At 53.4% G+C, this 121,427-nt stretch overlaps 3 protein-coding genes across 8 annotated transcripts; 1 reads left to right on the top strand and 2 right to left on the bottom strand.

Annotated features, from left to right (window-relative positions):
• The first annotated feature begins 1,232 nt into the window (after positions 1–1,232).
• CFAP298 (cilia and flagella associated protein 298) lies at positions 1,233–11,597 on the top strand. Its single transcript, XM_004620360.2, has 7 exons — positions 1,233–1,939; positions 5,704–5,871; positions 7,478–7,545; positions 8,618–8,776; positions 9,928–10,059; positions 11,105–11,200; positions 11,281–11,597. Exons 1-7 carry the CDS (start codon positions 1,801–1,803, stop codon positions 11,392–11,394), a joined length of 876 nt encoding a protein of 291 aa, XP_004620417.2. The 5' UTR covers positions 1,233–1,800; the 3' UTR covers positions 11,395–11,597.
• A 12,305-nt stretch (positions 11,598–23,902) lies between these two features.
• Positions 23,903–119,127, bottom strand: EVA1C (eva-1 homolog C). 6 transcript variants are annotated; one of them, XM_055129505.1, is made up of 8 exons: positions 119,026–119,127; positions 79,399–79,595; positions 74,026–74,149; positions 63,303–63,455; positions 44,507–44,650; positions 34,857–34,937; positions 32,859–32,948; positions 23,903–24,444 (listed from the first exon to the last, which is right to left on the bottom strand). In XM_055129505.1, exons 1-8 carry the CDS (start codon positions 119,123–119,125, stop codon positions 24,059–24,061), a joined length of 1,275 nt encoding a protein of 424 aa, XP_054985480.1. In that variant the 5' UTR covers positions 119,126–119,127; the 3' UTR covers positions 23,903–24,058. The 6 variants fall into 6 exon arrangements, with proteins under 6 accessions (XP_054985480.1, XP_004620403.2, XP_054985481.1 ...); XM_004620346.2 differs by lacking the exon at positions 119,026–119,127 and adding an exon at positions 117,054–118,084; XM_055129506.1 differs by lacking the exons at positions 34,857–34,937; positions 119,026–119,127 and adding an exon at positions 117,054–118,087.
• On the bottom strand, positions 68,698–70,561 carry LOC129402197 (small nuclear ribonucleoprotein G-like). Its single transcript, XM_055127665.1, is given in 3 exon segments — positions 68,698–68,780; positions 68,783–68,891; positions 70,517–70,561. Coding segments are annotated over 3 exon segments (237 nt in total).
• Positions 119,128–121,427: the final 2,300 nt, after the last annotated feature.

Genomic DNA, 121,427 nt, shown 5'->3' with positions numbered 1-121,427 from the left:
AAAAGCACCTCACCCATTGTACTAGCTCTCCGGTGGTGATCCCACAGACTTTTTTGGGGTGGTTGATAGGATAACCAAACCCAGGCACAAAAAAATCATCAAAATGCTCACTAATTTTATTTTTGTTTGGGGGCTAAATCCAGCTGTGCTGAGCTCTTACATTTTGTGTGTGATCATGTTTTGTTTCCTTGTATTGATATGGTGTTGACTGAATGACTTGCCAATGTTGAACCATCCTTGCATCCCCGGATGAATCCTACTTGATCACGGTGTATGATCTTACTGATGAGTTGTTGGATTCTGTTTGCTAGTATTTTGTTGGGGATCTTTGCATCTGTGTTCATCAGGGATTTGGGCGTGTAATGTGTGTGTGTGTGTGTGTGTGTGTGTGTGTGTGTGTGTGGTATCTTTGTCTGCAGGGTGATTATTTGCCTCATAGAAACTGAGAGTGTTTCTGTTTCTTAAATTTCCTGAAAAAACCTGAAAGGGATTGGCAGTAGGTCCTCCATCGGCCTGGGCTTTTATTTTGGGGAAGACTTTTGATTGCCATTTCAATTTTCTCCATAGCGATAGGTCTGTTCAGGTATTCCAGATCTTTTTGGTTCAGCCTTGGGACGTTATAGGGTCCAGGGCTTCCTCCTGACTGCACTCAGGGACTCCCACCTGGTGGTCTTGGGGGGACACTGGGGGTCTAATCCTGGTTCCTTTCCCCACTGTTCTCTCTCTGGCCTCCACCACCTACTCCAATATAAGAGGTAGAGGGAAAGTAAGTCTAACCACAGGAAGACTGAGCGAACGTGGGGAATGGGAACTCGCACTGTGATATCACTGGGAACATCAGTTCTAAAGCTCAGATAAAAACTGGACTGGAGAGAAACTCTAGCGACTGGGGGACCAGGATGTGCACTGTTTTTGTAATGATGAAAACGATTTGGGGTGGGAACAACGACTTTGGTTTTCTTATCACTCACGCTGTAAATCTGGAGCCCCGACCTCTGGATTTGGACAGCTAGGCTGGCTCAGACGGCTGCTGCCATGGTGACCTCCCAGCCAACATCCCAGCAAAACTTCCAACCAGCTCTTCTAACAAAACGGTTGCGGGGGGCGTGGCCTTCTCTGACCTCCCTGCCCGGCCGCCCAATCAGCCTCCAGAGCCCGCCTCCCGGCCGGAAACACAAGGCCGTTTCCGAAAGTAAAACCGGCGGGCGCCCCCGGAAGCTGGGGCTGAAGCTGCGCGAGTGAAGGCTGTGGACGGGGAGGCCTCGGGTGCTCGCTCCTCGCACCCATTCCCGACCTCACCATCCCCCTGCCGCCCTGCTCGGCTCTCGCGGTGCAGACTCGAGCCCCGGGCCAGGCGTCCGGGGCTCTGCGCTCCCCTCCTGCGGCCGGGGCTGCTGCTGGTGGGTTTCCCGGCCAACAGCCCCTTCCCGGATACGGGTACAGCGAGTCAAGTTGGCGGCAGCTCCTCTGGGACTACAGTGGGGGGTCTCCGCCCCGTAGCCATATTTTCCCGGGAGCGGGCTACCGGGGTCTCGACGGCCGGCAGAGTGCTCTGAGCGGACGCGGAGGAGCCGCCCCCTCCCACTGCGCGTGCGCGCTCTCTGTGTCTCCCGGTTGCCCCTGGCAGCGGTTACTTCCGGGGGCGTGTCCCGATTTCCCCCATCTCCGCCCCGCACCGAGTGCCCCGGCGCTTGGGGTTCCGGCCTCTGGGCCCCGGCGCTCGTTGGAGGGTCACGGTTGGCCGGCGGCCGCCTCGGCAGGCTTCCCCCCCGCACCCACCCGACCTGCCCGGCCCTCGCCATGGTGCTGCTGCACGTGAAGCGGGGCGACGAGAGCCAGTTCCTGCTGCAGGCGCCCGGGAGCAGCGAGCTGGAGGAGCTGACGGTGCAGGTGACGCGGGTCTACAACGGCAGGCTCAAGGTGCAGCGCGTCTGCTCAGGTGCGGCGGGGTGGGCCAGGAGAGGTCTCCCCCACCCCCCACCCCCCTGCCCCAGGGTTGGAGATGGAGAAGGAGCGGGCGGGGTGGACGCCGCTACCCGGTTCCTGGGAAACCTAGCATCTGGGGAGGCCAAGTGTCCACCACCAGCAACAGGAGCAGCAGCACCCACCCCCCAAGCTTCAGGGAGCAAACCTAACCCCCCCAAAGACGAGGTGCAGAGGGAGGGGGCCCGAGGACTGGGCGCATGGGCGCGTGCCCCGCAACCCACAGGTGCCAGAAGAGGCCATTTGTCGTGGTTTCAAGAATTTCGGGCATTAAAGGGCAGTGTGCAGAGCCTGCAGTAACCCCTGAGCCATCGCCGGCGTCGGGCCCCAAACAAACGAACGAAGTGTTGAATTACAGCTGCCCAGGAGTGGAGCACAGGGCTGGCTGACCCAGGCCCTACTGGAGCACAGGGCTGGCCTGACCCAGGCCCTGGCTTGGATTTTTTTTTCCTTTTGGGTCACACCCGGCGATGCACAGGGGTTACTCCTGGCTCATGCACTCAGGAATTCTCCTGGCGGTGCTGGGGGACCATATGGGTTGCTGGGAATCGAACCCGGGTTGGTCGCATGCAAGGCAAACGCCCTACCGGCTGTGCTATCCCTCCAGCCCCTTGGCTGGGATTTTTGGCACCGTCTAATTCCCTCCCCACTTCTCCCTCTCCTCCACCTGGACACTGGGAATAAAACCCAGGCACCCGCCCCCCTTCCCCCAGCACTGCTGTGGCCCTAAGTGTCAACTACGAAAATGTCAAGTTTGGGGGTTTTTTAAATTTCAGTTTTGGGTCACATCCGAGTGAGCTTACTCCTAACTGTGCTCAGGTATCACTCCTGGGGGTGCTCAGGGGACCGTATGGGGTGCCAGGGATCAAACCCCCAGGGCGGCTGCGTGCCAGACAAATGCCCTCCCTGCTGCACTATGGCTCTGGCCCCATCAAATTCATTTTGTGACTTCCCGAGAGCGAGAGGTGTCTGGTGTGGATTCGTAGCTATGGGTGCCCTGGGGAACCCGGGGTCCTTTTCCCTCCTGCAGGAAACAGCCTGTTTCTTGGGTGACAGTGTTGCCCCATGTGACACCTCACGCCCATCCCCACCATTGATAGTAAATCCCCGCAGTGCCGTGGGTTTACTAGCAGTGCTCCGTCCCGGCTTCCGCTGGATACAGCGGCACTGTTAGGCCAAGCCTAGACTTTGGTATCTTGGAGAAGTCCTGGGGGTGGGGAGGGGTGTGTGTGTGTGTGTGTGTGTGTGTGTGTGTGTGTGTGTGTGTGTGTGTGTGTGTGTGTGTGTGTGTGTGTGTGTGTGTGTGTGTGTGTGTGTGTGTGTGTGTTGAGGATAGGGGTGAGGTAGGGGTGAGAGTCCTGGGGGTGGGGAGGGTGTGTATGTGTTGAGGATAGGGGTGAGATTCCTGGCTTCTCCTTCCATCTGACATCCTTAAAGTTTGTCATCAAATGCACCAAACAACTGTAAAATACTATTTTGTTTTAAAATAGGGGTTTCATTGAGTGGGGCAGTGGGGTGTGAGTGGAGGGGGTCAGGTCAGGGCCTCGCTTCACCTTTCCCAGTCCTAACCCCCCTTATTTTATAAAAGAAAAGCACTGGGGTTGGGAGGAAGGGCGCTGAACGATTACAGCACAGCAGTTAAGGCTGATAGGGGCTTGATCCTGGGGACCACCCATGGTCACAGAGCCAGGACAGAGCCACAGAGCCTTGCACACCCTGGGTGGCAGAATAAATACAAATAAATAAACAAGCATTTGGAGGATCAGAAATGTTGTCTTGCATGCCACTGACCCAACTTGGACTCCCTGGTACCTGCTCCCTGAGCCCTGCCAGGAGTGACCGCTGAGTGCAGAGCCAGGGGTAAGCCCCGAGCATCACCGGGTGTGGCCCAAACAAGGAAAGCACTTGGAGAGAAAAAAAGAAAAAGCTTTTTCATTACCTTTCCCCCTTTCTCTTGAATATGAGATTAATTCCCGTTTTATAGATAATCAAAAACAGGGCTGGGAAGAGAGTTCAGCCTGCTGTGATTTCGGGGGCCTGGGTTTGACCCCCCGGGGCTCCGGGAAGAGCCCTGCGTGGGGAGTTTCCACCACACACATGCTCATGTGCATGCATGCACATGCATACACATGCATGCACATGCATGCGCACACGCACAGTACCAGCTTGACCCACGAGCTCAGAACACACAAAACACAGCATGACCTGGTGTGGGCTTTTACCCCCTCCGCACGTGGCCGTCAGATCCTTGTTTTGTGTCCCTCCCCCGCTCCCCAGGGGAGCCTTGAAGATAAACTGAGTGTCAGGCCGGGCCTGTGTATTTCCTGTTGCCCTGGGCCACTGTGGTTCACACTGGTCCCAGCCCCGTCCGCCCTGCCCCATGCTCATCTGGTGTGGGGACAGACTCGGAATAGCTCCCCCCAGTTCTGTCACATCACAGGCCACGGGGCTCTGTGGCACAGTGTGGCTCAGAAACTGCTTCCACGGGCCAGGAGGACAGAAAGCAGCTCTGCAAGGTGGGAAGTTTGGGAGAAGATGTGTAGGGAATAAAAAAAAAAAAAATGAAAACACAGTGTCTTAGGAAGCATCAGCTGTTGGCCCTGAGCCTGCAAGATGCTGAGGAAGGGAGGCTGATGTCCAGCCTCTGGACAGTCCTGCAAGGCCTTGTATGCTGACTTCCAGCAGTCTGGGCAGGAGCGTGGTGTGGGGGCTCCCCGAGCAGTGCTCGGGGCTAGGGGCCCTCCTGTTCACGCTCAGCCAGGCAGGCCAAGGTTCAGTGCAGGGACCCGAGGATGCAGGGTTGGTGCTTTTGTTCGTTTGTTTCGGGGCTACACCTCGCAGTGTTCAGGGGTTCCTCCTGCCTCTGCACCCAGGAATGACGCCTGGCTGTGCTCAGGGCGCCAGACAGGATGCCGGGGGTCGAACCCATGCCAGCTGCTTGCTAAGCCGTACCGCTACGCTATTGCTTTGGCCCGAGGTGCTGCTGCTCGGGGCTGCCCGCGGCCACCCCTGGCCACGCTGGGGTCACCATGTGGTGCCAGGGATCATCCGCGGGCCAGCACAAACCTGGCACACTTCGTGACCCCGTCCTGTCCCGTGGCCTCCTTTGGGCCTTTGTTAAGCAGTGACTAAGCCTGGGGCAGAGGGGCAGGGCGCGGGGCCCCTGGGTCGCCCCCCAGAGTGCTGCTCAGGGTCCCCCTCAGCCCCACGTGGGGCCAGTGGTGGCACAGAGGTCAGAAATTTTGTCTTGCATGCCACTGACCCAACTTGGACTCCCTGGTACCTGATATATCCCCTGAGCCCCGCCAGGAGTGACCCTGAGTACAGAGCCAGGGGTAAGCCCCGTGCATCACCGGGTGTGGCCAAAACAAGGAAAGCATTTGGAGGGGGGGAAAAATCCTTTTTCATTAGTTTTCCCACTTTCGCTTGAATATGGGATCAATTCCCTTTTTATAGACAATCAAAAATGGGACCAGGAGGGGCTGGAGCAATAGCACAGCGGGTAGGGCGTTTGCCTTGCACTCGACCGACCCGGGTTCGATTCCCAGCATCCCATATGGTCCCCTGAGCACCGCCAGGGGTAATTCCTGAGTGCAGAGCCAGGAGTGACCCCTGTGCATTGCCGGGTGTGACCTAAAAAGCAAAAAAAATAAGGGGACCGGGAAGGGAGTTCCGTCCCAGCCGTCGGGGCCACTGTGTTCCCCCTGTCTTGTGTCCTAGAAGTGGAAGAGCTGGCGGAGCATGGCGTGTTTCTCCCGCCCAACATGCAAGGGCTGACGGACGAGCAGGTGGAGGAGCTGAAGCTCCGGGACGAGTGGGGGGAGAAGTGCGTGCCCAGCGGCGGCGCCGTGTTCCGGAAGGACGACATCGGGCGCAGGAATGGGCAAGGTGAGGCCTAAACATCTCGGCGTCTCCATGGTGCCCGGGGGCCGCCAGCCACTAGTGTAGATGCTCAGACTGACTGGGGTTGGGGGCCAGGGGTGGCGGGGGGCATTGGCACTTTCATCTGGCTGGACCCAGTCCGTTTTGGGGGCAGATTTTGGGGCTTGACTTGGAGCCACACTCGGGGGTGCTCTGCGCCTACTCCTGGCTCTGCGCTTGGGGGCGTCACTCCTGGTGGGTCTCTGAGGACCAGATGAGGTTATGGGGTTTGAACCCGGGTCAGCAGTGTGCACGGCAAGCGCCTTACCCTCTGTGCTGTCTCTCTCCGGTGCCTGGACCCGGCCGTTTGGGGTACGGGCAGTTGCAAACGTCTCAGAGATTGTGTTTTGTCATGGGGTGCCTTAGGAGGGCCCAGGGAAAGGATGTGAATGTCACATGGGGGTTCTGCTTGCATTGGGGACAAGACCCTCATGTGTCAGAGGACATGGAAAGTCTCAGCTGGAGCGATAGCACAGCGGGGAGGGCGTTTGCCTTGCACAGGGTCAACCTGGGTTCGATTCCCAGCATCCCATATGGTCCCCTGAGCACCGCCAGGAGTAATTCCTGGGCGCAGAGCTAGGAGTGACCCCTGTGCATCACCGGGTGTGACCCAAACAGCAGAAAAGAGAAAGACAGTCGGGGCTGGAGAGATAGCACAGCGGGTAGGGCGTTTGCCTTGCACGCGGCCAACCCGGGTTCAAATCCCAGCATCCCATATGGTCCCCTGAGCATAGCCAGGGGTGATTCCTGAGTGCAGAGCCAGGAGTAACCCCTGTGCATCGCCGGGTGTGACCCAAAAAGCAAAAAAAAAGAGAGAGAGAAAGACAGTCTCGGTGGAAGGCAGTCGCTTGCCGTCCCATTCTCAGAGAGGTTCATGACAGACCACCTTCCAACACCTGTCCTTGCACCCCAGACACTGCCATCGGGGTGGGAGTTGGGGGCGCTGCACCCCCACCTAGACACGGAGTAGGTACTCCTTAAATCTCGGGGGTGCTGGGAACTGCTAGTCTGAGTTCCTTTGGAGTTGGACGCTGGGAAGTGGCTGGTTTCGCCTCCGCTCGTGGCCTGCCAACACTCAGTGTCCCCTTGGGAGAGGGTCTCGGGTCTGGAAGGGAACTGCAGCCATCAAGAAGAGGGTCGTGGGGGCCGGAGCGATAGCGCAGTGGATAAGGCGCTTGCCTTGCCTGCGGCCGACCCGGGTTCCATCCCCGGCACCCCATACCGTCCCCCTGAGCCCCGCCAGGAGTGACCCTGAGTCCAGAGCCAGGAGTCAGCCCTGAGCATCACCCAGTGTGGCTCCAAAACCACACAAAGAATGGATGGTGTGACCCGTCGTGCCCAGGGGTTTTGCTTGCAGGCGTCTAGGTCTGCCTTGGCTTCCCGTTCCCGCTCCTCAGTCCGGGTGTCCTTCTCGGAGACCGAACCTGCGGCGCCTGAACCTTTATCCTGTGCGCACATCCCCGCGGGCTGGAGGCAGTGTCACACGGGCCACGGCCGCCGCTGCCGGCCCCACACCCTGTCCTGTTGGGTTCCAGGCGTGGGTCTCTCTGCCCTCACCTTTTTCTTTTCCTAGCCCCAAATGAGAAAATGAAGCAAGTTTTGAAGAAGACTGTGGAGGAGGCCAAAGCCATCATATCCAAGGTATGCGGGGAGCTCCCACCTTCCCTCCTCCCACCATGTCCAGGGTCTGCGGGGGGCTTCCACCTCTCCCTCCACTGCAGCCGCTGCCCTGAGCCCCAGGCGCCCCACTGAGGGGGCCTCCCATCCGCCTTGAGAGAGAGAATCGCCCAACACCCCTCAAAAGCCTCCCTTCCTCTGAGTGAATAGACGCCCCGGCCCCCCTGGCACCCCAGGTGGCTCCAGCATCCCTCAGGCCCACTTGCTGCCCACTTTGGGGTCTGGCTTCTCGCCCTCCCCCAGCTCCTGCCCTGCCTCACACGGGCGTGTCACACGGAGCGGGGCTGGCGGTGTCCGTGTGTGTGCTGGCAGAATGGGGGCAGCGGGCGAGGCGGACCGCGGTTTCTCTCCTCAGCCTGTGCGATCGCCTCAGATCACGTGCCCCCCCCCAGCCGTGACCGCGGCCCCTCCCTCCCTCACTTCCCCCACTGCATGCGGACACCTGCCCCCCCCCCCGAGTCTGCCCACGTGTCCGGGTTCCCCCATCCTGCGGCTTTCCCCAGCCTCGAGGCTGACCCTGGCCAAGGGGGCGCGTACGCTCCATCTCTGTCCCCGGGAGACCCCCCCAACACAGCTGTGCCTGGGATGAAATGGATCTGGCCGCCTTGGCTGAGGTTTCTGGGGGCCTGTGGCTCCCCAGACTTACGGGGGCTCCCGGTGGCCAGGCCTGCCTTCCCGAAGCACCACCGGGCCCTCTCCTTTGGGGGTGCCCCCAGGGAGCCCCAGGGCTGGTTAGCACAGTGGTCAGCACGGGGGCCTCACCCTGAGCCAGAGGGCGGTGGGGCCACAGGGTCCCTCTCCCATCCTGAGGCCGCACACTGGCGAGCAGGACCTGCCCGTGGCCTGGCTCTCTGGGAGAGTGACCCCGGGGCCCTGTGGGGGTTCCCTGTCCAGAGCTTGCACGCCGCTCCTCTGGAGGAGTCCCCGCTTTTCCCGGGAAGGACCCCGTCTTCGAGGGAACCCCTCGGGAGCTGCAGAGGTGGGCTGGGGTCCCGGAGGGGCTGACGGTGCAGCTGACCCCGCCCGGCCCCTGCAGAAACAGGTGGAGGCCGGCGTGTGCGTGACGGCGGAGATGGTGAAGGACGCCCTGGACCAGCTCCGGGGAGCCGTGATGATCGTCTACCCCATGGGGCTGCCGCCCTACGACCCCATCCGCCTGGAATTCGAGAACAAGGAGGACCTGTCAGGCACCCAGGTACCGCGCTCCGGAAGGAGGGGCCGCGCACATGCACACACACACACACACACACACACACACACACCACACCACTCACACATACACCACACACACCACACGCACATCACACATACACCACACACATATACCACACCCCCACACATACACATCAGACACACACAACCCACATACCTCACACACACCACACACCCCACATACACACACACACACCACATATACAGACACACCACATATACACACCACACACATACCTCACACACCACACAGACACCACACAAACATACATATACACACATCACACACCACACACATACACACACCACCCACATACACAGACCACACACATACACACCCAGGCCCGTACACACACACACCTCACATACACACCACACACACACCATACTCACATACCACACACACACAACCCACACACACCTACCACACACACCACATACATGCACACACACATACCACACATACACACACACACCACACTCACACATACCTCACACACACCCATACAGACACCACACAAACATACATACGCACACACCACACACATACACTCGGGCCCATACACACACACCCCACACACACACCTCACATACACACCACACACATACCACATACACACACCACATACACCCCACACATACACCACCACACTCACACACCACACACACATACCACACACACTACACACCACACACACACACACACCACATACACACACCACACACACCACACTACACACACACCACATACACACCTCTGGAGGCCAGGGATGGACGCTGTGCCCTCGGTGCCCGGACATCGCCCTTTTCAGCCTCCCCTGGCCTCGCTGGCTGCCTGCCCGCCTGGCCCCTGAGTGCTCAGTCCCCAGTGCTCTGGACCACAGGCCCCAAGGGGTGTCTCCATACAGCCCCGCCCGTCTAGGTTCTCCCCAATTTTGGCGTGGCACTTGAGTCCCCACTCTGATGGCCTCTCTGGGCGGGGACTAGGGACCCCCAGCAGGGGTCTGCCGCCTCTTGCCCTGCACCCCCCACAGCAGGATGGGGCTGGGGTCTCTGTGTGCTATGAGTGTGCCGGATCGGGGCGGAGCGTGGGGGTTGTCCCCGTCACCTGAGTGGGGGCTGTCCTCGCCGCAGGCCTCGCTCAGCGTCATCGCGGAGGCCGAGGCCCAGCTGTGGTGGGCGGCCAAGGAGCTGCGGAGAACCAAGAAGCTCTCGGACTACGTGGGCAGGAATGAGAAGACCAAGATCATCGTCAAGATCCAGCAGGTGCGTCTGGACACGCCGGCCGGGGGGCGGCACTGGGGCTGGGGGCCTGCCCTGCCCTGCCCTGCTCAGCTTTGAAAGTGCGGCCAGGAGGGGACTGGGGCGGTGGCATAGCGGGGAGGGCACTCGCCTTGCAAGCAGCCGGCCCGGGTTTGATCCCTGGCACCCCACATGGCCCCCTGAGCACGGCCAGGAGCAATTCCTGAGCATCACTGGAATTGATGCAATCCCAAAAGCAAAACAAAAAATAGATATGTACACATGTTTTGCCAGTCAGAGAGCTTGTGTAGTGGGAAGGGCGCTTGCCTTACATGTGGCCTACCCGGGTCCCATCCCCCCGCGTTCTCCAGGTCTCCAGGAGTGATCCCTGAATGCTGAGCCGGTAGTGGCCCCTGGGTACTGCTGGGAGTGGCCCCAAAACCAAGAAATAAAATGTGGCCGAGGGAATCTCAGACACTTGCCTTGCATGAGGCTGACCCAGGTTGAATCCCACATCCTGCTCCCCGACCACTGCCAGGGGTCACTCCTGAGCACTGAGCCAGGAAGAGTCCCTGAGTGCCTTGGAGCGAGGCCCCCCAAGCAAAACAAAGCAAACAGTGGCAAAGGGGCCAGGAGACAGCTCCTGGGGGCCGCTGTGGGCAGCCTGGATTACAGGAGCGACCCCCGGGCCCTGCTGAGTGTGGCCCCAGGACAGAAGACAAAACAAAGCCTGGGGGTGCCGTGACTGCACAGTTGTAGCGTCCCCTGCCATGGAATGGCCCAGTGTGAGTCCAGACGAGGCTCCGAGTGGGTGGGAGTGGTCGCTGCAAGGCCCAGGGCCCTGCCCGCCGCGTCTCGGGGGTCCAGGCCAGGCTGGGGAGAAGGTAGGACGCCCCGGCAGTCACGGGGTGTTTGCCCGAGTTCACTCCTCCCGCCCTGCTCTTGTGATGGGGGAGGGGTCCGGGGGGCCCCCACGAGCCCTGCCCCCTGGGAGGCCCCGTGCAGCTCCCCTGCGGGCCGGGCTGGGGGGCCCCCGCCTCGCTCCCCACTCAAGCCCCCGTCCCTGCAGCGGGGCCAGGGGGCCCCGGCCCGGGAGCCCATCATCAGCAGCGAGGAGCAGAAGCAGCTGATGCTCTACTACCACCGGAGGCAGGAGGAGCTCAAGGTGGGCGCCTGGCCGGCGGGGGGCGGGTGGGGGGCGGCCTCCCTTCCGCCTCGCCCTGAGCCAGCCCCGTCTCTCCCCAGAAACTGGAGGAGAACGAGGACGATGACGCCTGCCTCAACTCCCCGTGGGCAGACAACACGGCGCTCAAGAGGCACTTCCAGGGCGTGACGGACATCAAGTGGAGGCCCCGGTGACGCCCCCAGGAGGGACCGCAGTGCAGTGGCCACCCACCCGCCCGCCGCAGAGGGTGTTGGAGTTAGGTGTTTATGGGGTGGGGTTTTTTGGGGTTTGGATTTTTGAAAATCAAACTTGCTAGAACGTATTAATACATTATTTTTTTAGAAACAGAAAAACTATATGGAGCTAGAGCTTAGTAAATAGATCCTCAAAGAATCTGTCTGCAGTGTTTTGATTCCAGGACAACTGTTCCGTATTTGAGGTTTGTTAAAATACTCAGATGAGGGTGCTGGGTGTTTTGTTGTTGTTGTTGTTGTTGTTGTTGCTGTTATGGTTATGCGGGCCTTGAACCCAGGGCCTCAGGCAGGCAAGTGCTCTAACCATTGGACAACATCCCTGGCCCCTCAGTGATTTGTTTTTGTCTGGGTGGTGCTAGGGTGGAACTTTCTCTATTCTGACAGGGTTGGTGGACGGGAAGAGAAAGTGCCTATTTGAACTTCAGCAGAGCTGCTGAGACACAGCCCTGGGTGGCCACAAGAGGTCACTGTCCCACCTTTCTCCCTGGGGCTGCTCCTCCTGTCCCTCTGCTGTGACAGGCTTAGGATCCACGGGAAGACCCGCACAGGGGGAGAGAGAGAGAGAGAGAGAGAGAGTGTGTGTGTGTGTGTGTGTGTGTGTGTGTGTGTGTGTGTGTGTGTGTGTGTGTGTGTGTGTGTGTGTGTGTGTGTGTGTGTGTGTGTGTGTGTGTGTGATAGGGGAGGATCACCCGGGGAAGACCAGCAGCACAGGGGTGTGTGTGGTGTGTGTGTGTGTGTGTGTGTGTGTGTGTGTGTGTGTGTGTGTGTGTGAGTGAGAGAGAGATAGGGGAGGATCACCAGCATGGGGTCTGTGTGTCTGTCTGCCTGCCTGTCTGTCTCTTGCACCTGCCAGGTGGCGTCCACCAGCTGGCCAATGCCCAGCTGGCCTGGCATCAGCAAGGGGTGTGTAAGTGTGTGTGTATGTGTGTGTATGTGTGTGTGTGTGTGTTGCACCTGCCAGGTGGCGTCCACCTGCCGGCCAGTTCCCGGCTGGCCTGGCTGGCCGCCTGGGGGACCCTCGTGGACCCCGCACATGTCAGGGCTTTCCCAGCCTCTCCAGTCTACTGGGAGCCCCAGGCCTTGGGCCGACCTTTGCTTTCACACCCTCCACCTGGGCACCGGGACTCTGGGGGCCCCTCCCGGGACCCTGCACGGCCGCCCCAGATCTCGCCGGTTTGTAGTGGTGGGACAGCCCCCAGGTGGGGCTGAGGAGTGAGGTGATGGGGCCCCTGACCGAGATCCCTACCCGGTGCCTGACCGTTCGGGTCTGTTGTCAGCACCGGGAAAAGGGCGTTGGCGTGGGTTTCTCTCAGGCTTCCACCACGTGCACATGTTCCACACACAGGTCTGGGGGCCACAGCTAGCTCTGTGCTTGGGGGTCTCTCCCAGGGGTACCTGGGGCGGGTCCCCTTCCTGGCACCACCTGGATCCCCCGCTTCCTCCCCCCGCATCCATCACACATACGTTGGGAGACAGCAGTGCTCAGGGCTGAGTCCCAGCTCTGCACACAGGGATCACTCCGGGGACCCTGCGGGATGCTGGGGATCAAACTCGGGTGGGCCACGTGCAAGGCGAATGCCCTCCCCGAGGGGCTGTGGCTTCCGCCCCTCATTTGTGTCCCTAGGGGCACGGAGCCCAGGTTCTGAGACACGGGAGCACACACGCTCCTCAACGCCGGCGCCAGCCGCCTCACCAGCGTGTCCTTGTCAAGTGACGTCACCCTTGGGTGAAGCGAAGGTGGCAAAGACCATCTACGACTCGGCTTCTGTCCCTGACACCCACCCAGATGTGCTCAGGGGTGACCAACTCAGACGGAGCCCTCGAGCACAGCCGGGCAGGCTGCATGGGGCAATTCTCGTGGCTTCTGTGGCACAGAATGTTCCTGCAGTGGTTCCAGTGGGGTGCCCAGGGCTTGCTGCATGCCCGTCCAGCCCCTCCCCCACCCCCACCATAGCGGCATCCTGGTCTGGGGGTCTGGGTGGCCCCAACTGCCACCCTGTCCCTCAGCCTCACAGCCACCAGCCACTCACTTTTTTTTTCTCTTTTGGGTCACACCTGGCAATGCTCAGGGGTTCCTCCTGGCTCCGCACTCAGGAATTACTCCTGGCAGTACTCGGGGGACCCTATGGGATGCCAGGGATCGAGCCCTGGTCGGCCACATGCAAGGCAAACGCCTTACCTGCTCCAACCCCAGCCACTCCCTTTTGAGTGCAGAGCTCTCCCAACTGAGCTCGACTTGGGCCCCCGTCACCACCCGAGGGAAGAGAGCACCCCTCAATCTCTGGGCCTGAGCACTGAGAGCAGAGAGCCCTCCCCTCCCGCCAAAGGAAGACGGGGAGGGAAAGTCCCCATGAGCCAGCCTGGGCTGTGCCCACCTCGGGGTGCTCCGTGCTGTGTGTGGCTGGGTCATGTGTGCCCCATCTGTGCTCTCAGGTGGCTGACCCAGGGCGCCCCGGGACGTGTGTCAGTTTAGTCCTGGCCACGCAGGCCTCTGGCTCAGCAGAAGATGGGTCTTCTGGGGGTGCGAAGGGGGACGGACACGCCCCTAGCTCTCTGCCCAAGGGTCACTCTTGGCTATGCTCAGGGGACCACATGTGGTCCCAGGGATCAAACCCCGGCTGGCAACACTCAGGGCAAGTGCACAAGGCAAGGATAGTTTGGGATCCACGCCCAGTCCCACTCAGGGGTCACTCCTGGCGGGATCAGGGGCCCAGGTGCGGCTGACCCGGCCTTCTAGTCTGCTTCCTACAGCGTTGCTGTCTGCCAGGGAACTGCCTGTCCTGGGGTCTAGCCCATTCTGAGCCAGCAAACGCCTCAGCAGGTGGCACGGCGTTCAGGACAGGGTCAGCCCAGGACAGGGCTTGGTCTTGGGAGTGACCGGCAGGTCCCGTCAGCCAGCCTTGTCCAAGGAAACATCCAGGGCCCAGGACTGGCCACGGGTGCCAACAGGTTCAGTGTGACCCGTGGCCTCCTGCTGGCCACGGGAGCCACAGCACCAGGTTTCCGGCAAGACAGCCAGAAACGCGCCTGTGGGGGAACAACCTGGACAGTCGGGGGGTTACATCCCCCTGGGGTGGGCGCCCTGACGCGGGCTCGGTGGGAGCCTCGGGCATGGCTGGTGCCACTGGTGGTGGCAATGGCACTGCCCTGGTCTCCATGAAGGCACCGAGGGGTCTGGCAAGCCACCTGAGGCTACACAGCTTCAGAAGGGCAGAGGTGGGAGGTGGGCCCAGGTCAAGCTAAGGCAGGGCTTACCCTGCAGACCCCCACCCCGGCCGGGTTCTGCTCAGACAGCACGCCACGTGGAAGCACCCCACACTCTGCCACTTCAGAATACACAGTCAAGGCAGGCACCCCCACACAGACACAGAGACATGCATGCACATGCACACATGTACACATGCATGCATACGCACACGTGCACATGCCACATGTGTGCACACATGCACACACATGCATACATGTGCACATGCACACATGGTGCACGCGCATGCACGCACACGCAGACATCAAGGTGCCTGCACATAGACACACACCTGCAATTTCAAACGTGCTCTTAAAGACAGAGGGAGAGAAGACACAGGGACAGGCCCATACCTGGACATGCATGCACGCGTTCATATATACATAATGCTCCCACGGCGATGTGCATACACATGTGCATAAGACAACCAGTGCAGATGAGCATGTGTACACACACATGTAGGTTGAGGTACCTGCACACACACTGTGGGACTGGCACACACACGTACTGATGTGCACACACATATGTTCACATGAGCACACATACATGCTCATGTGCACCCACATATATGCACACATATGCGTATGTACAGAGATGCATTACATACATGTGCTGAGATGCACACACATGCACCACACTGGGGTGAATACATACATACATGCACACACATGTCCAAAGCAACCGTGTACACAGAAGTGCCTGCACACATGCGAGCACACACATATACATACACCCAGGTGCTGCATGAATACACATACAAACGCTCATGAGCACACCGGGGTGCATGTACACACACACACACACACACACACACACACACACACCTGCACAGCCATCTGAGTTCAGTGTGTCTTTCAAGCAACTTATCACTGGGTGGAGGAACAAGCAAACAGCCTGACGGTGGCGCGGGCTCGGGACGGAGCGCTGCGTTGACGGGGCTGGAATTGGAAGGTGCTGACGGACAGACCCCCCCGCCCCGCAGAGGCACAGCCTGGCTGTTGAGTCACGGGGAGTTGCTGGCGCCCGAACAAACACCAATTGTGTTGGGGAAGTGAATTTGAACAGGACCCTCTCCCCCACACCATCCCCCAGAGTGGCCAGAGACACGAGGGCAGTGGGGTGGGGGCCATTGCATCCTGGACTGGACCCCCAGAATCCAAACTCGGGCCCAGCCTGGGTTGCTGGGGAGACCAGGAGCCACCGTCTGGGGTTTTCTCCTGGGGCTCGCACTCCTGGGGGCAGGGGCAGCCACGGGGCCCCGGGGCTCAGAAGGGCTTTGTTCCCCCCCACCCCCCCCACGCCCAGGGACTCGATCTTCAGACACTTGACTCTCGAGCCCTTGAGTGAATCTTGCTGAAATAAATAATCGCCTCTGGGCCCCGTCCAAGTTTGTCCTGGGAGCCTCTTCTCTTTCGGCTTCGAAGAATATTAAAAGGGACTGAAAAGAGAGATTTAGGAATGAATGGCAGCATTTCAACTCGGCACGAGACCTGGGAAGGAGCAAATGCTGGAACGTTCCTTCGGCCAAAACCCTCCTGGAAAGCGAGGGAGGGCAGAAGCTGGTGGTGACTGCGAGGGGATGTCCCCATTCTCCTGGCCGGGACCTTTGCTGCTGACATCAGGCGACAGCCCCTGCCTCTGGGTGCCCTGGACCCCCTGCTTTTAGCCCTGATCATCCCAGGTGGCAACAAAAACCCTTGGTCCCAATAAATCAGAAAAGCCGATCACCTAGTGCAGATTCTGGGGGTACAAGGAACACTCCAGGAACCCACTCTAGCAAGCCGGGGACCCAGTTTTGTTTTTATTTAAATTTTTTTAATTTTAATATATCACCGTGAGATGCAGTTACAGTCTTACAACCTTGATGATTACCTTTCGGTCATACAATGTTCGGGTACCCATCCCTCCCCCCCGTGCCCATTCTCCACCACCAATGTTCCCAGCATCCCTCCTGGCCCCCCCCCCCCGCCCCACCTCTGTGGCAGGCACATTCCCTCTCACTCCCTCTCTCCTTCTGGGTGTTATGGTTTGCAACACAGGCACTAAGCGGCCATCATGTTTGGGGACCCCATTTTTATTTGATTTCAAAGAGCATCTCCATCAGGCCCGGAGAGACAGGTCAGCGGGGCAGGCACTGGCCTTGCACCAGGTTTGATCTCTGGCACCATACGCCGTCCCCAGAGCCCCAGCAGGCGTGACCCCTGAGTGCAGCGCCAGGAGTAAACCCCAAGCACAGCCAGCTATGGTCCACCCTCGCCCCCCCCCGCCCCCCCAAACAGGGATATTGGCTCAAGCCTGCCAGAGGGTTGAATACTAGTCATAGGATGGGCTGCTGCGGGGGACCACCAGGGCCGCCCTGGCCGTGCTTCGGGACTTGGCAGCAAGCTGTTCCGGGAGTGACCAGGGTCTTGCACAATACAGCGCCTGTCACTGACCCTGGGCTATCTCCAGGCCCCGTTACACTTCCTGTTTTGTAATATGGCGGCAGGCCTTTTCACGTTGGTGTCCACAGGTGTGCTGTATTTAAGGACACTGTACATCGCAACTCTTTATTGCCTTTTCCTGAACAGCTAGAATTCTTCCCCAAACTTTTTCACAAGAAAAGAAGTCAGGCTGGAGCAATAGCACAGCAGGTAGGGCATTTGCCTTGCACACAGCTGACCCGGGTTCGATTCCCAGCATCCCATATGGTCCCCTGAGCACCGCCAGGGGTAATTCCTGAGTGCAGAGCCAGGAGTAACCCCTGAGCATCGCCAGGTGTGACCCAAAACTCCCCCCCAAAAAAAAGAAAAAAGAAAAGAAGTCAAGACTGGTCTACAGTTGGAAGTGTCCATAAGTGGTGTGTGGTGGGGACGGGAGTTAGCATAGAGAAGGGACACCATGATGATGCTAGCTGGAAGTGATCACGCTGGACAAGAACTGGGTGCTGAAAGGAGATTAAGGGACACACATGAGAACCTGTCAGTACCTGAATTGCAAATCATAGTGCCCAAAAGGGGGAGAGAGAGAGAGGCAGAGAGAGAGGAGAGAGAGAGAGAGATGAGAGAGAGAAGTGCCTGCTTCAGAGGCAGGCAAGGGTGGGTGGGGGGCAAGGAAACTGGGAACATTGTTGGTGGGAAATGCACACTGTGAAATAACAACATTGTATGACTGAAACCAAATCATGAACAATTTTGTAACTATCTCACAGCTGCTTAATTAAGAGAGAGAGAGAGAGAGAGAGAGAGAGAGAGAGAAGTCAAGGGGAGATAGGGCATTTGCCTTATATGAGGGTGACCTGGCTTCAATCCCTGGCACCCCAGATGGTCCTCCAAGCCCACCAGGAGTGACGCCTGAGTGCAGAACCAGGAATAATACCTGAGCACAGCATCACCAAAGAAAGACACCCCTCCCTCACCAAAGAAAAGGAAAAGAACAGAAGAGAAAGAAAGAAAGGAAGGAAGGAAGGAAGGAAGGAAGGAAGGAAGGAAGGAAGGAAGGAAGGAAGGAAGGAAGGAAGGAAGGAAGGAAGGAAAGGAGGGAGGGAGGGAGGGAGGGAGGGAGGGAGGGAGGGAGGGAGGAAGGCATCAGATGGTACAGTGAGGAAGGCATTTGCTTTGCACACAGCTGACACAGGTTTGATCTCTGGCACCACATATGGTTCCCTAGAACCTATCAGGTGTCACTCCCTTAAAAAAAATAGAGAGAGAGGGAGAGAGGGAGGAAAAAGAACAAAACCAATATGCAGGGCCAGAAGTTAGTCCATCACACATCTAGCATGCAACGCCCCTCCCCCCCCCCCCCCGCACACACACCACATGGCACCACATCAAGGCGCCACGTGTGCCCCTGAGCACTTCATGGGAGACCACCAGCACCCAGGGCCGTGCTGAAGCCCAGCTGAGTGAGAATACCCAGGAGGGATCCCCCAGTGCTGCTTGGGAGACCCCAAAATGACCAAAACTCCAACAGAAAACGCCAAACCAATAACCCCTTCCCTGAAAAAATTTTAAAAGGTACGGGGGCTGGAGTCACAGCTCAGTGGGGAGGAGGTTTGCCTTGCACGTGGCTGACCCGGGTTCGATTCCCAGCATCCCATATGGTCCCCTGAGCACTGCCAGGGTTAATTCCTGAGTGCAGAGCCAGGAGGAACCCCTGAGCATCAACAGGTGTGATCCCAAAAGTCAAATAAATATATACATCTATAAATTTTTTAAAGAAAATAAATCAAATATGTGAGTCTGTAACTGTACCCTCACTGTGACTCATTAATTAAAAATAAATAAATTTAAAAAAAAAGAAAAGAAATCAAGGTGCAGAGTCCCTACTAAATGTTCAGGGGGTCCACAGCTGCAGTTCACCCCATTTCAGGCCCGGGCCGCTCCACATCGGCCAGGGGAATTTTTTTTTTAAGTTTTTGAATTTTATTGAATTATGTTTCTTCTTCACCCTCCTGGAAGGACGAAGAAGGTTCTCTGGAAGAGGCGGAATATGAGGAAGTGCACACACTTCCCGTTCCCGACCCAGCCCTGAGCAGCGGCTGGGAGCAACCCCGCCCAGGTCTGAAGGGGGCACACGGGGCAGAGGGGTCGGGCCGGGTAGCTTCTATGGAGACCGGAGCTTTCCCGCAAGACCCTCCTTGGGGCCGCCCCAGCCAGCGCTCCCGGACTCCAGGGCGGGCGGGAACCGTCCAAGGTCAGGTTCAACCCGGCACAATCAGAGGTCAAGTTCCCAGGAAGGAAGTGGGGGCGGGGGGAGGTGAGCACTGTCCAGGGCGCATTCTTCTGGGCTGAATAACACATTCTGCCACTCGGCATTGTTAGGGGCTGGGAAGGTTTCTTTCCCGTTCTCTCCTGGAGTGAGGTAACGCCGGGCTGAACCCCCCCTCTCCTCTCCTCTCCTCGCCTTCCCTTCCCCCGTCAGCAGAGACTCTTTTTCCAGGTCACACTGGAACTGAGTCACAGCTGTCCCCGTGCGTCCTCCCCCCCCCCCCCGGGGCCCCACGCCCTCCTCTTTCCCAGGCTGACGTGGTTCCGGTTTTTTTTCTGTCCTGCAAAGACCCCGGTGCAAGGAGTCGGGTTGGAGCCGCGTGGAGACAGGGGGTGCCAAGGTCCCCCCATATGCGGAAACCACCAGCTTTCCTCTCTTTGTTCTGCCCCCGGGTGCCACAGGCTGAGCTCACGGCTTGGGGGGCCACTTGGCATCAAAGCTGGAAGCGGGTCTTGCAGCTCAAGATAAATTCCCATAACGTGGGCGTCTCAGAGAGGCGTGCAGGAGGAATGCCATTTAGGTTGCAGCGAGCTTCAGGCCGTGATGGGGAACCTGGAGAAGAAGGGGCTGGCCAGGTGGGCGAGCAGTTACCTTGCACGCATGAGACCTGGGTTTGATCCCTGGCAGCACACAGAAGCCGGGATGAATGTGGGGGCAGGTGACTGGGGCCTGGACATCAGGGATGTTCACTGCACCCCATGTGCTGGGGTGAGGCGGTGCAGGACAGATCTGTGCTTTGCTCACTTCTGAGCTCCTCAGACCAGCGGGAGCGCTACTGGCAGCTTTCAAATCTCATCGAGGACCAGGAAAATGCCCATCCAAAATGCTACCCTGAAGTAGCAGCCCATACCCTTGGGAATGGCTGCCCGACCCAGATGAAATCCCGGCATGGGTGAGGAAGCGGAGGAAAAGGGAAAGCCGGGTGCCTTGCTGTGGGTGCTCATGGGACAGGGGGTGGGCATTGGGTAGGTGCCATCACAGTGGTGGGCATTCCTTAGAAAAAGGGAAAGTGGAGGCTGGAGAGATAGCACAGTGGGCAGGGCATTTGTCTTGCATGCAGCCGACCCAGGTTCGATCCCCGGCATCCCATGTAGTTCCCCGAGCACCTGCAGGAGTAACTCCTGAGCAATGCCATGTGTGCTCACCAAAAATCAAAAGAACAACAACAACAACAAAAAAAAGAGGAAGCATGGCAGGTCCAGAGAATAGTCCAGAAGGGTCGGGCATTTGCCTTGCTCTCGGCTGACCCTCATCTGATCCTGAATGCCATACGTGGTCCCCAAGGGCCCCACGAGAGACTCCCTGAGCACTGCCAGAGCTGGCCTCGGCAGCCCCACTGGGAACCCCCTACGCCCCAGTGATTCTGATCCTGACGGTGCATCTGGAGAGTCTGGGAACACAAACGACTTGGGAGATGCTCATCGCGTTTTCTGTGCACGGCAAAAACACAGCCTCCCTTCGTGTCCACAGACAGAGGATGGGGGAGCAGGTGCAGGGCCAGAGCAATCACCCGGTGGGACAGTGCTCCCCTCGCCTGCAGCTGGCCTGGACCCAGCCCCCAGCACCCCATATGATCTCGTGAGCCCCGCCAGGAGTAAGCCCTGAGCACAGAGCCCAGGAGTAAGCCCTGAGCACAGAGCCCAGGAGTAAGCCCTGAGCACCTCTGTGCGCCCTGACGTTCGCCAGTGGGTATTTCGGGTCCAGTTTCCCTGCAGGCAGTGGGACCTCCCCAGTCCGCGTGGGCAGCACCCACCACGCTGGGCACACGGGCACCCCTCCAGCCCCAAGGCTGGCATCTCTGCACAGAGCGCGCGGGTCTGGAATAGCACCAGGCAGCTGCTTCTTGGGGGTGCCTGGAGCCGGGACTTTGCAGCCCCCTGCCAGCGGGTGCGTGCCCAGGTCTCCTGGGGAGAGCCCACCCCCGCCACGCCGCCCGCCCCCAGGAGCGCCCTCCCGGGGCGTGCCCGTCTCAGCAATGCTCGCCCCCACCTCCTGGGCAAGGTGCCCGGGCCTTGGCCTCACACACCCCCAGTTCCTCCTCAGAACAATGCGGCATTCTCTGGCGCTCCGCGAGCACAGCGCACCGTGTTTGGCGTTTGCACCGGCCCGAGAAGGACCGTGGCCTTGGCAGATGGGTCCTGGGCAGCTTCCTGGGGTGGGGTGGGGTGGGGTCCTGGCGGGGGAGGGGCTGTGCATGAGGGTGGGGGCCGGGAGGGAGAGGGAGAAGAGGAAGGTCCTGGTGGAATTCACCCTGGGCTGAATGTGGGCACAGCGCTGGCCCCCGCTGGGAAAGTGACATCCTTTAGTCCCGCTCTGGTCTCTGCAGCCCCGGGAGCTGGAGGGCTGATGTTTCGCTGTTTGCTGTTTGGGGGACCACGCCCCACTGTGCTTGCTGCTGGCTCTGTGCTCAGGGAGCACTCCTGGCGGGCTCGGAGGATGGGATGGGCTGCCCGGGATCCAAACCTGGGTGGGCGGCGAGCAAGGCAAACGCCCCAGGCAGGGCGCTCCTGCTCGGGCCCAGGTGGATGGTGTCTGAGTTACCTGCAGCCCAAGGAGGGGCCGCTGCAAATTAGCACCGGAGGCCACTGGAGCACCGTGCTCAGGGGGGTGGGAAGGATTCTCTGCGCTTAGAAGACAGCAAAATCCGAAATCCGAAAGCAGAGGCGAGGGGCGGGGCCTGCTGTGCGCTCAGCTACAATGTAGCTTCTTGGAGGGCCCCAGGAAGAGCCCAGCGGGAGTCGCCTGGGTCCCTGCTGCTGCCCTGGTTGGGTTCGGTCCTCAGCGCTGCACAGGGTCCCCCCACCAGGAGTGACCCCTGAGTGCAGAGCCAGGAGTAAGCTCAGAGCCAGTCGGGTGTGGCCCCCAAACAAAACAGAACTAAAGCTTTTTGCAGCTTAACCCTTTTTCTGTCCCCCTGGGAAGTTGAGGAGACTCTAAGGGGAAGAGAACTGACATAAACTGGCCTGAGCTGCTGGTGAAGGGGGGAGGAGTGTGTGTGTGTGGGGGGGGGGGGTTGCGGTATGAGCCTTGCCCCCATGCATTCTCTCTTGCACCAAGAAGGCCAAAATAATTTATTTTCTGGCCCTTGGAGAAAATAAGGGGGCCCGAGTGATAGGACAGTGGGGAGAGTGTTTGCTTTGATTCCCACCCCCCCACAACACACACACAACATCCCATATGGTCCCTGAGCACCGCCAGGAGTAATTCCTGAGTGCAACGCAAATAGCCAAAAATAAATAAATAAATAAATAAATAAATAAAAAAGGAAAAGAACAGTAAGGGCCTGAGAGAAAGTTCAGGAAGGACGGTGCGGCCTTACGCTGGTGGACCCTGGTCTGAACCCCCAGCATTGCATAGGGTCCGCCGAGAACCATCAGGGTTACTCCTGAACCCTGGAGATTTGTTTAAGGACTTCATATTCTTAAACATCCCCGAACAAAGCAGTGCATCATTTAAAAAGCAGATCTAATACAGAGGCAGAAACAGCCCCTGAGGGTGTGGCCCGACGCCACCCCTAACCCCACCCCCAATAAAAAGAGAAAAATCATCAAACCCCGCTCTGAAGAAATAAAGTGAGCAATTAAAATCTATCCCAGAGGGGGGTGGGCAGAGTGATAGCACCGAGGGTAGGGCATTTGCCTTGCACGCGGCCGACGTGGGTTCGATTCCCAGCATCCCATATGGTCCCCCAGCACCGCCGGGAGTAATTCCTAAGTTCAGAGCCAGGAGTAACCCCTGTGCATCACCAGGTGTGACCCAAAAAGAAAAAAAAAATCTATCCCCAGGGGGCTGGAGCAATAGCACAGCAGGTAGGGCACTTGCCTTGCACATGGCCAACCCGGGTTCCATTTCCAGCATCCCATATGGATGTCCGCCTTCCCCCAAGGACCGCCAGGAGTAATTCCTAAGTGCAGAGTCAGGAGTAACCCCTGTGCATTACCAGGTGTGACCCAAACAGCAAAAAATAAAAAAACTTTAGAAAGTCTATCCCCAGTGCCAAAGAGATGGATAGCTCCGAGGACGGGTACTTCCCTTGCACACGGCTGACCCAGATTTGATCCCTGCCCCGCCACCCTATGGGTCCCTTAACACTGCCAGGAGGGACCCCTGAGTGCAGAGCCGGGAGTAAGCCCTGAGCGCCACCAGATGTGGCCCCAAAACCAAACCCTCCAAAACCTCCACCACCCGGGGCAGGAGCTCAGACTTCTTGCTCTGAAGAGAGCATCCTTTTTGTTTCCTGGAGGGAGGGAGAGAGCTTCTTGCACAGCCGAGGTGCTAGTGACAGCCCTGCAGTGGCAAGGATTTATAACACTTGATTTGTAACACTTGATCTGTAACACTTGATCTGTAAAGACTTGATACTCGGAGGCATAGCCAGGTCCACCCCAGCCGCTCTGAGTATGGTCACCCCCAGACAGGAATTTAAATAAACACAGACAACGGCGCTGTCCCCTCTCTGCATTTATTTTGAGAGGCGCCGTAAACGGTTTCCAACGTGCCCCTCGGAGCTCTCGGCCTTCACGATTCTCCTTCATAGAAGGTACAAGTGAAGCAAGGTTGGGCGGGGGGTGTGTGGCGGAGACCCTCCCATCTTCCAAGGGTGGGTGGTTTTCAGTAAAACTGCCCCATGTTCCTCGGGAGTGACGTGTCCAAGCCGCTGTTCAGCCAGATTTCCTGGATGATTTGTTCCCGCCGCTCAATCCTTTCCGCCAGCTCCGCGGCCTCGATGGACGTGTAGCCGGGGTAGGAAGTCCTGCTGAAGCCCGACAGCTGCCCCTGAATATCCGAGTCCGAGGAGTGCTCCTCCCCCTCCTCCTCCTGGTCGTCGTCGCTGTCCTCCTCCACCCGGTCACTTCCCGGGACCAGGCGCTCCTGGGCCAGCTGCAGCTCTCGGAGGTCCCGGGCGCAGGACACACGCATGACCAAGGCGCACAGCGTGAGCGCCAGGCCCACGCAGACGCTGGACACGAACAGCAGGGCCGCTCTCTCCGGGTGGGCTGTGCGGGGAGGAGGGAGAGTCAGACGCTGAGTCAGCCCGCCCCGGGTCCCACCAGTACAGACGCTGGGGAAGGCAGCGTGGGCCGCTGAGACCCCCACACCTGACTGCTCCTATAACCCCATGGATGAAAACATAAAAGATGCTATAAAGATGCTAAGAAATGCTCAGAAAAGGGAGCTGGATTTGCTGAAAAATAGACATATGCGAGTGGCCAAAAGGCACATGAAAAAATGCTCCACGTTACTAATCATCAGGGAGATGCAAATCAAAACAACAATGAGATATCATCGCACACCACAGAGACAGGGACACATCAAAAAGAACAATCAGTGCTGGTGCAGATGTGAGGGGAAAGGGATGCTCTTTCACTGTTAGTGGGAATGCCGACTGGTCCAGCCTTCTTGGAAAACAATATGGACATTCCTCAACAAACTAGAGATTGAGCTTCCATATGACCCAAGTGCCCAAGAACAGACAAATAGTTAAAGAAACTTTATATATCTGCACAGTGGGATAGTATGCAGCTGTAGAAATGATGAAGTCATGAAATTTGCTTAGAAGTGGATGGTCATGGAGAGTATCATGATAAGTGGAATGAGTCAGAAAGAGAGGGGCAGACATAGAAGGACTGCATTCATCTGTGGAATATAAAATAACATAATAGGAGACTGACACCCAAGGACAGTAGACACAAGGGCCAGGAATATTGCCCCATAGTTGGAAGCCTGTCTCATGAGCTGGAGGAGAAGGCAGCTGGGATAGAGAAGGGATCACTAAGACAATGATGGTTGGAAGAATCATTTGGGATGGGAGATGTGTGCTGAAAATAGATAAAGGACCAAATGTGATGGCCTCTCAGTATCTGTGTTGCAAACCATAATGCCCAAAAATAGAGAGAGAGTATGGGGGAAATTGTCTGTCATAGACATAGGGGGAGGGGTGGAATGGGTGGAGATACTGGGGACATTGTTAGGGAATGTGCACTGGTGGAGGGATGGTGTTCAATCATTGTATGACTGAAACTCAAACATGAAAGCTTTGTAACTGTATCTCACAGTGATTTAATAAAAAAAAAAGGGGGGGACGGAGAGATAGTACAGTGGGTAGGGCATTTGCCTTGCACGGGGCTGACCCGGGTTTGATTCCTGGCATCCCATATGGGCCACTGAGCACTGCCAGGAGTAATTCCTGAGTACAGAGCCAGGAATTATCCCTGAGCATTGCTGAGTGTGACCTAAAAAGCCAAAAAAAAAAAGCTATAAATATGGTAAATATATATTACTAAATATATATATATATAATAATGGGGCCGGAGCGATAGCACAGTGGGTAGGGCATTTGCCTTGCACGCGGCCAACCTGGGTTCGATCCCTGGCATCCTATATGGTCCCCTGAGCACCACCAGGAGTAATTCCAGAGTGCAGAGCCAGGAGTAACCCCTGAACATCGCTGGGTGTGACCCAAAAAGCAAAAATAAAAGAGTAATCCTATAACCCCATGAATGAAAAAATAAAAGCTGCTCAGAGCATCGAGTATGATTATACATCTGAGTTTGTGAGAACACACCGAGAGGGATTCAGCAATGTTCAAACTCCACATCTGCCACTCATGAGCTGTGTGACTGAGGCAAGTTGCCCAGCCTCTCTGAGCCTTTGTTTTCCCCCATCTGGTAGACAGGGCTAAGGGGTATGGTGCCCTCCAGGTACAGAATTTCTTTTGTTTGTGCTTTGGGTCACACTCGGTGGTGCTCATAGCTCACTCCTGACTCTGTGCTCAGGACTAACTTCTGGCTGGGCCCAGGGCACCATATGTGGTGCTGGGGATTGAACCCGGGGTGGCCACGTGCAAGGCAAGTGCCCCACCCACTGTACTATCTCTCCTGCTCCAAGGTACAGAACTGTTAGGAACTAATGAGTTAACTCCAGTGTGGTTCCAGAGTGTTCACCGATGCATAGTAAATGCTCAATAAACATGGCTCCGGTTATTAGCAAATGAAAGATGAATTGAGATATAAATATTATAGAGATATGAATGTGAGTACTAATAGAGTGGATACTAGCCAAACTTAACTTTTTCATATTAAAAACAGGCCAGTAAAAGTTAGTAAATTAGGGGGCTGGAGTGATAGTACAGCAGGTAGGGCATTTGCCTTGCATGCAACTGACCCGGGTTCTATCCCCAGCATCCTATATGGTACCCTGAGCACCACCAGGAGTAATTCCTGAGTGCAGAGCCAGGAGTAACCCCAACCCCTGTGCATCACCAGGTGTGACCCAAAAAGCAAAAAAAAAAAAAAGTTGGTAGATTAATGAAAGTTCCTACACCCAAATGTTTATGTAATGTAACGGGAACAAACATGTTAATTTCTACTGTACACCATGGTCTAGATACTTTTATATTTTTTTCATTTGTTTATTTCTGTTTGGGGGCCACACTTAGTGGTGCTTGGGGCTTACTCTCAGCTCTGTACTCAAGGACCATTCCTGACAAGGCTCAAAGGACCATAGCAGATGCCAGGGATTAAGCCCACGTCGGCCTCCTGCGAGGCAAGCCCCCTACCTGCTGTATTATCTCTCTGACTGAAATTCTCTCTACATTCTTAATCATGGGCTGGAGCAACAGCACAGCGGGTAGGGCGTTTGCCTTGCACGCGGCCGACCCGGGTTCGATTTCTCCATCCCTCTCGGAGAGCCCGGCCAACTACTGAGAGTACCTCGCTCTCACGGCAGAGCCTGGCAAGCTCCTCATGGCATATTCAATATGCCAAAAACAGTAACAACAAGTCTCACAATGGAGACGTTACTGGTGTCTGCTTGAAGAAATCAATGAGCAACGGGACGACAGTGCTACAGTGCATTCATAATCATGACATACCCTGGTGCAAAAATATATATATATTATGCTCCCCATGAAAACATGGGGACCACATAAAATGTCAAGACTCCCAATCCCGGAACTGAGAATCCAGCTCTCCCCCTCATAGATCAGGAGGTAGATATTTCTGGTGAAGGACCAGACAGTAAATGTTTTTGGTTACATGGGCTGTATGGTGAGTCATGCCACTACATAGCTCTTCCCCTAGTATCCAAAATCAGCCACAGTCATACATGTGAGACTATGTTGGAGAAATAGTCTATTTTAAAAATTAGCTCACAGTATGAGTTTGCAGAGTCTGCTACAGAAGATTTGTTCTAATAAAACTTTATTTACAAACTTGACTCCTGGCCCAGAGTTTGCAGACTCTCATCCAGAGGCTATGCATGTTCTTTTTTTAATTTAATTAATTAATTAATTAATTAATTTATTTATTTTGCTTTTTGGGTCACACCTGGTGATACACAGGGGTACTCCTGGCTCTGCACTCAGGAATTACCCCTGGTGGTGCTCAGGGGACCATATGGGATGCTGGGAATCGAACCTTGGTCGGCCACGTGCAGGGCAAACGCCCTACCCTCTGTGCTATTGCATGTTCTAATAAAACTTTATTTACACACCTGGCTCCTGGGCCAGAGTTTGCAGACTCTGCTACAGAAGCTCACTGTGACATCAGTGCTGAGGAAGCCGGTGGCAGGACCAGCATTGCGGGGATTAGTAAACCAACCCAGATGCCAAGCTGTGAGCTGTGTGTTTGTTCTGGCCCATGACCTCTCAACCCAATGGCTCTTGCCTCCGAGCAATGCCACACGGATGAGAGAGATTCAGGTCTCCCCTGGTGCCTCTATCCTGCCAGCTCTGTGTTTTGACGCCCCGCGGCTGTCGAATTTCACTGGCGTCAGGGACCTAGCCACTAGGACCTGTCCAACGGACCTTCTAGAAGCAGGGCAGATTATTTCTAGAAACCTCAGCATCACCATGGCTGGGGGCCCCGGGTGCATACACACGGGTCTGGGGCCATGGCCTCACTCACTGTCTCCTTAGACACCGGCTCCACCCCTACTGGCCGCCAGTGGTGGTCAGCGCTGCTGAGAGGGTCCTTCCCAGCGCCCAGATATGGGAGGACAGGGCGCCGTGTTGAGCTGCCCGCATGGAGACAGGGGAAGGCTGTTTGTGCCGGGGTGTCTCAGTGGGGGCTGGCCGGGGCGGGCAGGGGCGGCCTCTGGGCTTCTGCCATCAAGCCAAAACGCACAAAACAGCCAGAGGCTTGCAGCGCTGGGAGTGGACCTTTCTCCTCACCCCCTGCCCCTGCTGGGTGCTCTGCGTGGAAGGGCCCCGCCCTATGGCCTGTCTCTCCTGGTTACCCTTCCCGCCCGCCCCCCGCCACGGCCCTCCCCGCCACGGTCCTCTCTAGCCCCTTGTGTTCTCCGGGGCAGGTAGGGGTGGCCAGCTCCTGACTCCCCGAAGAGTAGAAGCTGTGGCAGAGTCCTGGGGAGGAGACCCAATCTGTTCCTCTGTCGCTGACTCCAGCCAGGAGGGTCCAGGGTAGCCAGTTTTATCAGGAAGGACCCCACGCCCAGTGCTCCTCCCGCCTCTCCCCTCAGACTTCTAGGGAGCCCGGGCCAGGGAGAATCTGCCCCCAACAGAAACTCTTCTTCCTTTTCACCCCTTTCTTCCTCCCTCCCTTCTGTCTTCCCCCCCCTCCCTTACTTCCTCCCTCCCTCCCTCCCTTCCTCCCTCCCTCCCTTCCTTCTTCCCTTCCTCCCTCCCTTCCTTCCTTCCTTCTTTCCTTCCTTCCTTCCTTCTTTCCTTCCTTCCTTCCTTCCTTCCTTCCTTCCTTCCTTCCTTCCTTCCTTCCTTCCTTCCTTCCTTCCTTCCTTCCTTCCTGCCTTCCTGCCTTCCTTCCTGCCTTCTTCCCTCTCCCCTTCTCTCTCTTCCTCTCTCCCTCCCTCCCTCCCTCCCTCCCTCCCTCCCTCCCTCCCTCCCCTTCTGGACTCAGGTATTCTTGCTCTGTGCTCAGGAGTGACCCCTGGTGGTGCCAGCCTGAAGGAACAGCTCGCTCCATCCCTTACAAGCCTGAAGGATCGACACCCATCAATGCCCAGATCATATTACACACACACACACACACACACACACACACACACACACACACACACCATGCCCATCAATGCCAATATCATATTACACAGACACACAGACACAGACACACACACACACACACACACACACACACACCTCGTACTCCCATCAGTGCCCAGATCATATTATACACACACACTCCACACCACACACAATTCACACAGAGCTCAGGTTCAGAAACACACATGGCACTGTGTGCCATATCACATACACCGTCCACACCACATACATTCAACACACACACACACACACACGAACAATGACACCCTTTCACACACACACTTCTCCATTTCTCTCATTTCAAACTTTTTTTTTCTTTTATTGTGTTTTTGGGGCCAGACCCAGCAGTGCTCTGGGCTTACTCCTGGCTCTGTGCTCAGGGAGCACGCCTGGTGAGGCTTGGGGAGCCTTCTGGGGAACCTTATGGGGTGCCAGGAATTGAACCCAGGTTGGCCACACGCCCTGGGCCTGCCTGTGTGCAGAGAGGGGCCAGGAGGGGGCCTGGGGGCCCCTCAGGTGTGTTGAACTGAGTTGAGCCCCCCCACCCCAATCTGTGTGTGGAAATCTTCCCACCCAGCCCGCTTGTCTCTGGAAACAGGGACTTCCCGGAGGTGACTCAGGGGGACCAGGGTCCCGGGGTGGGGCCCTGTTCCTCTGGGGTTAGTGCCCCTGGAAGAATGCCAGGGCCAAAGCTACCAGTACCGTGGGGAGGGTGTTGGCCTTACACATAGACTACCCAGGTTCGACCCCCAGCACCCCAATAGTCCCAAGCCCACCAGGAATGAGCCCTGAGCACAGAGCCAGGAGTAGGCCTAAGTGCCACCAGGTGTGGTCCCCAAACAAACAAACAAAACCAGAGCTTGGGGTGGAGCGACAGTACAGTGGGCAGGGGATTTGCCTTGCTCATGGCCGACCTGGATTTGATCCCGGGCACCCCATAAGGTCACCCAAGCCTGACAGGAGTGAGCGCTGAGCACACCTCTGGGTGTGCCCCCCTTTCAAAAAGCCCTCTCTCTTTCCTGACTTTATTTCTCTGAGGGTTGTGGGTTAGGCACCCCACACCCCACACACAAGCCCCTGCCCCCCATTGGGGCTATTCCTGGCTCCGAGTTGTGTGACTCACAGCAGTCTTTAAGGGGACCCGGGAGGAACGGGGAACTCAAAGCTGCCTCACGCTGCCATAGCCACATGCGAGACAAACGCCTCCCCTCCTGTGCGAGTGCTCGGGGCCCCTGACTTTGCCTCTTTGTCCGTCTCTTGGTGACCATGTCTGGGGGTCTGTCTGTCTGTCACATGAGGACAGCGGGAGGAGGAGCTGGTCCGTAGCAGGGGACAGGCCTCCTCGTGCCTCGTCCTCACCCTTGTAGCCTCTAGAACGTAAGAGACCTGTGTTGGGGCATCGGCCTCCCTGACGGCCACCACAATTTGGCACTTTGAGGAGACCCACATGGTTGCCAAGAGGCCACAGACCAGGTGCCCTCTCCAACTGTTATTCCATGTGAAGGGCTTTCTGAGTCCTCCCAGGGGTCCCTGGAGACTTGGTGAAGAGGTGAAGTCTAGTGTGTGAGGGGCCACAGGGCTGCTCTGCGCTGGCAATCAGCACGAAAGCTAGAAACGGAAACCTTCAGGTTCCAGAACAGGGAAAATTTGAGAGGAAACCAAGAGCCTTGTGAGGAACGCTGATGTCAGCAGGTCTGAGTGCCATTGTACTCTGGAGCTAAGTCGTTCCCTCAGGGCCTGCCTTTTCCTCTGAGGAGGGCCCAGAGCTCAGCCATTCCTTCAGGCCTGCCTTCTCTGAGGAGGGCCCTGGGCTGAGCTGTTCCTTCAGGCCTGCCTTCTCTGAGGAGGGCCCTGGGCTGAGCTGTTCCTTCAGGCCTGCCTTCTGCCCTGAGGAGAACCCACAGAGCTAGTCCCTCAGGTCTGCCTTCTCAGGAGGCCCTAGGCTGAGCTGTTTCCTCAGACCTGCCTTCTCTGTGTAAGGGCCCTAGGCTGAGCCTTTCCCTCAGACCTGCCTTCTCCTCAGGAGAGTCCTGGGCTGAACCTTTGCTACAGGCCTTCCTTTTCCTCTGAGGAGGGTCCTAGCACCAGCAGGCCTGACTAGGCAGGGGCATGACCTATGAGACTCACGCACTTGTCACCAAAGGCCTCCTCGGAGGGCTCATCTCCCTGTACTGACATTGCTGCGACTTGCAGAAGCGACATTCCAGAACTTTCCTCAGGGGGCCCGGAGGGCGGTGAGGAGAGATGGCAGGAACCCTCCCTCAGTGACACAGCCCTGACCCTGCTCCTACAGGCAGGCGGCAGAGATGTTCCTACAGGGAAACCTTGGCAACCGGGAACAACGCGGTGACTCAGGGACCCTACCTGGACTGGGCACGACCTGTCTGAGTTACCAAGTGATTGTTTTGGCTCCGTTTTCTTTCCGCCAACACAAGAATTCATTGATCCGTGACTCCCTGTGTTTGCTTCCTGCCTGTGTGTGTCCCTGAGTGAGACTCTCTGGCGGGTGGGTGGCCCCAGAAAGAACAATCCCTGAGGCGAGGCCTCTGTGTTTCTGGAGCTGAGAAGGCCTGGGCTGCCATCTCCAATGTCAAGGCGTCCTTAAAAGCCTGTGTGGTGATTAAACAGTCAGCTTGTTAACAAGATGTAGGCATTCATCCATACTTGGGCATCTGGGTTGTTTCCACATCTTGGCTAAGGTACTAAGCGCTGTGGTGAACGGATCTATTCACAGATCCTTTCAATGTAACGTTTTGGGGGGCTGAAGCAATAGAACAGTGGGTAGGACACTTGCCTTCCATGCAGCTGGTGGGTTCGGTCCCTGGCATCCTAGATGAGCCCCGCCAGGAGTGATTCCTGAGCACAGAGCCAGGAGTAAGTCCTGAGCACAACCGGACTTCCAAACAAAACAAACAAACAGATGCCCCCCAAACAAAACAAACAAACAAACAAACAATAATGTCCTGAGATTTGGGGAATACTATGCAGCCCTAAAAAAGAACAAATATCATTCACTTTACCAGAGCATAGATGGAATTTGAGTGTATCATGATGAGTGAAGTCAGTCAGAAGGAAAGGGACAGACACAGAATACTCTCTCATATGTGGGACCTAAAATTACACAACAAGGTATCAAGAAAGGGCCAAAGTCAACACAGAAGATCTGATTACACCATTGAGTTAGTGGGGGAAGGAATGTTGGGGTCCTTGGGAGGTGGGCACACTGGCGAGGGGTGTGGTGTTGGGATTATGAGCCTGGAAAACCATCACTAACAGTACTGTAAATATCAAAACTTCAACCAAATTTTAAAAAAGGAAAGGAAACCCCATACAGACACACACACACAAGACACAGCTAGTCCCTCAAAATACTTCAGCGCTCCCTCCCCCACCTACCTCTAATGTAAGCGAAGGCCGCCAGCGAGCTGCTCACCAGGGCACCGTCCTTCCTCAACACCCTCGTTCCGCTGGGGTCTGAGTTTATTCCTGTTTCACAACAAATATAAATAAAATCAAGACCAGTGACCCCCAGCCCTTTGAAGGACGCTGCATGCTCCTCACCCAGAATGGACACTGGCAACAGAAGGTCATGGAGACCAGACCAAGGGGCCTTTCCCTGCACCCGGAAGGACATTTAGGAAGTGATCCTTGAGGTGCTCAAGTGCCAAAAGGGATCTAGACGTTTGAAAATGGGCAGACTCCAGCTTTTGGAGATCTGTTGCACGCCACTGAGAAGGGCCACTGAGAAGGGAGTGCATTTGGTGGTGCTCGGGGGCTTTTCCCAACTCTTCTCGGGGGCCCATGTGGTGCCGGGGGTGAAAGCAGGTTGGCCACTGCACTATCTCTCTGGCCCGGACTGAGTTTCTTCCCCCCACCCCAAAAGGTGAGGCGTCCATCCAGCCTCCTGACAGCATGTGTGGAGCCAGGGAGTGGTGTGATAGGAGAAGATGAGACTCGACTCTGCCGGGCAGTGCTCTGGGGCCCAAGGCAGTAAAATATGGAACAGATGTGCTTTATTGCAACTGTGTGGCAGCTGGGGGTGACCCCTGGGATGGTCCAACAGGGCTGGGATGCAGACTGTGGGGGCCAGTCTGTGGGGTGCTCTAGAGCCTAGAGCATTACCCTGAGCTTCGAAGTGAAGGGTGATTTCTCCTCTTTTAAAACATTTTTGTTTGTTTTGTTTTGTTTTGTTTCTTTGTTTTGCTTTTTTGGGTCACACCCGGCGATGCACAGGGGTTACTCCTGGCTCTGCACTCAGGAATTACTCCTGACGGTGCTCAGGGGACCATATGAAATGCTGGAAATTGAACCCAGGTCAGCTGCATGCAAGGCAAACTTCTTACCTGCTGTACTATCGCTCCAGTCCCCAGCTTTTAAAAAAATTTTTTCTTAATTAATTACCTTTTTTTTGGCTTTTTGGGTCATACCTGGCAATGCACAGGGGTTACTCCTAACTCATGCAGTCAGGAATTATTCTTGGCGGTGCTCAGGAGACCATATGGAATGTTGGGAATTGAACTCGGGTTGGCCGTGTGCAAGGCAAACGCCCTACCTGCTGTGCTATTACTTCAGTATCCCCCACCCCCCAATTTTTAATTTCTTGATTTGGAGGCCACACCCAGTGGAGCTCAGGGCTTACTCCTGGCTCTGCATTCAGAGATTACTCCTGTCAGGGCTCGGATGGTCTCCACACAGGGTGACAGGGATTGAACCTGGGTCAGCCACACGCAAGGAAGTGCCCTACCTGCTGTGCTTTCTCTCTGGCCCCTAGGAAAGGTGATTTTTTTTTCTTTCTTTAAAAAAGAAAAATTCTTAAGTTTTTTTTTTTCTATTTCTTAATGCCATCCTGGGCTCCAGGCCATACTATGCATGTCACATGTCACATGTGATAGAAAACAAAATGCCCCTCCCCCCCAAAGTCAGCTTCCCACACAGATGCTGAGAGCCTTTCGATTTGCACCTGGAGCCTCAAGGACCTGAATTCCATTCTAGACTTGGCGCAAGAACCAGAACGTGCACACATGCCCCTCTTGGCATCATCCTAGTGGAGACATCACCCAGGGCCCTGCTGAGAATCCAGCCCTTCCAGCAAGCCCACCCTCCAGTCCAGGACCCCAACTCTCTCTTTCGTGATGTGATTTGCTGTTTGTTTGTTTGTTTGGGGGCTCAGAAGGAAATGGACAGGGGATTTCTTCTAGTTCCATTTCAAAGCAAAACAGGGGCCACCCTTCCCAGCTATAGTGGTTTTCTGGCCACAGCACCCCATATTGCTCCAACACCCAACATTCTGGCCCCCGACACCCTGCTCGTCCTAGTCCCGGCACCTGGCAGGGCCCAGAGGCGCTGTCTCACTTCATGAGCAGAGAAATGCCGGGAGGAAGCCATAGAAATTACCATAGTCACCATCGTTCTGCTTCAGAGAAGGTTTTAGATTAGCAATGGCTGGGTCGATCGCCGTGAGGATGCTCTTGGGCACTGAAAACCAAAGAGAGAGATGTTCAATGCCTCGTCTACTTCAGGCAGTATTTGTTTGTTTGTTTGTTTGTTTGTTTGTTTAGGAGCAGGGGCACACTCAGCGATGCTCAGGGGTTCCTCCTGGCTCTGAACTCAGGAATCGCCAAGTCAGCTCTTCATGACTTGGCGGTGCTCGGAAGGACCACATGGGATGCTGGGAATTGAACCTGGGTCAGCCCTGCTGGGCTCTCCGAGAGGGAGAGAGGAATCAAACCCAGGTCAGCCGCATGCAAGGCAAACGCCCTCCCTGCTGTGCTATCACTCCAGCCCATATATAATGAACGTTTGGAGGCTGGAGCAATAGTACTTCAGGGAGGGCATTTGCCTTGCATGCGGCCGACCCAGGTTTGATTCCTCCGTCCCTCTCGGAGAGCCCAGCAAGCTACCGAGAGTATCCCACTCGCATGGCAGAGCCTGGCAAGCTACCCATGGCATATTTGATATGCCAAAAACAGTAGCTACAAGTCTTACAATGGAGACGTCACTGGTGCCCACTCAAGCAAATCAATGAACAATGGGACGACAGTGCTATAGTGGTCTTCATTCATCCCTGTCGCCTGCTAGTGTAGCCCAGTGGTATCTGTTCGCTCCAGGAACACAAAGAGCCTCAAACCATTCATTCAGGGTTTTGACAAAGAAGTCTGACCATCTTGGAGGTGGGTGGCCACACGGTCTTTTGACGTCCCATGGAATCCAGTCAGTAACAGCTCTAGTCCAGCCGTCATCTCTAAATAGCATTACGTGCCCATCTGATTTTTGACACCTTGGCAAACAAGACAGTGTCCCTGACTCTTGATCATCTACAGAGGTCGGAATTCCGGATTTCTTCTCTCACTTGAGTGAAATGTGATATTCCAAGCATAGCTCTTTCGATTCCTCTTTGGGACACCCGAATAGCGTTCTCGTCCTGTTTTGGTAGATCCCAGGTCTCTGAGGTGTATGTTAGTGCAGGAAGAACAGTGGAGTTGAAAAGATGTGCCTGGAGCCGGAGGTTCTTCATCCTTTTAACAACTTCTTCGACCCTCTTGAAGACGTTCAATGCTGCTCTCTTCCTCCTGCACAGTTCTGGTGCCAAGTCATTCCTCATGTTGAGTTCTTGACCCAAGTACACATAGATGCTGAATTTGGAGATGTTCATTCTATTGAGAGCAAATGGAACGTCAGGGACTAGTTCATTTTTCATGAACACTGTCTTGGTGAGATTCAGCTGCAGTCCAACCTTTCTAGACTCGCGTTTGAAGTTGGCCAACATTTGTGCCGCTTGGCTAATGTTTGGTGTTATTAAAATGATGTCACCAGTGAAGCAGAGGTGGTATAGTTGTCGACCACCTATCTTCACTGCCATTTCTTCCCATTCCAGTTGTCACATGACATTCTCGAGGGTGGCACTGAAGAGTTTCAGTGAAATGGTATCACCCTGCCGAACCGCTCTCTTTATGTCAATGATCATTTATTGCATTTACTTGTAGAATGATGAGATCCTGGTGGTGAATCCGTAATACAGCTCACAGAGGATCTTGATGTACTGAGTTGAACGCCCTGTTTGGCTAGGGCTTCGATGAATGCTTCAGCCTCAACAGAATCAAAGGCTTTCTTTAAATCAATGAACGTTAGACAGAACGGCATCTTGAATTCTCACAAAACTTCAATGAGCTTGGTTACTGTGTGGATATGGTCGATCGTGCTATTTCCTTTTCGGAACCCAGCTTGCTTGCATGGTTGTCCTTCATCTAGTGTTCTGCCTATTCTATTCAGAATGACTCAAATGAGCAACTTATAGACAACAGACAACAGGCAGATTAGGCGATAGTTGCTGATGTCGTAGATGTCTCCCTTCTTGTACAACAGAATGATCTTGCTAGTTTTCCATAGGGGCGGAACCTTGCATTCGGACAGGTAGCATGTGAAGAGCCGAGCCAGTGTATTGATGAGTACTAGCGGCAGATTCTTCAGGTGTTCAGGTCTGACCTTTTCTGGACCGGGTGCTGTATGTGTGTTCACTGATGAAATGGCATGTCAGATTTCAGAAGGGAGGACATTGGGAATGACATATCCATCCTGTGGAATTTGTTATATGGGCAGGTGGACATGGCTTTCAAAGAGATCTGAGTAGAAGTCATGAATAATCCTCTCCATCGCCCTTCTGGAAGATGTGATAGATCCATCAGGACATTGGAGGGCAGTTATCTTGGTCTTGTAGTTGGTGAAGGACAGGTGAGCGTTGCGAATACTTTTCCCGCTTCTGCCACAACGGCCAACACTACTGCTCTTCTCTCTTTGAGGTCTTCCTTTATCGCTTCTCTGCACACTTTGCGAGCTCGGATGTTAGCTTGTGGTTGCCTGAGACTCGTGCCAAACCATGTTGGCGAATGAGGTTGAGAGTTTCCAAAGACAGGCATCTGTTTGTGGCTTTTCCACTCCCGGCATTCCTTGCACAGTCATGAAGGTGCTGAACCAGTCGACTGTATTCCTACTCGATGTTGTCAATGACAGCATCTTCCCATGTTGCCACAATAGTGCCAAAGAGCTCCCAGTTGGTGGTCATTTTGGGAGTTCTCTTCTTTTTTTTTTTTTTTTTTTGCTTTTTGGGTCACACCCGGCGACGCACAGGGGTTACTCCTGGCTCTGCACTCAGGAATCACCCCTAGCGGTGCTCAGGGGACCATATGGGATGCTGGGAATCGAACCCGGGTCGGCCGCGTGCAAGGCAAATGCCCTACCCGCTGTGCTATTGCTCCAGCCCCGGGAGTTCTCTTCTTAAACTTAAACTTTGCAGCCCTTTCTCCCTGCTCTGTGAAGTAGAATTTTGCATGAAGGAGACGGTGGTCCAATCCCGTTTGGAATTTTGGGACAACTGTGACGTCGATCAGGCAAAACCACCGATTGAATATGATGTGGTCAATTTCATTGTGGAACTGTCCACCGGGAGACTCCCATATCCAACATTTAGATTCGGCCTTCTGGAACTGTGAGTTACCATGGATGGTCTTGGTCGACATGATGAACTCAGTCTCTCACCCTGTTTGTTCCATTCTAGGCCATGGGTCCTGATGTGGAGTTCTTTGGGCGACCTTCTCGGTCCTATCTTGGCATTAAAATCACTGAAAATGATCTTGTAGAAGTTGTGGTCTTCTTTATAGAACTTCTCCAGCTCCATGTAGAACTTCTCAATTTCTTCTTTATCGTAGTTGGATGTTGGTGTGTAGATGACGAAGATAGAAACTGTTGACAGTGAGCCACATCTATTCAAGTGTAATCGTCTGACTCAGGTTGTTAGGCATTCAAATTAATCGATGCTCAAGGCCAAGTTCATGTTGACAAGGATGCCGATGCCACCGACACCTCTATTGCCACATGTTCCAAGGAACAGTTCTTCTCCAGTGTCGAAAATGGCGTGATGTGATCAATGCCTTCTCATTTAGGTCAGACCAATGATGTCGTACTTGATCTTCTGCGCTTGCACCATCAGTTCCTCGACGGATGCTTCTGATGCCAGTGACCGTGCGTTGAAAGTACAGACAGTCATTTTAGTCTTTCTTTGTTTTGGCAGTCTAGTTCACCCCTGAGATTTTTATCAACCTCTCCTTGCTCTCCACTACCCAGCCTTCTCCATGCTCCAGGCTGCTTTCCGGTCACTCAGGCCGAACCTCACACATGAATGAAGCCCCACAGAACCAGGTAAAGCAGAACTTTTTGACCTTGGACTCCAAGCTCACGAGACCTGGAAACAAGATCCTCTGTCTGCCTCCTCCAATCTCCAGCACCCCAGGGATCAAACCCAGATGACACACCTTACTGGCACCAGATAAATACCTCATCTGCTGACATCCACCACCTCTACTACCCAGCCACCGCCATGCTCCAGGCCACTGTCCGGACTGCACGGCCGCAAAGCAACACACCACATGACACTTAATACCCATTTTCCATAACTTCTGCACCATATTTGATGGGGTTCAAATATGGTGTGAACCATGGGAACACTTGTAAGGGTGATTAGAGGCCGCCCTAAAAGCCTCCATCCCTCTCGGAGAGCCTGGCAAGCTATTGAGAGTACCCAGCCCGCACGGCAGAGCCTGGCAAGCTACCCGTGGTGTATTCGATATGCCAAAAACAATAACAACAATAGGCCTCATTGGCCTGACACTGAAAGAGTCCCCAATATAGCAACGTTAAGAAGGATGAGCAGGGGCCGGAGCGATAGCACAGCGGGTAGGGCGTTCGCCTTGCACGCGGCCGACCTGGGTTCGATCCCCGGCATCCCATATGGTCCCCCAAGCACCGCCAGGAGTAATTCCTGAGTGCAAAGCCAGGAGTGACCCCTGAGCATTGCTGGGTGTGACCCAAAAAGCAAAAAAAAAAAAAAAAGAAGGATGAGCAAAAAAAAAAAAGAAGGATGAGCAAGCAAGCGAGTATATATATATATATATATATATATATATATATATATATATATATAACAGAGCCTGGCAGCAAGGCAGAGCCTGGCAAGCTACCCGTGGTGAATTCGATATGCCAAAAACAGTAACAACAATTCTCACAATAGAGACATTAGTGGTGTCCGCTTGAGCAATGAACAATGGGATAAAAGTGCTACAGTGCATATACATATGCACTGTACTGTGAGTGATCAGAACTGACTGATCACTCACTCGGAACCAGGAGTAGAACTGGGAGTTGACCCCAAAGGGGCCCGAGGGAACTCCTGGGGTTTCCTCAGGCCCCTTTGGGGTCTGACCCTAACTCCCGGGGGTCAGGGCCATGGCTCAGCGTGGGGGTATAGCAGGGAGTAGGGGTGACTTGGCTGGTGAGCCTGTGCCCTGCGTGTGGGAGGCCCTGGTGGCTGCGGGCATCCCTGGCACTGCCAACCAATTCCTCAGAGAGTGTGCACGGCTCTGGACATCGACTAGAAATCACTGAATTGTCTTCATGTGAGCTCTTTATGACTTGGGGAATTTTAAGGCCTGTAAATTCCTTCTGAAAAACACAGTTACCTTCAATGTGAACCACTCTGCTTTTTACCCAGAATGCCTCACCTCCTCGCTTCCATTGTAAGTCTAAGAGAATTCTGGAATCCACTGATGGAATGATCCTCTGAGGCTTGCCTTTCCTTCCTTCCTTCCTTCCTTCCTTCCTTCCTTCCTTCCTTCCTTCCTTCCTTCCTTCCTTCCTTCCTTCCTTCCTTCCTTCCTTCCTTCCTTCCTTCCTTCCTTCCTTCCTTCTTCCTTCCTTCCTTCCTTCCTTCTTCCTTTTCCTTCTTTTCTTCCATTCCTCCCTCCTTCCCTCCATCCCTCTCTTCCTTTCTTTCTGTCTTTCTTTGTTTTTTTTTTCTTTTTGGATCACACCTGGTGATGCTCAGGGGTTTCTCCTGATTCTGCACTCAGGAATTATTCCGGGTGGTGCTCAGGAGACCATAAGGGATGCTGAGGACTGAACCCAGGTCGGCCGCGTGCAAGGCAAATGCCCTACCCACTGTGCTATCGCTCTGGACCCTCTTTCTTTCCTGTCTGGAGCCTGGGCATCCCTGGATTTTTCGTGGGAGCCACACCCAGCTCTGTCTACAGGGGCGCTGAGGAGTCTGTGCAGAGCCAGGATTAAAACTGGGCCTTGTGCATGCAGACTGTGTCCATCCTGGTCAACCCTTTCTCCAACCCCCCTCCTTCTCTCTCTCTTTCTTTCAGGGTGGGGGTTGGACCACAGCCAGCAGTGCTCAAAGCCTACCCCGGGCCCCTGATCACTCCTGACGGGGTCTGAGGGACCGTCTGTGGTGCCAGGACCCAACTTGGGTCAGCCACATGCAAGGCAAACTCTTGGACCTGTGCTATCTCTTCAACCCTCTTTTTCAAAACCTTGTTGTGAGGAGTATGCCTGGGGGTGCTCGGGGGCCCATGGGTGCTGGGAATCAAACCCAGGATCTCAGCCGTACCAGGCCTGTGTGAGACTACTTGGTAAGCACCCCAGCCTTTACTCTCTAAGTTTTGATTTTGTACTCTTTGTTTGTTTGTGGGGGTGGCGCCATACCTGGCAGTGCTCAGGGGTTACTCCTGGCTCTTCGCTGAGGGGTCACTCCTGGCAGACTCAGGGGCCCATAGGGGGCACGGGGAATCAAACCCAGGTTGGCCACATGCAAGGTAAATGCCCTACCCGCAGTGCTATCTCTCCAGCCCCAAACCTCTAAACTTTCTAAGAGAGGGTGAGGGGAGATGTGGGAAGCAAGGCAGCCGTGAGACCCTTCTAGAAAGTGGCTGTAGATTCTAAGACTAAAGTCACAGGCTCTTAGGGATCCCAGGGAAATTGGCGGACAGAGGCCAAGGCAAGAGCTAAGACACAGAGCAAGAATTCTGAAGGCCAAGTTCAAGGCAGCCAGTGGGAGAAAGGGGGAGGGAACCAAATATTTTTGCTGTGCAGAAAATTGTTTGGGTTTTGTTCTTTAGCTCAGCTGGTATCTGGGAGAAGTGGCAACAGGAAGTAGAAGTGAAGCCAAAACAAACGGTGCAAGTTCAACTGTACTGCAGTGTGTGTGTGTGTGTGTGTGTGTGTGTGTGTGTGTGTGTGTGTGTGTTTTCAAAGCTAGTTCGGCATCTTCAGCCCAAGCAAACTCACTTCCGTTCTCAGAGCCCTCAACCAGCAGGCTCTGGGGTGGCCTCAGAATCAACATCCAGGGAACATTCCTGCCCGGGGGGTGGGGGTGGTGGTCTGTGTGCAGGAGGCAGGAGGAAGCAGCGTCCAGAGTCACTTGGTGGCGTGGCTCAGTGACAATGCAGGAGGCATGCCAGGGCCTCCCAGGGGGCTGAGCAGGGGGGCGGGGGCTGCTCAGAGCCCTGTGTGATACTCTGGAGAAAGGCAGGCAAACAGTCCCTGCTGTCCCCCCACCCCAGCCCCCAGTCAGAAGGATGATTCCTTGGCAGGATTTAATCCAGCCAAGGGCAGCACCTTTGCTCCTCTGTCTCTCGGCTCGTCTCAAACCCATCCTGACTCTGTTCTCTGTTCTCTGCCCAGTTCTCTGCCCAGTTGTCTGCTCAGTTCTCCGCCCAGAGGTCTGCGCGCCAGAGCGCAGGACTCAGATGGAAGGACGGTGCTTGCCAAACCCTCCAACATGCAGAGGATCCTTCGCCAGCGACTGGCTGGCAGGCTCAGGAAAGTGCCCAGGGACTCCCCCAGGCTGGGTGGGTGGGGATCAAAAGGGGGGGGGTTACAAACGCCTCTGGCATGGACAGACTCTTTTAGAACCTTTGAAAGTGCCACAGGGGCCACACCTGTCTGTTTCTCGTCCCTGTCAGACTCAGTGCAATGCAGGGACTGGGGCTTGATGTCTTAAACCTTCCCCCACCCCACCCCCAAACACACACACACACACACCACACACACATACACACACTTGGGACCTTGTCAGAAAACAGCCGTAAGGCAGTCTTCACGGGACCACGCGTAGAAGCAAGACTGTGTGGTCCTCGGAGCCAGACTGGGCTAAGGGGTTCTGTCCCCATCCATGAGCCTCTGGGATACACCAGTCACCCCAGAGAAAAGAAGGAACAGAGTGAGAAGTAAAACCCAGAGCACAGCTGGGAGTGGCTCAAGAATTTAAAAAAAAATTTTTTTTCACCTTAAAAGCAATTTAAAAAGCAAATACGAGAATAAAACAAGTGGGCCAGAGAGAGGGGGTAAGAGGGGGCCACTTCAGGGCTGGCCAGGGTTCACGCGACCCAGAGAGAGCAGGGGAAGGAATGTCGAGTCACTGAGGGCCAGAAAGCAGGGCCCCAGGGTTCACAGGCAAACCTCACCAGCTGCTCTTACAGGTTATAAATTCTAGAACCTCCCACGGACCCAGATGGAAATCTCTCTTCCCAGTGACATCACTTGGACCTCATCTGCTCATTCTTTTTTTTATTTGCATGTATGTGTGTGTGTGTGGGGGGGGGCGGGGGGCACACAGCTGGTGGAGCTCAGGGCTTTACTCCTGGCTCTGCACCCTGGGACCATTCCTGGTGGGGCCTGGGGCACCGTCTGGGGAGCCGGTAATGGCCAGTGCTCTGACCCTACTGGACCATCTCTCCACCCTCGGCTTACCCCCCTTCCTTTTATTTAACCCTTCCCACAGGCTGCTCATCTGATGACTCAGAGTTTTTCAAACTCTTCAAAGTTTTTCAAACACTTTTTATAAGTGGACCAAGAAAATGCTCTATCTTTGCTGACTTGCACATCATGGGCCAGAATAATGGGTGGGAAAAAGGCTCTGAGAGTTTGGTACCCTATCAGGCTTCGAGGGTTTGGTACCCTATCAGGCTCCGAGGGTTTGGTACCCTATCAGGGGACAGGGTAGGCGGGTGGACTGTCTGCAAACTCCTTTTATTCAAGGTACAGCTTTTTCCCAGTGGGGAAAATCTTCAAGTCCCCCTACAAAGTGCCTAATCTTTGTTTTTCTTTTTTGAGGGGGGCCATGTGCACAGCCAGAAGTGCTCTGGGGTGATTCCTGATTCTGAGCTTGGGAAAGGAACTGGGTTCGTGGGATGCAAGGTAAGTGCCTGAAACACTGTACTCGTGACGAGGGGATGCACAGCAAAATAACACTGAGACATCATCTCACGCCAGTGAGAATGACATATATCACAGAGTCTGGGAACAGCCAGTGTTGGTGGGAGCGTCACCTGGTTCAGCCTCTGTGGAAATCTATGTGGAGATCTAGCCATAACACAGGAAAAGAATTCTCATATGACCCAGAAATACCACTTGTCAGCATTTAGCCCCCTCACACAAGAACGTGAATTCCAAAGGGCTAGCCACACCAATGTTCATTGCAGCACTTAGTACAATAGCCAAAACGCAGAAACAACCCAAATGCCCAAGTACAGATAAATAGATCAAGAAACTGTAGCACATATACCTAGTGGAATACTATGCAGCTCTGAAAAAGAACAAAAGCTGTGGATGGAGCAATAGTACATTAGGTAGAGCATTTACTTCACATGTATCCAACCCAGACTTGATCCCCAGCATCATATATGGTTACCCAAGCACCATCAGCAGTAGTCCTTGAGTGCTGAGCCAGGAGTCACCCTTGAGGATTGCTGGGTGCAATCAGAACAAAACAAAACAAAACAAAACAAAACAAAACGAACAAAATCATGCAATGCGTGGCCACATGGGTGGATATCCTGCCGAGTGAAGCCAGTTAGAAGGAAAGAGACAGGTGCAAAGTGATCTCTCCTATGTGGGACTTAGCAAGACACATAATAGCAAGACACATAGCAAGGGACACATAGCAAGACAGCAACAAAAAAGCAAAAGCAACACAACAGAAGAACTGACCCACAGAACTGAGTTTGGGGCGGGGAGAGAGTTGAAAGGAGATACTGAGGTCCTTGGGGTAGGGAGGTGGGTGCACTGGTGATGGGCAAGTGTTGGGGTGATGTGCATGGCAAACCATGATTGTAAACCTCAGAATATCAACCAATACTAATTTTTTTTTAAGTTAAGTAAAAAAGAAAAAAAGACGTGTGCTCTCTCTCTGTCCTGAAAGGGCCCATTCTTACCACACGCGTAGTTGACCGTGAGGTATTTCTTCACTCCTGGCAGGCAGGGGCTCCCGAAATGGTGGTTGTTGACAATGATTGTGCATCGCTGCTTCCCGTAGCACCTCCGGGATAGGACTTGCAGCGCCGAGTAGGACAAGCAGTCTGAAAGACACGGAACGGCAAACTGAGTTACAGACGTACGCCCGCCCCAGAGCGGATTTGATTTTCTTCCCTAAAGAAATGTGCGCGCTGGATTTCAAACCCCAGGGGAGTGTTTCCCTCACTTTGGTTTTGTTTAGTTTGGGGGCCACACCCCGTGGTGCTCAGGGATCTTCCCGGCGGTGCTCAGGGGACCGTAGGGGGTGCCAGGGATAGATAGGTTGGCCACAAGCATGGCCAGTGCGTCCCCCACTTTATTATCTCTCCCCTCCCCCCACTATGTTCTCATGGGTGTCATGAAAGCGCCTAGAGAGAGGCTCAGAGCGGAGCCCGATGAACAGAGCTGGCTTCGTGGCCTGGAACTAGGAGAATGCCAACTTGGCTTCTAGCACCAAGTGCCTGGCACCATCCTGAATTTCTCCGCACCTTTTGCTTGTTTGTTTGTTTGTTTTTCTTTTTGGGTCACACCAGCGACGCACAGGGGTTACTCCTGGCTCATACACTCAGAAATTACTCCTGGCGGTGCAAGGGGGACCATATGGGATGCTGGGACTCAAACCCAGGGTGGCTGTGTGCAAGGCAAACGCCCTACCTGCTGTGCTATCGCTCCAGCCCCTCCGCACCTTTTCTGAACAAGATATCAGCGTGTTTATTTTGCCCGGGCCTGAAAAGTGATGTCAGGGGTCCTGTATACCAGTCAAACAAGTAATTACCGAACTAAGGTCCTTATTTCCTTTATGGACTTTCTGCTGTGTGGGGACATTTTGCTCATTGGTTGATTCCTAAATGAACACACTGAGCCATGAGGCTGGAAACTCGTCTCACCGGCTCAGAATCTAATTTTTAAAATTAAAAAAAAAAATTTAATGAGTCACCATGATATAGTTACAGACTTACAAACTTTCATGAGTGCGTTCCAGTCAAACAATGTTGAGTACCCATCCCTCCACCAGAGCCCATTCTCCACCACCAATGTTCCCCGTGTCCCTCCCCCCCACCCCCTCTCCTCCTTCCCACCCCCTGCCTCTGTGGCAGGCACATTCCCTCTTACTCTCTCTGTCCTTTTGAGTGTTATGGTTTGCAATACAGGCATCAAGCGACTATCACGTTTGGTCCATAGTCTACTTCCAGCACGCCTCTACTATCCCGAGCGATCCCCCCAACCATCATTTACTTAGTGCTCCTTACTCCATCCCGGTTGCCTTTCCCCCCAGGGCATGAGATGAGCTCTCAGGATCTAATTTCCATCGCTCATTATCTAATTCTCTAAGACCCCTGTCCAAGCGTAATGAGCAAACAAGTGCATGAATGAATGAATGGAGAAATGAACCAATCAACAAACAAATGTGCTGTTGGCCCCAGGAAGCACGGGGGGCGGGGCACACTGCGGAGCACCAGCAAACACGCATTGGAAGATGCCAGCCTTGCTTTTCATAGCATGGAAAACGCTGATGGAGAGACAAAACCAGCTGGGTGGCCCGTGTCGGATGTTGGAAGGCAGGGGGCTCGGGTCAAGTGTTGGAGGCCCACAGAGCACACGAGAGATCATGACAGGGTTCCCGTAGGAGAGGGTGTGGTTGGGGGGGAGCCAGCAAAGATGGGGGGCAGAGAGAGAGTAATGACCAAGGCAAGCAGGGGTGAAGCACACCAAGGGATCACAGGGGTTGGCCGCGAGCTGGAATTGTGGGAACGGGCAGGGAAGCATCGAGAAGGGTGAGAAGAAGCAGCAAGGAGGTGGCCGCCTTTTCGTGCTTAGCTAAGTGGTTGCATCTCCTTCTGCCAGCAACAGAGAGCCTGAAAAAAATCACGTCATGCCGTTATTCTTATCCTTTGGGGCAGAGCGTGGGATGCCCAGGAGAGAAGAGGACTCAATGGCAGGAAGCTCTGGGAAGCCATTGACGAACCCGTAAGGGCAGGGCTCAGGGTGGACGAGAAGGGAACAAAGGCATCGAGGAGCCTCTGCAAAGGGCCATTCAGGGCAGCTGACAAAGCTCTATTCTCAGCTTTTGCTGTGTTCTGCTTCCAGCAACTCTCTGAGGGATTATTTTTTTAAATTATAGATGGCATACTCTATTATACCAGAATCATTGCTATGACATCAACGTCCCATCCTGGTTTTAAGTAATACTGGCACAATTTCTGGGTTTTGGGACACCTACAGGAGTGTCCCTGGGCTCCTCCTGACTCTGTACTCAGGCGTCACTGTTGACAATGCCCGGGGGAACGAGGAGGTGCTGGAGGTGGAATCTAGCATGCAAAGCACGTGCTCAAGCCCTTGAACTATTTCCCCTGACCTCAACAAAATTAAAACATAAATTCATGAGTTGAAACAATAGTATAACAGGTAGAGCATTTGCTTTGCATGCGGCTGACCCAGGTTCGATCCCTAGCATCCCATATGGTCCCCCGAGCCCCACCAGAGGTGACCCCTGAGTGCAGAGGCAGATATAAACCCTGAGAACTTCTGGGTGTAGCCCCAAAACAAAATAAAATTCAGATAATATTCACATTTCTTTGCAAAAAATTTAGCATAGAATCTTTGATGATCACATGGTGAGATATGGTATTTTATATTAAATGTTTTGTTATTATGTGCAAAACATTGTGAACCCAGTATTAAGTTGACATATTATGTAATTATTTATGTTACATATACACAGAGATGATTGATAGATGATAGAGGGATGAACAGATGATGGACCAATGAGAGGTATTGGATGGATGGATGGATGGATGGATGGATGGATGGATGGATGGAGAGATGAGTGAAGAGATGGATGATGGATAGACTAATAGATGGACATAGACAATTAATGGATAGATAGATGATGGATGAATGGATATCTGGACAGATAGATGATACGTGAATGGCCAGAGATATCGGTATTAGGTAGATGATGAGAGATGTGATGGATTGAGAGATAATGCACAGAGAGATGGAATATTCATGAATACTAAGATGGATGGACAATGTGTGAATACATGGATGATGGACAGATGAATAGATGTATGGATGAATGGACAGATGAACGGATGGATGGAAGATGGATGAATGGATGGCTGGATGGATGAATGACTGGGTGGGTGAATGGATGGATGGACAGAAGGATGGATAGATGATGACTAAATAAAGGATGGGTAGGTAGATGGATGGATGGGTGATTGCATGGATGGATAGATGGCTGGTGGGCGAATGGATAGATGGGTGGGGGGTGGCTGGGTGGATGGATGGTTGGATGGATGAAATGAGATGGATGGGGGGTGTGGATGGGCAGATGAGTCAGTGGGTGGATGGGCAGAACTTTTGGAGACGAGGTGGCAGACATAACCTCTCTCTGGCTGGGGAAGGACAGAAGTGCAGCCCAGCAGGGTTTGGGCTGGACACTCCTGCATGCCTCAGGCTGTGGTTTGGCCTCCGAGCTCAGCCCTCCAGTCTCCAGCAGAGATCAAAGATGATTCAGCGCTGAAGCCTGGGGGCTGAGGGAACAGCGGGGCTCTGCCAGGGATGGAGAAATCTCCAGGCGCAGGCAGTCTGGAGAGCTGGATGAAGAAGTCGGGGGAAATGTGTCCTTCTCCGCATTTCAAGAAGAAGGGGACTTTTTTTTTTTGGAGCGATACTACAACCTCCCAAATGATGGTCAGGGAGCCTGGGGCTACTCAGGAGATACTCAGTTAACTGGGTCAGATGGTTAAACAGTCCTCTCAGCGATGCAGCGCTATCTGGGGGTTCCCGGAGCCCCCCGGGGCACTCAGGGGCTGGGCAGAGCTGGGGATCGAACTCAGGTCCCAGTGCATGCCAGGCACGTGCCTTTGTACAGAGCTATCACCGGGTCTTGGGGCTACTTTGAAGATGACCCAGAGGAGCCCTTGGTCACCTACCCTCTGCACTGTGGCCACTCCCCTTTAAAAGCAACCCCTCCCCCACAACCCGGAGCCACCCCAGCCCCCTCTCTCCTTAGCCAGGCTGCTAGAAGAGTCCTCCAAGAGTGCTCACAAGGAAAGGGGGGGGAGAGAGAGAGAGACAGAGACAGAGAGACAGAGGAGGAGGAGGAGGAGGAGGAGGAGGAGGAGGAGGAGGAGGAGGAGAAAAGTGCCTGCTATAGAGGCAAAGAGGCAGGCTGGGGTGTGTGGTGGGAGGGAAACTAGGGGCAATGGTTTCTGGGAAATGGACACTGGTGGAGGAATGGGTGTTGGAACACTTTATTTCTGAAACCCGATCATGAAGGGCTTTATTACTGTGTCTCTCACAGTAACTCAATTAAAAAGAAAGAAAAAGGAAGGAAAGAAAGAAAGAAAGAAGGAAGGAAAGAAAGAAAGAAAGAAAGAAAGAAAGAAAGAAAGAAAGAAAGAAAGAAAGAAAGAAAGAAAGAAAGAAAGAAAGAAAGAAAGAAGCTGGAGCAATAGTACAGCAGGGAAAGCATTTGCCTTGTATTGTACGCGGATGTCCCAGGTTCGATTCCCAGCATGCCATATGGTCCCCTGAGCACCGCCAGGAGTAATTCCTGAGTGCAGAGCCAGGAGTAACCCCTGAGCATCGCTGGGTGTGACCCAAAAAGCAAAAACAAAAGAAAGAAAGAAAGAAACAAAGAAAGAAAGAAAGAAAGAAAGAAAGAAAGAAAGAAAGAAAGAAAGAAAGAAAGAAAGAAAGAAAGAAAGAAAGAAAGAAAGAAAAGAAAAAAGAGAAAGAGTGAAATAAAAAAAAAAGAGGTCCTCCATGGCCCTGCTGTGCTGTCGCCCATCCTCACGGTGTCTCTGCTGCCCCCACGTCCCGACGCCCCTCCCTTCCTTCTCGCCTCAGACCTCTCTCTTGTCCCCTCCCAGGAGCACAGCGGGCTGGAGTCCTTGTCCCACTTCGGAGCTTGGGTTACCCAAATCTTCTTGTTGCGAGGTTCCTTCCCCACCGGCGTTGCCTGCTCGAAGGGTTCCCCTCCCCCCCGAGAGCTCCCCCTGCAGCCGCCTCTCCCCCTCCCGTCACCCCCCACCAGCCCTTGGGGTCTCCTGAGCAAGCAGGGACCTTGTCAGAGGCCACGCTGGTTGGGGTCGGAGCGATAGTACAGCAGCGGGCAGGGCACGGGCCTTGGACTCGGCTGACCCCAGTTTGATCCCCGGCACCTCAGGCAGCACCCCCGGGCCCCGCCAGGAGTGATCTCTGAGTGCACGGAGCCAGAAGCACGCCCACGGACTGCGGCCTGCCCACCTCCCAAACGTGTCCATGCTGGTCAGGGCCACCTTGTAGAGGCACAGTCTGCTCCCCTCATCACCTCCTCCCCTCTCCCTGTCTGCACCCCACCTCCACACCGTACCTCACTTCAGGTCTCTTCCCGCACCCTGATGCTCTGGCGTTAACCCCGCGTCCTCCCTGCACCCCTGTTCCGAGCTGACGCTTTGCCAGCCCGTGTTTCAACTGGCTGCTCCTCCCCTAACATGGCCTCCTCCCCCCCACACCACCATGGGGCTCATCCCTTCTGACTCTCCCCTGCATGACCTCCAGCCCTCCCCACCCACCCAGGAGGTCACGGCCAACTTCTTTGGGGGAGGGGGCTGGGGATGGGGCTCCCAAAGCTGTGCCCCAGGAGGCCCGAGGCTCTCTCCCAGCGATTCCCACCAACCAGGCTGGCGGGTCACTGCAGGGGTCCGAGGATGTGGTCCTGCTCAGCCCCTGCAGTGCTGGGGTCCTCTAGGTGCACACCTGACAGTGCTGAGGGGCCGATGGAGTGCCAGGAGCAAACTGGGGTCAGCCGCATGCCCGAGAAGCAAGGCAAGGCAAGCGAGGCAAGGAAGCATCTTACTTCATGGATCTCACCCGATTCTACCTGTCTGAGGGACAGAGAGTCGAATGAACATCCGAAAGCAGCTGAGGTGCTAAACCCAAGTGGCTTCATACAAATATCGAAAAGACAAAGTCCAAAGGCTGGAGAGTTAGCACAGGGATGAGGGCGCTGGCCCTGCACGCAGCCAATCCAGGTTTGATTCTCGGCACCACATCGGGTCCCCTGAACCCCACCAGGAGTATTCCCAGAGCATAGTGCCAGGAGTAAGTACTGACCACAGCAGGGCGAGGCCCAAACACAGTCAGAGTAAACACCAACCCCCGATAGGATGGTAAGCAGGTGGCGGGAAGGGAAGCAGACGAGGAGGTGGTTAATGAGGAAAGCTTCATGCTTCTCTAGATGAAAGGGCCTTAATATCACTGATCAGCCCACTTAGCCATGGTTGCACGGCTAATGGTTGGTTAAGAGTTGTTTGAACCCCACTTAAAAAAAAAGTGCCTTGGCTTAATTGTGATAATTAAAATAATCACTCGTTCTAAGATGCTTAGAACCTGTACAGAGCAAGTGTGCGGGAAGTTTGATTACCGAGAAAGGAGGGGAGCAGGGGAGCCAGGACTGGGGGAAGAGACAGCTCTGAAGACGAGTGACAGATATGGGGGTTGCAGGCTGTGGAGATGGTACATGGGGTAGGGCACTCTCCTTGCATGCGGCCCACCGGTTTTGATTCCCAGCACCACCTGAGCCCTGCCTGCAGTGGTCCTGAGCATAGAGCCAGGAGTAAGCCCTGAGCATTGCCGGGTGTGGCCCTCCAACAGAGAACTCCACCCGACTAATTGTATGAAGGTTCTGAGTTTGCTGATGCCTCATTCCACATGGTCTACACTTGGGTGCCCAGCAAGCCGGCAGGGACTGTAGGACGGAGGGGACTGGAATAACCCCCTAGGGAAAGCACCGTGTCCTCCATGGAGTGGTGTGTGTGTGTGTGTATGTGTGTGTGTGTGTGTGTGTGTGTGTGTTGTGTGAGGCTGATCTGGGAGCACAGATCCAGGCTGAGATGTTGCATTATAGACTCCAGCGACTGCCAAGGTCTGTGGGTCCTGAGCTCACGTCCTCTCAAAGCTCATTCTGGGATGGAAAGGGAGTCCCTTTTCTCTTTCATTTTTTGTAAGGGACGTGGAAGGCAGTTTGAGTCACACCTGGTGGTACTCAGGAGAGACCCTGGCTTTACTCGGGAGCCATATTCAGTGCCCACGATTGGACTGGGCTCATGCAAGGCAAGTAGGTGCCTTAGCTGCTGTATTATCTCTCTGAGCCCCCTTTGCTGGCTGCTGCGGAATACTCCTGCCTCACAAAGATATCTTCCAGGACCCCTATTTGGAAGGACCCCTTGAATGAAAGAAAAGGAATGAGAGTGCTGGAGGAACTTGACAGAACTGTCATAACATGGTTTGGGGCCCACACCGAACCTGTACCAGATGCTGGAAAAAACAGAGATCTTAGAGAAGAGGAAAGAAAATGGGCTCAAGAAGAAATACAAATGACCTTTGCACATGAAAAAATGCTCTACATCAGGGAGATGCAAATCAAAACAACAGCGAGATATCATCTCATACTGAAAAAGCTACACACATCAAAAAGAACAAGAACGACCAGTGCTGACGCAGATGTGGGGAGAAAGGGACTCTCCTTCATCGTTGGTGGGAATGCCGACTGGTCCAGCCTTTTTTTGAAAACAATATGGACATGCCTCAAAAAAACTAGAAATTGAGCTCCCATATGACCCAGCAATACCATTTCTGGGAGATATCTTAGGGACCCAAAAATACACAGCAGAAATGCCATCTGCACTTTATGTTCGTTGTGGCACTATTCACAGTAGCCAGAAACTGGAAATAACCTGAGTGCCTGAGAACAGACAATTGGTTAAAGAAACTCTGGTACATCTACACAATAGAATATTACGCAGCTGTTAGGAAAAATGAAGTCATGAAATTCGCTTATAAATGGATGTACATGGAGAGTATCATGCTGAGTGAAATGAGTCAGAAGGAGAGGGACAGACATAGAATGACTGCACTCATTTGTGGGACATAAAAAATATATTATGAGGGTGCTGGAGTGATAGCACAGCGGGTAGGGCATTTGCTTTGCACGTGGCTGACCTGGGTTTGATTCCCAGCACCCCATAGGGTCCCCTGAGCACCACTAGGGGTAGTTCCTGAGTGCAGAGCCAGGAAGAGCCAGGAATAACCCCTGTGCATTGCTGGTTGTGACCCAAAAAGCAAGGACCAGGAGGATTGGTCTACACTTGGAAGCCTGGCTCAAGTGCTGGGGGAGAAGGCAGTTGGGATAGAGAAGGGACCACTATGAAAATGATAATTGGAAATAATCATTCTGGATAAGAACTGTGTGCTGAAAGTAGGTAAAGGAACAAACATGATAACCTCTTAGTATCTGTATTGCAAACCATAATCCAGAGAGAGAGAGAGAGAGAGAGAGAGAGAGAGAGAGAGAGAGAGAGAGCCTGCCATAGAGACAGGCTGGGGTGGAGAGAGGTGGTGGGAGGGAAACTGGGGTCACTGGTGGTGGGAAATGTACACTGGTGGCGGGATGGGTATTGGAACATTGTATATCTGACACCCCATCATGAACAGCTTTGTAACTGTGTATCTCGCAATGATATTCAACTAAAAAAAAAAGAAAGAAAATGAGTCCAGCCACCCACAGCTTTTTTAAAATATAGAAAAGACTTCATAAGGCTGCTCAGGGGTTGCCCCTCCGAGGACAGCGAGGACCCCAGAAGCATGGACAGCTGTGAGAACCCCCAAGCCTAAGGCAGAGGCAAGAACTGCAGCGTGCAGAGCCCAGAAGGGGGCGGCTGCAGGCTGGGACACGGCATTGCCTCCTGAGGTCAGATCTTCCGAGCCTCCCGCTCAGGCTGCGCCCCCCACCACCCCCCCCACGGCCGGGGGCCGGGGCAGGTGCCCATCTCTAGCGCGTGCGCAGTCCCCACCTCACTCTATACCTGAGATGCTCTCGCCCCCGTAGACCCCGAGGATCGCCCTTTCCACTACGTTTCTGGGAAGTCTGCTGAGGCAACCGTGGACGTCAGAGAACATGCAAGTCCGAGCTGATCTCACCCGCCGACTCTGCCCGTGGCCGCTGGACGCTGGCCAAGAGCGTGACCTTGGGCCTGTCAGCACCCGGGGGAATCCGGCACAGACTGGTTGGCTGGTGTATTTCACCAACACTCGCTTGTCAGTGACGGCTGTCTCCAGGCTGTACCGCCGCTTACCCAATTAGACGCTTTGATAATTTACAGTCTAAAATAGACACCTCTGGGGCTGGAGAGATTGTCGAGGAGGTAAAGTGGTTTTTTTACGGTGTTTAAAATTTTTATTATTTATATGGGTTTTTTTTTTGGGTCTTCAAATATTTTTTTTTTACAAAGCTGTTCATAATTGGATTTCAGTCATACAGTATTCCAACACCCGTCCTTCCACCAGTGTACATTTCCCAGCACCAGTGTCCGCAGGTTCCCTCCCATCACCCCTCCGCCCCCCACGCCCCACCCCTGCCTGCCTCTAAGGGGGATACTTTGCTTCTCTCTTTCTCTCTCCTTTTGGGCACTGTGGTTTGCCATCTCCACAGCCAGGGAAAACAGGGGTTAGGAGGACTGGCCAATGGCTGGAACTAACCACACGTGTGTGGGGGGCTGAGGGGAGGTAAGACAGAGAAGAGACAGCTATGGCAATAATAGCTGGGGATGACCGCGCTGGACGGGAGCTGAGGGTTAAAAAGTAGCTAAGGGATATTCCGGATAACCTTTCAGGAACAATAAAGTGTCTTCCTTGCCTGCAGCTAAGCCTGCTTCCATCCCTGGCACCTTATACGGTCCCTGAGCACAGCCAGGGGTCACTCCAGAGCACAGAGTCAGCCAGGAATAGCTCCTGAGCAGCGCTGGGTGTCATCCAAATCTCAAACCCTCAAAAATAAAAAAAAAAACTTAAGATAGTTTGGGTTCCTATTAAGTAAAGACCTATATTAGCTACAGTGCTACAGTGCTACTACACACACACACACACACACACACACACATATATATATATATACATATATACATATGCACTGTAGCACTGTCGTCCCGTTGCTCATCAAGTTGCTCGAGCGGGCACCAGTAATGTCTCCACTGTGAGACTTGTTACTGGTTTTGGCATACCGAATACGCCACTGGGAGCTTGCCAGGCTCTGCCGTGCGGGCAGGATACTCTCGGTAGCTTACCAGGCTCTTTGAGAGGGATGGAGGAATTGAACCCGGGTTGGCTACATGCAAGGCAAATTCCCGCTGCGCTATCGCTCCAGTCCATATATATATATATATATATACACATATTCCCTGAATATCAGTTGCACTATCAAGGAAAAAACTCTTGACCTTTAGAGAACATCTTCCAGGAGACCCAGGAGATGCATCTGTGTTATAAATCTCCTTTCTTGCAAGCCTAAGGCTGAGAGTTGGAGCCCTGGGCCCCCCCCCCCCCAACATGCACACAGTCTACAACTGTGCTGCTGTGCGGGGTCTTGGTGCCATAGCCAAGTGTGTGTGAGCAGCACAGCTAAGTGTGCGACCACCACAAATAATGATGGGAGCCCCGCCCCAAGCACAGGTCTCATGAGCACTTGTGAGAGCTTCCCTACAAACCCACCTTCTTCGAACACGACAACCAAATGTGTGAGCCTGCTACCCTGGCATTGCAACAGCAAAGGAAGGGCAAGGAAGGGAGGGAGGCGGCCTGCATCCTTCTGTCACTTTCTTGTGCGTAAACGTTCCCAATGGGCTCAGCTGCTCATGGCTGCAGATTCCATGTCCCCACTGATTAACACAGTGGTGAAAACTCAAACATTAAGCACCACTTAATAGAGATGCACACCAACAGGACTACACAGCTCTCCCAGCTCTACTGATTTTTTTAAAAAAATTATTAATTTTAGGGGGCTGGAGCGATAGCACAGCGGGTAGGGCATTTGCCTTGCACACGGCCGACCTGGGCTCGATTCCCAGCATCCCATATGGTCCCCTGAGCACCGCCAGGGGTAATTCCTGAGTGCAGAGCCAGGAGTGACCCCTGTGCATCGCCAGCTGTGACCCAAAAAGGAAAAAAATTTATTTTAAAATAAACTATTTATTTTATGGGGCTGGAGCAATAGCACAGCGGGTAGGGCATTTGCCTTGCACGCAGCCAACCCGGGTTTGATTCCCAGCATACCATATGGTCCCCTGAGCACCGCCAGGGGTAATTCCTGAGTGCAGAGCCAGAAGTAACCCCTGTGCATCGCCAGGTGTGACCCAAAAAGCAAAAAAAAAAAAACCTATTTATTTTAAATTAATTATTAAATGATTTTTGTGGCAGGGAGGGGAGGCACACGCAGTGGTGCTCAAGGACTACTTATAGGTCAGTGCTCAAGGAGTTAATCTGGGCTTGCTCCAAGACAATAATACGAAGCTGGGGCAGAACCTGGGCCTCGGGCATACAAAGCATCTGCTTAGACCATTGAGCTATCTCACTGGCCCCTGGATGATTCTCACTTTGAAATATTGTCATCAATTCCTAGGGCTAAACATTTGCACACGCAATGTTTCCCGAGGAAAACAGCCGTTTCCAAGGGAAGACATAGAAGTAGAGTACTCTGTCCAAGGCTATTCGGAGAGCTGAGGCGTGGGGCTGTGCAGAGAGAGCCAAAGGGCTGGAGGGCATGCTCTGCACGGGGGAGACCTCAGTTTAATTCCAAGGACTGCATAATATGAGCTCCCGAGCACAGAACCAGGAGTAGGTCCTGAACACCGCTTGGCGCCGCCCCAAAACCAGAGGCTGAAGATGAAACCCGCCTCCTGGCATGAGACCACTACCCTCTCTGGCCCCAGAGCGTGTTTGCTCTCTTAAACAACCTGCAAGCAAAGGCATTTATCCCGTGGGAATGGAAGCAATCATAGAACCTTCTGGAATCAGCCCAAGGTAAGTTGGGCCTGACCAGATTCGGACTCTGGGCTCCCAACCATTGGCAAAATAATTTTTTTTTAAAGTGGCTATTTCCCTCCCAGGCTGATTTTGTTGGCCCCTCTCTTCCTGGCGAACGACCTGCCACCCCCAAATACATGTGATAACAAGATAGTCAGCTATTTAATTTTTAATTTCCTGGCCACCATTTAACACCGAAACCGAAGTTAATCGCTCTTTACAACCGGTGTTTATTTGGATAATTAGGGCTGCTGCTCTGAAGGGACTGTCTTGGCAACCAAAGTCCCTGGCACCTTGATCTTCGCCTGAGACGCCCAGGCCTGCCCGGGGAGGGCCTCCCCCCCCCACCCCGCTCAGGACTGCGGGCGGCTCCTTCTCTCCGCGAGGAAAGGGCTGGAGCCCACCCAGAGCACGGAACTCGGGCAGGAAATGACGAGTCTCCGTGGACGCCCCCCAGAAACAGCTGCCAAGGCCCACTCCCTCGGTCCACGCCCAGGTCTGTGGAAGGCGCTCTGTCCCTCTCTCTCTCTCTCTCTCTCTCTCTCTCTCTCTCTCTCTCTCTCTCTCTTTCTCTCTCTCTCTCTCTACTCTCCATCCCTCCCTCTCTCTTCCCCTTCCCTTCCCCTCTATTTTCCTTTATCTCTCTCTCTCCCTCTCTCTCCTCTCTCTCTTTCTCTCTCCCTCCCTCCCTCTCCTTCATTCCCTTTCCCTTTCCTTCTTCTCTCTCCCTCTCTTTCTTCCCTCTCTTCCTTTCCTTCCCTCCTTATCTCTCTTTATCTCTCTCCCTCTCCTCCTTCCCTCCCTCTCTTTTCCTCCCTCCCTTCCTCCCTCTCTCTTCTTCTCCTTCCCTCCTTAAATCCCTTTCTCTGTGTGTGTATGTGTATCTCCCTCTCTGTCTGTCTCTGTCCCTGTCTCTCCCCACTCCCCCTCAAGTGAAGAGGGAGCCAGGAGATTGGGTTCCTTGTGCTAGAGCGCCCGTCAAACAAGAGCCTGGCTGTGGAGAGCTCTTTCAGCCACAGCCAGGCAGGTTAAGATAGCAGACTCATGTCCTCAGGCAGCCGTCTTGTCTTCACCATCACAAGAAAGAGTTTTGATAGGGAAAGAACAGGGCTATAGACTCAGGGGGTGCCAAAAGGAGTCCCCCAATTTCCTCCTGCGTTAGTCTCCTGAGGTACATGGCCTTATCTGTGAGCCTAAACGAAGGGTTAAGCTCTGAGGGGAGTGCAGCTGAGATGCCATCCTCCCCTTTAGGCCTTGCTACCCTGCCCTGATGCTGCTCTTCAGCTGCTTTAGAATGGCGCCTACTGGGGGTGGAGCGATAGTACAATGGGGAGGGCATTTGCCTTGCATGTGGCTGACCCGAGTTCAATCCCCGGCATCCCAAGCACTGCAGACCCTGGAGTAATCCCTGAGCATTGTTGGGTGTGACCCAAAAAGAAGAAGAAGAAGAAGAAGAAAGAATGGTGCCTATCAAAAAGATTGGAAACCACTAGTGGTTCTGGAGCTTCGGGGAGAAGGGAGCCCCCATCCCCCACTGGTGGGAATGCCATCTGGGCCCCCCTCCATGTATGGAGACTTCTCATCGAGTCAGAAGAGAAGCTCCCATACAACCCACTTGGCATCGACCTCCAAACACAAAAGTAGTAATTTTAAAGGCTATGTGCACCCCTATGGCCACTGCAGCACCCGGCAAACAGTCAAGCTATGGAAACCACCTAAGTGTCCGGCAACAGACGAGTGGGTCAAGAAGTTAGGATCTAGATGCACAATGGAATGCAATGCAGCTGTAAGGAAAGATAAAATCACACCTTTTTTTTTTTTTTTTTGCCACGTGGACGAAACCAGAGGGTACCAGGTTAAACAAAGCAAGTCAGAGGAAAGACAAATACCAGATGATCTCATGCATCTGGGGAGTGAGATGCAACAAGAACACAGAATGCTGAGCAATGACCAAGCCCTTGACACTGGGGTACAGAAGCAGTTACAAAGGAGAGTGGGAGAAAGGGGGCAGACGAACACACCAGGGTCAGACAGAGTGGAGGAAGGCGGTAAATATTTTGTTGGGGGTGATGGTGTAAATAAGTTTGTATATTAATTCTGTGACTTTTAACTCCGTTATAGCTTCTAAATTATAATAAATAACATTTTTTAAATATGGGGAGCTGGAGCAATAGCATAGCTGGTAGGGCGTTTGCCTTGTACGAGACTGATACAGGTTCGTTTCCCGGCATCCCATATGGTCCCCTGAGCACCGCCAGGAGTGATTCCTGAGTGCAGAGCTAGGAGTAACCCCTGTGCATCACCAGGTATGCCCCAAAAAGCACAAAAAGAAAGAAAAGAAAAAGAATATAGGGTTGGGGCTGGAGCAATTGTTCAGTGGGTAAAGAGTTTGCCTTGTGTGCAGCTGACCCAGGTTCAATTCCCAACATCCCATGTGCTCCCCTGAGCACCGCCAGGTGTGATTCCTGAGTGTAGAGCCAGGAGTAACCCCTGAGCATCGCCAGGTGTGACCCAAAAAGCCAAAAAAAAAAATAGAATACAGGGTTGGAGATGGGGGCGGGGCAATAGTACAGTGGGCGGGCCATTGTCTTGCATGCAACTGACTCGGGTTTGATCTCCAGCATCACATATGGTCCCCCAAGCATCACCAGGAGTGATCCCTGAGGGCAGAGCCAGGAATCACTCGGGAATGACTCCTGGCAGCTGCTGGGGACCATATGGGATGACAGAGATGCAACCCGGTTTGGCCTCATGCAAGGCAAATGCCTTGTCCCTTGTGCTATGGCTCCGGCCGCCCAAGTGCATCTCTGAGGACACTTCCCAACTTCCACAGGGAACGGACAGAGCAGGCTGATGCTTCTACTCAGCTCCCGCCCCCCAGGCAGCTCCAGACACAGAAGCCCTCCCAACACCCCCAGGGGCTGAGCAAATGTGATTTTCTGTGGGACGATGTGGGGAAGGCCCGGCCTGATGTGTTCCAGATGGCGCCAGCCTTTGCATCACACCGTGACTGGGAGTCTCTGCCCAGCCTGATCCTGCCTGGGGGACAGCAAGTCCTGGTGGCCTAGGGGAATGCCCAGTGCCACTGACAGGAGCTACTGACAGGCCTCAGTGTGCCCTGAGAGGCTTGAGGGAGGATGACTTAGTGCTGGTTGCACACACCCCAACTTCCACCGGTGTCACCCTCTCCTCTGCCACTCAGTTGCTATCTGGAACTAATTCCACACAGAAATGCCCAGAATGAAAGCAGTGGCCAGTCTCAAACACCCAACCAAACAGGACGTCGAGAAACCTGTACTACTGCACAGAGGAACAAGAGGGAAATTTATCCAGGAAAAACAACAACCACAACAGCGTGAGGAGTATTACTCTCTGCTCTGTCACGAGCTCATACACTTTATTTAAGAAATGTAAATCCCCTCTCTGCAAGACGTAAAACATTCAATCAAAAGGACATGCACACTATTATCCATTGCAGCGCCAAGCGCAATAGCTATGACATGGGGTTAACCTGCGTGTCCAGCGACAGACGAGTGAATTGTGAATGTGTGCTGTTTATACATAAAGGAATACTATGCAGCTGCACAAAAGGACAAAGTCATGCACTTCACTGCACCTTGTATGGAACTGGAGGATAAGTGAAGTGAGCCAAAAGAAAAACAAGCATGGATGATCTCACTGCCTGTGGGATACAGAATACCCGAATGGGGGAATGCAGGTATTGGAGGGTGGAAAACTCATCACCCTTGACCCCAGAGTACAGGAAGGACAGAGAAGAAAAGAATTCAAAGGGAGGTAGAAAGAATAAGCAGATGGGCCACAGCAGGGGGCAGGGGGCAAAGGCCTTGGGTACATTGGTGGTATAGATGTACCCAGGAGGGGTGGCATAGTGGCAGAGCCATCCATCCAAACCACAGGGCCAGCAACACTGAGAGCTGGAGATCCAAACCACAGCAACCAAAAGGGAAAATATGCGGGAGGCAGGCTGGGGGGTGAGACAGGACCTGAGGACGGTGGCAGGCAGAGGGGAGTTGACACCAGTGGTGGGACTGGCGTTAAAAGATAGTATACCTAAAACTCAACTATGAATAACTTTGTAAATCACGGTGTATATATATATATATATATATGTATATATATATATATATATTTGCTTTTTGGGTCATACCCGGCAATGCACAGGGGTCACTCCTGGATCATGCACTCAGGAATTACTCCTGGCGGTGCTCAGGGAACCATATGGGATGCTGGGATTTGAACCTGAGTCAGCCGCATGCAAGGCAAACGCCCTACCTGCTTTATTATCGCTCCAGCCCCAAATCACCATGTCTTGATAAAAAATAATAAATTTTTAAAAATAAATTATTTAAATGGAGATCCCAACAGAAAAGTAAAATGACAAAGAGGAGAAACACAGGATTCAGCACAATAGGCATGAAAATGTAGGGAGATGTGCAAGGTCATTCATATACAAAGAAAGTTCTGTGTGTGTGTGTGTGTGTGTGTGTGTGTGTGATGTTGGCTCAAACCCAGGGCCTGACACAAGCAAGCTGAGCACACTATCATAGAACTACATTCCTAGTCCTTAGAGAGGAAAAAATCAGAGTGGAGTAAGTAGTTGGTGCACACCTGCTGGTCCTCAGGGCTTAGTCCTAACTCAGTGCTCAGGGATCACTCCTGGTGGTACTGGGGTGGAGAGAGAGGGATAACCATGTGGGATTCTGGAGATCAAACCAGGATCTGCCGCACATAAGGCAAGCACCTAAGCCTCTGTATGATCATGCTTTTTTTTTGGGGGGGGGGATTCTGTTTTGTTTCATTGCTTGGGGGCTTCACCCAGCTCTGTACTGGAGGTGAAGGGAGAGTTTTTGTTCCCAGCAGCACTCTGAGAACCATCAAACCTTGCGCCTTGCATGCAAATCATATTCTTAAGGCTCCAAGTTTTAGAACACTGAAAAACAAGGGGCCAAAAAGATAGTATAGGGGTTAGCACTTGCGTTGCATGTGGCCAACCTTGATGCCAAGCCCTGGCAGCAAATCTGGTCCCCTGAGCACCACAGGGGCCACTCCTGAGCACAGAGCGAGGAATAGATCCTGAGCACCGCCAGTGAGGTCCCATTGCCTGCCCCCCACCAAAAAAAAAAAAAAGCCGATTGAACAAGAGCTTCAAACAATTCAAACAGTCCCCCATGTGCTGACGTTGGCTGTCCACGGCGTCAGAATCAGAGGCTGCCTGTAAAATCCCCCCAACTACCGTTAATAGCCCCGAGCTCTGTCTCAAGTTTTCCCTGCTGACCAATGCTCCCTTTGCAGTGTTCTCTGCTCCACGGGAGGGCAAGGCAAGCCTACAGCCCAGCCCCCACCCGGGCATCTACCGATATGGCAGGCAGGATTCTCCAACTCTGAACAGCCCCAATACACATCATTCAATACTGCCTCCACCGAGGTGGCAGGAGAGGTCAGCCTCAGAGTGCCTGGGAACGGGGGTACCATGCTCCCGGCTTTAGATGTGGAGACCCCGTGCCAACCCTCAACCCCCCCAGGAATCCCCAATCTGCTAAGGAGTTCCGAAAAATGGGGGAATGGGGTCCCCACAGGTGTTCAGAGGGGCTGTGCTCCAATTTGCCTATTCGAAGGAGGTGGGGTGTCACCTGGGATTCAGGAGACCCCAGCAGCAGTCAGGGGCAGGATCATGCCCTGGCCGAAGGCAGTCGCTGAAAGCAGGGAGGAAGCTGTGGTGACAACTAATGGCACGCTGGTGTCAGTGTGGAAGGGAGGATGGATATTCAGTGCCACAGAGGAGGAAACTGTTTCCTCCAGGGTCTCTCTGGCCCCCTCAGCAGCTGAGGCTGTGACCACCAGCGCCCTCTGCAGGTCTAGCTAAGAGCAGCAGGTTGGGCAGGAGAGAATTCAGTGGGCTGAGCTCTGCATGCAGGGGACTCGGGTTCCATCCCTAGCACCGTGTGAGGCCCCTGAATACCCCCAGGAGTGACCCTTAGAACTGATCCACGAGTAGCCCTGGGCACTGCTATGTGTGTACACCTATACCAGAAAAAAAATACAAACAAAAAGGCACAACAGATAGCCCAGGACAGTTTGCTGCTGTGTTCCCGATAAGGACCCTCCACTTTCTTTTGCAAAACACCCTTTGCTCTCTCCACTGTGACTGAGGGTGTGTGCTTGTCATTTTCTGACCCTCACAGCTCACACACACACACACACACCACACATACACGCACGCACACACACACCAGATGTTACAGTGGTATAAATTGTTTTAAATGAGTGTTTACATTGTGCTTGCTGCTCCCACATTTTGATATGCCTTGATTTTTTCCAGATGGGATTCCTCATGACTCCTTTGTCCAGTGGATGAAAGGCCGCCCCATTAACATCCACTGCCCATAGATGACCCTTGCATACAGCAGGCGCTTAATCAATAACCCGGATGATCCCTTGCTTCTCTGCATACAGTAGGTGCTCAATCACTAACCCGGATGTCCCCTGCTACCCCGCATACACCAGGTGCTCAATCAATTACCTGGATGACCCCTGCTTCCCTTGCATACAGCAGGCGCTCAATCAATAACCTAGATGCCCCTGCTATCCTGCATACATCAGGTGCTCAATCAATAACCCAGATGTCCCCTGCTTCTCTGAATACAGCAGGCATCCAGTCAATAACCCGGATGACCCCTGCTTTCCTGCATACAGCAGGCACTCAATCAATAACCGGAGCCACATGCTCACTGGATGGACTCAGGTGTAGGGGTCAGCGAGGGATGGGTGGCTCTCCCCTCTGATCAAAGGGAGGCACCCTTCCTCGGGGAGCCAGCCCCCCGCCCCAGGACCCAGGCAGCCACTCACCGAAGGGCGGCAGCCACTTGGCCTCGGGGGCGCAGAGGTGGCGCTCTTGGCTCCTGCGGCCATAGGTGGCCGAGTAGATGTTGAGGAACTTGGACTCGTGGCAGTGCAGCTTCAGCATCTGGTCTTCACACACGGTTTTATTTTTCAGCTCATCTGCAGCAGAGACAAAGCCCAGTGGCACCTTCCTTAGAGGGGTGTTCGGGGACCAAGGGCCAAGACAACCCTATTCCGAGGGGCAGCACACGGGTGAGGCTCGCAGGGATGGGCCTGCCTGCTGGGGGTGGCAGGGGGGATCCCAGAACGGACAACTCTCTGTAGGAACTAGAGGAGGCAGCGGGGAGGAGGTCGGGCCTCCAGGATGCACCTGGCCTTATTGGATGTTTTTCTATACTGCATTTTGAGGTCGCCCATTTCTGAATCAAAGCAGACTTTTATATATATATATATATATATACATATATACCACGGGGAGCTTGCCAGGCTCTGCCATGCGGGCGGGATACTCTCAGTAGCTTGCCGGGCTCTCTGAGAGGGACGGAGGGATCGAATCTAGGTCAGTCGTGTGCAAGGCAAACACCCTACCCACTGTGCTGTCGCTCCAGTCCAATATACTGGGCTCCAGTTCCAATATACTCCAGGAGTTTATTGCAACAATATACTACTGAAACTCAGTCATAAATATCGCTGTGATTTTGTAATTCACAGTGATTCAATAAAAAATTAAAAATTAATTAAAAAAATTTTTAACTGGGGCCGGAGAGAGAATATAGGAGTAGGCCACTGGCCTTGCATATAGCCGGCTCAGCTTAGATCCCCAACATCCCTTACAGTCCCCTGAGCACCACCAGGAATAATTCCTGAGTGCAGAGCCAGGAGGAACTCTTGAGCATTGCTGGGCATGCACTGGCCTGTGTTGTTTTGCCCCAAAGCTGGTCCACTGCTGGGCTAGTGTTTGCTAGTAATGTTTCTTCCCAAAATGTGAACAAAAAATAAAATAAAATAAAAGGGCAAGGGGTGAACACTGGCACCATGGTGTCAGAAAGATAGAACAGATGTGAAGACTCTAGTCTTGCCTAGGGCCAACCCCAGTTCGATCCCTGGCACCACACATCAACACTGTCAGGAATAATCCCTGAGCACAGAGCTGGGAGTAGCCCATGAGCACTGCTGGGTCTGGCCCCCAACAAAAATAAACCATTTTTTTCCCTAAAAATATTGGTCAGTTTTATACTCTATGAATTGTACTGCAAGGAAGTTTTCTAATCACAACAATCAAATGCATGGAGAACCTTCTCACACCCTCATCCTCTTGTAAACTCTTCCCTGAACATTAATCAGGGCCGGAGAGATGTTCACTGGCTGAACAGCAGGAAACTCGGTTTTGATCTCTGTCCCAAGTATAACTGAGTAGGAAGAAAAACCAAATAAATAGTAACCCTCCCCCCCAAAAAAAGTGATCACAAATAGTCACTAACTTTATTATGCATCCTTTGTTTCATTTGGGGGCCACATGCAGCAGTGCTCAGGGCCTACTTCAGGCTCTGTGCTTTGGGACAGTTCCTGGCAGGACTCAGGGGACAGTATGGGATTCTGGGGATCCGACTCGGGTAGGCCACACGCAAGGCAAACGCCCTCTCACTGTACCACCTCTCCAGCCCCCGGGTGCATTCTTATTGATTACTTAAGTATGGACGGTTTCATTTTCAAAAAAGTTCTTCTGAGAAGCGCCTCTTTCTACCCACCCCTCCACATTTGAGTCCAGCTATTTCGAGACTGTAAGGATGACTCAGCTATGCGTGATGCCGATGTTGTCTCTTTGGCTCTTTCCCCAGCCTGCCACAAGTCTCAGCTTTGCAAAATAAAGGTCAAAAGGCTAGAGAAGGGGCCCGGGAGTCAAGGTGCACGCCTTGTGTGCAGGCGACCCCATTTCAATCCCAGCACTTTAGGGTTCTCAGGGTCTCTCCAGGGGCAGCCCTGCAGGCTCCAGAGCACCACCGGGTGTGGTTCCAAAGACCCCAGCACCACTTCATGGGGCCCAGGCGACCTGGGAAGCACAGAGCCCACAGCACTGCTTCCTCGGGTCCTTGCATTGACTCATCGTTCGTGACCAAGAACTGCAGTAGGGGCCCCCTCCAAAATGAAAAAATAATCCCCTAGAAAAACAGACGATCAGGGTTTTTCCCCCTCAGCCTCCTTTGCATTTTGGAAGGAAACATCTCTAGCAAACACTCGCCCAACAGATGGGACAGTTTTGGGCCAAAACAACACAGGCCAGGCAAGGACAGCAGTGCTAAAACACAGATCCTGGCCGGCCATTTGGGCCTCCTGCAGGAGGGAGTCACGCAGAGGACAGTGAGCCCCTCCCCTTCCTAGCCCCCCTTTGACTCCTTTTTATTTGCCCTTTCTTACTGGACCGGAAGTGCAGGCTAAAGCCAGTTTCCAGAGAGATCTCAAGCCAATGCTTTTCAAACTATCACGGGAGGTCTGTGAACTGGTCAGGAAATCAAGAGTGTGAGCAACATTTAAGAATGTGGAATAAAAAATGTACAGTAGAAGTGACATCTGCACTTGTATGTTTATTGCAGCACTATTTACAATAGCCAGAATCTGGGAAAAAACCCGAGTGCCCGAGAACAGATGACTGGATAAAGAAACTTTGGTACAGCTACACAGTGGAATACTATGCAGCTGTTAGAAAAGATGAAGTCATGAAATTTGCATATAAGTGCATCAACATGGAGAGTATCATGTTAAGTGAAATGAGTCAGAAAGGGGGACAGACATAGAATGACTGCACTCATTTGTGGGATGTAAAGTAACCTAATAGGAGACTAACACCTTATGGATAGCAGAGATAAAGGCCAGGAGGATTGCTCCACGCTTTGAAACCAGTCTCACATGCTGGGGGAGAAGGCAGCTGGGATAGAGAAGGGACCACTAAGTAAATGATGCTTGGAGGGCTCGCTCGGGATGGGAGATGTGTGCTGAAAGTAGACTATGAACCAAACATGATGGCCACTTAGTACCTGTATTGCAAACCATAACACACAAAAGGAAAAAGAGAGTAAAATGGAATGTGCCTACCACAGAGGCAGGGAGTGATGGGGGTGGGGGTGGCGGGAGGGATACTGGGAACATTGATGGTGGAGAATAGGTACCGGTGGAGGGATGGATGCTCGAATATTGTATGACTGAAAAATATACATGAAAGTTTGTAAGTCTGTAAAAAAAAAGATGCCTAATAAAAGATGGAAACTTGAGAAAAAAAGAATGCGGAGTAAGAAAGAAAGCCATCAGCGTGAGCGGGGCCATGGCGAGAAAGAAACCTCACTACTGTTGGCGGAAATGTTCCTGGTTCAACCTCTCTGGGAAAGTCCTATGGAGATTTTCCCAGAAAAGTAGGAAGAGAACACTCATTCGACCACACCCTAACCACTTCTTGTCATCTATCCCCCAAACACAAACACATGACTTTGGAAGGACCTATGCATGCCTCTGTTCATTAGTATAATAGCCACAACAAGGAAACCACCCAAATGTCCAACAACGTAGGAACCAACCAAGAGGTTGTGGTGTATACACACAATGGAATACTATGCAGCTTCAAGAAAGAACATAGCCATGCAATCTGCAGTGAGAGATGGAACTAGAAGGTATCATGCTAAGTGAAGTCAGAAGGAAAGGGCCAGAGAGATAGCCCAATGGGTAGGGCACTTCCCTTCCATTCAGTTGACTGGAAGTCATTCTCCAGTCAGCAATATGGTCCTCCACACCTGCCAGGAGTGAACCCTGAGCACAGAGACAGGAGTAAGTTCTGAGCACTGCCAGGGATGCCTCCACACACACACACATAGGGACAGATACAGAATGATCTTTTTCTACGTCAGACTTAAAGATAACAGTGAAGGGAGCAACAAATAGCCCAAGGTCATGGAACTGGAGGATTGGTCCACAGAACTGAGCTTGGGGGCAGGGGAGAGGGGGTGGAAGGGGCGTCTGGGAGTTTGGTGGAGGGAAGTGGAGGCTGATGGCTGTGGTGTGGGGATGATGCACTCACTGTCATTAGCAATGCGGGAAATCCACAGTGCCTCAGTCAAGACAACAAAGAGAGAAGAATGCGGAAACATCCCAAACATCTTTCCGGTTGGGTCAGACTAGAAAGCCAAAATGTTTTCCTGCCTCTGCCACCCGGACAAGTCCCCACCTGAAGCCTCACCAGCAGGAGCGAGTAATTAATTCATTAGGGAAATGAGAGGGTGGCAGGAAGGAGTCGAAAGAGGGTGGCCCTTTCATCTCCTGGAATCGAAGCCCCAGAGTGATCACAGGAAAGAAAATCATTTCTAAACAGGAATGCCACCTTCGCCCTGCCTCCCGGGCAGCAGAGGAAGGCAAACGTCTAATGAGCCGCAGCTCTGGCATGGACACAGGGGGCGGGGAACCTTCGAGATGCAGAAGAGAGCAGATGCCCGCTGCTCAAGCCCACAGACCCTGCCCCATGCACCCAGGAGGAGCCGTCCACAAAAGGGACATGTGGGGTCCAGCGCTTCTTCTTCTGTTCTCCCCCCGACTCACTGGATCTTCGGAGAACCGTGTAAGCTGAGGGTCAGCAAAGGATTTGGTGACCTTCGCCCACAAACTGCTTCCGGCTGCTACTTAAGCTCCTTAACGGCCACTATCCAGAGACACACAAAGGAATCTCCGAACCGAGCAGCTTACTGCAGAGATTTCTCCAAACCCTCATTTGTCTCAAATTTTAGAATTCCAGGAGCATGCGGCCGCTTTTGCGGCCGCACGACATCTTGTGCTATTTATAACAAGCAATACAAAAAAAGGGGGAGATTATCTGCCATAGAGGCAGGAGAGGTGGGATGAGGGGGATACTGGGGACCTTGGTGGTGGAAGATGTGCACTGGTGGAGGGTTGAGTGATTGATCATTGTATGACTGAAGCTTAAACAGGAAAGCATTGTAATTGTATTTCACGGTGATTTTTAAAAAATAACAATAAATTAATAAATAAAATTGACATTCAGGGCTGGAGCGATAGCACAGCGGGTAGGGTGTTTGCCTTGCATGCGGCCGACCCAGGTTTGGTTCCCATCATCCCATATGGTCCCCTGAGCACCGCCAACAGTAATTCCTGAGTGCAGAGCCAGGAGTAACCCCTGTGCAATGCCAGGTGTGACACCCCCCAAAAAATTGACATCCTGAACAACAACAACAAAAGTAATGTGAAGTTCATGCCCAACTTAATCAGCTAAATCAGTGACAATAAATAACAGTACTCCTGCATTTTTGACTATTACAAAAATTTATTTGACTAAAAACATACATTCACGAAAATGTACATGGCCCAATTTTGTATCAGTGACAGGAACATGTGGAAACACCTGCCTTCAGAAAATGTCTACAGCCGCTAAGACATTTTCCAAGGCTTCTAGCATGGCATCACTATTTCCTCACCTTGCCACCATTCCATATTATTCTGTGGCCCACTTGCTGCCATCTCGACACGTTCATCTATCACAAGATTCATAAGAGGATCAAACCCTCGAGGTGTTCCTTGGGCATGTCTGCCGCCATTCAATTTCTTTTTTCTTTTGCTTTTTTAGGTCACACCCAGCAATGCACAGGGGTTACTCCTGGCTCTGTGCTCAGGAATTACTCCTGGAAGTGCTCAGGGGACCATATGGGGTGCTGGGAATCAAAACTGGGTCGACCGCATGTAAAGCAAACGACCTACCTGCTGTGCTATTGCTCCAGCCCCCCCACCCACCCCGCCATTCAATTTCATCTGGAAAGGGGTAGGCTTGGCTCCTGGTGTCTCCTTGAGGGACTCAAAAACACCTCCAAGACAAACAAAACTCAATGCCTTCCTCATGTTCCCGGAGTAGGCCAGGAGTCTCTGGAAACGTCTTATTTCTTCCTTTTTCATTTCTTGAGAGGGGCTCCCAGTCAGTGCTCAGAGGACCTGGGGGTCACTCCCAGTGATACCAGGGGACCTGCAGATCAATCCTCAACAGAATCCTGGGTATCAAACTCGGGGCCTCAAGTATGCTCAGCTTGCACTTAATCCTGCAGACCTCTTACTTAAACAAGAACAGGTTCTCTCTTTATCTTTCTTATCTTATTTTTTTTTAGATTATACACATTTTTACAGCCAGGCCAGGCACCAGTAGGCAATCTCTCTCTGATTTATTGCAGAGAACAGAGTTACAGAGGGTAAGGCGTTTGCACTGCTCACGGCCAACACCGGTGCAAATCCTGACACCCCATGTGGTTCCCCGCCCCTCCCCGCCCCAAGCTTTGCCCAAAGTGATCCCTGAGCATAGCAGGGTGTGGCCACAAAAGCTAATAAATAAATAATAAATAAATAAAACCGGGACTGGAGCCATAGCACAGTGGGTAGGGTGTTTGCCTTGCACGTGACGGACCTGGGTTCGATTCCCAGCATCCCATATGGTCCCCCAAACACTGCCAGGAGTAATTCCTGAGTGCAGAGCCAGGGGTAACCCCTGAGCATCACTGGGTGTGGATCCCCCCCCCCAAAAAAAAAAAACGAAGGAAACCAAAGAGACGGGGATGCCAGTGTTTGTGACAGCTGTGCAGAGAGACAGACATTGGCAGCCAGGGCTCAGCTGGGTCCCAGTTTATGAGCAAAGCAACCCCTGGCACCGAGGGGACGGGGAGTGTCACCTTCAGGGCTGGGGGCTACCGCGCCCCCTGGGCCTGCAGGTCACTGACTCAACACTTCAGCGTGGGGTTTCCTTGGACTCAGACTGGGAGAGGGGGGAGCACCTTCCAGAGATGGTTTCTCTGCAGCCTGTGTGTCAGCAGGTGGGGGCAGGGGACATGGGTAGGGAGAGCCCAGGCTCTGCTTCAAAGACAAACAGGAGCAAACCCGCCCCCTCCCAATACCCCCCCACCCCATACACACAGCACATCTCAGGTGGCTGTGGATGCGGGACGGGGTATGTTAGCACCAACGTCATTTACAACACCAGGAGCGATGCTATCAGCGTAACTGACAGAGACCCGGTTATGTTTATGATGTTTTTCAAAGCACTGGTGAAGGAGCACCCAGCTGGGGCTGCACCCCCCCCTTCTTAGGGCAGGCCACAGCCCTCCCACCCCCCATCACTCCCACCCTCGGTCCCTTGGTGATCATTGGGAACAATCAAAGCGGAACTGCGTGGATCTGGTTGTTGCTCAAACAGCGGCGGACTCGGAGCCCTTCTGAACCGTTTCCATGCGCGGCATTTTTGCGTGTTTGTGATTTTGTTTCTCTTTTTTTTTGGGGGGGGTGGCACACTCAGTGATGCTCAGGGCTTACTCCTGGCTCTGCACTCAGGAATCGCTCCTGGTGGTGCTCATGGGAGCACACGGGGTGTTGGGGATCAAACCTGGGCTGGCTGCATGATGACAGATGCCCTACCCTCTGTGCTATCTCAGGCCCTGGTTTTGGGGTTTTTTGGCTTTTTTTTTTTTGCTAGGTTGAGGCTAAGGGGAGACACCTAGCAGTGCTCAGGGCCTACTCCTGGCTCTGTGCTTGGGGATCACTCCTGGCAGGGCTCAGGAAACCATATGTGGTGCCAGGGATCGAACTCAGCTTGGCCCTGTGCAAGGCCAAGCCCCTACCTGCTGTGCTCTGGCTACAGCCCAGGTGCATCTTATATGCTGCTCCCTCTGTCAGATGCCTCCTGAGAACTTCGGCAGAGGTGCCCTGTCTTTCAGGTCTGACAGATTTGCCTCATGCTACTTCAAGACCCCACAAGCACTGGCCCAGCAGATACACAGAGACAAACCCAGACCTAGTGGCTTCCATTCAACGAGTGGAAACCCGAGGGCCCGCGACTGGGGGAGGAAATGTTGCATGTTGCAAACTGGAGGGTGGGTGGGTGGCGAGGGAGAAGGGCTGGGGGTGTTGATGAAGGAAGGTTCCAGGCCAGTGTGCTGATAAAATAGCTCCCCAGAGGGGCTGGAGCAATAGCATAGTGGGAAGGATGCTTGCCTTGCATGCACCCAACTTCTATTCGATCCCGGCACCCCGTCTGGTCCCCCGAGCATCGCCAGGCGCTATGAGAGCAGAGTGGCTGCGAGTGCAGACAGGAGTCAGCCCTGGGCACCTCTGGGTGTGGCCCCAAAGCACACAAGCAAAACAATTCTCCGGAAGCAAAGCAAGAAGCCGTGATCTGCAAATCCCAAACTCGCAGGGTTTATAGCATCTGTCAAGGCTGGAGCAGGAGGGAGAAAAAGAGTCACAGGAGGTGAGAGGGCTCAGAGACAGGCGTCACCCCCATGCGCGTTTCAGCACCCCCAGGGGAGCCCCCCTCTCATGAGATGTGGAGTGTGGGGGTCTCTGGGCCCCGTGGGGGCAGGGAAGGCTCAAGGCGCTCTGAGCTGCGGGCAAGCTCTGCCCCCATATGGGGGCGGGGCTGGGGCGGAGCCAATAGGAGCCGGGACCCCACAGAGCCCGAGGAGCCCACAGAGCCCGCAGAGCTCCCTGGTCCCGTCTGCAGGTGCGTTCCCAGATATCAAGCTGGCCTGTACCTGACCTTGGACTCCAGAGCCCGGAGGTCCGTTTTGATAAGACACCTGGTTTACAGCCTTCCGGGGGCAGCTGGGAGCGCCCACAGAGGGCCCTTTCCCACACCCTCCTGCTCCAGTGCTCCTCCCGGACGGGGCCCAGCTGCCCCTACACACCTGTCCCAGCTGCTCCCACGACCTCGCAGGTGTGCTCGGCGGCTCCGACCCGTGCCCGGGGCCCGCCCTGCTCTGCCCTCGCCGCCAGGAAACCTCAAGTCCCAACTCAGATGCATCCGCTGCGACGCTGCCAGCACCCAGGGGCCCTTTCGGGGCATCGCTTGGAATCCTGCATCCACGGGTGGGGTTACTATGAAGCCCGGATCCCTTGGGAGGTTACTCAGGGAGGTTGGGAGAGAGTTTGGGACTGTTGGCCACATCCAGAGATACTCAGGGCTCCCCAAAAGCAAGGCGAAAACAAAGAAAGCAATGCCAGGAGTAATTCCCGAGTGCAGAGCCAAGAGTAACTCCTGAGCATCGCCTAGTGTGACCCAAAAAGCAAAAAACAAAAATGAAACAGAGCAAAACAAAACAAAGCCAAAAAGCAAGCCAGAGATACTAGTGTGACCCCCAAACACAAAACAAAACAAAACAGAAAAAGAACAAAAACAAAAACAAAAAGCCAGAGATACTCCTGGCTTACTCACCTGGTGTGACCCCAAAAAGCAAATAAAAAGCAACAACAATAATAAAAAAAATAAAATAAAACCAACCAAATAACAACAAAAACCAATCAAAAACAAACAGACAGAGATACTCAGGGCTCATTCACCCAGTGTGACCCAAAACCAAACCAAAACAAAACAAAAACACCAAAAAAAAAAAAAAAAAAACCCCAAAAACCAAACAGGTACTCAGGGCTTCCTCGTGGCTCTGAGCTCAGGGGTCAGTCCTGGTTCAGGGAACTCTGTGGAGATCCAGCGAAGAGTCCACTGTGTGCAAGGATTTAGCCCTTAACTATCTCTTGATCCCTAAGGCTGCTTCTGGGGAGATGGTTGGGGAGGCCACACCCAGTGACAGTCAGGGGCCCTTCCTGCCTCAGTGCTTCGAGAGTGACCCCGGGGCACTCCAGGAACCATCTCTGGTGCTGGGGATTTGAAGCTGGGTCACAGCCTCCTTGGTTTCCTTCTGTCCTCTCTCCCCCAGCACTGGGCACCTCGGATGGGCTCACTTAGGTCCCCCTCGTGCCCAGCACAAATCAGCCTTCCCTGGGCGGACTCCTGTCCCATCCGTGTGACAGAGCAGCTACAGAATAACAGGGGGTGTGAACACGACCCTGCCTTCCCCGGGTATAGACCAAACCCAATAACAGAACAGAATAGAATAGAATAGAGGACCTGTAGGAAGCACGTAGTTATGTGTACACACACACACACACACACACACACACACACACGGGGGGGGGGTGTTTAGGGAGAGTTATATGTCAGGAATTACTGCTAGCATTGTTTTGTTTGTTTTTGCTTCGCTTTTTGGAGTCCTGAGTACCTGAGTGTGGCCAGAAGCCCCCAACTCTCTCCCAATCCACCCTGAGTGTGTATCTGTGTGTCTGCACAGCACTCAGATTTTTTGTGGTTTTTTTTTTTTTTTTATTTTGGTGGGGTGGAAGGTTTCTGAGGCTGGACCCAGTGGTGCTTAGGGACTATTCCTGGCTCTGTGCATATAAGTAAACCCCTAGCAGGGCTTAGGGGACCATATATGATGCCAAGGATTGAATCAAGGTCAGCTGCAGGCACACAAGCTACCAACGGTACCACCTCTCCAGCCCCAAACAGTAGTTTACACACACACACACACACACACACACACACACACACACACACACACACACACACACACTAAAAGTGGGCACGGGGCTGGGGTTTCGGGGGATGCTCAAGTGGCAGAGCACAGGCCTAGTATGTGGAAAGGGCAGAGTTCAACCCCGACACTACACTGGCTCCCCCACCATCAGCCGGATGTGACTGCAGGGGGCCCCCAGCAATGCTGGGCGTGGGTAGGGTGGGGCCCCAACATTCCTCGTACTAAGAATTTCAAAGTTGGGCCCATGCCCGCTGGCAGAGGCTGTTCCCCAGGGTGAGCAAGGAAACGGGAGCCCACGGCCCAGACATGCTGCCTCCCCTGCCCCGGAAGTTACTTACTAGGTTGGCATTTAAAGGAGACCAGGAGGTATTTACTGCTTCCTGGACAAAGGTCAGGTCCAAAGACACGGCTATTGACCAGGAGGTGGCAGGCCCGCTGGTTCTGGCATTCGTCCAGCACCTTCTAAAAGGAGGGCAGAAAAGGGACAGGCTTGAAAACCACAGAGAGCGCAGCGGGCCCCAACACCTGGCAGCCGGGGACGTGGGGCCCTGGGGCCCCAGACTGAACCCGGACCCTGGGTGACCTTTGTCTAAGATGGAAGCACGGGCAGCGGAAAGCCCTGGACCCTCTGCTGCACGCCAGGCCCTGCAGATAAACAGCCTCCACCCTGCCTCCATCTCACCACTGTGGTGTTGTGTGTGTGTATGTGTGTTTAGTGTGGAGGGGTGAGGTTGGGTGTGGTTTCTGAGGCCAGACCCAGTGGTACTTAGGGACTATTCCTGGCTCTGTGCAGGGCTCAGGGGACCATAGATGATGCCAAGGATTGAACCAAGGTCAGCTGCAGGCACACACGCTACCAACGGTACCACCTCTCCAGCCCCAAACAGTAGTTTCAACTCTTTAACAACAACAACAACAACAAACATCACAGCGGGGTTGGCTGGGGGGTGGGAGGTGCAGTTTGATGATCGTGTTTGGGGTAACAAGACTTGCAGGGGAAAAGGCTCCTAAGCAAACTCAGAGCCCCTCGGAGTGGAAGGGATGGATTAGAAGGGATGTGGCGGTTTCTCTTCAGGAGGGGCGTCCTGGCTTCAAAGCTGAGAGGGATCACTGGGGCTCCCATTACAATCACAGTGCCTGGTCCTTAAAAATAACCCATCTGGGGCCTGGATCGATAGCACAGCGGGTAGGGCATTTATCTTGCACGTGGCCGACCCGGGTTCGATTCCCAGAATCCCATATGGTATCCCGAGCACCGCCAGGAGTGATTCTTGAGTGCATGAGCCAGGAGTAATCCCTGTGCATCGCTGGGTGTGACCCAGAAACCAAAAGATTAAAAAAAAAAAATAACCCATCCGTGCTGGAAGACGGTACGACTGAAATCTAATCATGAACAGCCTTGTGAGGGCCTATCTCACGGTGATTTAATAAAATATTTTAAAAATAAGGGAAGAAAAAAAATGACCCATCCTGGGCCCAGGAGAGCTCAACGTTAGGAGGAGGTCCAGGGTCCCCCACCCGGACCAGACAAGCAACCAAAATCTAAAATCAAGTTTCTGCTCTTGCCTACCCATAAAAAGGCTCCCTCCTCCTGCCCCCATGAGCCAATATTTTTCCGCTGAAGGCATAGACAAAAATTTACTTCTTGTTTTCCTGAGGCTTTTACGGTTGATGAAACGTGGGCGTTCCTCACAGCTCTCTCTCTCTCTCTCTGCACTTGCTCAGGTGAACTGGGTCTTCTGGGATGCACCAATGCGCAAATGCAGGTAGCTCCGCCCATTCCTCAGTGTTTCGTTTATGATTGGTTAGACTTTAGGATTGGCCGTGATTGGCTAGACAGCAGATCTGCTTTTATTTTGCCTGGGAATTTTGGGGACCCCAGCACATATTTGTAAGAGACAACTGGTACCGTCCAGGTCCGGTCACAATGAGATCCATTACAGTTGCATCTAATTTTATGTATTGACTTTTTTTTTTTGCGCTTTTTGAGTCACAACCGCTGATGCACAGGACTTACTCCTGGTTCACGCCCTCAGGAATTACTCCTGGTAGTGCTTGGGGGACCATATGGGATGCTGGAAATTGAACCCGGGTCTGTCGTGTGCAAGGCAAATGCCCTACCTCCTGTACTATCACTCCAGCCCCTATGTATTGACTTTTTATTTGTTTTGGTTCATCATCATCATCATCATCATCATCATCATCATCATCATCATCATCATCATCATCATTCGGTTGATCGTCAAATTTCTCCAGCGGTCTCAGTAACGTCTCCATTCGTCCTAGTCCGAGCAAAGAGAGACTTCTAAAATCTCGTCAAAGAGAGATTTTAGAAGTCTCTCTTTGCTCGTCCTTCCCAACGATGCCACATTGGAGGCTCTTTCAGGGTCAGGAGAATGAGACCCAGCATTGTTACTGGTTTTGACATATGAATATACCATGGGGACTTTGTGAGGCTCTCCCATGTGGGCAGGAAATTCTCGGTAGCTTGCCAGGTTCTCCCAGAGGGAGAGGTAGGCTACAGATGTTGTGCAGTTGACATCTTTGTATTTTTAATTATTATTATTATTATTGTTTTGGTCACAGGGGCTACTCCTGGCTTTGTGTTCAGGAATGAGCCCTGTTGATGCTTGGGTACCATATGTGGAGCTGGGAGTTTGAATCCCGGTCAATAGGATGCAAGGCAAGTTCCTTTACCCATGGACTATCTCTCCAATGCTATTTATTAATTTTTATAAAGATAACATTGGCTTATAAGACTTAAAAGCCTTGTGCCAAAAGTAGATAATGGACCAAACATGATGACCTCTCAGTGTCTGTGTTGCAAGCCATAATGCCCCAAAGTAGAGAGAGAGCATGGGGAATATTGTCTGCCATGGAGGCAGGGGGAGGGTAGGAAAGGGGGAGTATACCTGGGATATTGGTGGTGGGGAATGTGCACTGGATGGGTGTTTTATCATTGTGAGATTGTAACCCAAACATGAAAGCTTGTAACTATCTCATGGTGATTCAATAAAAATAAATAAATAAATAGATAATAAAAAAGATTTAAAAGCCTTATAATATTGATAAGACTTGTTTATTTTAGGGGTACAATCTTACACCTCTGCAAAATACTAAAATATTAATACTCTGCAAAATTACTATGCCATGTGCACCAACTGAATCCCAATATCCCTCATTGGTTTAGGCTCTCTCTCTTTCTCTCTCTCTCTGTCTCTCTCTGTCTCTCTCTCTCTCATTTCCCCATGCTCCCTAATTTTTTTTTCTAGGCAGTTCATTTTGAGAATGAATCTGTCCTGCCACGGCCCCCAGCTGACCCATCTGCAGCTACACAGAAAGGTACAGCACACATTGCTTTTCCTCCTGACTCTCAAAGTCTTGCCTGGACCCCAAGACAGAGGCCCTGCATTTTCCATCAAAGGACCACCAAGCACAATAAATTAAAAATTATGGGGGGCTGGAGTAATAGCACAGTGGATAGGGCCTTGCACACAGCCGACCCGGGTTTGATTCTGAGCATCCCATATGGTCCCCTGAGCACTACCAGGAGTAATTCCTGAGTGTAGAGCCAGGAGTGACCCCTGAGCATCGCCAGTGTGACCCAAAAAGCAAAAAAAAAATTACTTAGAGATGTTACTGGTGCCCGCTCGAGCAAATCGATGAGCAATGGGATGACAGTGACGGGGTAGGGGGAATCCCAGAACTGACTGCTTACATCTGGGGCTGAACTTCCAAATGCACTCCCTCACACGGGCTCATGGGGATGAGAGAAGGAACCCCCCTGTCACCTCAGGGGCCCAGCGGATGTGCTTTCAGTTAAGGAGCACTCCTCCTATGACAGTGCTCATTCTCGTGACCCAAGACCTTAACATAAAAACTCATCCTGAGGGGGGCTCCACATCCCCCAAGGTGGGTCTGTCCTCTAAGCCACGTGGTGCCTGAAAGGCTCAAAGAGAGGGTGCCCTGAGCCGGCAGAGCTGGGCTGGATTCGCTGAGCTCCTGTTCAGACAACAACCTGCTCCCCCGGGGGTGGCAATCTTGCCCCTGCAGCGCCTTGTCTGAGCTCCCGAGTGCAGAGTGTTAAAAGGCATCAAGAGCGAAGACTCTTGATCTCTGGATGAAAGAGCAGCGGTGCGGGGGAGATGTTTCTGGCAAACCCGCCACCGAACATCACCAGATCCGTGTTCGCAGATGCTAACTTGTCGGTCCGCTTTGGTGAAGAGCCTCTTTGCTCAGGGCCCTTGCCAGCAGCAGCCCTGGTGCCAATGCTGGGGTGGAGACAGGAACCCAGACTTTGGAGCGCTGGGGGTGGGGGGAGAGTGGGTGTCAGGATTCTCACTTTGGCGTGGAATTCCACCCTTGGCACCCGGCTGGGGCTTTCTCTTGTCTAGGGGGCTGCAGACAGCCCCGTGCCCCCCTGGATGGGCAGGCCAGTGGGGGTAAGGAAGGAGACAGACCTCCAAGGACCTCACTTCAGAAATGGCGTCTCCCCCAGGGAGAGGCAGGAGGCGGGGAGGGTGGGCACATCACGAAGAGCACTGCTGAGCCTTCTGGGGGAAAAAACCTGGTGTCCCCCCCTGGTGTGGCATACATGTTCAGGGGACCCACGGAAGCATTCGTTTGGTGGCCACCTGAGTGACCAGTCACATGACTGAGCACATGACTGCCCAGATATCGCGAGAAGTGGTGAGTGCTGTGGAAAAAAACGGAAACCTTCCTTTTGCATGTGGGTTGGTCCTGTGTGTCGGGGACAGGGGGGTGGGGGGCTTAAAAGACAATAAAATCCAGGCAATTCCCTTCCTCTTGAACTCACTGAGATGACTCTCTTCAGTGTCATAAAATCAAACTGGCAGTCAAGTGCCCTCCATCCACCCACCCACCCACCCACATTCTCCCTTCCATCACCCTGACTCTAACTTTAATTTGTTATTAAAATGAACACTTCGATATGGCACTGTGGAGGCATCGGCAAAATCCAGGCCCACTAGATTATCTCTCTGAGCCAACTAAATGCACATCAATTAGTGTAGGGGATCATGGGACATACATGGCTTGGAAAACCAAAAAGCTAGTAGTCACCTAGACCCATCATGGAAATGGTGATTCCCCTTCTACCAATTCTGGCCTTAGTAACGTTGGTCTCCCTCTACCAACTCTTGCTTGAGGCACCACAGCCCCCCTGTTCCTGTCCACTACCCAGTCAAAGGATGACTCGGCAGAGGCTAATGAGCTTCAGGTGAGAGTAACACAATCTGTATACCCGGAGAAACAAATCATAAAGGAACTGAAGGCCATTGTCCAGGCGTGTTAGCATGTTCTAGGAAACAGAAGAAGAAAAGCTTGCCTCAGACTCTTGGGTTGAGCCTTGGGGTGACTCCCAAAGGAACGACAGTGCCCCCTAATTTGCAGGGATTGACTAGATGACGGAGCCTGGCGTGCGTTTCTGGGGCAGCACCGCCATGGATAAACGCCTGTTGCCGGTGTGTCTAGGGGGCAGAAACAGAGATGGGGAAGGGTCCTTGGAGAAGCTAACAACAGCTCGCCTGCAAGATGTGTGGCTTACATACCTGGGAGATACCATGCTTCTGGCAGCGGAACTACGCTGTTAGCACTTGTGCGTGTGCATGCACATACACACAGACACACACAAACACACAAAATCACACACACAAACCATTCAGCCCACTGATGTCGGGAAGAGACAATACCTGCAATGTCGTGGGTGCCACGCAGGTTAAGCCGTCTTCCCTTTGGGAGGCAGGCTTCTGGGCACTACACGTTTGGTAATCTTGCCCATAAAATGCCGATTGGACACTTATCGTAGAATGCCGAGGGCACTGGAGTTTCAAGTGGTCGCCGTCACAGGCGTACGCGGTGTGGTTCTGCAGGAGTTTGGTTATGTAACCTGGAAAATATTCAGCTGGGTTATAAGAGGGCCAGGACCTCACACGCCTTCACAGACTCTAGAGCTGCATGCAGGACCTCAGTTTCCCTCCTGGGGAAAGGACCAGTCTGGTGAGCCCTCACTTAGCCTATGTAAAGATGCCAAACAGGGCCCAGATCGGAGGGGGGCGAGGGGCAATGGTATACAGGCCAGTTCTCCTGTCTGGGCTGGAACCTTAGTTCTGGAAGGGTGCTCAGAGAGTTCCTGCTCTTCAGGAAGGACTCAGAGATGGAATAGAAGCACACAAGTTCGGGGAAGAGTTAGTGAGGGAATCCTTTGATTTTTTTCTTTTTTAATCTATTCCACGTATCATACAGAGAGATCACTCTGTATCTCCTGACTCACTTCAGAGCTTTATATTCTCCCGTTCCACCCACACAGCAGCAAACTGCATGATTTCATCTTTTCTTATATCCAAGTAGTATTCCATTGTGTATATGGATCATGGGCTGGAGCCATAGCACAGCGGGTAGGGCGTTTGCCTTGCACGCAGCTGACCCAGGTTCGGTTCCTCCGTCCCTCTCACAGAGCCCGACAAGCTACCGAGAGTATCCCGTCCTCACGACAGAGCCTGGCAAGCTACCCGTGGTGTATTCAATATGCCAAAAACAGTAACAACAAGTCTCACAATGGAGACATTACTGGTGCCCGCTCGAGCAAATCGATGAGCAACGGGATGACAGTGACAGTGACAGTGATATGGATCATAGTTTCTTTATCCAGTCACCTGTTCTTAAACACTTGGGTTGTTTCCTGATTTTGACTATTGTGATCAGAGCTTCAAGATACATAGGTGTGCAAATGTCTTTTCAAAATAAAGTTTCTATACCCTTGGGACAGATGCCATAAAGTGTCATCCCCAGGCGTGGAGAGGCCCATCCTGAAAGACCCGGACACTCTGGAGGCCAGGCCCTTGGGGAAGAAGTGGGGTTACCTTCCATCAGAGGGAACATTTCCTGGGTCTGCCTGTGCCCTGGACTGGCCACCAAGGCCACCCTCAGGGCCCTTCTCTGAAGGGAGAGCAAAGGGTGGAGGTGGGGCTGTGTCAAACAGGGCTCTCACACAATTCATGCCCACAGAGAACTTCAGAGTGAGGCTTTATGTGGAAAGGGGGTCACTGCAGAGGGAAAATAGTTCAGAAGAAGCCCTCCTGCGGTGGGAGGGCCTTAATCCTAGATGGGGGGTGTCCTGAGAGGAAAAGAAGAGGCACAGAAGAAGGAAGACAAAGACACCGCAAGTGACAATGGCTACAAGCCAACCTGTGCCCAAGGCAGCCACAGAAGATGGACAAGTCCAGGAAGGAGACAACATGGCCCCCCGTCAACACCCTGATTTCACGTTGGTCACCTCAGTAATGGGAAGAAGGAGCTTCCATGGTCTCTAGGCTCTAAGTGTGTGAGAGTCTGTTACCTCAGGCATGGCGATGAACCCAGGCGCCACCCTGGCCTCAGCAGGCAGAGGAGGGGAGAGAGCTGGGACCCTGGCTCGTGAAAGCTCTGGGAGGAAGGCCCAGCAGGTGCGGGTGGGCGGCCTGCGCTGTTTCTCAGAAAGCAGGAAGGTTCATCCGCCCGCGGATTCCTTTCCTCCCTCTCACACCTCAGGAGGTCAGCCATGAGGCCTCTGGGAGAGGAGCCAGGGGCTTTCTGGTGAGGTGTGTGGGAGACATTTGGCAGCCCGGCGCCTCCGAGGGGAGGAGGAGGCCTTTCCAGAGGGCCCCGGTTCCCACACAGACGGGCAGGGCTCGAGCGACTCCTGGCCAGTGTTCAGGGGCCTTTCAGGGCACTAGCCCCAGTCCAGGCAACCTCCAGCTCCTTTCAGAAGTCACAGTCTAGCCACACCTGCCCCTCCAGAATGTTCCAAAGATGAAGGCGAGGAGCACACACGGTCATGCGTCCCCACAGTGAACTCTCTCAACACCCTATGCCCTGAAAATCACCAAGTCATCCTGAGTGAACCGAGAAGTCCGCTCCACCGAGTTAACGTCCCCCAGAGAACTAAAACCTGATGCTAGAGAGTAACTAGACCCTCATCTCACGAGATGCCCTCCAGGTACCCAGGGGTCGGGCAGAGGCCCCTCAGTGGGCAAAGACCATGAGTCGGGGTCTTCCTGCAGAACATACATGGGGGACCCTGATTGACCCCGGAGTCACCCCAGAGTCAGAAAATCTTGCCCTCCTTGAGCGATGTCAGTACCCCATTTTTGAGTCCCGCCAAGGAATGCAGGGTCAGTCAGATGTGACCCCCACATTGGTTCCATGAAGCCCCCTAGATTATTCATCATTCAAACATTCGTGTCCACCCCATCTGTGAATACCAGCTGGCTGCAATGTGAAATCTCTTTTTTTTCTTTTTGGGTCACACCCAGTGATGTTCAGGGGTTACTCCTAGCTCATGCACTCAGGAATCACTCCTGGCAGTTCTCGAGGACCATATGGGATGCTGACGATTGAACCTGGGTCAGCTGCATGCAAAGCAAACACCGTACCCGCTGTGCTATCGTTCCAGCCCAATGAAATCTCTGAGAGTGTGAGTTTGGCCCACGCTACTGTTCGACCAGTTAGTATTCACCCAAGAGGGTGTGGGCAATAAGGCCTTGGAGGCACAGAGCCCCCAAATGGAAGGGGCCAGGAGCCTGGACATGGTGGGAAGTGGGGCCTGCCCCACTTTCTCTTATGTCAGTGAGGCAGCCACGTCCACTGTGGACCATCCCTTTCCACCCATCAGTATTTTTGCTTTTGTTTTGGTTTTTGTTGGCTTTTGGGGTCACATCTGGCGAGGCTCAGGGGTTCCTCCTGGCTCTGCACTCAGGAATCCCTCCTGGCAGTACTTGGGGGACCATATGGAATGCCGAGGATTGAACCTGGGTGGGCTGCCGCGTGCAAGGCAAACGCCCTACCCACTGTACTATCTCTCTGGCCCTCCATCCATCACGCTGTCTGTCCCCAGTGAACACAGGTGGATCGTTTCCACCAAATCACAACCCATGTGCATGCAGAGGTCCGAGCTTGCGTGTAGACTCTGATAGGTAGAACACGCCCCCCCCAACCCGCCCCCTTTGGTGCCGAGCAAACCTTTCAGAGCCCATCCATGTGCTGAGTTTACAGTGGGGTGCAGGAGGCAGTGCAAAGAAGCGGCTGAGTTCCCAGACCCCCAGGTCCTTGTGTACTGTGGCAGGGTCCCTCTGTGCTCACACCACGCGGGTGTCGAGAAGATTTTCAGCAATGGGCTGAGCTATCCTGGAGAGTCTTTTGGCTGAACTAGAGGATCAGTCCAGTGTTTACTTAACATTAGACTTAAGAGTATTAATTTTTTTTTTTTTTTTGCTTTTTGGGTCACACCCAGCAATGCACAGAGGTTAGTCTTCGCTCTGCACTCAGGAATTACTCCTGGCGGTGCTCAGGGGACCATATGGGATGCTGGGAATCGAACCCGGGTGTGTAAGGCAAACGCCCTACCCGCTCCAGCCCCAAGAGTACTAACTTAATACTCTTAAGTTAGTTAAGTACTAACTTAAGAGTATTACTCTTAAGAGTATTACTTAAGAGTAATACTCTTAAGTTAAGTAATACTCTTCAGAGTATTTTGGTTTGGGTGTGAGTGCATCCAACCTGGGTTTCATCGCTGGTGGCACAAGTTCCCCCAAGCACCCCCAGTGCAGCGTTGAAGACCCCCAGGCAAGCCCCAGGATGGTCCAGAGTGGTCCAGGCACCCTCAGTGCCACAGGGCCTGAGCAGCACTGACCGTATCCTCGGGCGCTCGCATGGACCTGAGGGCCCGGTTGGCTGATGACAGCCCACGGGGCCTCCTGAGCCTGCTTGGGAGACCCCTCCACAAGAGGGGAGGGTGTTTATGTCATAGGTTTTTGAGGGGAATGTTCCTTGGAACCCTGAGACTCCCAAAGCATGAGAAATATTCATTTTTCAGTTGTGGTAATCGTGGTTTACAAGAGCGCCAATACTTGTTTGGTTTAAAAGTTTGGTTGGTTCTGGAGTCATACCCTGCTGTGTCCAGGGCTTACTGCTGACTCCACACTCCAGGATCACTCCTCCCAGAGCTTGGGGGCCCAGAGGGTTGAGTCAAGGGTCTTGATGGACCCAAGGGAAGGATCCTTGGAAGAGAGAAGCAAGGAGGTGAATCTAAGAGAAAGGAGATGAGGTCCAGAGCTGGAGTCATGCGGGGAGAAGGCTTCCAGAAGCCAGGAGAGGTAAGGGGCCCGTCTTTCCCCGAGGCCTCCTTGACTGTCTGGTGTCCAGGCCTGGAATAACCCTGTGCTGTCCACTCACTGTGTCCCCACCACCAGCTGTAGTGGCCACGGCCTTGCCTGATGATGCTTGTAGTGATGTGGTGAAGATGAGGAAAGAAACAGGACGTGAGTGTCCAGTCCAGAAGTCCAGGGGGGAGATGAGGAAAATGATGATGGGGGTCAAGCTGGGAGTGGCCGCAGCAGGCAAGGGTGCGGGTGAGCACACTCAGGCAGGCCACCCGTAGGTTGTTGGAAACGGAATTTCTTCCCGTGCGCCCAACAAGTTGGAAAGTGAGCACCTCGAGTGAGGGTGTGCTGGAAACAGGGAAATAGCGCTAGGCTTAATAGATAGAGGGACACGAGCCCAGGCCAGGGAAAGGAGCCAGGGGACAGTAGGCTATTGGGGTCCAGCAAGGAGGGGAGGCAGGAGGCCGCACCCCGAGGGGCTTTGAGATGGAACAATTGCAGGTGACCAGAGACCTCGGGAGGGAGCCATGGTAGAGGACGTCAGAGGGGCTGGAGGCTGCTCTGCAGAAACGAGGGGCTGAGAAGGAAGATTTCTGGGGACCAGGCGTCTCCAGCGGAAGGCGGGAACAGGGCAGAGTGGAGTGTCGCTGAAGAGAGGGAAGACGACAGGTTGGAGAGACAGCCCAGAGCCAAAGCACTTGCTTTGCAAGTGGCCAACCCTGGTTCGAATCCACAGCACTGCCAGGAGTGCTCCCCGAGCACAGAATCAGACCCTGAGCACAGGGCCTGTTGCCCCCAAGTTTCCCCCTGCAAAAAAACAATGAGGAGGGGACAGAAATAGGGGCCAGGATGTGACTCAATAGCAGAGTCTGCCCAGCATTGCATGAGGCCATAGGTTTAATTCCCAGCACCACCCCTCACAGCCACGATCCTCCATGCTACCATTGTGCTCCCTGCTATAACACAAGTGTATGAGACATGAGACATACACACACACACACACACACATACACATGCACACACACACATGCTTACACACACGCACACACATGCACATACACATAGGGGCACAAATGCATACACGCACATACACACATGTACACATGCACACACTCGGACACACACATACACATGGACACGCACGTGTACACACTCATACACAAGTACACACGCATACGCACACATACACACTCACACACACTTGCACACATGCACACACACGTACAAACACACTCACACATACACACACATGCACACACATATACATGCACACACACATGCACGCATGCACACATACACACACACATACACGTACAGATACATGCATACACACATATACACACACACAACTCAGATATCTCAACGACACCAGCAAAGGAAAGGGGAGGGGAGGGAGGGAAAGGGAGGGCAGAGCCCCCAGCTGCCCCCATGAGCACTCTTCAGCACTCCCAGGTCTGGGGGCTGCCCTAGCAAACCACAGACAGGAATGTTTCTCCCCTGCCATGACTCATCCCTCCCCGTGTGGCGCCCACAAGGCCAAGGTTATCCCGGGCATGGTAAGTTCCCACGAGCACCTTTTCCGGGTTCCCAGCCAGCCCTGCCAGTCAGCCCCTCTTCCTCATGAAAGCCTAAGGGGGGTAGGGGGGTGGGCATCACTCCCATTCCAGAAAGTTCCTCTTCTTCTGAACCTCAGCACTCCCCAAAGCCCTCCTTCTTCCACCCCCTGTGGGGGAGGGGCGGGCTGGGCAGGTAGGAATGCCCGCCCGCATGCCATCCCCTGAGCTTTGCCAGGCGCCGTGGTGCAAGCGCCTTTTTGCTCATGTTCACTTTGGGCCATTTGCCCAGGTCAGTCGGTCCGAAATGCTTTGTTGGCATCCAGCTCCCTATTTGTGGCTTCACGCTTTCTCCCCTCCTGGAAGAAGGCCTCTGTTCTACTTCGTTCCTTGGAGATCAGGACAGGCTAGGAATATTCTGGATTCTCATGAACTCCACAGAAAAGGAGGAGGAGGAGGAGGCAACCTTCAGCAGTTCCACAATGGCTCCAGGTTTGGTAGCGTTTCTGCAGAATTCAAAAATATCCTGGGGCCGGAGAGCTCGTCGGCGGGCGGGGTATTGCCTGGCTCACAGCCGATTCTGGTTCCGTCCCCAGCACAGCAACGGGGTCAGGTCCCCCAAGCCCTGCCAAGAGTGAGCCCTGAACAGAAGGGCCGGGAATATTGCCCCATGGCTGACAGCCTGTCTCATGAGCAGAGGGGAGAAGGCAGCTGGGATAGAGAAGGGGCCACTAAGGCAATGACGGTTGGAGAGATCACTAGGGATGGGAGATGTGTGCTGAGAGTAGATAAAGGACCAAACGTGAAGGCCTCTCAGTATCTGTATTGCAAACCATAATGACCAAAAGTAGAGAGAGAGTATGGGGGAAACTGTCTGTCATAGAGGCAGGGGGAGGGGTCAGAAAGGGGGATACTGGGGACATTGGTGGTGGGGAATGTGCACTGGTGGAGGGATGGGTGTTTGATCACTGTATGATCGAAACTCAAACATGAAAGCTTGTAACTGTATTTCATGGTGATTCAATTAAAAGAAAAATGTTAAAAAAACAAAAAAGAGTGATCCCTGAGCACAGAGCTCAGGAGTAAGCCCAGAGCACCATGGGGAGTGACCCTAAACACCATCCCCTCCTGGGGTTGGAGCAATAGCATAGCGGGTAGGGCGTTTGCCTTGCACGTGGCTGACCCGGGTTCGATTCCCAGCATCCCGTATGGTCTCCTGAACACCGCCAGGAGTAATTCCTGAGTGCAGAGCCAGGAGTAACCCCTGTGCATCGCCAGGTGTGACCCAAAAAGCGGAAAAAAAAAAAAAGCACCATCCCCTCTAAAAAAAAAAAAAGTTCCTAATATTTAGTAAAGGCCAATGGGCTGCAGATTCTTCCTCTCTCTCTCTCCTGGTGCCAGGAGGCCTTCACAAAACCCCCGGCATTCAGGGCTCGGGGCCTGAGTCACTCTGGCACAGGATATGAGCCCCCACATCCGTGTGCCAAAGTCCCCTACCACCGGGGGCCAATTTCACAAGCCGGCTTCTGGGAAGTAAGAGGCCTTCAATTGTATCCCCACCCGCCACCCCCTCCTGCGTTAGATAAGGGGCTGCACCCTTTCATGCACAAATACTCCAGGGCCTGCCCGGCTCCTGTGTTTGCAGTTCCCTGCCAGGAAAGGTGCCTTTTGTCTCTGGGAACCTGCCTGGAGAACTGCTGAAAGCAGGGCTGGGCCGTTCCTGAGGCGTCAGAGCAAGGCTGCCCCTGAGGGGGGCGGGAAAGGGGCGCCCCAAGCAGCAACATCAAAAAGTGATGTCAGGGGGGCCGGAGAGATCATACAGAGGGGAGGGCACTTACTTGCCTGGCACACAGCTGACCTGGGTTCAATCCCTGGGATCCTACATGATGGTTCCCTGGGCCTGCCAGGAGTCAATCCTGAGCGCAGAGCCAGGACCAAGCCCTGAGCATCGCTGGGTGTGGCCCCAAAACCAAAAAGTTAAAAAAAAAAGCGGGGGGGGGAGGAGGGAGGTGGAATCAGAGCAGTAGAGAGGGTGCGGGGGTTAAGGGAGAGGCCTGGCCTGACGTGGCCCTGGTTCCATCCCGGACACCAAATGGTCCTGTGGACACCAAATGGTCTTGCGGACATCACGGGGGGAAGCAGCACTGTTCCTCGGGTCCCCTCATTGAGCTGCCCTCTGGCTGGCTGAGAGTCACCAGGACAGGTCCCCGAGTCTCCGGAGCACCATTTAGGAGCTCGTGACGTCAGACCCCCGTGAAGTCCATGCTCCAGTCCCGGGACACCGCACGGGTCACTCTGCACAGTGACCGCACCTTCGGCTCTCCCCAGCTTTCTCCCAGAGAGCCACAGAAAGGTCTTCATTCTTTTTTTTTTTTTTTTTTTTTTTGCTTTTTGGGTCACACCTGGCGATGCACAGGGGTTATTCCTGGCTCTGCTCTCAGGAATTACTGCTGGCGGTGCTCAGGGAATTATATGGGATGCTGGGAATCGAACCCGGGTCAGCCGCGTACAAGGCAAACGCCTCACCCGCTGTGCTATCGCTCCAGCCCCAAAGTCTTTATTCTTGAGGGGGTCACACTCGGTGATGCTCAGGGGCTGACTCCTGGCTCTGCTTTCAAGAATCACTCCTGGCGCTGCTCAGGGAACTATATGGGGTGCCAGGGATCGCACCCAGGTGGGCTGTGTGCACAGCAAGTGCCCTGCCCACTGTACTATCTCTCTGGCCCCCGGAGGCCCAGATAGGGCTAAGTGGCATTTCCTGCATGGCTAGGGCTGAGTGGACTATTGGGAGAGACCACACCCCTCACCTGGGCGCTTGGGGCCCTGCTGGCCCTGCTGGGCTCCAGTGGAAGGAGTGGGCGGTTGGGGGGGGGGATGTGGGGATCAAACAAACCCGGGGCCTTGTACCTGTGAGGCCTTTACTCCCCTCGCTGTGACTTCCCGCCCCTGCTCCTGTTCACATCTTCAGCCACACAGGGTCAGTGGGTGACCCCGTTTCCCAGACCACTCTTTAAACCAACATCCAAGCCACGGGGTGAGGCGGACGCTTCCCACAGACTCCCCCAGTCTGCCTTAGCCCTTTCCTAGGGCCCTTCTGGCCTGCGCCTTCCCTGAGACCCGCTTTCTCCTTCCCGCCCCCGCCTGGTCACATGTAACCGTAGCAGGCGAACAGCCTCCACCAGACGTGGTGTCAGCTTCCCAGCAGCGGCTGAATGTCACAGCGGGACTCTGGTGGTACCTAGAAAGAGTCTGGCGGGTGGGTGCTGTCTACCCGCCTACCCGGGAGAGGGGCCACCCTAGGGGCCGGAGGGGGGGGGAATCTGTGCTGAGGGTCTCCACGGCAACCACAGACCCTCACATTGATGGAACTTTCCAGATAGAGAGCTTCCATCTCCCATTCTCCCCAGGCCGCCATAATCCGGCAGGGGACGGAGAGGGTGGCTGGTGCCTGCCACCACCTCCCCATCCGGCCCAGCTCTGCACCGGACCTTCATTCACCCTCAGCAGGAAGGCCTTGGTGGGTGCCTGCCCCTACTGTCTCTCTCGATCTCTCTGCCTCCGTCTCTCTCGCTCCCTCCCTCCACTCCCTCCTCTCCACCTCCCTGGTGCAGCTACTGGCTCCTCCCCACGCACCCCCTGCGGTTGGGTTGCCAAGGCTTCCTCCTGGCACAGAGTATATGGCACCCTTGAATTTCCTTCATCTGAATCTAATTTCCGGGCCCACATCAGCATGATCCTTACAGCCCCACAAGGAACTTACCGGCCCTCCATTTAAAGTGGGACAGTAGGGGCCAGAGAGGTGACACTGTGGACAGGGCATGCGGCCATTCCGAGTTCATCCCAGACATTGCCCATGGTTGCCCAAGCCCTGCCAGGAGGGATTCCTGAGCACAGAGTCAGAAGGAAGCCCTGAGCACTGCTGGGTGTAGTCCCCGAAACATAAAGCAACAAACAAAGTATTAATAGACTTTATTATACATACATGTACACGTGATATATATATATATATATATACCTCTCAGAGAGCCCGGCAAGCTACCGAGAGTATCCCATCCACACGGCAGAGCCTGGCAAGCTCCCCGTGGCATATTCCATATGCCAAAAACAGTAACAATAACAGGTCTCATTCCCCTGACCCTGAAAGAAGCCTCCAATCATTGGGAAAGACGGGTAAGGAGAGGCTGTTAAAACCTCAGGGGTGGGACAAATAGAGACGTTACTGGTGCCCGCTCGAGTAAATTGATGAACAACGGGATGACAATGATACAGTGATACACGTAATGTATGTATATAATGTCACCAGTGTAGGCATGTATACACATTTACCATCACCCAAACAGAGGGAGTGAAGATGGAAAAAAAAAATCAGTCTGGGGGCTGGAACAATAGCACAGCAGGTAGGACGTTTACCTTGCACATGGCTGACCCAGGTTCGATTCCCAGCATCCCATATGGTCCCCTGAGCACCGCCAGGAGTAATTCCTGAGTGCAGAGCCAGGAGTTACCCCTGTGCATTGCTGTGTGTGACGCAAAAAATTAGAAAAATTTTAAAAATCACTCTGAACAAATGCAATGCTGTGACTGCCCTCTTTTGCTTTTTGGTTTGGAGCCGTACTTAGCAGTGCTCAGGGGTAAATATGAGGTGTCACGGATTGAACCTGGGTCAGCTGCACGCAGGGCAAGCGCCCTCCCTGCTGTGCTAGCTCTCTGACCCCTCACGGCTCTATTTGGAACAGGGTTGGTTGAAGATTCTCCTTCCAGCTTCCAAAGACTACATACAGATCCTCTACAAAACACATCCCTTGCTTGGTAGCCAGCTCACAGCCCAGAAAATTATTTGACAAACACCCTTGGTATTGGAGAAGCTGAAAAGGAATGGATTCTGTTCTCACTGGCCCCAAACAGCTAAGTGAAACATCCGTTCTCTTTCTTTAGGAGGCCGACTAACATTCCACGTACCCCCGAAATCCAGAGTGCCTTGGGGGGCTCGCACCTCACACAGGAAAGCTACACTCCATTTTGCCAGCTCAGGTGGGCCAAGTTAGCCACTCTCTGCCCTGAACAATAAAAGGCTCCGAAACAGACAGGGAAAACGACCTGCCAATGATCCCAGTATCCCTCCCGGCCCACCACCCAACCCCTCCTCTCGCCTCTGTGGCAGGCACATTCCCTTTTGCTCTCTCTCTCCTGGTTGTTGTGGTTTGCAATACAGGTACTAAGTGGCCGTCATTTTCAGTCCATAGTCTACTTTCAGCACGCATCTCCCATCCCGAGCAGGCCCTCCTAGCACCCTTTACTTGGTGGTCCCTTCTCTATCTGAGCTGCCTTTTCCCCCAGCATGTGAGGCCGGCTTCCAAGCCTTGGAGCAATCCTCTTGGCCCTTATCTCTACTATTCTTGGGTATTAGTCTCCCATTCTGCTACTTTATATTCCACAAATGAGTGCCGTCCATCTGCGTCTGTCCCTCTCTCTCTGATTCATTTCACTTAGCATGATACTCCCCATTCAACAACCTTTTAACTCAGAACTTCCCCCCACTACCCTCGTACTTGGGAAATGTTGGGTGCTGAAGGTGGGTGAGTTCCTACATTCCAAGTAGAAATGGAGTCCTGGGATCTGTCCCTCGGGCTTTCTTCCATAAGCTGGAAAATGACACATTGATCTCACAGCTTATAAGAATAAAAGCCTGCCCTTTTCGGGGAGATGATCATTGTGTAGGGAGGAGCAGAAGTACCCCTCCAAATGTTGTGTGGTGGAGGTGGGGTAGGGCATTTGCCTTGCACGCAGCCGACCCAGGTTTGATTCCCAGCATCCCATATGGTCCCTGAGCACCGCCGGGAGTGATTCCTGAGTGCAGAGCCAGGAGTAACCCCTGTGCATCGCCGGGTGGGTGTTACCCAAAGAGCAAAATAAATAAATAAATAAATAAAAGTTGTTGTTGGGGCTGGAGCGGTAGCACAGCGGGGAGGGCGTTTGCCTTGCACGCGGCCAACCCGGGTTCGATTCCCAGCATCCCATATGGTCCCCTGAGCACCGCCAGGGGTGATTCATGAGTGCAGAGCCAGGAATAACCCCTGTGCATCGCCAGGTGTGACCCAAAAAGCAAAAAAAAATAAAAAAGTTGTTGTGGTGAGGCTGGAGAGATAGCTCAGTGGGGCGAGAGCACTTGCAGGGCACGGAGCCAACTCAAGCTCTATTCCTGGAGACCCACATGGGCCCTAGAGACCCACTAGGAATGGTCCCTGAGCCTTGAGCATGGCCAGGTATAGCCAAAATACCTATTTTTTAAAAAAAACGTTTAAAATGGAATGACCCAACATTCTTTCTTCCCTGCAGCAGTCACCTGCACGGGGGAAGCAGAAACTCTTTCTCACTGAAACAGACCTAAAATAGTGTCTCGAGGCAGGGCTGGGGGCCGCCACCTGTTCGCCTGTTCACCTGGGGAGAGTTTTCCCCCTTCTTGGGTTTCACCTCAGAGTGAGGGGAAGTAGGACTGTTTCTTCCTTGTGTGTCCCAGGCCCGGGTGAGGCTGGGCCGTGTAAAGATATCCAGGCGCCGGGGATAATGGGCCTGGCCAGGCCCCTACCGCCATTCTAATGGAGGGGCTGGCACACGCTCCATGGAGCGGCCCGAGGGACCCACGCTCGCTTAATTCCCCACCCCCTGCGACGGCAGCTGCCCAATGCAGTGGGCGCTTCCCACTGCTCCCCCTTATTACCGGCCCAGAGCCAACAGGAGCCAAACAGTGCTTGCCACGATGCACTTGGCAATGCCGGAAACGCGGACTCAGCAAGGAATGAGGCTCTAGGCAAAGACCAATGAGACTCAGGTTCTGCTGCCAAACTATCCAGGGCGGGCCAGGAGCAGGGAGAAGACTAAGCCATAGGGGTGGGAGCGACAGAGAGCAAGGCACAGACAGGCCTGGCACGTGGCTGACCTGGGTTTGATCACTGGCATCTGATATGGTTTCATGAGCTTAGGAGTTAATCCTGAGGGCACAGCCAGGAGTAACCCCTGAACATTGCAAGGGGTGCCCTCACCCCCCACAAATGCAACTCAGTCAGAACCCTTAGCTCGAAGCATAGACCTAGATCTAAACTAATTCTAGCCCTAAATCTAGACCTAATCCTAAAACTAAACTTAGCCCTAGATGGAGTTCTCTTGCCCATAACTTAGCCATAAGCTAGCAATAAGCCTAGTGCTAACCTAACCCTAGCCCTACCTCTAACTGTAGCCATAACTTGAGCCCTAATTCTAACCCTAACCGTAACCCTAACCCTAACCCTAACTCTAATCCTAATTCTTTTTTGTTTCTTGGCGTCTATAACAGTATATTTTTCAAGTCTTCTTTTTACAGACTTAAGGAATATACCCTTGAGGATTCAAGATTTTTGCTAATAACTATATCATCCATCATCATCATTATCATCATCATCATCATCATCATCATCATCATCATCATCATCATCATCATCATCCCATTGATCATCGAATTTCTCGAGCGGTCTCAGTCACGTCTCCATTCATCCAAGCCCTGAGATTTTAGAAGATTCTTTCTACCCGTCCTTTCCAACGATGCTGTACTGAAGGCTCTATCTGGGTAAAGGAAATGAGACTCATATCATCCACATGCTTTCCAAATTTAAAAACAAAATCAGAAAAAAACCTTCACATGCCGTATCACAAAAGAGCAAGAGCACAGAGGAAGGCGAATGCCCGAGCCTCTTGTGGTTTGGAAACATGTGCAGCTATGATACAGACCACAGACACTCCTGACCATGGAAACCACAGATATCTAACCCTAATCTAACCCCAACCTAACTCTAACCATAGCCCTAAATCTAACCCTAACCCTAACTCTAACCCTACCTCTAACCCTACCTCTAATCCTAACTCTAACCCTACCAGTAACCCTACCTCTAACCCTAACCCTAACCCTAACTAACCTTATCTCTAACCCTACCTCTAACCCTAACCCTAACTAACCTTATCTCTAACCCTACCTCTAACCCTAACCCTAACCCTAACCCTAACTGTAACCCTACCTCTAACCCTAACCCTACCTCTAACCCTACCTCTAAACCTAACTCTAACCCTACCAGTAACCCTACCTCTAACCCTAACCCTGACTAATCTTATCTCTAACCCTACCTCTAACCCTAACCCTAACCCTAACTGTAACCCTACCTCTAACCCTAACCCTAACCCTAACTGTAACCCTACCTCTAACCCTAACCCTAACCCTAACTGTAACCCTACCTCTAACCCTAACCCTAACCCTAACACCTCCCTGGCCCTGAGAGAGGGTTTCATCTCTTTCAAATGATTTCAGCCAAATTGCTCAACCCCTCTGTACCTCATCACCTGAAATGCAGGTGACAATGACAAGACATTAACACCGCTGGAAAGATTGGAGGAGCTGCCTTCTCGGAAGTGCTCAGTCTCCGGTACTCACCTCCAGGAGCTGTAGGATAGTGCCTCCCACTGGGAGGCTCAGAACACGGGAAATGTTTCACTTCCCAATTCTGGAGGCTGGAAAGCTGGAGGGAGGGTGTTTGCAGGGCCACACCCTGCTCGGGGTCTACTCCCAGCTCTGAGTTTGGGGGTCACTCCTGGCAGTGCTCAGAGGACCAAGCAATGTTGGAGCTGGAATCTGGGCTGCTGCATATAAAGCAAAGCCTGAGGTCAGCCCACTGAGACCCTCTGACCCTGAGGAAAGAGCTTGTCTGGGTGTCTCGGGGTGTGTTTGTATGAGCGCATATGTGTCTGCATGAGTCGGTGTGTCTGTGGGTGACTGTCAATGTTTGTGCATCTGTGTATCTGTGTGAGCATATGTGTGTGTGTGTTTGTCTGTGTATGTGCTTACATCTGAGTGTGAGTATGTATGTGCTTAAGTCTGTGTGTATGTGTGATTGTACGTCTGAGTGAGTGAGTGTCTGTGTGAGTATGTCTGTGTGTGGGTATGTGTCTACATATGCCTTTGTGTGAATGTGCATATGTCTGCATGTCTGTGTATGAGTGTACGTCGGTGCATGTCTGTAACCCTGAGTGTGTGTGTGTGTGTGTGTGTGTGTGTGTGTGTGTTACAGCACGCACAGGAGCAAGTCCCTGAGACATGCCCTTTCACGAGGCCTCCCCGGGATCAAGCCTGGGGTGCTCAGGGTCAGGTGGGTTTTCCCTCTGGGGAGCCCAGGGGCTGTCTTGTCCACACTCTGATTTTATCTTGGACTCAGTTGGGATCAATCCGTGTTCTGCTTGGGCATCTCCATGTCCAATTTCCCCTAAGGAAAAAAAAAAATCCTAATCTTTCTTGCCGGCCTGGCCTGCAGGGGAGTTGGAAGCGGGATGGACACGGCGGTGGCCGTGCGGAGAGCAGCCGGACTAGCGGGCTGGAGCCCGAACACTCCTTCCACGGCAGGAGCTGACCTGACCCATGATGAGAAACGCTCTCGTCTAGACCCCTACGCGCTAGCCTTGGGTCAGACGAATCCAGGCCTTGAACATGATGCTTCCAGCTCCCTTCCCCTGTCTCCTCTTTTTTTTTTTTTTTTGCTTTCTGGGTCACACCCGATGATGCACAGGGTCACTCCTGGCTCTGCACTCAGGAATTACCCCTGGTGGTGCTCAGGGGGCCATATGGGATGCTGGGAATCGAACCGGGGTTGGCTTCGTGCAAGGCAAACTCCCTACCCGCTGTGCTATCGTTCCAGCCCCTTCCCCTGTTTCCTCTGAGGTTCTGTGAACTGCAACGTGCAGCACAAGTTATACTCTTTATTAGTGAGACCGCAGAGGCAGAGAGGTGTGGGGGGAAAACGCATGATGAGAAAGAATCACCCTCAGTGTTTAATGCCCTGGGAAAACAAACTAGGAAAATTGATCTTCATTTAAAAAAAAGAAAGAAATGCTTTCCTGGTTACTTCTAGACAGCATTAAAAAGAGAATGCTCATGGAGCTGGAGCAATAGCGCTGTGGGAAGGGTGTTTGCCTTGTATGCGGCTGACCAGGGTTCAATTCCCAGCATCCCATATGGTCCCCTGAGCACCACCAGGAGTAATTCCTGAGTGCATGAGCCAGGAGTAATCCCTGTGCATCACTGGGTGTGACCCAAAAAGCAAAAAAAAAAAAAAAAAAACAGATAGAATGCTCGAGGCATTTACAAAAGTATTTTCTCTAGACTTAGATTTCCAAAAATGGAACAGAAAAGAACAATGTTTTGCTTTGGCTTGTGTTTGGGACCACATGTGACACTCCTCAGGGTCCACTGCCCAAGATAGTGTTCAGGGGTCACTCCTGGCTGTGGTCAGTGAACTATGTGGTACCAGGATTTGAATTTAGGTCTTCTTCATGCAAATGAGTGCTAAGCCATTGAGTACATTCTCTCTCTGTCTCTCTGTCTCTCTGTCTCTGTCCCTCCCCCACCCCTCTCTCTCACCTAAAAAGGAAAAGATTTGATAAGAAGGTGCTCAGACTATAGACCAAACATTATGGGCACTTAGTACCTGTATTGCAAACCATAACACCCAGAAGGAGAGAGAGAGTAAGAGGGAATGTGCCTGCCACAGAGGCAGGGATACTGGGAACATTGGTGGTGGAGAATGGGCACAGGTGGAGGGATGGATACCCGAACATTGTATGACTGAAGTGTAATCATGCAAGTTTGTATGATTCATTAAAATAAAAAATGAATCTCACGGTGATTCTTTAAAATAAAAAAATTAATTTTTTAAAATGGGTATTAAAAAAAGAAGATGCTCAGAATATAAATACACAGGTAGAGAGATGGCTAGTCAAATATCCTTTTATATGTGGATATGCATATGTGTGATGCATATGTGCTTGCAGGTCAATGGTAGGAGGGCGTGGGTGATGCAGGGACATGCAGGTATATGGAAGGTCGGTAGGTGGACTGGGTAAGTAGATTCCACAGTTGGTAAATAGATCCTGTAGTAGGTAGGTAGGTCGGTGGACTAGCTAAGTAGCTTCCATAGTCAGTAAAGGGACAGACGGTGACTAGGCAGGTAGCAGAGAGTCCTGCCCGTCTCAGCGGTGACCACAGAAAGCGGTCACTCCAGGGCTTACTCGGCGCACACTGTCTTTGAGAAGAGGCTGTGCAGGGGCCGGAGATGTAGCACGGCAGATAGGGCACTGGCCTTGCGTGCAGCCGGCCCTGATCCCCAGCACCCCATAAGGTCCCCCGAGCCCCCGTCAGGAGTGATCCCTGAGTGCGGCGCCAGGAGTCCGCCCTGAGTGCAGGCATGAGTGGCTTCCTGGGGGCAGAAGGTTCCAGTTCCCTGCAAACACACAAACAGCCAGGCCGGCCTGGAGCCCCGAGCCAGCCCTCCCGCGGGCGGCATTCTTACATCACCCACTCCCGACTCCAATCTGCAACGCAGCCCTGACAGGCCTGCTGCTCTTCTCGGTGCCAAGCGCCACACAATAGCCCCCTTTTTTTTGGGACGGAGCTTTTCAGATGCTCGGGGAGCCGCACATACTGACTCCCGGCCCCCAGCACTTTCTGCGCACCGGCTCCTGCCCGGCCCCTGCCCGCTCTGGGGAAACAATGCCATATTTTCTCTCTGCTTGGCACAAGGAGAGAAGTATTTTAATTGGAGTTTCAAAGAGGGGCGAGAGGGGTGGCCAGTTTTAAAGCAGCGGGGTGTAGAGGGAGGGGGGTGTGGGGAGGTTGTCTGTGCCAAGCTAGGGGGGGCCTCTGCGCGGAGGGGGTTGTTATCACTGCAGGGGACTCTGTTGTTCCTCTCTGCTCCTCAGTGTGAGGTGACAAAGGGGCTCAGTCCTGTGCCCCAGAGTTCCCCAAGTGTCCCCAGGCGAGGAACTGAGTGAAGGGCGTTTCTCCAAAATGCACGACAGACATTGACAGGCTTATTTATTCTGGTTTGGGAGATGCTTGGGGCTCTGTGGCTCTGTGCCCAGGGGTCACTCCTGGCTGTACTCAGGGGGGACTTTGGGGATGCTGGGGACTGAACCAGGGTCAGCCGCATGCAAGACAAGTACCTTACCCGCTGAACTATTGCTCCCAGCTATCTTTTTTTTTTTTTTAACAGTTTTAGCATAGTTCTTTAGGAAGGTCTAACCTGTTGCACAGGGAGGAGGAGGAGGAAGAAGAGGAGGAGGAAGGGAGAGAGAGACAGATATGTGGAGGTGGTAGCAGAGAGGGTGGAGGTGAGGAGCAGAAAAGAGGGAAGGCCAAAGGTCAGTGAGAGACTCAGGAAAATCAGACCTCCCCACCCCCCCCCCTCCGCCAGGTGCCCTTGACTTTCCTCTCTCCCTGGTAAAAAAAAAGTCAGAGCACATTGCTCCCACGAATGGCATCGCAGCGATGGTGGTGAAATCATTGCGGGGTTTGCCAGCGCACCCCGACGCGTCGTGAGCGCTCACGGTCAAGTCTGAACGCCTCTCCACGGCCTCCGGCCGCCAGCAGTGGTAGTGTGGTGAGTTTCGAGCTTGAAATAATGAAGCCCGGGGCAGAAGCAAGATGATAGACAAACCCTTAGCGAGAATCGTGAGGAAGTAGAGAGAAAATCCCAATGGATCGGATCTGGGATGAAAGGGGAGAAAAAACAGTGCAAAAGATTGGAGTTAACGGGAGGTAGGGGTGGGGTGGGGGGTGACCCTAATGCTACTGAGCCAATCTGAACAGACCAATTATGAGCAAGGAAATGGAAAGAGTGAAAAAATCTCCCCCACGAGTAAAAAATTCAGGTCCACACTGGTTCACTAGTGAGTTCTACAAAACCTCCGAAGAGTCACCAGAGAGACAGCAGAGCATGTAGGAGGTTTGTCTCACATGCAATGAACCTGGGTTCGATTTCCAGCACCCCATAGGGTCCCCCAAGTCCCATCAGGAGTGATCCCTGAGCACAGAGCCAGGAGTTATTCCTAAGCATCACCAGGCATGACCCAAAACAAAACAAACAAAAAATGCAAAATCTTCATAGAAAACTTACTACCTAATCTCAAATTCTCCCAACAGATCAAAGAAATGAGAATCCTTCCGAAAAAAATCTCTAAAGCCAACACTACCCAAATACCAAAAGCAGAAGGAAACATTACTAAAAAGGACGATTATATAGTTATATCCCTGATAATGGAGACATTACTGGTGCCCACTTGAGCAAATTGATGAGCAATGGGATGATAGTGACAGTGATCGCTGATAAACACTGACACAAAGATCTCAATGAAATCCCGTGAGCTGAATCCCACAACTGCTCAAATAAATCTTGGGCCAGAGGGAGAGTAAAGCAGGTAGAGCACTTGCCTTGCAGGAGGCTGTTCGACTTCAACCCCTGGCGTTCCCTGTGTTTGTCTCAGCCTGTCAGGGGTGATCCCTGAGCACAGAGCCAGGTGTCATACCTGAGCACTACCAGGTGTGACAAAAAATACAAAATAAAAAGGAGAGAGGAAACAATGGCAAGGACACATGCCATTGGTGGAGGGTGTTGGGCACTTCGGTGGTGGTGAGGTGTGATACCTGTTCACCAAGATCATCAATGTAAAGAACAAACACATAAATGCACAAGGTCACTACTGCAAAAGTGTAATTTAGATCGTATTTGCTTAATCAAAACAAAAACACAGGGCACAGAGACAGTACAGCGGGTCAGGCGCTTGCCGTACATGGAGCTGACACAGGTTGGATCCCCGATACCCCATACAGTTCCCCGAATCCCCTAAGAATGGTCCCTAGGGAACAGACATAGAAAGATCGCACTCATCTGTGGAATATAAAGTAACAGAATGGGAGACTAACACCCAAGAGTAGTGGAGATAAGTACCAAGAGGATTACTCCACAGCTTGGAAGCTGGCCTCACATGCTAGGTGAAGAAGCAGCTCTGATAGAGAAGGGATCACCAAGCAAAGGGTGCTAGGCGGGCCCACTAGGGATGGGAGATACGGGCTGAAAATAGACTATAGACCGAACATGATGCCTACTTAATACCTCCGTAGCAAACCACAACACCAAAAAGAGAGAGTGAGAAAAAGGGAATGCCCTGCCAGAGGCAGGGTGGGGTGAAGGGGACAGGGTGGGGGTGGTGGGAGGGATGTTGGGACCATTGGTGGTAGAAAATGGGTACTGGTGGAGGGATGGGTACTCGATCATTGTATGACCGAAACACAAGCATGAAAATTTGTAAGTCTGTGACTTTATCTCATGGTGATTCACTAAAAATAAATAAATAAGTAAATAAATAAATAAATTTTAAAAATAATAAATAAATAAGAATGGTCCCTAGGTGCAGAGCCAGGAGTCAACCTTGAGCATTGCCAGGTATGGCCCCTGAACCAAACAATGTGTGAATGAAGATGCCGAGAGCACAGGGCCCCCTGCGGCCCCAACGCAGTGACCAGTGCGGAGTTCTAGAGTCCAAGGGTGTGTTCCCTGGGAGGAGAATCGGGTGGGAACTGTGTCGAAGCGCAGTAGAGCCAGGCTTGGCTTCTCCCACCACAGAAGCGGCCACACCTGTATGGGTGGCAGCAGAGGGCAGCGTGGGCCTGAGTCCAGCTCCTGGGAGCTGGACTCTGCAGGCGCTCTAGACCCAACTTCAATTGTGTGTGTATTCTTCGGACCCTGAACTGAGTCAATTCCACCTGGGCACCTCAGGTGGAGCAGGGATGTGCCCCCTCTGCCCACTCCAGATGAAAACCCGATGGCCAGGAGTTTCCAGAAGCAAAACCCAGACACGTGGGTTCAAGGACTGAGACTCCAGGCCGCATGATGACAGCAGAGACAGGCCGTCCCTTCCCACCTCCCAGCCTGCCTGGGGTCCTGGCTGTCACGCCCACAATCTGCCTCTGGGCACCATCTTAGCGCATCAACGGCCTTGGTCCAGAGACCCCCAAATGAATCTCAAAATGGTTGGCTCCCTCCAGAGATGTCTCTGGACCCTAACCATTTGCAATTTTAGAATTCCAGAAGCTCGACCTCTCGCGATATTTGTAATAAGCAATAGAAACGAAACGATCTAGCATCTGCACCTGGCAGGCAAGCTAGACGGGTGGTGGGAAAATTCAACGTAAAGGTGGTGGGAAGGTGTAATGGTGGTGGGATTGGTGTAGAGATATTGAATGTAAGCAATTAATGGGAACAATTGAAAAGGAAAATAAATGAAAATGACCGGAGCGATAGCACAGCGGGTAGGGCATCTGCCTTGCACGCGGCCGACACGGGTTCAATTCCTCTGCCCCTCTCGGAGAGCCCGGCAAGCTACCGAGAGTATCCCGCCCGCATGGCAGAGCCTGGCAAGCTCCCTGTGGCTTATGTGATATGCCAAAAACAGCAACAACAAGCCTAACAATAGAGACATTACTGGTGCCCACTCGAGCAAATCGATGAACAAGGGGACAACAGTGCTACAGTGCTACTGCCCCCTCTTTAGGTGGGGGGAGCCTTATTAACCCTCTACCCCTAGAAATCTACCTTCTTTACAAATACTCAGCAATCCCCCAACTGTTGTACCCAATTGTACCCAAGGCTCTTCTTACCTCCCCGGATTGACTGACACCCCCTGGAAATGAGAGGGAAGGATATTCACTCTGAGGAACTTGGGTAGAGACTAAACATTAGAACCCACTATTTTCACTGAGTCAATCTAACACAAAGATCCTCTGACATCAGGATTACTTGGTTGACAAACATCAAATAATGTTTTTGAGGTTATATGTTTTCTTCTCTTTTTTAATTTTAATTTTTAGCTTTTGTTTGTTTTTTCTTTGTTTTTTGCTTTTTGGGTCACACCTGGCAACACTCAGGGTTACTCCTTACTCTGCACTCGGGAATTACTCCTGGAGGTGCTCAGGGGACCATATGGGATGCTGGGAATCAAATCCGGGTCAACTGTGTGCAAGGCAAATGCCCTCCCCGCTGTGCTATTGCTCCAGCCCCCTTAATTTTAATTTTTGAGTCACCATCACTGTCACTGTCATCCCGTTGCTCATCGATTTGTTCGAGTGGGCACCAGTAACGTCTCTCATTGAGAGACTTATTGTTACTGTTTTTAGCATATCCAATACACCCCGGGTAGCTTGCCAGGCTCATCCGTGTGGGCTCAATATTCTCGGTAGCTTGCCGGGCTCTCCGAGAGGGGCGGAGGAATCAAACACAGGTCGGCCGCGTGAAAGGCGAACGCCCTACCGCTGTGCTATTGCTCCAGCCCTTGAGTCTCCATGAGATACAGAATTAAGCTGCTCATGGTCGGGCTTCAGTCCTACAGTGCTCCAACACCCTCACTCTTCTCTCCAGTATACATTTCCCACACCAGTGCCCCCAGTTTCCCTCCCGCCACCCTCCCCCCAGCCTGTCTCTATGGCGGACACTTTCTCTCTCTGTCTCTCTCTCTGTGTCTCTGTCTCTGTCTCCCCCACCTTTGTGACACTATGGTTTTCAATACAAGTACTGAGAGGTTGTCAAGTCCTTCTTTTTTAAAAAAATGTTGCATATTTTCTTTATTTTTTATAAAGTTGTTCATGATGACTTGTTACACTCAATACTCCAACCCCAACCCCACCGCCATTGCACCTGCCCACCATTATCCCAACTTTCCCAACCACCCCTCAAGCCTTCCCTCCAGCAGGCCCTAAGTAATTGATTTTATATTCCTTGTCATAAATAATTCACTAATAATGATCAAAAAATTAAACCCCAAATAATTTTCAGCAGACAGCCCCCCCCCCCCACAGAGACCTGAGACAGAGGGAGGTTTGGGCTCTCAGAGCTTATGGCTTTGAAGAACCATGGGGGGCTGGAGTGATAGCACAGCGGGGAGGGCGTTTGCCTTGCACGTTGCCAACCTGGGTTCGATTCCCAGCATCCCATAGGGTCCCCTGAGAACATCCAGGAGTAATTCCTTAGTGCACAAGCCAAGAGTAACCCCTGTGCATCGCTGGGTGTGACCCAAAAAGAACAAAAAGAACAATGGGGCGATTTCTGAACTCATCCTAGAACGAAAGAAGAAATCCCAGGGACCAGGGAGACTGTGTTGGACCCCCAGCATCACCTGGCTCCTGGGCACCGCTGGACACCCAGCTCACACCAGGCCACATGCTGTAGGGCCCAGCCTCTGGGTGCTGCGGGATGTCACCCTGGTTAAAAAAATAATAAATTGTGTGCAAAAGAAATAATGGAGCAGGGAGAGGGTTCAGAGGACTGAGGACAGGCTTTGGCTGTGGGGGGCCCGGAGTTGATTCCCCATGTCGTGGGACCCCTGGGCACCACTGGGAATACAGAGCCGGGTAGAACCCGAAAGCACCTTCTGGTTTTTAGGGCGTGGGGTCACATCTAGAGGTGCTCAGGGAGCACTCCTGGCTGTGTTCAGGGTATGGGGTGTGAAGGAGAATCCTTCTGGTGCAAGGCTGTGGGGGGAGGGGTCATAGCATCCTGCCTGCCCTGGACATGCGGCCCTTGCCCAGTGCGGCCCTTGCCCAGTACGCCTCATGAACGTCAGGCCTTGGAGAACAGAGGAGGGAGAGGCCATCAAAAACGACGGTCTCTGAAATCCACCATCGAATCGCATCACCCCAAGAGGCTGTGAGCGTAGCCTTGGGGTTCCGCCTGCATCCTCTCTGCAGAAGAGCAGCTACAACCCCAGCACGGAGCTCTTCCCGTGGACCCCCCACCAGTGACACAAACGCGCTTGTGAGTCTCATCTGCACCTGCCTCCCGTGGAACGGAGAAGGGGCACGGGCTCGTGCCCTGGCCCCCCGCCTGGGTCGGGCAGCGTGATCTAGGATGTGGCAGGAGACCCTGCCGGGTGCCCGGCATGGAAATCGGGAAACTTCTTCAGAGAAAGAAAAGCCGGACGTGGCAGTCTGGTGCTTGGCTGGGCCCTGAAACACGAGTCTGGAAGCTACCCATCACTCGGGCCCTGGCAGACAAAAAGGGTTATTTTTATCCAGATTATTCCCCCACATGGCAGGGGGAAAGGGACTCATTTGTACTCATCAAAGGAATGCGAACGGACTTGAAATGGGATTACCTTCTATTATGCTCATCCGAATTAAAGATTTGTTTTGGAGATCATTCTTAGGTTTCTCCTGCCCGGCTCCTCCGGCCCCAAATGAGACGATTTGTATTCCACGGGCATCAGAGGCAGACGCGAAAGCAGACAGTTTGCAAACACACGTTGCCGATGCAGCGACCTGAGCTGGGAATGTTAATGGTGCCTAATTCTCTCGGCGTCCGACACCCGGGTCTCTGGGGAAAACGAACCCCAAGCATCCTCATGACCCCCTAACTTGTCCACGCAGGAGGAAGCCACCGTGAGGGGGCCGTGTGGGCTAGCGGCCCAGGTGTCCTGAAATACAGCAGTGGCTGTACCAGACCTGTGCGTGGGCAGAGCTGTCTGGTGGCTGCCGGTCACATTACTAAACCCTCTATTCCGAGCTCTGGGGGGTGGGGACGGGGAGTCTGCCACCTGCTAAGCTGTTATTTATCCCTTCAATGGGCTCTCCTGTTTTCCTTTGTCCGATGGTTTGGGGATCACTCCTGGCAGTGCTCGGGGCTGACTCCTGGCAGTGCTGGGGGGGGGCTCTATGGGGTGCTAGAGATCCAACCCAAGCTGGCCAGTGCAAGGCAAGCCCCCTGCCTGTTGTTCTATGTCTCCAGGTCTCCACAAGGTCGATTATCTCGTGAGTCCATCGATCTGCTGAGAAGGCTGCAGCCCCAGGCCTCGGGGATGTCATCACATCCAGGGCACCAGATATTGAGAGAGAGAGAGCGCTTTTCCTGGCCTGGCATATAGATGTCCTGTGATGTAGTCAAGGAACAAATGAGTTCTGAGAGGAGTCTTAGAAACCTCAGGCTGAAAGTCTTAAGTCAGTGGGAATACTCCCTTGGATCATCCTTAGTTGCCTTAGAGAATGTCTCTCTGTCTCTGTCTCTGTCTCTCTCTCTCAAGGCATGGGGATGGCGGTCTTTATTTTGTTTTGTTTTGTTTTGTTTGCTTTTTTGGGTCACACCCAGTGATGCTCAGGGGTTACTCCTGGCTCTATGCTCAGGAATTACTCCTGGCGGTGCTGGGGAAACCATATGGGATGCCAGGGGTTGAACCTGGGTCGGCCGCATGCAAGGCAAACACCCTACCCGCTGTGCTATCACTCTGGCCCCGAGATATGGTGGTGTTTAAATGGGCTAGCGGAGCAAGCCATGGGGATGAAATTAATTAGAAATGGTAGCACCCGTTTTTCTCGTGGGTGCTCAGTCCTGCCCCTAGACTCGGTACCCTTCTTCAGGAAGTACATCCTTCAGTAGTTCTTTCAGTCATGAGTTACTGGTGGTCAACACGCTTTACTCTGCACATACTCTCAAAGAGAGTTTGGCTGGGGATAAAGATATCTGCCCCTCCCCCCACCCCACTGCCACCCTGAATCTGGAAAATAGTTCACTGGCTTTTTTTTTGCTTTGCTTTTTGGGTCATACCTAGCAATGCACAGGGTTTACTCCTGGCTCTGCACTCAGGAATCACCCCTGGCAGTACTCAGAGGACCATATGGGATGCTGGAAATGGAACCCGGATCGGCCGCATGCAAGGCAAACGCCCTCCCCGCTGTGCTATGGCTCCAGCCCCAGTTCACTGGCTTCTGATGGTCACTGTGGCTACACAAAGGCAATAGATGATATTAGACCCCTCTCTGATGGTTTTAAGAGGATACCTCTCGGGCTGGGAGAGACAATCCACAGAACTGGAGTGTGGCTCTGCATGCAGAAACTCTAGATTTGATTTCCTGGCAACATGTGGTCCCCTGAGCACCGCTAGGAAAAACCCCACATACTGACCAGGCCCTTACCGCCTACTGGGTGTGATTCCAAAGCAAAACAAAAAAACCTATTGCCTGAGTTTAGTATTTTGTAGTTTAAATACATCAGAGCGATAGCACAGCGTGTAGGGCGTTTGCCTTGCAGCTGCTGACCTGGGTTCCATTCCTCTATCCCTCTTGGAGAGCCTGGCAAGCTACTAAGAGTATCCCGCCTGCATGGCAGAGCCTGGCAAGCTACTCGTGGCGTATTTGATATGCCAAAAACAGTAACAACTCTCACAATGGAGACGTTACTGGTGCCCGCTTGAGCAAATCGATGAACAATGGGACGACAGTACTGTACAGTGCTATGCAGTTTAAATACAAAGGGAATACATTTGTTAATGTATGCCTTTTGAATTGGACACTTTCATCAAATTATTTTTGGGGGGATGGGCAAACTTGGCAGTGCTCAGGGCTTACTCCTGGCTCTGAGCTCAGGGATCACTTCTGGTGGTGCTCAGGGGACCACATGTGGTGCCAGGGATTGAACCCAGATCAACCACATGCAGGGGAAATGCCCCACCCTGTCCTAGTTCTCCACCTTCTCTATCATCCCTTTCTGCAAAACGAATTCTAAGTCCCTGTCACTTTGGACGCTGTCTCTCCTTCATTTTCCCTGCTTTTTCTCTCTAGAGGGCAGGTTAGAAACACAAAAAAAATCTATTCATGTGTTCACGTCTTATAAACTTTCTTCCCCATGTCTTCACCTCTTTGGCTGATTCAGGATGATTTCTTATTGCTTTATTTCCCAGGCACCTGTTTCTCCATCCATCTCTCATCTGTCCACCTTAGAAATGAGAAAGCTCCTCATTTCAACGCACAGACTTTAATGTTAGTACATGATGTGGTTCTTTCCTTCAAATATGCCAAAATTCTCTCCTGATAGCCATCCATTCCTTTCTCCTGATTCAGAGCCCATCTTTAAACCTATCTTTAATTTCCTTCTCTTTCTCCGTTCCTTCCTTCCCTTTCTTTCCTCTCCCTTGCCTTCCCTTTCTTCCTTTTTTCCTGTTTCTGGACTCCACCCAGCAATGCTCAGGGGCTCCTCCCGGGTCAGTGCTCAGGGCTCACTCGTGGTGCTTCTGAGAGACCACGCAGTGCCGTGGGCGGGGGACTGATCCCCAGATCAAAAGCATGTGTTCCAGCCCTTTGAACTGTTCTCCAGCCCTTTCATTTATTATTTTTTAATATAATTCTATTTTTATAAATCAGTTCACGATATTTGATTACATTCAACATTCAAACACGAACCCCACCACCATGACACCTCCCCATCCCCATATTTTGGAAGTTTCCATCCCGAACCCCAACCCCTGCCCCAAAGCAGAACCGGACTAATTTAATTTTGCATTGTTTGTTAAGCTTTCATTTATGATTATGTTTTACATGCCTTCCTGTGTATTTAGGTCAGTTGTTTTGGCTGCCGACGGCTACTCACGTAATGTAATTTTAGATTGTGTGTTTATGATCTGCAGGATTTCCTCTATAGGAATCTTGTGGGTCTGCATGAAAGATGTTTCTACATGGGAGCATTTGTTTTTGCCAAGTACCCTGGGGAACTACCAACCTGGAACAAATTAATTAGTTTCTCAGCTTGAGTTTCCCGGTAAAAGTCATGTGAATTCAGGACCCAGAGTCTAGCAAGACAGAACAGCGGTTCCGTCTCCTCCAGGGAGATTATTTTCCCCTCCAATCCTGAACCCAGGCAGAAACAACTTGTCATCTTTTCTTCCTAGAAGGCCGGGTTGCTCCTCATCAATCATTTCAATAAATGTTTGCTTTTTCCAGGTGCTGGGTCTGTAAGAAAGATCTTGAGGGGCTGGAGCGAGGATGGCTCAGTTGATAGGGCGCTTGCCTTGCATGCGTCTGACCCAGGTTCAATCCCTGGCACCACGCATGGTCCCCTGAGCACTGCCACAGTGATCCCTGAGCGCAGAGCCAGGAGAAAGCCATGAGTATAGCTGGGTGTGTCCCCAAAAAGAAAAAAATCTGGTTTTTGTTCCAATTCCTTGTTGTACATTAATCTAAAGGGTCAGTATCAGAGTTGGAACAACAGTACAAAAAATAATTTTTTTTTGTTGTTGGCCCAAGTTCAGTCCCTGGCATCCCATATGGTCCCCTGAGCACTGCCAGAAGTGATTCCTGAGTGCAGAGCCAGGAGTAATCCCTGAGTATCACTAGGTGTGACCCAAAAACAAACGAGAGAAAGAAAGAAAGAAAGAAAGAAAGAAAGAAAGAAAGAAAGAAAGAAAGAAAGAAAGAAAGAAAGAAAGAAAGAAAGAAAGAAAGAAAGAAAGAAAGAAAGAAAGAAGAGAAAGAAAGAGAAGAAGAGAGAGAGACAAAGAAAGAAAGAAAGAAAGAAAGAAAGAAAGAAAGAAAGAAAGAAAGAAAGAAAGAAAGAAAGAAAGAAGGAAAGAAAGAGAGAAAGAAGGAAAGAAAGAGAGAAAGAAGGAAGGAAGGAAGGAAGGAAGGAAGGAAGGAAGGAAGGAAGGAAGGAAGGAAGGAAGGAAGGAAGGAAGAGGGAGAGAGAAAGAAAGAAAGAAAGAAAGAAAGAAAGAAAGAAAGAAAGAAAGAAAGAAAGAAAGAAAGAAAGAAAGAAAGAGAGAAAGAAAGAAAGAAAGAAAGAAAAAGAAAGAAAGAAGGAAGGAAAGAAAGAGAGAAGGAAGGAAGGAAGGAAGGAAGGAAGGAAGGAAGGAAGGAAGGAAGGAAGGAAGGAAGGAAGGAAGGAAGGAAAGAAGGAAGGAGGGAAGGAGAGAAGGAGGGAAGGAGGGAGGGAAGGAAGGGAGGAAGGAAGGAAGGAAGGAAGAGGGAAAGAAAGACAAACCAGTATTGGTCTCATCTTTGCCCTCCTGCACCTGTGGAATCTGTGAGGTTCACCCAGGGACCTGGCGGCCAGCTGATGACGTAGCCGCACACTCCGGGAATAAGGAGCGCCCTGCTCCCTCAGGCACCCAGGACAGGGCTGATGGCCCAGCGGAGCCTGGTAGCCCCCAGGCTCTATCCGGTGCTCACCAAGTGACCACTCCCCCGTCTTTGCTTCCTTTCCCGCCCAAGACAACTTCAAAATCACGCTTAGTCTCTCCCAGGGCCCGGCTCTACCCCAGCCTCCAGGGGCCGGTGTGGAGTTCCACTCTGGAGCGCACCCCAATCAACTTCTCCTCTTTCCTTCCCTTTATTCGCCTGTCTGTCTGCACGCGACAGTGTTCCCCGGTCCATCAGAATCCTGCTTGCGAAGGCCCCAGGGGAGCCGCAGGATCAATACCAGATCTTCTGCCGGTCGTCCGGCCCTCTGGATTGTCATTTCCTGGCCACCTCTTGCATTCAGTCACTCACGCACTGAAAAGTGAGTTTCCTGGGTTTGAGTCAGCAATGTGAGTGTTCTGTGGAAGGACTGGCTGCAGAAGAGCTGTTCCCCTCTATTTCCAGAAACGATTTTCTCTCTGGAGTCAGCTCCCTGGCTGAGTGGTTCTTCTCTTCTTGGGGAGCAGGGGGAAGGGACGTCGCCACGAGCCAGGGAAGATGCGGCTCTAGAGAGGGAATGATCACTGGCACAGAAGTGACTTTGCTTTAAACTACTTGAAGGCAGAACAATTGTACAGCGGGTACGATTCCTGCCTTGGCAGGCGGCCAACCCGGGTTCAATCCCCAGCATCCCATATGGTCCCCTGAGCACTGCCAGGAGTGATCCCCGACTGCAGTGCCAGCAATAACCCCTGAGCATTGCCAGGCGTGACCCCCCAAAAAATAAAAAATAGATGAACAAGTAAAAAACTTAGAATTATTTTTATTCAAGAAATTGCTTAGGGCTCAAGACTCCCCCCCAGAGTGACTGAAACTCCCTTTGCCTGGGTTTCTTCCTTTCTACCATTGATCATAGTCATGTCCCATTCAAAACAATGTGAGGATTCATAAACATAACGTTTGGAGACATTATCCAGTGGATGGAGAGACAGTACAGAGTGTAAGATACTTGCCCTGCACACAGCCGGCCCGGGTCAGAGCACAAGTATCACACAGCATCTCCTGAGCCCCGCCAGGAGAGATCCCTGAGCACAGAGCCAGGAGTCAGCCCTGAGCGCAGCTAGGTGTGACCAAAATAAATAAATAAATAAATAAATAAACCATTGTCCAAGGCCAGAGAGTTGCTATAGGAGGTAAGGCCCTCGCCTTGCAAGCAGCTGACCTGAATTGGCTCCGAGCACCACACAGCAACTCTCAGCGCTACTAACGGGGTCAGTCCCAAGGAATATACTAGGAATAGCCCCTGACCACCAGATGTGGCCCCCAGACCCACTAATCAAAGAAAGAAGAAGCCTCCAGAACAGATACTGAAGAAGACTGTTCTTTGTTTGTTTGGGGAGGAGGGGACACCCCTTGTATGATGCTCAGGGGTGACTCCTGGCTTTGTGCTCAGGAACTACCCCAGGAGGTGTTCAGGGGACCATATGGAATGCTGAAGATTGAACCCAGATCAGCTGCTGCATGCAAGACAAGTGCCCTCCCCGCGGTACTATGGCTCCAAACCCCACTTTTGCTGTTCTGGGGAGTCTCATCGAGTCCCTGACTACCCAGAACCAGAGGTTCCCTTGAGACGGTGCGGAACAAGGACACGATGGGGTAGATACCTCAGCAGGGACCAACGAGAGGCACTGGATTGGCCACAAATCTCATCTGAGGTTTTCCTTAAGTTACAAAAATCTTGACTCCAGGATGTTACGGAGGGAAACTACAAAGCAGCCAGCCTCACCCAAAGTGTCCACTAGGGGGTGCTCTGGAGCAGAGGGCCGGGACCCCGAATATCCCTGCCACCCCCACCCCCAACATGTGGCCCCAAATAAGAAAGCGAAAGAAATAACTGACTGACTGATTCTCAGAAAATCATCTCAGAGATCCCAGACCCCCAGTGGTTTTGGTCTCCTGGGTGCTTCAGGGTAGGAGCCGGAAGGTGGGGATCAGATCCTTGGAAATGTCAAGTCCATTATCAGAGGCATTCTGGGTCCATTACTTAGCATAAAAGACATAATTGGGACGGGAGTGATAGCACAGCAGGTAGGGCGTTTGCGGGTCCGATTCCCAGCATCCCATATGATCCCCCGGGCACCGCCAAGGAGTAATTCCTGAGTGCGTGAGCCGGGAGTAACCCCTGTGCATCGCCGAGTGTGACCCAAAAGAGCACTGTAGCACTGTTGTCCCGTTGTTCATCAATTTGCTCGAGCGGGCACCAGTCATGTCTCCATTGTGAGACTTGTTGTTACTGTTTTTGGCATATCGAATACGCCACGGGGAGCTTGCCAGGCTCTGCCATGCAGGCAGGATACTCTCGGTAGCTTGCCGGGCTCTCCAAGAGGGATAGAGGAATCAAACCCGGGTTGGCTGCATGCAAGGCAAACACCCTACCCACTGTGGCCCAATAAAGCAAAAATATATATAATTATTATGGGATTTTAGGATTTGGTTTTGGGGAAGAGGGGGCTTGGGCCACACCTAGAAATGCTTGGGGAACCCTTTGCACTGCCTGGGGTATACAGTCTCTCTGGTCCACAGACAATACATGAGTTTTTCAAACCAGAGGGGGACTGAGTTCAAATCCTGCCTCTCGGGGCTGGAGCGATAGTACGGCAGGCTGGGTCCTTGCCTTACATGCAGCCAACCCAGGATTGGTCCCCAGCACCCCATATGGTCCCATATGTAGCCTCACCAGGAGTAACCCCTGTCCCACTCCCCCAAAAAAATAGTCCTGCCTCTAGATGTTATTTGCAGGGGTGGGAATAGGGTGAGTAGCAAGGTCAGGAACTGGGGTGTGTAGGAAGGAAACCCTGGTTCTTTCCAGGCTCATTACCCCCAGGGATCCAAGCATTTTAGTGTGGGGTCATTTGGGGAGGCTGCGCACCACCAGAATTCAAACCCAGGGTTCCCACATGCAAAGTGCATGAATCAACCTCACTGATAGTATACTGATAATACTGGGGCTCAGTCCCCGTTTTTGACCCGGCAGGCTGCTGGTACCAGTCCCCCTGCATTGTTTAAAGATCAACTCTATAAGCAAAAAGTAACAATTTTGGGTTTTGTGTTTTTTATTTTTGGTGGGTGTCACACCCAATGATGTTCAGGGGTCACTCCCGGCTCTATGCTAAGGAATCACTCCTGGACACGCTCTGGGGACCAATGGGATGCTGGGGATCAAACCTGGGTCGGCTGGTTGCCAGGCAAACGCCCTCCCTGCTGGGCTATCTCTCCAGTGCACAGTGCAACTCACTTATTTTTTAAGATAGAACAGAAACAAACAGAACGGCAGACCTCATGCTCCCCTCCCCTCTCCGTAGATGGGCAGACACCCCCCCCCCCCCGGGAGATAGCCACAGGGGGAGGAGATGAGATACACGGACTATGGGCAGCAGAAGCAACAACAGACTCCTCCTCAAGTGATCGGGAAACCGTGCTCAGCCCCCCACCCCCCAGGATGGATAGCCAGCGCGGTGCCACCACTGGCCTCTACACAGCAGGACACACAGCTTCCCCCGTCGGAGCCCCCCCGCAACCCTCCCCACCAGGGCCGCTAGCAGGGGCCAGCTCAGATCTCATCCCCGCCTTCCCGCTCCCACCCCCACGGCACCCGGGAGACCAAAGCCATCAATCAGCAATAACGACCCCCCCTTCCTGCACCCATCCAGACTGGGCCTCGCAGATGCGGAGTGAGCGGGCAGCACCCTCCCTGCAGCGGTGACTCTCCATGGAAACAGCCGAGCCCGCGGCCCAGACTGGAGCGTCATCCACGCTGCTTCTCTCTGGCGACAGTTGGACGCGTCCGCAGAAGCTGAGCTGCTCTGCCTCTGCTGACACACCGGCTTTCTCTCCATGAGGTGCTGAACAAGGAAGACCGGCAGGAGGAGGAGGACAAGGGCCCAGGACAACTCTCGGTCCTGTCTGGGGGGCCCTGTGTGCTGGATGTCCAGGGTTCGGGGTGCCCAGCTGTGTGTGTACGGGTATGGGCGTGTGCCTGAGGGTGTTAAGGGGCGGGATGTGCTGTGACAATTGGACAGCTGGGGAAATATAGTCGTGGCGTCCTTGAGGGCGAGGGTCACGTGAGCTGGGTGCTCCGGCCCGAGTGCTCCTGGCTGTGCAGATCCACGGGCACACTCAAGTCTGGCTGTCCACTAGAACCGTCCAGAGCTATTGGAAGGTGGCCACTGCCTGGCTCTCCCCAGCCAGAGGCTCCGGGACGCTCCGCACGGGCAGAACTAAGGGGTGGTGGGCTGGAGAATTAGCGCGGACCCCTGAGCAGAGCCGGGCCATGCCACCTTTCCTAAGAGGACGGGGAAGTCACCCATCCCACCCGCAGGAGGACTGAATTCGGACCTCAGACCACTCTCCGCCCCCACGGCCAAACACATTCCCATTTTCCTCAGTTCTGCAACTCTTTTTAGTTTGTTTTGGTTTGGGGGCCACACCCAGTGATGCTCAGGGGTTACTCGTGGTCTGTATTCAGGAATCACTCATGGTGGTGCTTGGGGGGCCATATGGGATGCCAAAGATCGAACCCAGTGGGGCACATGCCAGGCCAGTGTGCTACCCGCTGTACTATTGTTCTGGAATTCTGGGCCAGTGAAACCTGGACTTGGGTCTGTCTCCTTCGCTGGACAAATAAATGAGCCAATGACATAGATACTCTCACGGGACTGATCCTTAGTGTGCATGCATGCTCATGTGTGCATGTGTGTGTGCGTGTATGTGAGTGTGCGTATGTGTGTGCACAAGTGTGCGCATGTATGTGCACATGTGTGTGCATGTGTGTGCACATGTGTGTGTGTCTGTGTGTACATGCATGAGCTCAGCAATTCCTATAGCTGTGTGATCACCTTCTGTTGAGGTCTGGGAGAACAGATGAGGACCAGGAAGGCCTTCAAGGTGGTCCCACACACCTATTTCCCATCCACTTCCCTACGTTTCCCACATTTCTCCCCGCCTTGGTGCTCTCTCTCGGGGCAAAGCAAGCATGGAATCAGGTGACCAAGGCCAAAAGTCAAGAGCGTCAGGCTCTAGGTGGCAATAGGGACATCGGCTTCCATTCCCAACTATTCCCCTGCACCAACGCCCTCCCCACATCCATCAACCACGTCTGACTTCTTTGAGAAGCAAGCAAAAGAACAGGAGAGAGAAGACCCCCGCTGGCCTCAATTGAGTAGATATGGGAAGGACCATACCCCAACAAGGGCAAGAATGGACAGATACCCTCAAATTAAGCTGGACTCTAGGCCTTCCAGTCTCCATGGCTGGAACCGCAGTTGGTGCCCTTGGTCCTCACCACAACACACCTCAGTTGCCTGCTCTGGTCTTGGAACATTGATGAGCACATCATCATCATCATCATCATAATTATCTTCATCATCATCATCTTCATCACCATCCCCATCATCATCTTTATCATCATCGCCATCACTATCATCATCATCTTTATCATCATCACCATCACTATCATCATCATCTTCATCATCATCTTCGTCATCATCATCACCACCACCATCACCATAATCATCATTGATAATCCATTTGAACCCCTCCAGCCAAACCATCAGTCGGGGGCCACCACCTAGAGAACCGACCCCACCATCCAAGAGGAGACAGGAGGAAGCCAAGTACATGGGCACATGGAAGGGGGATGGGCCACCCGAGTGCCTTGGTGTGGTGTTTCAGGGCTTCCTCCTGGCTCTGCACTCAGGGATCACCCCGGGCAGGGCTCTGGGGACCCTATGGGGTGCCGGGGATTGAACCTGGGTTGGTTGTGTGCCAGGCAAAGGTCCTGTCCCGTTGTCCTATCTAGACTCTGGCCCCCAAGGGAGTCTCCAGCTTTGCCTTTGCTCTCGTCTCTCTGAGACGGGCCTGAGAAGCAGCGGTTACAGCCTCCCGTGCCCCCTCTGGCCCCGTCTTGCCATCTGCAGGGAGGAGGATGCGGGGGCAGGTGGGGGCTGTTTCCCAGCAGGCTCAGCGGTGATTAGCGCTGTCACGAGCCTGGCGAGGAGGCCAGGATGCAGCTCCAGGCTGATTAAGAGTGAGATCTGATGCTGCAACCCCCGGGACACGCACACCAATGACCCACGAAAACGTTGCCAGCCGACGCCTCTGGGAAAGACTCAAGGAACGGTATGAAGACTTCAAGAATGTTCCCAGACTCTGCCAATCCCCAGCAAAGCCTGACCTGGTCCACCCACAGGCTAGCGGGTCTGACATTCCAGCACCTTCTCCCCTGCGAACACACACCACCCTTCCTCCCTGCCAGGGTGCAGGGGTCTTCAGTTTTCTTCACGGCACCCCCCCCCCCGCCCCAGCTCTTTCCTCCTTCAGTTTCAGCTCTTGATGTTCCACAGCTTAGAAAAACAAGCAAGAATCTGAGCGGGCTGCAGGCTGCTCTCGGGGCTGTGTGGCCGCTGTCAGCCCCAGGGGGGAGGGACTCACTGTCTCTTCGGGGCTCTGGTTTCAATCCATTCCCCCAAGTTCATAAAAAAGGAACAGAACTGCCTGTCCCCCCTGGAAGCAGGCATCGTGCCTTAGGAGTGGTGCCTTAAAGAGGTAAGGGTGGGGGGTGGGGGATGGGGCAGAGGTCCTGAATCAGGAATTACAGTTGCCACTAAAGCTGAAATGCTGGGTTGTCATCTTGGAGATGAGGAATTTTCCTTCTCCTTGCTGTGCATCACATGGTTGGCGGGGCCTGGCCAGCGGGGGAGGGGGGTTGGGGGGGTGTCCCCTAATGGTGGGTTAAGTCTCAAGTCAAACTGATCAAGTCTCGGAGACTTTCTCTTTCCCCCTGATGTCACTTTGTTTGAACTCGAGTGTGCCTGTGCTTTGGAGAGGAGATTAGTTTTCTTCTCTCTCCAAAGCTCCCTGGCATCTTGTCCTTACTCCTGAGAGATCCCTGGAGAACAAGCAAAGCTGCTTGGTCTGAGGGACCCGAGATCTGGTAAGATTCACCACCTCCTGCTGGGGCGGGGAGTGAGTGAGGTTTAAATCCTGGGATTCAGGTTTGCAGGAAAGCAGAAGGAAATTCCTTCCAGCGTGGATTTAGACAACCCATTCCCCTCCCTGTTAGCTCAAATTCATCTTTGGTCACAGTTGCTACGCTTATAGACCCAGGACCCAAACCTGGGGGGGTGGGGGCACCTATAGGCTGCTACAAGTATGACAAAGGCGCCCCTAAAGAAACAAATGCCCAGTGTCTTTAATCTGGGAAAACAATCTAATGGTTACCCCAAGATCATCTACCTAAAGCAATATTTGTTCAGTTGCTATGATCTCTCTCTCTCTTTCTCTCTCTCTCTCCCTCCCCCCTCCCTCCCCCCCCCCCTCTCTCTCTCTCTCTCTCACACACACACACACACACACACACACACACACAGCTTGTGGGATTTTAATGCTTTCCTTAACAACATCAGGGCCAGAGGGTGGCCAGGTTTAGAACTGCTGTCCCCAGTTTAAATCAGCAGACGCAGACTTTTCCCGAGCAGCCAAGAAAGTTCTATTCCCTGCCCCATCCTCCCCCCAGCCTCCAGCCACCAGCTTGAAAAGCGATTCCCTGGGGCATTTCCCACCGTGTTCTGACCCCACGGAGCTCGATTTTAAGGCCCGCGCTCAGCTTGCCAAAGAGGCATATCTTGGCTTGGTTTGCCAGGTGGAAACATTGCCTTGATATTAAATATTCAAAGCAAAGAACCTCTGACCTCAGGGCTCCCCAGCTAACAATGACAGTCTCTGTGAGCAGACCAGAAACCCAACTGGGCTTGCGATGTGCCAGGGTTCTCTGCCCCGTCCTGGCATCTGTGAAGCACCAGGCAGGCCCAGGAGGGTCCGGACCAATCTCAGTGGGAAGAGACCAGACCGCAGCGCAGCGGGGCTCACCGAGGGGGCAGGAGGGCTAAGCCCCATGCAAGAAAGACCCCAGGTGGAGGCGGGCGGGGGGCGGGGGCGGGGCCGGGGCGGGGAGAAACGAAAGGGAAAGGCAAGGTCTGGCCCCAGGGAGCCAGCCGGGCTGTCTCGGAGCAATTGCCCTGGTAGGTAATGTGAGAACGCGGCCAATCTCACTCAACCCAGAAACGTCTCCACTTGGCCATGCCACCGTTGCCAACCCCACAGACATCCTGTGCTCAGCTGCGGGACCAGACCTCGCCACCCCCATGGGCCCCCCTACCCCCAGACAAGCCTCCTCGCGGCCCGGGACGGGTCCCAGGACAGTTTTTTATTTTTTTTTAATGTACTCTTCACCAGGTTGACACTGGCTAGCCGGCCCGCCCCTAGAGCCTTGCCCCGGAGCCTCTTCTCAATCCTGTAAAGCTCTGAGCGTCTCCGACAGAGACCACCGCCCACTGTCCGCCGCCCACCGCACCCCCACCCTGTCGCCCACTGCCAGTCTTCCCAGGCTGCGGCTCTCGGACAGGAAGCCAAACGTCCCCACCCCGCCCACGGTTCGCCTCTTTATGGGCACACCCGGATTCTGCCCCGGACACTCCCGGGGCTATTCTCGGGCCGCAACACGTGGGTCCCACCTCGACCGGCCAGGCTCCCTAACGGGCGCGCAAGGCTCAGGGTCGGGGCCCAGCGCCCTCACCGCTCCACGGCGGCTCAGAAATGATCCCACCCATCCTTCCACGCGGGGGGCACCCGTGCCGGCGCCGCACGCGCCACGTAGCCACCAGGGGGGTCCCTGCAGGCTAGGAAACGGGCTCAACGCGCGCGTCCCGACTCCTAAGCATCCCGCGGGTACCGCCCGCGCCCCAGTGCCGCTGCCCTCGGCCGGGGGCTCACCTGGGCGCCGCGCAGCTCGGGGGCGCACGGCCGGGGAGGGCGCTCCTTACCGGAGAAGTCGGTGAGCGCCGCGATCTCCCTGGAGCAGACCAGGACCGTGCAGTAGAAGAGGCGCAGGAACTGCCCGGGCGGCTGCGGCACGGGCTGGGGCGCGGGTGGCAGCGGGCGCGCGGGGCTCGGCAGGCGCATGGTGATCCGGGGGGCCCGGGCCACGCGCGGGGTCGCTGCGACGAGAGGGGCGTCACATGGCGGGGGGCGGGTCGGTGGCCCGCGGCTTCGCTGGCCCCCACCACCCGAGGTGCCCCAGGCCCGGACCTTCCTTCCCCCCTCCAGGCTCGGGTCAGCCTAGGGGAGGGGGCGGGGAGCTGGGGCGGGGCGGGGAGCCCCGAGAAGGGTCCGAGAGTTTCTCGGAGAGGAAAAATACTCCGCTGCCGCGGCGCGGGGGGGAAACCAAGAAGAACTCGGGGGTCCGAAGGGCCAGGGGAGCCCCCGGCTGGCGGCCCGGCGCGGAGGACGCCCCCCGCCAAGTCCTCCCCGCCCCCCAGCACCTCCCCAACTGCGCTCCGCCTGGCACGCCCGGGTGCCCGCCCCAGAGACTGCCCGGCACCCCTGGGCCGGCCCTCGTTGGCCAGCGGCCAGCCTCGCCCTGAGCTGGAGCAGCGCGGCCGGTGCCCGTGACGCACTTCGGAGCTAGCGCGGCGCGTTCAGCCCCGGTGCCCTCGGGGCGGGGCCGGGGCCGGGGCGGGGACCGCGAAGACGTGGGGTCCCCCGGGCGTGGGAGCGGGGGATCCGCCCGCCGCGGCTCGTCCCCACGGTCCCCGGAGAGGAGACGGAGCCCCCCGCGCGCGGCCCGCGCTCGCTCCGACCTGGTCGCGCACCAGTTGGGGGTGGCGCGGCCGGGAGCGGGTGCTGGCCGAGCGCGCCCCAGGGCTCCCTACCCCGTGGGCTTTTGCGCTCGCGGGCAGCTTTCTCGGGGTTCCCGGCTAGTTCTCCGCCGCGCTCGGAGGCCCGGAGGCGCTGACGCCCGGCCCGCGCGCATAGCCGGCAGCCCCGCGCTCATAATTGGACTTTGTTTTAAAATGGGCCACGGGCACCAGAAAGATAATAAAGCGGGGAGGGCGCTTGCTTGCAACCTGTGTCTGTCCTATCCCCAGCACACACACAACCCCCCCATGGTCCCCCGAGCGCCGCCAGGTGTGATCCCTGAGCACAGAGCCAAGAGTAAGCCCTGAGCACCACCAGGTGTGGCCAAGAAAGCAAAATGATGATGATGGTGATGATAATGATGATGATAACGGTGATGATGATGACGGTGATGACGATGACAGGAGCCAGAGCTATAGCACATTGGGTAAGACGACTGGGATTACATCTCCCACATTCCATATGGTCCCTGGAGCACCGCCGGGTGCGACGTCAAAACCAAAATAATAATAGTAACAACAACAACAACATAATAATAATAATAATAACAATTATTATTATTATTATTATAAACTAGACCACAGAGGGGAAATGGTGCAAAGAACTGAGCCGGCTGGCGAGCGGGAGGGAGCCCGCGTTCCATCCTGGACGACTCTGGGAGAACCGTCCCCATCCTCTGGCACCACCGGTGAGCGTCCCTAGAATCCCAAGTGGGTGGCAGCAGCTGCTCTGGGCATAGCGGCTGAGGTTCTGGCCGGACTGGGGGGAATCAAAGTCTAGCGCGTGGGAGGCTGCAGGTCCGAGGGAGTCGGGAGACCACTCCATCCCCCAAACACACACACACGCACGCACATGAGCTCACACACGCGCACACGCACGCACACACTCGCACGCACACACTCACGCACGTACACACACATGCACACATGCACACACACTCACAAACACACACACGCGCACACACACGCACACACGCCCCGCGGCGCGGGCGGCCCCAGGAAGCAGGGCACAGCGCGTTCCCCGAGCTGCCCGGCCAAGTCCCCGGGCGCCGACCGCGGAAACGCAGATAATGAGGCGCCCGGGCGCGCCCAGACCCACCGCTCGGAGCTGCGGGCGCAGAGGAAACCGACGGGCCGGCCTCCCGCGGGACCAGGCAGCGGGAAGGCCAGGATCCGGGGAGGGAGGAGGGGAACGGCATGAGAGGACAGCAGCGGGAGGTGGGGGGTGGAACCGTGGGACTCGGAGTCCCGCCCAGAGCTCCGGCTCGGGTGGGCGGGACAGGCTGACACGCGCGCCCGGTCAGCCCCAGTCAATGCTTTATTATTATTTTTTTTTCAGGGGGTTTGTCTTGGTTTGGGGCCACAGCCGGTGGTGCTCAGGGTCTGTCCAGGCCTCCGTGCTCAGGGGTCACCCTGGCTGGGCTGTAGAGACTTGATTGGGTTCCTCGGACCAGCACCTTCCCCCTCGTACTGTCTCTCCTCCTCCCAGCCCGCATCTCTCTTTCCACTTTCTGAAATTTCGGTCTTCAAGTCCGTGTTCTCCTTCAGCACTATCTGGCTGGCTGGTTCCTCCCTCTTTGCTTGCTGCGCTCTCTTGAGCACGTTATTTCTTCCTTCCTCTCTCCCCCACATCTAAGAAAGTTCCTTTAAAAAAAAAAAAAAACTAAAACTGGGGCCTGAGCGATAGCACAACGGGTAGGGCGTTTGCCTTGCACGCGGCCGACCCGGGTTCGATCCCCGGCATCCCATATGGTCCCCCAAGCACTGCCAGGAGTAATTCCTGAGTGCAAAGCCAGGAGTAACCCCTGAGCATCGCTGGGTGTGACCCAAAAAGCAAAAAAGCAAAAAAAAAAAAAAACAACCTATCTTGCTTGACTAAAGAATTAAAATCTGGGGGGTGGCGGTGATGAATAAGTTAGGGAAGGGAGGTGAGGATGCTGGTGGAGGGGAAATGCGCCTGCCACAGAGGCAAACTGGGGGCTGGGGAGGAAACTGGGGACACTGATGAAGAGATTGGGAACAGTATACGCAACAACATTATATGCCTGAAACTCAATCATAAATATCTTTATAACCCTGTAATTCAGGCTGGTTCCAAAAAATTATAATCCTAACAAAAACACAAAAATGTTTAAAAATCGGGAGCACTTCAGCATGACCCCTGAGCACAGAGCCAGGGGTAAGCCCTGAGCACTGCTGGGTGTGACCCCTAAACAAAATCCCCCAAATTTTAAAATAAAATAATAAAATTTGTATAGGAAAATACCCTTTCTAATAACCCTTCCCACACAAGTATTGTCTTTTCCTTTTGGGGGGAGGTGGGGCCAACACCTACCAGTGCTCAGGGCTGACTCCTGCCTCTGTGTTGCGGGATCACTTTGGCTGTACTAGAGGGGCGGGCAGGACTCTGGGTGGCACCAGGGATCGAACCTGCCTTGTTGTGTACAAGGCAAGTGGCATAACTCCTGTGTATTTCTGGCTCTGCACTCAGGAGCGATACTTTCTGCCTGGGGAAACAGCCGGAGCTGGCTGGGTAAGATCAGCTGGCATTTAAGATTCTCTCCTACACGGCCTTCGATGTGGAGTCCGCATCCTCCCCAGCGACTGGGTACCAGCTGGGGCCAGGGATGCTGACCCTGAAAGGGGACCCGCCCTCCCGCACCCCCCCCCCAACACAGCCTTCCACTTCCGGTCTCTGGATTCTCACTGAAGGACTTTTCCTAAGCACGACCCAAACAGCACTCTGGGCTGTGAAGGTGTCGGAGGATGGTCATTCTAGGTGTCACAGGTGGGTGACCAGGGCCTGGGAGGAAGGGTGTGTGAGTCAGAATGAGTCACCCGGCAGCACTGTTTGTCCCATGGGACAGACTCAGGCGGCAGAAATGAACAGGACAGTGACAGTGAGCTGAGAGCCAGAGGGGGCGGGGGGGGGGGGGGCGGGGGGGAGGGGGCGGAGCGATGGTACTGCGGGAGGGCGTTTGCTATGCATTCGGGTGACCTGGGTTCAATCCTCAGCATGCCTTATGGTCCTCCAAGCACAGCCAGAAGTGATTCCTGACTGCAGAGCCAGGAGTAACCCCTGAGCATCGCCAGGAATAATTACTGAGTGCAGAAGCAGGAGTAACCCCTGAGCATCTCCCATGTAACCCAAAAAGAAAAAAGAAAAAAAAGAGGGGCAAGGGCCTGGGGCCCCTGGGGAAGGGAGGTGTTGAGGGCCTTTTTATTAGTGGGGGACTCTCCAGAGGCACCCTGGGGGGTCTCAGGTCACCCTGGGAAGACCCAGCCAGCTGGGCCAGCAGTTCAAAGGCAGGATTTAAGGATTCAGTGCTGCCGCCCAGGAAACACCAGAGTCACCCCCAGCGGTGTCGGGGAGCCCCCAGTTCTCCATCCAGTAGTGCCGTCACTGAACCCAGCTCAGCCTTGCCTGCCCTGTGCCTTCGGCCTCCACCCCATTCTGCCTTTGGGAGCGCTTGATTCCTTCCTCCCAGCTCTGACTGAGTC

The sequence above is a fragment of the Sorex araneus genome, chromosome 2 (assembly GCF_027595985.1).
Source record: "Sorex araneus isolate mSorAra2 chromosome 2, mSorAra2.pri, whole genome shotgun sequence".
In the NCBI taxonomy this organism is placed as follows: Eukaryota; Metazoa; Chordata; class Mammalia; order Eulipotyphla; family Soricidae; genus Sorex; species Sorex araneus.
Note: the sequence above shows the minus strand (reverse complement) of the source record. Positions and strands in the feature narration are given on the sequence as shown.

Excerpts from the sequence above, each read along its gene's own strand:
- CFAP298 (XM_004620360.2), top strand. The coding sequence starts at position 1,801 with ATGGTGCTGCTGCACGTGAAGCGGGGCGACGAGAGCCAGTTCCTGCTG. Across the intron at positions 8,777-9,927 it reads AGGACCTGTCAGGCACCCAG|GCCTCGCTCAGCGTCATCGC; the intron begins GTACCGCGCTCC and ends TCCTCGCCGCAG. Across the intron at positions 10,060-11,104 it reads TCATCGTCAAGATCCAGCAG|CGGGGCCAGGGGGCCCCGGC; the intron begins GTGCGTCTGGAC and ends CCGTCCCTGCAG.
- EVA1C (XM_004620346.2), bottom strand. The coding sequence starts at position 117,192 with ATGCGCCTGCCGAGCCCCGCGCGCCCGCTGCCACCCGCGCCCCAGCCC. Across the intron at positions 63,456-74,025 it reads CTCCTTTAAATGCCAACCTA|ATGAGCTGAAAAATAAAACC; the intron begins GTAAGTAACTTC and ends TCTCTGCTGCAG. Across the intron at positions 34,938-44,506 it reads CACGGTCAACTACGCGTGTG|TGCCCAAGAGCATCCTCACG; the intron begins GTAAGAATGGGC and ends TTTGGTTTTCAG.